Below are 129,177 nucleotides of genomic sequence, written 5' to 3'. Positions count from 1 at the left end.
GTAAGCGGTACCCTGACAGTTTCAATGACAATCAATCACGAGGAAAACGAGTTAGCACTATCAAAAATAATCACACTGAAGACATAACCAGCCTACTCGGCGTCGGCTACGTTTGCAAACAACATTTTCACCGGAGAAAGGTAAAAGCTTAGAATAAACACTAGGGGTTCACAGGTGGGACTGTCAAGCTATTATGCCTTCTATTTCTGGATCTTCTGACTAAGTTTAGGGTACTTATCTGAGCCAATGACATAATCACTGTCACTAGATATAAAGAAAACGTTGACTTTCATTCGATGCTATTCACTGAAAAAATAAGTTATTGTATGCACTGCTGTTCATAGACTACTAGCTCCAGCGCTCCTTGCTACGTTTCTAAATGGTAGCAACTCACCAGGACACTTCACCAACTCTCCACTCATTCTCCTCTGACCATGCATTTATTTGTCTTTGACGGCCATCGGCTCTCGGTATTTCCTCATTTCCCCTCATACGCCTAACCGGTTCGAAATTATATGGCTGTGGGCCATCATAAATGTTGAGAGTGGGTCTTGCTACCTCTTCCTCGTCCGCCATAATGCTAGTTCTAGTATGCGTCTACCCTACGTGACGTCATCGCCAAATTGCGTAAAAAATAACCGTTACTAACCAAAAACTACAAAAACTGGACTTTAACACCATTTTGGAGACATTTCTAACTTTATATACATATTTTGAGTGCTTTATGTACCCATTAATCAAAACTTCCGGTTAACCTGCACCATGGGCTTTAAGTTTCTAGGAATGTGGTTGGACGAAAGAATGACAGGGAAAAAGCATATTGAGATGGTAGCTTTGAAGTGTGGGAAAATAAATAATGTCCTTAGGTGTGTGGCTGGTTCAGACTGGGGGGCTGATAGAGAATCAATGATGAGGATTTACAGAGCAATGATAAGATCAGCAATTGATTATGGATGCATGGTTTATGGATCAGCAGCTCTTTCAGTGTTAAACAAATTAGACATAGTCCAAGCTAAAGCCTTAAGAGTGTCCTGTGGAGCATTCTGTACAACTCCAATAGCAGCATTACTAATACAAATGGATGAGATGCCGCTAGTATTAAGAAGATATAAACTTGGCTTGAAATACCTAATGAAGCTCAAAGGACAAAGGGAAGTGTTACCAACAAGAGACCTACTGAGTGATCATTGGGAGTTTATGGGAATAAGAAAAACTAAAACTAACTTTGCAGAAAATCTTAAATCTGTGGCGCAGGACATTGGTATCAGGGATGTTAGTGTTTGTCCTCCAGTGTGTCGCTCAGTTGCTCCGTCATGGCTGATCCCAGATCCCAGTGTTGACCTAAAGTTGATGAGTATAAGCAAATCAAGGATGTCAGAGGGTGTAGTAAAAGAGATAGAAGTCTGGCAGCAACAAGTATGGGGAGACCATCTACTCATTTACACTGATGGGTCAAAGGAGTGTGAGAGTGGTAAAGTAGCAGTGGGTATTAGCATTCCTGAAATCGGGTACAGAATAGGGTATAGAGTCTCAAATCATATGTCAGTATTCACAGCAGAGATGGTGGCAGTCTTATGGGCCTTACGATGGGTGGAGGATAGTAAACAGGGGTATTCAACAATATGTAGCGATTCAGCTGCAGCTTTAATTTCAATAAAAGAAGGAAAATCCAAGTCCAGACCGGGTTAGGGTTAGGGTTAAGGCGGGGAGGGAGGTGGGGTTTCTCTGGCTGCCGGCTCATGTGGGTGTGAAAGGGAACGAGGAGGCGGATGAGGAGGCAAAGAAGGCGGTGAAGGAGGAAACAGTGCAAATTCATCTGCAATATGGGGCACCCGAGTACATGGAAAAAATGAACAGGGCTCTAAAGGAAAGGTGGCAAAATTCTTGGGAGAAGGAAAGGAAGGGAAGGGCGTACTTTACAATACAGGAAAATGTAAATAAAGATAGGTGCACTTTTAGGTGCATAAGAAAAGATGATGTAGCAATCACAAGACTGAGGCTTGGACACTGTGGGCTGAGGAGTGGGCTGGCTCTGATTGGCAAACACCAAGTAGGCAGGTGTGAGTGTGGAGAAGGAGAGACTGTACAACATGTACTTCTCCAGTGGGGGCGCTATTCCAGGCAAAAGAGGACTCTGTACCGGAGGCTTGGATCAGCTGGATAATCAGTTTTTAGTGTGCGCACCCTTTTAAATCTGGATTCAGTGGATAAAACAAAGGAATTGATGGACTACCTTCACATCATTGATAGATAGATAGATAAATACTTTAATAATCCCAGAGGGAAATTATTTTTGTCACGAACTCCAGATATACATACACAAATAAATAAATAAATAAATATTAAGAATAAAATATAATATAAAATATAACATATATGTTTCCATATCCATATATATATATACACACACGCATATACGTATATATATATATATATATATATATATATATATATATATATATATATATATATATATATATATATATATATATATATACATATAAATACAACATAAATACACATACATACACAAAAGATAAAAGATACAACCTAAGAAAAACAAATCACAAATTTAAGGACAATATAAATATATATACAACACCATGTATACATAGATATATATATACATATACATACATACATACATATATACATACACATATATATATATATATATATATATATATATATATATATACATACACATACACATACATCCATAAAAGACAGCACTGTACAAAAATAATTGTACAGTATTGTGCAAAAGGTGCAAGAATTATAGTCCTTGTTTGAGGTCAGAGATTACAGAGAGGGACGGTGTCTGACATTCTAAGGGAGTATTTACCTTTATTGGCTTTATTTAGTATTTACGTAGTCATTGGAGTATATAAAAGGATTTAAAGTTTAGGGGGAAATAACAAACAGTGGGGGGCAGTAATACGCCATAGCTGCGTCCAGACTACCTAAATAAAAGAAGAAGAAGAAGAAGAAGAAGAAGAAGAAGAAGAAGAAGAAGAAGAAGAAGAAGAAGAAGAAGAAGAAGAAGAAGAAGAAGAAGAAGAAGTTACGCCTCCTACTACAATTTACGCCTCCGTCTTGCAGGACGCAGACAGACCCTACTCTACGATCGTGTACTACACGTAGTTCTTTCCTTGAGAGACACCATGGCTCGCAAACGAGCGAAGCATAGCAGTTGCTTAGTGTTTGGATGTACAAATGAACACAAAAGTCTATATTTTGTTCCTTCCTCCGAGCCGCTGAAGAACCAGTGGGTTAATTTTATTGTCTCTGGAAATGTGCCAGTCTGCGCCAAACATTTCACTGACGACTGCTTCCTCAACTTGGGCCAATACAGAGCTGGACTTGATCAACGTCTGAGAATCAAGTCTGGATCAGTACCAACTCTCCATGGCTCAGCTACAAACCTCGAAAAAGTAAGTTAACTAACGCCATATCATTGTGTTGCTTTACTGTGTATTGTTCCGTTGTTACCATTATAATGTTGCTTTAGCATTAGCGCTACAGCTAACAGCCAAGTTACTGTCGCTAATGCTACGGTAGATAGCATCAGTTATGTGTGTAAATACCATGGACCTATAAGAAAGGACAGCGGATGGCCGCTGTAGCACCCGATTTGGTTCTCTCTCTCCCCCCCCCCCCCCCCCCAGTTCCTGTCCCCCCTTACGCTGATTTACTGATGAGCCGTGCGTTGTTGCTATGTTACCGTACGTAATTGAGGAAGAAACGTAAATCGATAACAGCTGGATGTACGGCAAACCTCACACCAGGCTGTGCGGCAGTAGTCGTCTACTAGTCTGCTACGTTGATTTTAGCGTCACAACACAACTATAACACACACACGTTATTCATGAAGGTATTTGTTAGACCATTCATAGTCAATCTTTGCAAAGGAATACGGTTAAAAGAGAAAAATAGGGGAAACCATCTCCATCAATAATGTATTTATTACGGCTGGACAAAGATTAAAAGTTTTAATCGCATCAACTCGCGATTAATCACACTTTTATCCACTCCAATTTAAGTTGAATGAGATATCAAATTGAATGACACATTATCATTTATACCAAATGTACTTATCAATAACTTGGCCAAGTTTTCTTGAGGGAGTTTTATTGAGTCACCCAGTGTGGTTTGAATACGACAATTACGGAACACTATTATAGGCATGTTTTCTCCTTCACACCTGATTCAAATCAAAGGGTTATTAGCAGATTTCTGCAGAGCTTGGTGTCATGGTATTGAGTTGATGTGAGATGAACTATAAAATATGTAAATAAATCAAGGATGTAATATCATTTCATTAGGCTAATGTAATTCACTAAACATGCTTATCTTATATCTTCTTACAACTTGCACCTGGAATATATACAATGTAATAAATTGAGTACTGATTTTACTTTGTTGTCTCTACGCAGGCCAGCTCATCAAGTGCTTACATTCAGCAGCTTCTCTCAAGGGATGTTGCCTGCCAGACAGACCACCTGGAAACACGTACTGTAGGCACACAGCTATCCTTAAAGACTTTGCAGCCCCATTTTAAAAGTGAAGGTGTGTACTTTCTACATTGAGTATTTTTTCCCTTGATGTAGTAGATTCTAGGCAGCATAGATTCTAGGCTGATGCTAGATTCTACCTGCGCTAAAAAGCCTGATCCTCTTTGGAAAAGCATCATGCCCAGCGCCCTGCTAAAAGTTAAACTTGGAGTTGCAATTCAAAGATGGAATCAGTCAAGAGCCCAGAAGGGTTCAAAATGTATAAATGTTAGCTGAGCCGCTTACAGGGAACGACACGTTGTTGCTTTTTAGTGTCAAAATTAGGGATGGGCATTTGAAGAAATTTCCTTGATCGAGCATCGCTAGAGTTATCGATCAATTATCGATTAATCATTAACTTTTTTCTAGGCTATATTGAAATTCCCGTTGGTAGAAAATGCAGCATGTTTTTATCAATGAAATCTTTATTCCAACAATAATGTATGGGCCAACATTAATACAATACAGTTAACTTGAAGACCTACAACTGTTTAACAGTTTTAAAATAATAAATACAGGCATTATAGTTTATAGGCCTATGCGGCGCTCGTAAAGTCCGAACAATGCGCCTACAGGCGCTATTACAGGTTTGGAAACTATTCAACAAGACTAAATCTGTAGCCTATTCCAATTACAATAAGTAGCCAACTTATCGGACAACAATAATCAAACAAAGGCAGTTGGCTAAAAGTGGGCATTAAACGGTATAACTGTTTTGAAAAAACGGGGGAAAAAAGGCCGACATATAATGCCTATAGGCTGCAGCCGGCGCGCGGAAAAGGCTCGCAACAAAAAGAAGAGCCACCCATTTACAAACAATTGCATGAACTAGTCTATCTAAAAGCAATACCTTATTGAACATATATAAGGCTGAACTTGTTGCTAAAATATCACAGTTTTGGCAAAATGTAACGACTCCAAGAGGCACCAAGCCGAAAGAAAAGCGGAGCGAGAGACAACACATTAAGAAAAAAAAAGAGCGACTCACATACGGTGGTGACTGTCCCTACTGTCCATAGCATAACTCCAGCCTACATATTTTTATTTAGGAATATAAGCATGTTAACATGCTCGCGGGTCAGACGCGAACGCAGCCTTGTAACTGTCAGTCCAGCAGCAGAAAACACCCGCTCTGACGGGACCGAAGTTGCGGGGATGCAGAGGTATTGTCGCGCTAACTTTGACAGGAACCTTCTTCCATTCACTTTCCACCAGTCGGCAGGGTGGTATTTCTCCCACATAGTGATATTCAATTAAATGCTTCAAGACTCACAGTATGCAACACAACGTCCTTTTGATCGATAACAATATAAATTGATCGACGCATTTCTTAACGATCGATTATCGAGCATCGATTAATTATGCCCATCCCTAGTCAAAATATAATTATTGTGCTTGCCTCGCATGTCATGTGGTGCTCAGATCATTTTGCGCTGGTGTTCGTTGAGTGTCCTTAACCTGGCCAACCACTTGAGCTTTGAGTCTAGGGAGGATGGTGCTGGAGGAGACGTCCCTCTCCAAAACTGTGAATCTTTGTCAGCAGTACACATTTTAAACCCTCTGTGTCAATGTTGCATACATTTAAAGAGTTTCTTTCACGTGTACAAATACAAAATGCCTCCCTTTATGCAATATCTAAATGTAAATATACTTTTTCCTTTTTTTCTGCCTCTGCAGAAGACTGCGATGCCTTTGGAGACCGTAGCACTCAACGTGGCGCCACCTCAGAGATTCTGGGTGTGGACGCCCCTGGCTCCTCCCACATGTCCAGCCACAGCGAGGAGCTGAAGATTCTGAGCGTCTACGGAAAAGGGGAGGGCCCACTGGCGGTGGACGGCCATGACACCCTCTTCACCGCGTCAGAAGTGGAGGCCCTGAACTCGCTGCCTGCGGACCACAGCGCGGCCAAGAGCCTGGAGCGCGGCGAGCGGCTGATCTGCCACGAGGAGCTGCGTGTGCAGGTTGGAAATCATCTTCTCATTCACCATCCAAAAGAGAGGCTCCCTCTGTCACAACTCTAAAACAAACCCATAGAAAGCTCTCACCTTTATTATTCAGTAAACGTTTTTACACCGCCAAATATGCCCGTCTTATGCCCAACTTTTCCCCTGTGTGATCCGCGCGTTTACACTGACCGAGGTCATTTTCGCACCCCTATTAACCCACTCTGACCGTACACATATTGGCGGTTTCATTTTGATCTAAATGCGATAAGACAGCCTTGCGGTTCTAGGGGCGAGGCTTGGGTAGAGGTGTTGCTGCATTGTCTCTACAACAGAGACGATGCAGCGATATCAACATGAATAGTTGTAACTGGAGAGACGGTGAAATCCGCAAGCTGCTGACCATCATGGGAAAGAAGGTGATGCAGTCGCATTTAAAGAAGACGAAAGATGGTCGATCTAAGAGAAAGTACCAGACAAACTTTCCTTACAATGCTTAGTCAGCAAAGTGGTTAGCAAAATAAAGAATATTTCAGTATTTTTGCACTTGTAAACAGTTAATCTCGTTTTAGCCTACACTCAGATTTCAACTCATTCTTGCATGCGAGGGTCTTGAATCAAAAAATATGTAAATATATTTTGCATTCATTGTAAAGAGTCCAACTCTCCGTGTGTAGGCCCGCCTTCTCCGGTGTACCAAGAAAGCCAGCTCCAAGACGAAGGGGGATTTTACCCCTCAGTTTTACATAGGACATTGAAATTGCAGGGCGTTCCAAGCCGTGACCGAATCAGCTTGGCAGTGTGAAAAGGCATAATGTGTCGTTAGTGGGGATTGACAACTATTCTGTGAAAATGAAAGAATATGTCTTGTGTGTGTTTCCTTCTTTATGTGGAAAGCAGCAGACTCCAGACACCATTTCAATCAAGGTTGAAGAGGATATTGGTGGAGGCTTGCCCGCCGTGGGTTAGTAATACACATTGCATCTATCAAGAAAACCACCATGATCAACTGAGAATGTACTTGATTCTACCTGCGCTAAAAAGCCTGGTCCTCTTTTGAAAAGCATCATGACCAGCGCCCTGCTAAAACACGAGTCAAACTTCGGAGTTGCATTTCAAAGATGGAATCTGTCAAGAGCCAAGAAGGGTTTCAAGAGCTGGTTTATCATTCTCAAACATCACTGAATTCATAATGCATAAATGTTGGCTGATCAGCTTAGAGGGAAGTACACGTTGTTGCTTTTTAGTGTCAAAATATAATTATTGTGCTTGCCTCGCTAGTCATGTTGTGATCAGATCACTTTGCGCTGGTGTTCGTTAAGTTTCCTTAACCTGGCCAACCACTTGAGCTTTGAGTTTAGGGAGGAGGATGCTGGAGGAGACGTCCCTCTCCAAAACTGTGAATCTATGTCAGCAGTACACATTTTAAACCCTCTGTCAATGTGACATACATTTAAAGTTTCTTTCACGTGTACAGATACACAATGCCTCCCTGTGTCAAAACAATTAATTTTTCCTTTTTTCTCCGTCTGCAGAAGACTGCGATGCCTTCGGAGACCGTAGCACTCAGTGTGGCGCCACCTCAGAGATTCTGGGTGTGGACGCCCCTGGCTCCTCCTCCCACATGTCCAGTCACAGCGAGGAACTGGTGGTTAGCAGAATAAAGAAATATTTTGGCATTTTTGCACTTGTAAATAGTTAATCGCTTTTTAGCCCACATTCAGATGTGAACTCATTCTTGCATGCGAGGGTCTTGAATCCAAAAAAAAAAATAGGCAGGCAAGACATTGAAATTGTAGGGCGTGCCAAGCCGCGACCGAACCAGCTTGGCAGTGTAAAAACGCCTAATCTGTCGGTAGTGGGGATTGAAAACTATTCTGTGAAAATGACAGAATATGTATTGTGTTTGTTTCCTTCTTTATGTGGAAAGCAGCAAACCCCAGACACCATTTCAATGAAGCTTGAAGAGGATATTGGTGGAGGCTTGCCCGCTGGAGGTTAGTAATACACATTGCATCTATGCAAGAAAACAACCTTGATCAACTGAGAATGTACTAGATTCTACCTGCGCTAAAAAGCCTGATCCTCTTTGGAAAAGCATCAGGACCAGAGCCCTGCTAAAACACGAGTCAAACTTGGGAGTTACATTTCAAAGATGGAATCAGGGTTTCAAGACAGATGCCACATGAGCTGGTTTATCATTCTCAAACATCAATAAATTCATAATGCATGCAATGTTAGCTGATCAGCTTAGAGGGAAGGACACGTTGTTGCCTTTTAGTGTCCAAATAGAAATTGTGCTTGCCTCGCTTGTCATGTTGTGCTCAGATCACTTTGCGCTGGTGTTCGTTGAGTTTCCTTAACCTGGCAAACCACTTGAGCTTTGAGTCTAGGGAGGAGGGTGCTGGAGGAGACGTCCCTCCCCAAAACTGTGAATCTTTGTCAGCAGCTCACATTTTAAACCCTCTGTGTCAATGTTGCATACATTTAAAAAGTTTCTTTCACGTGTAAAAATACACAATGCCTCCCTTTATGCAAATAATGTATCAAAAAAATTACTTTTTTACCTTTTTTTTCTCCCTCTGCAGAAGACTGCGATGCCTTTAGAGACCGTAGCAATCAGCGCAACGCCACCTCAGAGATTCTGGGTGAGGACGCCCCTGGCTCCTCCCACATGTCCAGTCACAGCGAGGAACTGAAGATTCTGAGTGTCTACGGAAAAGGGGAGGGCCCACTGGCGGTGGATGGTTGGTGGAAGGTTTCTCCCAACAATGCCAATATGATCGTACACATGAGGACCCGACCAGACGAGAAGCCGTACGGGTGTGACCAATGCACGAAGAGCTTCAGTCAGAAAGGCAACCTGAAAATCCACATGAGTACGCACTGCGGGGAGAAGCCCTACAGGTGTGACCAATGCGCAAAGCACTACAGTCAAAGCTACACCCTCAAGATGCACATGAGGACCCACACCGGCGAGAAACCCCACAGGTGTGACCAATGCAGGAAGCGCTTCAGTCAAAGTGAACACCTGAAGAGCCACATGAAGACTCACACCGGGGAGAAACCCTACAGCTGTGACCATTGCAAAAAGTGCTTCGCTCGGCATGGCGACCTGAACGTCCACATGAGGACTCACTCCGGCGAGAAGCCCTACAAGTGTGACCAATGCACGAAGCGCTTCAGTCGGACAAGCCACCTGAAGAGCCACATGATGACTCACTCTGGCGAGATGCCCTACAAGTGTGACCAATGCACGAAGCGCTTCAGTTGGACAAGCAGCCTGAAGAACCACATGAGGACTCACTCCGGCGAGAAGCCCTACAGGTGTGACCAATGCACGAAGCGCTTCAGTCATGGCTCCTCCCTGAAGATCCACATGTCGACTCACACCGGGGAGAAGCCCTAAAAGTGCGACCAATGCACGAAGCGCTTCAGTCTGACAAGCAGCCTGAAAATCCACATGAGGACTCACTCTGGGGAGAAGCCCTGCGTGTGTCTGCAGTGCAACGTTGGCTACAGCGACCCAAGCAATTTGCGTGTGCACATGCTCAAGCACACTTTGACGCGGGGTAACGGGACGCTTTGATTGAGACCTCTGTCCTGTATTGGTTGAAATTACTGCTTTTAGTTTTTCTTTTCATCACGATTAAACGCTTCGTACCTTCGATTCACTTTCTGTTTTTATTAATTGATGTCCGTGTTGAATAACTTATTTCTAGGACACTTCTGACAGCAAAATATTTGATTTAATGTAGAGCTTGATCAGGGGAAGATACAGGAAGCGAAGTTACCAAGCATACAGTCAATGAGACGATGGGTGTACATGATTCTTATAGGAAACGTTCACATCGTGGGTAAATACAAAAGAAACAAAGGTCAGGGGGAGGGGCCTTCGTGGAGTTTAGGATTGGTCAGAGGAGAGACCAAGTTAAATTGCAATTCACAATATGGGTGAAGTGGACATGGCTGCAAGACAGTTAAAGGAATCTATACAACAAAGAAGTCTGTGGATTGGCTTGATTATCAAACTTGGTGCCCACAGTTGCAAATGCAAACTATCTTGACACCTTTCAATTAGAGAGGACGGGAGGTATCTCTAGGTCCATGGAGAATGCATAGAAATTCATTGAAATTGACAAATTATTCAAACTGGGTTCATATAATTTGTATATTAAAGTTATGCTTGACATTGCCACAACATTGTCATTACCGTTATCTTTGTTATTACAAAAAGCCTGCAAAGTTCACTTGTGAAATTGACTGCTATTGAACCGCACATTATACATGATTGTGTTCATTCCACTTACCTTTCCATTCCGTTTGCTTAATGCTAACTACCTTGGATGGATTGTATCATAATAGGCGATAATGGTTGAAGATGATCCATTTTAAAAGGTCCCTGGTTAAATGTCTAGATCTCAGTGATGCTCAGTTTAGGACGTCCTCCCTCTAAAATGCTGCATTATTCTAACGGGACAAAGTCAGAAGATTCCTAGCATTGGTCCCCCTTCACTCCCTGTTTGCAGCGGCGGCTGGTGATCCAATTCGTGGGTGGGGTGCAGTAATGGACGGGGGTCCTCCAAGAAAATATAGAATTGGTTTCTGGGATGCCCACTAGCTAAAAATGTATTCTGATTCATAGCCTACATCCTGACGTTCAGGGCCTGGACAAGCTTACACTGCTTTCACTTTCATTCCACTAGCCATTGCTATTTGACCCATGGTTGTTATTCTGATATTGAGGCATATCATGAATGATCAATGTCCTATAGAGTTTTACCCGAGTCTCAAGGTCTATTTCAAATGCACTTTGGGACCGTTGTATCATTTTTTTTTTAAATACTACATACCGAATGACTTAATTAATATGTAATTTACTTGTGCCTTTTAAGTATAACATTGCATGAGGAGTCCAATTCCTCCACTGAAATGGGTAGAAAGTGCTTTTACGACTCTCCGCTAATTAACTATCTGTCACTTCTCTCTGCATGTAGTTATGTTGCGCAATGCACGAATACTGCTGAGGGACGTAGCCTATTTGATTCATTGGCTGAATTGTCCAATCAGCTCCAAATTACTTGAGTTGAAACACAAGACACAGTGTAGTGTCAAGTGTTTCTTTAATACTCTTGGTAGGATAACAAACCTACGATGATTGATCCGTTCCTTATGTCGTATGGTCATGTACAGGGGTTGGGTTTGTGTCGGGTGGGTCTCTTCTTTTTCTGTTTACTAATTATTTTGGTGTGTGTGTGTGTGTGTGTGTGTGTGTGTGTGTGTGTGTGTGTGTGTGTGTGTGTGTGTGTGTGTGTGTGTGTGTGTGTGTGTGTAGGCCTATATATATATATATATTATAATTGAATTAGTTTTACCCTGTTTATTTTAATTTGTTGTCTACCCATGGCACAATTCTTTCATTTGTGAACAAAAATTATAATGTAACTCCTGCTTTGTCTACATCAGAGTTCAACATTATAAACTAAGAAGGAGGTAACTGATATGCAGCTAACTTATAGTGCAATTTAGACTTATAATACATAATTAAATTGATTTATGACCCTTATTCGTTTTAATCTAAGGCAACAGTAGCTTAGTAGCTCCACTCGTGAAATGTTGGTCGTCCAATAATATTATTTCTCGAATATACACTGTTGGAGCTACAATACCACTACAACAGCGTGAATTTGAACCATTTATTTCAAGAAATATAAACAAAAATATATGTAAACAATGAAACTTATAGTTCTTCCGGAGCGTCGTCAGCTTCTTGGTGCCCGCACTACTGGCCGTCTGGAGCTGGATATTTTAGTCGGATGGTCTGCACGACGCAAGTAGGTAAAACGACACGACAGCCTCGGCCCAATCTCTCGCCTTGCAGCACCCATTCCAGAAAGTCTCGATAGGCTGTTAGGCGATATTGTCTAGACAAAACATGGAGCACACAGATAGCGAAATATGTTCTTTACCATTCAAAAATATGAGTTGGTTTCTAACGATACAAAGATAAATGAAAATGGGTGAAATTTCAATTTAAACATGTTCATTAAAAAAGAAGGATAATAGAACGGGGAAAGGTTACCTCCCCTTTCTCTGCTTTGCCCGCCCAGAGAATTGGTCCCGACCACCCATGAGAAAAGGAGCTAAAACCGCGTGAGCTCAGCACACACATAGTTCTTTCCTGGAGAAACATCATAGTTTGCAAGCATGGCAGTTGCTCAGTGTTGAGTGTTGCTGGGATGTACAAATGATCACAAAAGTCTATGTTTAGTTCCTTCATCCGAGCTTATTTTCTCTGGAAACGCGCCAAACATTTCGCCGACTTTGTCTGGAAATGGAGTGCGGATAACAACACTCCTCGGCTCAGCTACAAACCTCGGACAAGTAAGTCAACTACCGCTATATCCTTGTGTTGCTTTACTGTATTACCTTGTTACCCTAGCATTAGCTATACAGCTGCCAGCCCAGTTACTGTCTCTAATGTAAAGGTAGATTAAATCAGGTATGTGTGTGAATACACACACTGTAATGCGAGTGTTGGACACTTCTTTGTTATTTGGATAAACCTTCTGACTGAGCGTGCACCTCTGCAAACCAGGGGGATCACACATGAATGGGCAAAGTTCAGCAAAGGGGGTACAGACACTGATCTCTACTGCTTGGATACCAAGGGAATGTCCCGACTCCCGAATCTTTAACAATGTCTGCTCACCATCCTAAAAACGGATACAACTGTCTTTTACCAGCTACGTGACCGCAGTAGTTCCAGCGTTTTCACAACTCTACCATAACCTTATTTTCACTTTGAGCACTCCCCTCCCTCTACCCCTCAAAGAGCTTCTAGCTCTTTTCAGGCTGCACTTGAAAATAAGAATTTTGTTTTTAATTTGTTCTCCTGGGTAAATAAAGGTTAATAATGACCTCCGTTACAGCTCGTAAATTACGGTCTACAATGTGTCCCCGGAACGCAGCATGATGTTATACATCGATCTGGGCCCCGTTTCCCGATAACGATGGATCCACGCTCGTACGATCATTCTCACGATGGATCTTGCGATCCATCGTCAATTTCTTTGGAGCGTTTCCCGAAACTCCTCTTAACGTGAACGCGCATTCGCTGCACTCACAACGTCGTAGGATTGTAAAGGCGGCTGCATGCTTCAGCGTTGGTGTACTTACTCAAAGCAATTCATGCTCCCTTTTAGGTTGCGCGTGTTGCCAAGCAATTTACCGCCAGAACAGTAGGTGGAGTAATATGTGGAGTAAAGTTTTTCGTTGAAGACGACCTCGAGAATGACGTCTTTGTCTGTGGGAGTCGTTGGTTTGTTTATGTGCCAAAGTTTGATGATCTCCTTTCGCGAGTCATCCGATATCTTCCCGACTCTCACCAAAACCGGCCCTTGTCAGGGAGCAGCTGGCAGATTATGTTTTGTCAGATGCTGGCGATGCTGGCGTCTATGTGAAACACTTATGTTTCACATAGAACGTGAACACAAAACATTACGTAATTAATTCAAATAGGCTAACACTAAAACAAATAAGGCCTAATAGAACGAATATCGGGTGACAAGATCATTAAAATGGCTCACAATCCCGCATCAGCTGTTTGATGTCGCGCATCAAAATAGCACTTTGCCCCTGTGGAAGGGTTTGCATAAAGGGTTCGCATAATTATGTGCCAGATCGTGTGGTAGGTGGCGGCATAGTTGCAGTGGTGTAGTCTATTTTATTGTAGTGGGTATACTGTGATGATTCCCTCCCAGCCTCGTACAAACCCGTCCGACCGGTACATGTACGTGTGTGGCGCTTATGGGGTGTCGCACCACACTCACCAACGCAGGGGTCTACAACCCGCTGATTTAAGAGTATAACGATTATCAACAATCATGGAAAGCTGAGTAGGTTTATCAGTTTTAATAACAGTATGAACAAATAGAACACAAAAATGACAAGTTGTCCTTTGTATATCTATAGTAGCAATAGCACATGCTAAACAAGGACAAAATCTACTCAAAATAATTTAATGAACTGTTTACATCCATGGCTAACCAGTGCATGAGAAGGAGATGACAGGAGACTAATGTTTCACTCTTTCAATTGCTCTAATTTGAGCTCTTACTGTTGTTATCTAACATACCATACAGTAATTGAATTGTGTAAAAGTGTGAAATTACTGCACCTTAAAAATGACCATGAATTAGCTATACTCTCATTTGCATAGTGATTAACAATATGAATTTCAATTGTGTATACCAACTGTATGTTGGCTGACATTTACCCATAACTTTTTTTCCCTCCACTCTAACCAAGGATGCCTTTTTTAAATTCCCTAGCCTGACACCCAGTCTGAAAGGCTGGCCAGGGGTTCTCATCTAAAAGTAACAAGGCGATATAAAGTGGGATTAAAACATTGTCTTCTGTTGACTACTTATTATGTGGTTTACACATTAATATGGGAGGACTGGACACACACACACACACACACACACACACACACACACACACACACACACACACACACACACACACACACACACACACACACACACACACACACACACACACACACACACACACACACGAGAAGGAGGGGCTCGGCCCGCCAACTAACGTGCAGAGACGCATGGGCAGCTTCGCGCTTCGTAACAGAGACAGGGCAGAGCGCGCAGCGGGAATTTTATGAATGGTGAATGTAGGAGATAACTTCCCCTGCTTAAACTACTTTATTGCAGTTATACCCAACCGATATTTCCGAAAAATAAACACAGAAGTGAAAGATCTGTCACAAGACGATTGATACGTATCCGTCCACATTTTTAAGTGGGTATACGCAAATCCTGGTGCGTTCCTAGTGGTTATACGGCGTATACCTGCGTATCACGCAGACTACACCACTGCATAGTTGGCGGTATGAAAACAGGAAATGTGATGAAAGGGGTGCGCAAGGGCGCGCAAGGGCCTCTTGCGCTTGCGCTTACGCTTACGTAACTGAGCATAAATCAGCCTTAACTGTCTACTGACACGGTGCTGAAATGGGCTCCGTAGGAGGGGGAGACGCAGGAATGTCGCAGGAAAATTGTGTTAAAAAGGGTTAAAATATATCCCCATCAAGGACAACAGCAGAGTAGCCTACAAAAAAAATAGACTACAATTATATGAATGCTAAAGACATTAAAACACAATTGATTAGGCTTAAACCGACACATGTGAATAACCCGGGAGACGTCCATGATGAGGAATACAACGAAGCCCACCGTCTGGCCCGGTGCATCGTTGAGCGCACGATCGGGAGGTGGAAGTTGCGCTTTAGATGCCTTCACAAGTCAGGCGGAGGGCTCCAGTTTTCGCCGGCCAAGTCATGCGCCTTGATATGTGTGACGGCTATGTTGCACAACATTGCAGCTAAGGATGGGGTGGCATTGCTTGAACCGGAGGACGTTGAGGACGATGACGATGAGGAAGATCGGTGTGAGGACGGCCTCCCTCATAACTACGCGGCTGGTTTTCATGCGCGTCGAATAGTGATTGAGACTTTTTTTTAACCCCCTCCACCCTCCCTCATGTCACTAAACATTCCCGTCAACGTGACCAATCCCCACCATATCCCTGCCTTTTGCCTGCTCCTTTGCTTGTTTTTTATAATTTTTTTATTTCTTTATGTTTTATTTTTTTTAATTTCTTTAATTTCGTTATTTTTTTTTTTTTTTAAATTTGTTTAATTTAATTTATTTTTTACATTATTTTATGCTACGTTTTATGAGTAGCCTATGTCAGTCTGCACAAATCCCCCCACTTTCTCTCACACATTTTGAGTGCACTGCCTGCGCAAACATTTTCTGGACTGTCCCGTTTTATTTTGGCCATTTTAACATCTTTATTAATAAATTAATTAATAATCTTCATTAATTACCAAACTAAGAACATAAAGGCGCAATGCGTTTTAATAAAACGCATCCAATAGACGGAATGTCCGATGGTGTCGCCACTGAGGCTATAGCTGACGATGCTCTTAGCGTCCTACGAGTACCTACGAGCACCCCTGGAGTACTCGTTAGCTACGAGCGTTTTCAAGACGTTCGTTCCCCACGATGCTCTCGGGAAACGCGGTGAAAACTCTACGATGCCCTTTCGACGCACTTCACGATCCACTTAGGCTAACGACGCTTTCGGGAAACGGGGCCCAGTTCCTTGACTTTGTTGTTGTTTTTCAAGTTGGACACACACACACACACACACACACACACACACACACATTCTTGTTGTCTGACCCATTGTTTAATAAAAAAAATACTTTCATTTGTTGTTCTTTAATATATGTGATACTTTTGATTCTGATTTCAGAACAGATGTAGTAAGGTTAAGGCATTAAAGTCAGTAGCCTAGTGCTACCCATGCTAACACGAACGTGAAGCTTTCCCTCAAACTTAACGTATCTAAGTAGCTTGCAGTTGTCACCCTACCAATCCAAATGTAAAACTGACGTTTACAAATATGCAACAATGGTCAGAAAAGTACTTGTGTTTTTTAATTTATATTTACCATTCAATATTGCAATCGCTGCTGGCAGTCCCATTGAAGAACACGGCAGCACGGCCTGTTTTTGAACTATACAGGCTTACATGAACCACGTGACGACCCTGCCGGCGAGATCAGAGAGTGTCGCAACCATAGACATATATATTAACTAGATGCCTCGTTCTAGATGCCGCCGTAGGGCATCAGTAGTTGATCATACGTACTGTTTGGTGCCATTTCTATCTGAACTCACTTCCGGTTGGGGAGGGGGTGGGGGTGAAGGGGGGATCCCTATTCACAGGTACCACTTCCTGTTTATGTTTTATGATGGGTCATAAAGCATAAACCCCTTCGTGTAGGGCTGATCCGTGTAATGCCAGTGGTGAACCTGCAGGGGTCGCTGGGGTGCGGGATCTGTATAGACAGAGGTGTGTGTGTGTGTGTGTGTGTGTGTGTGTGGGGGGGTGTGTGTGAGGGGGGGTGTGTGTGAGGGGGTGTGTGCTAGGGATATGCGAAGTCGAATCGGCTGAACTGTAGGGGTGTTAACAGGAAGATCACCGTGTTGTAGGCAGGACAGCCGGTCGTCAAAGCGGCCAGGATGTTAGCAGAATGATCACTGTGTTGTTGGAAGGATAGCCAGTGATCTATGCGGATTGCAGGGCAAGACCATTGATGGTGGAAGTGGGCATACAGTCAAGGCCCTAGAGAGTGTGAGATGGGGGACTATAGACAGGAAGATCGTCACGTGCTGTTTGATGTCTCGTGTGTGTGTGTGTGTGTGTGTGTGTGTGTGTGTGTGTGTGTGTGTGTGTGTGTGTGTGTGTGTGTGTGTGTGTGTGTGTGTGTGTGTGTGTGTGTGTGTGTGTGTGTGTGTGTGTGTGTGTGTGTGTGTGTGTGTGTGTGTCAACAGATGTTTCATGGGCTATGATTCTATTAACAATATGTGGACAGCAGCATCATTATATGGTACAATTCTTATAACAACTGTGTTTGTAAGTAGTGTAGGATAAAAGTGCAATTCAATGCCAATGGATACGGTGGGGTGTATAATTCGATGCCTTAATGTCTGTGGAGAAGCAACACCTCTATTGTTACACATATGTCTGACGGGCATCCCCCCCCCCCCGGCTCCATGTTGATTATGGGGGAGCTGTCTATGGAAGACACGTGCTGTTTGATGGCTCCCTGGTACTATGCAGAGTGATTTGGAGGGTGTGTGTGTGTGTGTGTGTGTGTGTGTGTGTGTGTGTGTGTGTGTGTGTGTGGGGGTGGGGGTGTGTGGGTGGGCGGCGTATTAAGGCGTTTTTTAATCTACCCTACTATTTTATGAAACCGGCAGATATATTTATATATAGTACTGGGGGTACCGATAACATATCCGTATATGGGATATGATATATATATATATATATAGATAGATAGTAGGGGTGTAAATCTCTCATGAAAAAAACGATCCGATTCGTATCTCGATACATGGTCACGATACGATATAAGAAAAGATGCATGTTGTTAAAAAACGATTCAGTGCGATTCGATGCGATGCGATGCGATTCGATGCAGTTCAATAATTGAAAATATTCTGAAAGAGTTCTTTTCATTTGTTCAATGAATATGAACAAACATTTTATTGTGAAATTAGTCTGTATGTAGTTTGTCTCACATATACAAAAAAAAAATACATTTCAGTAATGGCACACATTGCAGCCAAATAAATACACCATAAGGAAATACAAAAAAATTATATTTAAATATTAAATAAAATAGTAAAATAAAATATATTTTCTATACCCAAAGAAGTCCCTTGTTGATGGATGACAATACAAAAATAAAATAAAACAGAGCTAGACCTTGGCCTTTTCTCATATTTAGAATAAATGCTTCTGCAAATTAAGTGCCTCTGCAAATCATACAGACTCAAGATAAGGTATCATTATACCAATTAATACATGTGCAACCTTTCACTGAGAACACAAATAGAGCTGCGAACTGTAAGAAAATAGGAAATATCACTGCAAACACGAAGTAAAGCTGTGAACTGTAAGAAGCAGCAATAGGAAATATCTAATTTTGTTTAAACCAAAACCGCCATCCTGGCCTAGATTATTACTTTAATGTAATGGCACAAATTGCTGCCAAACACAGCATAAGGAGAAAAAAAATATATATAAGTAGAACTAATACAATTCTTGTAGGACATTTAGTGTATGCTGATATCCTTTAGCTACCTCCTAATAATTCATTTGTGCTCGAGTTTTTTAAGATTCTTCTTGAGAAAAATCAATTGATCGGCATGGTCACCCCTAAGTACACTGCGTTGAGAGGAAACAATATCTCCTGCGGTACTGAAAACTCTTTCTGATGCTACACTTGTAGCTGGTATGCAGAGGTATCTTTTTGCAATATCTGACAACAATGGTAAGTCGACCTGTGCTCTCCACCACTCCAGTGGATTGCCATTCAGGGGCAAAAGGTTTCTCTCTCTGTACCTCAGGATTTCCTCGCTGACCTTCTCCCTGGAGCTTCTTGATGGTCTTACCACATATGTTTCTCCAAACAGCTGGTCCAGTGCTGTACTTTTCCTCTTTTTACAAGGAGGACAATCACCTGACATGCAACACAATTACAGTATATTAAGCCACTCATTTGGGATTGCCATGATGACAGTTGATAACATTTACCATACCATTAAACATTACTTTAAATGTAGCAGCAGCAGTGTTAAATGTAAATGCAGAATGCAAAAACGCACCTCTTGGTTCTTCATGGACCTGGACTGGGCTGGACTGGACGGATGTTGGGTCTCTCTGATCTGGCTCTTGAATATCACTCGGACTGGGATGGCTCTCCTCTACTTTCTAGTAGTAATAGTACAAAATAACAGGGATGATTATTGATGAGTAACCACTGACACTAGGTAGATGTTTATCATCACAGAAAACAAACATTTTGGATTAACTAGTTGTCTAGTTCAATGCAGTAGCCCATCATTGACTGACACTCAACAATATGACGAGAGGAAAGAATAGACAATACTATAACAATAATGCAAAAAATATTGTGTATTTAGACAGTTAATTTGTAAAGGGGAGGGGTAGCTTTAGCTTACCTTATCATGCAGGTTTGTAGCTTCATCTGTAATGGACAAGAAGATCCTCTCGGTCTCACGGTCACTGAGGAAAGGCAGGGTTTTGAAGCGTGGATCCAAAGCTGATGCAGTACACAACAGGTCTTCAATGTTTGTGTACCGCTTAACAAAATCTTCGAGGAACACCTTCTTCATATCCTTAATGAGCCCTGTGTCCTCAGTAGTGGCCTCAAAGTGATTCTTTAGTTTTGCTTTGAAGGGGGCAATCAACGAAATTGTGGGCTGCTCATCTTCGCACATAACTGTGGTGATAACTTTGACAGGTGCCATCACTTTCACCATGTCCTCAGCATTGCTGAGGTCTCCTTCAGTAAGAGCGCTTACATCTTCTCCTTTTCTGAGCTCCCTTGACATGAGTGTGGCAAAAACTGCCGATTGTTGCTCCAAAAAACGTTCGAGCATGTCGTGGGAACTGTTCCACCGGGTAGTAACGTCATTGATGAGCTTGTGGGAGGGCAATGCCATTTGCTGTTGTTTTTGTCGCAGTAGTTCAGCACCCGCTATGTTACGGTGGAAAAATCCAACCACCCTCCTCACTTTCCCAAGCACCTTCGTAGCAGTGGTCACATGCAAGGCCTTCTGGGCAGCCAGATTTAATGTGTGCGCGAAGCAAAAAAGGTGAGGGGACATCTCGGCCTCTACTCCCGCCACAACCATGTTTCTCGCGTTGTCGGTCACCAGTGCTGGGTCTTTATCCTCTATGTTCCACTCAAGACATGCCTCTTTCAATAAAGCCCCGATGTTTTTCCCCGTGTGTGACTCATTGAAGACTCTCGTCTGTAAAACATAGCTTGCCAACTCCCAATCCAGATTAACATAATGCACGGTTATCGTAATGTATGAATCCGTTGCACGTGATGTCCAGGCATCGGTAGTTATTGCCACTCGTTCTGCACTTGAGAGCTTAGCCTTAAGGTCAGTTTTAGTTTTTTTGTACAGCTCGGGTATGCACGTTTCGCTGAAATGCTGTCTGCTTGGTATCTTGTACCTCGGCTCTAATTCTCTAAGCAGTTCGCGAAATCCGTCATTTTCAACGACGCTGTATGGCCTTAGGTCCATGGCGATGAAACGAGCCACACGCATCGTTATTGACTTAGCCCTCGCTGAATTGTAACTCAGTTGTGATTGAGTGAGAAACTGAGTTATAGTGCTGCTGGTGCTGCTGCTGGTCGATGCAGTGCTGGCATCAAGTTCAACATCACTGGCATGGCGTCTCGAGATGTGTGTGCTGAGATTTGTAGTACTGCCAGTGTACTTAATTGCTGCCCTACATATTTTACATACGGCTTCACTTTTATCAAGTTTACCTTCTTTTTTGAAGAAGCCAAATGTCTTCCAAACTTTTGATCGGAGGGTCGATGGCGCATTGAAAATGGGTTCGCTGTGGTCAGACATCATTTCACTACAGACTTAATGTCAACATACGTTGCGTTATTCAAAGGGATAGCGGCACGCCTGATAGGCTTATAGTATGCGGGCTTTGGCCAATGACAGGCTGTCATTGTTGTGACTGAGCTCAAATGCACCAAGTCAGTGAGTGAGGGTTTCGGATAGCAACTTAACGTAGAGAAAAACACTTGTGAATCGGTTCATAGCTTTTAAATCGGGGCACCAACCGATTCGTGTCATTTTAAAACCGATGCGGGACTTCACGCATCGATGTAGTCGTATCTTACAAGCTAAAAACGGATATCGATACGTATCGGTTTTTTTTTACACCCCTAATATATATATATATATATATATATATATATATATATATATATATATATATATATATATATATATATATATATATATATATATATATATATATATATATATATATATATATAAGGATTAAAAGGAGGGTTCACCAACGGGGCATAGTACTAACATAGTGAAGATACGGCCTGTGGTCCACCTTGACAATATATTAGGCGATATCATGATACTATTAAGATATTTTAGTAATTTTCATCTAATATAGTGTATTTGGTTTAACTTTATTTTACCATTAGGAGATTGTCTGTCTATGATGCGATGAGTGGGCGTAGGCCTGCGGTACCCAAGTATGTGTGTGATCAGTACCTATTGGTTAGGAGTCTATGACGTCGGGGGGCCTAGGTGCGAATGTCTACAGAGGGGGTGCTATCATGCATAAATATACGGGCCCCATTGATACGGAAGAGTACGGCCTCTGACCCCGGACGTTAGACACACTATTCTAAGATAGTAAACGCGTCGTAGCAGCTGGAAGAAAAAAAAAACATCGATCCGTCCTGCACTACTATGCCGACTGACTTTAAGTATTCATATGAGTGTATTATGATTATATTATGACTATGTCTATGTGAATCAGCTGTTTATATCTGACCGAAGCAGCGATTACTTCACAGCGATTCGCGGTCCCGGCGGCGAGAGCGTGAAACAGCCGCAGGGTCCACGTGGAAGTATGTTTGTTTGTTTTTATAGTAGTGTGTTATATATAGATCCATAACACTCTCTCTATTATTATTATTATTATTAGTTGCTATGGTATATTCATGTAGAACAACTATTAAATTTGTGTTTTCCCAATGTGTAACAGGTTTGCATGATATTCGGCTCAACATTCAAAGACCAATTCTAGCCGATCAGACTAATGCGTTGACAAGCGATAGTTTTGGTAAGTTGTTAATACGTACGCCAATAGTATATCTATAGGTGTATTACCAAAATAAAATATCTATTAATTTAACATCTGAAACAACCAAAACTAACCCCTGAATACTTTTGTATTTTGTTTTTGATCCACGTTTAGTACCTATTGCGGCCAAAGTCAATCAGCGAACCCCCGGACCAACTCCAAGTCGACTATCCAAGAAGAATTTGAAAAGGTCGGCGGGAATAGGCGGGGCTATACCCTGCTCACCGCAGGCCATAGAACAGCTACAAATTCCTTATAAAAAGGCCCGCAAGGACGCCACCCATGGTGGTCTAGCTCCGGAGAAGTATAATCAGGTTATTCAGGCCGTTATAAACCCGCAAATCGTGCAACATGGAGCTGTATGGTCTGATTCCAAACACCAAGTGATCGGGGAAGTGGATGTGCATGTGTCGGCGTCGCCTGCAGAGACCGTCACAGTGCAACCGGATGGAACTATACAACACGGTAGGAAATTAAATGAAAAAAAAAGTATGTGTATATTCTATAGAGTGTAATGATCATGATGGGATTGATACTGATTTCTTTTCTTTTTTCTATTACAAATAGTCCATGGAGATCCCCAGTGTGCGCCACTAGCAGGGCTGACCGCCAATGATTTGGCTGGTCTTGGCGACGTCCTGGACTCGTCCTGGAATTCATCGCTGTTGGATCATATCGACTTCACTCCAGCTCTGTGGATCGACTCTCCAGCTACATCCGTAGAGGCTACCACCAGTGCAGAGCCTGTACAACACCACCAGCCTGCAGGTCCTGCATCTGGATCCCTACACACCATTCAAGACCCTATCCGCGACCCTCTGTGTATCGTGAGTCCCATCGCTCATGAGGTAGCGGTGCCGCGGCTACCAGCCGGTCCCGCAATTGCTGTTGGTGAATACCATGCAGGGGTGCGAGATGCTAACTGGCGTAAAGAATTTGCTGATAAATTAGCCGTGTTAACTGCAACGGTGGATGTAAACTCCTTAGCCATTGCTCGTCAGAGTAAACTGGGAGTGGCGGCTGGTAAACGTGGTGACAGTAGATATCAGGCTCTCGAAGAGCAGACGAAGCAGTCCTTCATCGCTATCAGGGCCGAAAATGCGCGTGATCGTATGACTGCTGAATCCCCAAACACTGAGACCAGTAATGGACGTGCTATCGTGGCCCTTCAGCGTAAGCATTTGGATGCCGAGGCAGCTGTGCGTGTCAACACGCAGGGCATAGAGAGAATTAATGCGCAAGAGGGGTTAAGAGCTTCTAAAACCGCTCGAAAATTCTGGTTAATGGAATCTGCTAGCGAAGCTAACGTCAATGCCTATCGGGCAATGTGTACCGAGATGTCTGTGATGAATGACACACTAGCAAAGCTTACGATGAAGGCTATTATTTGATTTGTGTTTTTGTTTTTAATGTTTTTTGTTTTTTCTTTTATCTTGTGGAGAGGGTATTTTTTTTTGTTTTAAACTGCATGTAATAAAACTTTTTTTCTTTTAATACCTGACTAATTAACGTTTTTTTTTTTAAATATAATTTTTATATGTATATATATATATATATATATATATATATATATATATATATATATATATAATATATATATAATATTTTTTTTTTTTTTTTTTTTTTTTTTTTTCTATCTATCGGCATTAAAAAAAAAAAAAACTATAGCATACACCAGGGGTGCCCAACCTTTTTTGACCCAAGATCTACTTTTCAAGTAGCCAACCTCCCGAGATCTACCAGCAAACCTACCTTCAAGCCGGGGGGGGGGGGGGGTAGAGAACAATTGTTGACGGGGGGGGGGGTTGTTGTATCGTGAACCTACGGACTTCAGTGGGGGTTTCATTCCGTCTGCGCACGGCACCTTCTCAACGATAATCAATAATCTTCCTCCCACTCAGGGTGAAAATGGTAGGTCTTAGCTTGTTTCCCCTCAGCCATGCCAACGTTTAGGAGTGTGTAACTACTGTTGACGGCTTTCAACTGCTGTTAACAGCACATGCGCTACCGCGCGTATATGTCCCGCGCAAATTTAATTTCATTAAAAAAAAAAATAAAAAAAAAAAAAACTTTTTTTTATTTTTTTCTTCACCCCTCGCGATCGACTTGGGATCTGTCGGCGATCTACTGGTAGACCGCGATCGACTGGTTGGGCACCCCTGCCGTACACTATGCATAACGCCATTAACCCTAGAAAAAGGAAATTCAAATCTATAGACGGTAATCCCAAGAGACGGCGTAGATCTGATAGTGGGGGTAGCATTATGGATTTAGAACTTGAAGAGATGGCAATGAGGTATGACGCAACCGGCGATACGTCTCATTTGTCGGCCGTAGGCCATGTGGTGGGTGGGGGCATGTATGCAGAAGGTTGTTTAGACAGGCGGGAAATATGTGTTGGCATAGATAGAACTAGACGGGTGTTAATTGCAGCTGATGCATGGGGCCGTAGCATGGCTAATGCTCTATATCAGGCAGCACAGATAAATGTTTCGAACAAACCATGTCTAGATGACGTGGTGGGGCTAGAGGCACCAGGAGATTTAGACACAAGGGGTGTGTTGTATGCGGGGGCAAACACGCGAGATGTACTTAACGCTGTCGGGGGGTGGTTGGATAGTGCACAAGAGTCTATACATATCCACACAGATCGATGTATTGCATGGGTCGCAACGTGATGAAGGGATTGGCGAGGGTTTTCAGGACCCCCCGGCTGCGGCAGGGGTCCCTATAGAGTCGAGGGGTGTGTTGTATGCGGGGGGCAAACACACGAGATGTACTTAACGCTGTCGGGGGGTGGTTGGATAGTGCACAAGAGAGTCTATACATATCAGCGCAGATCGATGTATTGCAAGGGTCGCCACGTGATGAAGGGATTGGTGAGGGTTTTCAGGACCCCCCGGCTGTGGCAGGGGTCCCTATAGAGTCGAATATACAGGTCGGTGGTGGTGGTGGTGGTGGTGGCGTGGGGGGTGGTGGTGGTGGCGGTGATGGCGATGCTGTTGTTGACGATGATGGCAGTGGTGACGGTAGCGGGGTGGGGGATGGAGGTGCTGGTGATGGTGCTGCTTATGATGGTACACAGGTGCCTGCTGTAACGGGGGAAGATAATGACGAGTTGCATACCAGATTATTTCCCCGGTTTAACGGCTTTGAGGTTAGACAGTCCATTGATCTGAGAAGTATATCCCTTGCAAATTTACAGGAGGTCCCTGATTTGATCAGGGAGAGGCTGTCGGGTGTCATAACAAGCTGCTCGCAAAGTGCAGCCGATGGTAGTGTCTTAAACGTGGTGCTGAGAGGCCCTTCATTGGCCTCTGATGTACAGGCTGTGCTCGTAACGGGTGACGATTACAATGCGGATTTGTTTATGGAGCATATTAGCCAAGTCATACAGAGCAACGACACAGGTCTGACGGATGATGTGCTAGAGTTGGTGGTCACAGGGGTCCACAACAAACGGGGTGGGGCACGTTTGAAGTTAAAAAACATTCCCTATGATGAAATCATACACAAGAAGAAGCTAAGTCTCTACACACCGAGTAATACTCACGACAATTTGTGTTTCTCACTATGCATGACACATTTTCTGCATGAGGGGGTAACCGGGGGTGACACAGCGGCCGAAGAGACTAATTTGGAGGCGGCTCGCAAATTACACAGTGATCTGGGGTTTGCCCCAGATCACTCTGTGGGTTTCTCGGATGTTTCCAAATTTGAGAGACATCTAGATGTTAAAATCCTGATATTTCATCATAATGATGCATTCAGGAAGCTGGAGATGTTCCAGACACATACGGGCCAACATCCAAAAACAGTATGGCTATACCTCCATGATAACCATTATCATTGCATAGAGAACAGAACGGCATTCTTTGGTACGGGATATGTGTGTGAATATTGTTACAAGGCCCATGAGGGAATTCTATTCCACAAATGCCCGATCCATTGCAATGTGTGTCTGACAGTGTGCGATAGACTATCAGGTCGCACGATAAAGTGCAAGGACTGTAGTCGTATATGTCGCTCGCAGGTCTGCTACAACACACACAAGAAGCATTCTGCCAAACATGACATGATACCTTGTGAAAAGCTCAAATACTGCGATCGTTGTTGTAGACAGTATATCATACCGAAGAAGAAGAAGAAGGGGGAGGGGGAGGAGGATGAGGAGGAGGAGGAGGAGGAAGGTGGCGATAATGGTCACGTATGCAGCGAGGCAAAGTGTCGTAACTGTGGGGAGCCGAGGCCCGATGATGGAATACATGATTGCTATATCCAGCCATAGAAAAAGAAAAAGAAAAAGAAACGCAGGGGTGGTCGCTGGGGTCCATCGGATGACTCTGATGACGATGCTCCGCCTAATAAATACATATACTATGATTTCGAAACGCGCATGCATGATGGTCGTCACGAAGCAAACTGTGTGGCTGCTACAACGTCTGAAGGCATAGAATGGTATGCTACAGGTCTAGGTTGTGTAAGCGAGTTTGTGAAACGCTACAGAAGAGGGGAGTATTCGTTGTATACATTTGTTGCACACAACGCGTCGGGCTTTGATAACTATATCGTCCTGGATTACATGACCAAGCAGGGTATTAAACCCACTTTAGTCATGAAGGGTAGCAGAGTCATTTTGATGCGTGATGACGCCTACCATCAGAGATGGGTCGACTCATTTAGCTTCTTGCCCATGCGATTGGCTAATGCACCGGCGGCGTTGGATTTTGACGATATGGCAAAAGGTAATTTTCCGCATAAATTCAACACACGGGCCAACGAGTCTTATGTCGGTGCCTACCCTGAGATCTCATATTATGGATATGATTCCATGACTAGCGATCAAAAGACAGATTTCGCTATTTGGTACAGATCTGTACGACACAAAAAATTTGACTTTCAGAAACAGCTGCGTCTCTACTGTGTCAACGACGTGAGGATCCTATACACGGCGTGTGGGATCTACAGGGAAAATGTCAGTGTGCCACTATAGACCCCTTGTCCTATGCCACTCTGGCTTCGGCGTGCATGGCCACCTTCAAAAAGTCGTTCTTGAAGAAAAACGTCCTGGCACTGACCTACGAGGGGGTCTATCAGAAAATGCAAAAGTCATTCTCATGCGCATCCATCCAGTGGCTTGAATATCTATCCCACTCCAATAACATGGAGATTCGGCATGCTCTCAACCATGGAGAGGCTAAATATGGACCATTCTTCCTAGACGGACATGCACCATCTATAAACACAGCCTATGAATTTGCAGGATGCTTTTATCATGGGTGTGAACAGTGCTACAACGCTGGCCACCCGAACCCTGTCCTCAAGAAGACCTATGGCGAATTGTGGGTGCAGTTTCACCTCAAAGTCAAGGCTCTCGAAAGAGATCATGGTTTAAGAGTTGTGGTCATGTGGGAGTGTGAGTGGCACCGTCTGAAAAAGACCAATGCTGCAGTGCAGGCATTCTTGGCTACTCTGAAGATACAACCTAGGATTGATCCTCGCGACTCTCTCTATGGGGGTCGCACCAATGCCATCAAAATGTATCACAAGGCCGAGCCCGGTGAGAAAATACGCTACTATGACTTTACCTCTCTCTACCCCACAGTACAGGCTCGCTGTCCTTATCCTGTAGGGCACCCCCAGATCATTTTCAGGAATTTTGGTCCTTTGGATGGGTATTTCGGCATCATCAAATGCACCGTGTTGCCCCCCAGAGGTCTTTACCATCCTGTGCTCCCCTACAGGTGTCATGGGAAGCTGATGTTCCCCCTCTGTGGTACATGTGCCACTGAGCTCAATCAGACAGACGCGTGTCATCACTGCAACGATGAACGGGCTCTGACAGGCACCTGGGTGACTTTTGAGCTACAAAAAGCAGTTGAAATGGGTTACGAGTTAATCCAAATGCATGAGGTGTGGGACTACCCCAAACGGTCAGAGACTCTGTTTAAAGGGTATGTCAAAACGTTTCTCAAGCGTAAACAGGAGGCTTCAGGATACCCCAGCACAGTGGACACTGCGGAGAAACAGCGAGCGTATGTGCAAAACTATCTGGCAAAGGAGGGTATACAGCTGGATCACGACAACATGTGTGTGAACAAGGCCATGCGTAATTGCAACAAGTTGATTCTAAACAGTCTGTGGGGTCGCTTTTCACTACGCCCAGACCTACCCACTTGTGAGCTAATTTCTGACCCTGAAAGGTTCACTCAGCTCATGTTTAGCGATAGCTATCACATTAGTCACTTTTGCTTTATCTCTGATGAAGTAGCCCTTGTACAATGGAAACATGTAGATGCACGTCTCGCGAGGGCGCGGGATGTCAACGTGATTGTGGGGGCTGTGACTACCGCCCATGCCAGGCTCATGCTCTACGATCTTCTAGACAAACTACAGGAACGTGTCCTCTACTGCGACACAGACAGCATCATTTTTGTTTCTAAGGAGGGTGATTGGGTACCCCCTTTAGGCCCTTATCTGGGCGACTTGACCGACGAGATAAATGATGGTGATCTGTATGGTACCGAACAGGAGGATTACATTAGCGAATATGTCTCAACAGGTCCTAAGAGCTATGCATACCACACCCGTGACCACAAGTCTGTCGTCAAAAGCAAAGGGGTGACTTTAAATGCAGCAAATGCTAAAGTGGTCACCCAGCAGACCCTGAAATGTCTATTGGATGATTTTGTCAACCATCGACCTCAAACCCTCGACATCACCACCACTGTAGATACCATCCAGCGAGATAAGACTAGGTTTCTGCTTAAAAACGCTACTGTAGTTAAACGGCTTAGGGTGGTTTACAACAAACGCAGGGTCTTCCCCGACTACACCACGCTTCCTTACGGTTATTAACCATTTTGTTTATTGTTTTTCACTTTTTCACATGATCCATGTTTTTTCTTCTTCTTCTTTTTACATATCGTTTTCAAATGATCCATGTTTTTATTCATTTTATATTTTTGAGGGGGGGTATGCATATTGTGTTAAGAAAATCAAATCATACTATGTTATAATCATGCTATTAGCTATTTTGTTTTTTATTGTTTTCAAATGATCCATGTTCTCTTCTTTCATCTTTGGGGGGGGGGGGGGGGTATTCATATTGTATCTGTATATACTTTTTTATGCATCATGTATTAATGATGAATGACTGTGCTAATAATCATGTTGGTGTTAATAAAGTATGTTAACTGTCAAATGTTTCACGGTTCTATGGTCACAATACATCCGTCCATCAGAGGGGATGCACACAGACCGCAGAGATGGCTGCTGTACACACAACGTTCGACCCTAGACTTCAACACCCGTTCAGCATGGTAGTATCGGGACCTTCAAACAGCGGCAAAACCTACTTTGTCAAAACAGTCATTGAAAATATGGATCGGTTATTCTCAGAAAAGATTGAGAATATAGTATATGTTTATTCATGCTGGCAGCCCATATATGATGATTTACTTAAAATAAGGAACATTCACTTTGTAGAAGGGATCCCCAAATCTCTATGTGATGATGCAATCTTACCAGTCCATACTAGAAATCTGCTCATTATTGACGACTTGATGAACGATGCATGCAATAATATAGAGGTTCAGTACGTTTTTACCAAATATGTACACCATCGTAATCTCAGTTGTATGTATCTGGTCCAGAATTTATTTATGCAGGGTAAAACCAGCCGTACAATTAGTCTAAATACCAATTACATGGTTTTGTTTAAGAACCCTCGTGACAAATATCAGATTATGTTGATAGCCAAACAGATGTTTCCATGCAAGACAAAATATTTTCTAGAAGCCTTTAACGATGCTACCGACATGCCTTACGGCTATCTACTTGTAGACTTTAAAGCCATGACCCCAGACAACATGAGACTTAGAACAGATATATTGTCAGACCGGCATGTTGTATACACTCAGAGAGCCAAAGTGATTAGCCCAAAAGACCATGTCCTCACGTATAAGTAGAAATCGTGAGCGTCTTAAGCAACTATATAGCGCACCTCCGGCCCAACGTAAAGTTATCCTCAGGACAGCCAACACCGACTTTATCAACTCGCTGTGTGAAATAGCCTTGAACATTTTACAAGGCAAAATACCTCTGACTCCACGCCAGCATACGAAATTGCGTAGACGAAAGAAGGACCTCAGAATACTCGCCAATAAAAATGTACTAATATCTAGAAAGAAAAGACTAATCAATCAGACTGGTGGATTTCTACTACCCCTGCTGTCTGTGGCCATACCGTTGTTTACAAGCCTGTTCTCAAGAGGAGGGTGATTATAATGGATCATACGCACAAGATGTATCTAGTTCCTCAACATCAACTCGATGCCTTAAAACATACCCCGCCCAGGGATTCTGTTAGACAGACTACTGAAAATGAGCTGGATAAAGCCATTGCGATGGTGTTGAACACTCCCGATACAGACCTATATGAAAAAGCGGCCAGGTACGGCGCTGTCCTGCAGCGTTATCTATCCATGGTAAAGCAAGGGCAGCGCGAGCATGGAGAATTAACTCTGTCGCTTGCTGAGGGGGACCCTGTTCATACGCCTATGGCGGCACAACATAGTGCTGATGACGATGACGGCACCGGCGATCATATCTATAAGGATATAATGAAACATATACCCGTCAGAAGCAAGAGCAATACCCGACATATCCTGGACTCTTTAAAGAAATCTAAAAATGTTTCATGGTCGGACAAGGGGGAGATCATATTACATGGCGAAACTATTAAGGGGTCCCATATGTTTGATTTGTTAAAGAATGTTACCGCCCCTTACCATGTTGTCGAATCTGTCAGACCACAGGGCTGGAATGTATTTCTGAAATCTTTAGCCCGTAATAATATACCCCTATCGGCTATCCCTAATAAACAACTCAGGCACACTGTAGACATGTATAAGCATAGCCCCGGCACTACGGACGCCAATGCGATGGCCTCCGCCCCTGGCTCATCCGATAAAAGGAGGAAACGCAAGCAGCCCTTGTCATCTATTACTTCCCCTGGAATGCATGTGGCCGAGTGGTTGCCATTTTAAATTATGTATCTAAATGTATGTTTTATCCGTAAAAATAAAAGAAAACAGTACTACTAAAATGTAATCAAATTATTGTACTTTTATTATCAATACAGAAAACAATCATAACAACAACAACACATGCTACATGTTACATCCGCATACACATGACTGCACACACATCATATCATGCTCATTACAGACATTAGGTTGTACACGGTTAACAAAGTCATAAACCTTTTCATCATTACGGGGTAAATTATCCCCAAACATTTTCAAAAACTTTTGATAGGATACCCCTTTTTGCATATTAAACAAGAAAAAAACACAATGATGCCCACATGCTGTACTTGACGGATCCTGGACCTGTTGTGTAGAATGATCAACATCTATACAGTGCTGATCGAGAAAACGCTGTATGGTCTCAGGAAACTCAGAGTATGAGGGTGGGTTGCCGTAGGAGTCGAAAAAGTAACCCTGTCTCTCATCAGTAATATAGATGGCTAGCCAATGCGCACCGGCCATATGTGAAGGTTCGGTGTTGACCACCATCATAGCAGGCCTCTGATGAATTTCCCGGGGTAGGTGATTACACGGTAACGCGCCGAGAAAATATGCCTTGTGTGCCATTTTCTGACACACGGCTGTTAGCTCTATAGTATTCATATCGCACCGCCTTTTTCAGTAATAGTCCAACAGCACCTGTCGTCTATTTGATATTTCTATAACAGAATCATAAACTGCATAACATATCAAATTGACCGTTGTAGCCAATGCTGCTCTGAACCGTGCCTCTAGCCTCACATTCCCTGTTCTGACTAGCGATATCAGCTCCACTATACGACTTCGCCCTGTATATTCACTCCTAGTCGTTAAGCCTAGATTGAGACCTCCAGGAAGAATCTCGTCCATATGTCCATGTGTGTCTTTCTGGAATAGACCACAGCCAAATTGGGTGTCTAATGTTCCGTTTCCATAGTTTAGCAGGCATTCTGTTATGCCTCTGTATGGATAGGTGTTTGACGACTGGGTGATAAGCCTATCACCCAGAGTAATATCTACTTGGGAGAATAACGTGCATCCTGGATAGTTAATCAGTCCCACGGGTGCCGCCGGAGCCAAGTCTGTTCCATCAGGATTAGTAATCTTGATCCTCAGATGTAAATACGTGTTGTTTAGATCTATATAGTCTTCGCTACTGGCCGATACAAAGAACTCTATGGGTCCACCATCTGTTAGCGCCGATAGCGGGGGTATTTCAATATATGTACTTTTTTCTATCGATGTCTGCGTCATCGGCAGGGAGAAGAGATCCAGCTCGCTCTTAATGCATTCGTCTGACATGTTATGTAGCAACGCCATTGTTATTCAACCCTCCTGCTATACTAGATGAATATATCGTTAGCTGCCCCTCTAAAACGACGGGATGCCACCTTCCTGCTCCTTTTAGGTTTGGATCTCTTTTTGATAGATGCCAATCTTTTATTCTGTTTACGACGTCGTGCCGGTGCACGGGTACGCCCACATCCTATAGGAGGATACTTTGTTGCTCTTCGGGCATATACCCTCATGCCTGCCCCCTGCTGTTTGGGCGTAGATGCAGCATGGGCTATGTTGGTCATAACGTCGCCTATAATATGTTTAGCAGCAGTCTTCAGATGAGGCTTTGCTATGCTAACCCCTCGCCTAAATAACGGAATAGCCATTCTAAAGAGGCTACGGAACATCCCTCCGATGCCAGCTCCATATTGTGTGCTGCTACCCTCATAGCCAGGTAGCCCACTCCCTGCTTGGTTTAAATAATACTGAACATATTTGTTCTCGTCGTAAGGCGGTCTATACCCCCTCATCCCTATAGACGGTACTACGGATTCTACTGTTTTACAGGTCTAAAATGCAGCTTGAGTATCACTTTGCCGTTTGTGAATTTTATATTTGTATTCTGGTCAGACTTTAGATCGATTTCAATATCTCCAAGAGGGTCTCGGGCTACGTGTACGTAATGCGGCTTGTCGAACATGTGAATGCAGTGTCTCCTGCTGGTGTCGGTTATATTAATACTCCTTAGCAGGGGGACATAACTATCTCCGACCAGCTGATGGTCAACGATGTCGCTATATATGAACATGTTGTAACACCCGCCGTGAATATCGGTGGGATGGGGGGCGTATGCTGCATACGATTTATGGGCTGATAGCTTGACCCCTGCATCGAAACCCAGCATAGCGGCCAGTTTTCCTCTAAAGACGATAGATAGGTGAGCGTCTCCTTCTACATAAACGCGGTTTCTAATACCTTCATGATGTAGTATAACTCTACCGCTAGGATCATATTTGGCCCAAGTCTTGTTGATTTGTAGTAATAACGATCCGATACTCTCATAAAGCCCACCAACTAATAGACATGATGTCCTATGACCCGTTTTACCATCGTGAATGGTCATCGTAGCGTCCTCGGTAGGAAAACTATGCCAGCTGCATGGGTACTGAGCTTCAATTAGGCCTACTTCATAGGGCTGCTTGGTGTGTATAGATTTTGCTAATTTAGTTCTAAAATTCCATATCTTATTTTGTGGGTAGATCCCTGCCGATGCATTACTCGCTAGAGTCACATAGAACCCTCCAGACACCTCCTTATCCATCGTACACTCTGGTTATAATGGAATGTATGTCTCTTGTATGTCTCTTTATGCATTGACTAGTGTCTTTTCAGCTATCCATGAATTGAATGCCTCCGGCCAGCCCAGCCATTTGACATATAGCAGATTCTTAGACCCCTCCCTTTTTCTATCTATAATCTTTTCTATTTTATACACCTTGTTTTTAGACACTATAACTTTTTGTAGCTCTTTCTCATAAAATATTCCATGGACAGGGGCACCTGCATAGTCTTGCAGCTTATAGACTGGAGGACACCTTGCTATGCGCTGCGATATTACAAAATATTCATCCGTAAATGTCTGCTCATACCCCTTTCGAAATGTAGCTCTGACTTTTGAAATTCTAACCGTGTCACCAACATCGTATCTAAACACCACCATCGGCTCTTGAGTGGTTTTGTATAGCGTATTAAACACTGTTTTCTCATTATCTTTATCAACGCTGACCGGGGTCATTTTTATCGATCTATGATATGAATGGTTATAAGCATGGACCATATCCTGTAGCTTATCCACATATCGTTTGGAGTTGGCAGCTGTTAAATATCTCCACACGCGGGTTTTCAGAGTCCTGTTGAAGCGTTCCACTATACTGGCCTTGGTCTCGTTAGATGTAGAGAAATGTTTGACGTTGTACCGCTCCATCAAACGCTGAAAGATCTTGTTATAAAATTCTTTGCCGGCGTCAGTCTGCAGTTTATCGGGGGTGCGCCCTTCACCGAGAATATCATCAAAAGCTTTAGCGACGTCGATAGCCCTCTTGGATGGTAACGGACGAACCCATGCATGTTTTGAGAATACATCGATGCACGTCAACAGAAAATGCACACCATCATTTTCGGATGCATACTCTGCCATATCCACTAAATCAGCCTGGAACTGTCTATCTATTCCACTAACCAATACTCTATTTCTGCGGAAATGTATCGCTGCCGGTACATGCAGGGTGTAGGGATCCTGCTTCAGCAGCCATTTCTTGATATATTTTAGTGGAGGTACTGCACCCTCACTATGCTCGAGGGCCGTTCTTAGTTTATTGATGCCGCCGTAACCCCCTGGTCCGGAGGTATCATAATAAGTCTTATGCAGCCGTTTATCCATGTCGTATGTCTGCGACAAAAACGAATACTGAAACACTGCTCAGAGTTATCCATCCTTTTATTTAAAATGTCTGTCCGCTCAAAACAATTCTCAGATAAAGTTTACATGCAGTTTTATTTTTCTGCACCATTTTACAAGCCATCATTCTAGCAGTTCTAATACCCTCGGCGTTTGAGGCATTATTCAACTTCAAGACATCCGATACAAAAGCACATATACACATGACATGTCCGACGGTAAAACAGTCACCATCGGGGAAATGGGTAAATACTTCAGCTAACATTTGATCAGTAGGTTTATCATACAAGAATTTCATGACCAGATCATTCCAACCCTTATACGTACATTTGATATAAGCATTATGTTGGACATACGTATCATTTTCTATGGCAGCATACATCAAAACGGATAGTCTATCTGATACAATCTTGCTATCCGCATCATAGGCATAAGAAAACAACACCCCCATTATAAACGCCACCCACCACCACCAGGCTTTGGTTTGCCAAATGACAATGTAGGACGCCACATTTGTATGGCTTCATGTATCAGAAGCTGATGAAGAGAAAGTTCTCTCACGGACACGTCGGACAGCGAAATATTTGATTTAATCTTAAAGCATGATCATGGGAAAGGTACCGGCAGCAAAGTTTACCACGAACACATTCGACGAGACAATAGATTCACAAGATTCTTATAGAGAACATTAACATTGTGGGAAGGAAGTGGGAGTGACCTTAGGACAAGTCAATTTGTAATACAATGGGTGGGTATTGGACATGTCTACAGAATTGGCTCTAAACGAGTTTACACAACAAAGAAGTCAGTCGATTGGCCTGGTCACAAAACCAGACTTCCTGGCTCCAGTGGGAGCTTGAATACGAATTAACTTAAGTTACAGGGAGAATGTATACAGTTCCTTAGAATGTAATAATTATATAAACAAGGTTAATATAATTTGTATGTGATTGTATATTTATAGTTATGATTGATATTTCCACGACAGTTCCTCCCTTTTTGATCATAAGATCAACACTTATTACAGGTGATATATTATGTCACAGGATTACAAGTGATGGTAAAACAAGTTAAAACACAGAATAATAGGAATAAAATTCAAAGAAATTAGTAAAAATCAATCATTAATAAAGTAATCAATATGTACATTAGTAAAATTGCAAATTCAAAGAAATTAGTAAAAGTAAAAGTAATCATTAATAAAGTAATACAATGAAAGTCAAAGAAATTAGTAAAAATAAATCATTAATAAAGTAATCAATATGAAAGTCAAAGAAATTAGTAAAAATAAATCATTAAGAAAGTAATCAATATGTACATTAGTAAAATTGCAAATTCAAAGAAATTAGTAAAAGTAAAAGTAATCATTAATAAAGTAATACAATGAAAGTCAAAGAAATTAGTAAAAATAAATCATTAATAAAGTAATCAATATGTACATTTGTAAAATTTGTAAATTCAAAGAAATTAGTAAAAGTAAATGATCAATATGTACATTAGTAAAATTTATGTCGAGCATGTTAGGTCACTCATTTTTCATTTGGTAACTCTTCATTGGAGTAAGTGGCCCATTCTTGGTGGTGTTGAAGTGGGTTTGAGCTGCAGCAAGTGGGCTTGCAAACTGGTTGTGTGATGATGTGGTTAGCTGGGGTTCCGCTATGGTTGGGAGTCGGTCGTTGTTGCTGGTGGTTGCGTTGCATTGGTCTGCTGGGCTCATCAGGAGTATTATGCAGATCGCGGTAGAGGTGGTCCATTCGAGGTGTTGGTGTTTTCCTCTTCTGGAAGTGCTGGGCGGCATCGGCTTGCATGGATCCATTCTGGTTTTCCTTGGAGTTTGACTGCAGCCCTCGTGGTCAGTTACACCTGGATTTGTCCTTGCCATCTGGGGAGGAGAACATTTGGGTTAAGTGACTTTAACATGATCATATCACTAGGATAAAAACCATGGGTAGGGCTGTCAGATGGTATTGGAATGGAGAAAAACGCTTAGCACAGATCAATTACTGTGTAATGTGTGGAATCTGAAGGGATTGATGACAGTATTGTATGTGTGTCTGGTGCTATGGGTGTGATAGGAACAACGCAATTGTGGACTGCTCTCAAATCTTGTACAAATCTCTATTCATCTGGTCTCCCTGGCTTCGGGAGGGGCAATATGGGTGTGTTACAAGGACTAGTAGTTGTTTCCTTTAGAATACCTTGAGATAAAAGAGAAGTTATTACCGGCTGAATTCTATCTAATGCTTCGGGGGACAAACGATATTGTCGAGTACAAGTCAAAGTAGCATCTGACTTTAATGTAACTTTAAGAGATGGTGAAGAGGTTACAAATCCTGCATGATTTTTATGCATGGCCCATAGTTTAGATGGTACCTGCGATAAACTCTGGGGTGAACTGTAACAGGAGACGGTGCTGGAGAGTGTTTTTCGAATGTACAACTCGAATTCGCAAACAATAGGGTTTTCAAATCTAGTCTCCAACCGTCAGACTGTAGTGTGTGCAGTATACCTGTAGAGGTCGCTGATGAACTAATGGGTTCTGTGTTGTGTAGGGTTTTAATCATGTTTTCTAATTCTTGGGGTGTATGTGTTGGTGAAATAGCTAGTATGATGTGTGGTACTGTATCGTCGTGAAGGAGAGAAAATTGTTCTTTTGTGAGAGACACAACTGCAGCACAACCGGCCGGACCAATGTATAGTTGCGTGATAGGATTAAATGCATCAGCGTGATTTAGAAAAGAGCACGTCTTCTGTTGATATTCTATTGGTACGACGTCGTTAAACAATGTAGCATTACAATGAAAGGTTTCAAAAGGCAGCATCTGTGTTAGACCAACGGCGAGATTTGGGGACGTTTTAGACAAACTTTGAATGTTTTCGATACTGCAGATTTCAACACTAGGTTTTCCTAACAATCTCCACAAGTAAGCAGTAGTTACTTCGGTGTGCGTTAACAATTGGGAAGCCTGAATCAACTTATCATCGGGTATTCGCATAAACAAACCATCCGGGGTGCAAAAGATTACTGCATTTAGTTTACACAACATATCTCGTCCCATTAAATTAACAGGAGAGGAGGGAGAGATTAAAAACTTCTGTTCCAACGGGACATGTGATACAATAGTAGGAACCGGTTTTGATATTGTTTCACTCATCGCAATGCCAGCAATACCAACCGTTTTCAATGTTTTGGTTACTTTCTTGTAAAATACCAGTTTTGTTAATAGCTGATACTGTAGCACCAGAATCGACAAGAAATTCAAAATGGTTTTGTCCTACCTGCACGGAGTATTTTGGATTTTCGGTGGGGCTGGAAGACAGTTGAAGAAGCGTTGCCTGGATCGTAGTTTCCTTCTCCAAGGGGTCCTAGTAATGATTATACTCACCTGGGCGTTGTAGCGGGTTCTTCATGGTGTGGGGGCGCGGACTGGTTCCGTGGGCGGGGCCGACGGTTTGGTCTCGTCGCTGTGTTTCTTTCTGCAATATTTCTCCTGATGACCTATCTTTTTTCAGTAAAAACATCTGGGGGGTTCGTCACGTGTGTCATTTCCATACCAGTCGCTGTGGTTATGGTTTTCTGTTTTATTAAAATCTTTAACGTGACTTTCTTTCGAATTAAAGTTGTGTTGGTCTCGGTCCTTCTCATTAGTACGCTCTCCGTACTCCTGGGTCTGTTTTTGGAACTGTCTTTTGTTCCGTTCTTTGTAGTTGTGCTGTACAAACATTCCTGATTGATGGTTACTTTGGTTAGTTTTCTTTTTATCTTTAAACATGCCTAAGCGTTCCATATTAGCCAATTGGGTGGTTAGTTGAGTTAGTGTTTTTTCCTGCCATTGCAAATCAGTTAGAATGAGAAGAGAGCGAGTTTGTGGGTTAAGGCAGTTTATAAACGTTTGTACAGTAAACATCATATTTGAGTCCATTGTTATTCCAGCGCTTTCCTCCCATATGTGTCTAAAACGTTGAGAAAAATCTACGGGGGCTTCATCTGGTTTCTGTATGGTCTGAGTAACAATGGAAAAGTCAGCTTGACTTGATGCTTCGGCTTTTACCACTCTTTCACAGACTGTGTCCAACCAAATGTCTAGGGAGATGTTGTTTCCCCTTTCTTCTGATCCCCATTCGGCTCTTTGAGGGACATGAAACAATTCTCGAACTAACTGCCATTTTGAACCATATGCCAATTTTAGAATGATTAACAGGTCTCCTGGTAATGGACTGTAAATTGTACACATTTGATTCAACCAATGTAAAAAAGGTGTTGGCGCGCGAAGGGGATCTGGAGCATCTTTGGCCATTGATTGCGCTTCACTTGGTGACCAAGGTTTCAATATCGCGGTGTCGCCTATTGTTATTTTCGGAAATTGCTCAATTTGACACGGCTGTGAAGAGGTTGTAATGGGTATTGTTGGTGCAGCGTTTGACACTGTACCTGAAGCACCGAGTTGATTCGATTCTATGGATTTTCGGGTGGCGATTGCTATTGCGGCGAGTTCGGTGTCGTCTAGTCCGTTATCTGTGGGCAGTTTGGGAAACAATCCTGTACAGTCTTGGTTAACGGAAAGTCCTACTTTACGCGCTAGTTTCTGCAATCTGTTTAGGTCTATAACGAGTTGACGTTGGCTCCATACACAAAGTGTAGCGAGGACGGTTTTGTCTTTTCTGTTGTTTTGCGCTGTTTTAATAGCGTCTACTTCGGCGGCTGTTAACTCTATTTCAGTCATTAATTTATCAACATGTTCTGCATTACTAGTTGCTGTTATGTTCAACAGAGCTGTTCTATACACTTCTGGCCAATCTGGGTTGATTTGCATAGTTTTTTTTTGAAAATGTTAGACGCGATTTCTGGAGTTACTTCTTGTTTAACTGGTTTCGGTATTGGGTGTCGTTTTGCAGTGCGAATCCATGCATCTAAACAATTCTGTGTGTAATTAAAATCCCATTTCGGATCTGGTCCAGACGTTATTGTTTCTTTTAATTCTTGTAGTTTGCAAGAATCAAAAGAACCACCTATTGGCCAACAGCCATCTGTCCATTCGTACACATCATAAGTAAATGGAAAGACCGAGTATATGCCTTCTTCCCTCAAGACTATATCTGCGGGGGATCTTGGTGGCACTATAGGATCGTTTTTTTTTTTACCATAGCGAGTTCTTACCACCTCCGCTCGTTTTTTAATTTGCTTAGATACCGTTATTGTCACCTTAGCGTCCCGTTTTGATGAATTGGCGCCCATTTTACTCTTTATGACTGTGGGAGTCAGACGTTCTTTTGGAAAGAAAACACAAACAAATTAATACGAATAAAGGAATACACACACAGCTGATACAACAGATAGGGATATACGAAACAAAACACAATCACTTGGGTTATAGTTTTACGTCATGAATTCTTTAATGCTAAAAGTAGGCTATGTTAATGTTATTTAATAATTTTAAAACATGTGGGACTCAACGTAAATGGAGACCACAGATCTGTTTGATAAAGAAACAAAGAATTGTTACCTAACTGAATGATATTAATATATTTTGTACAAATTTGTAAATCAGAGTAAAGTCAATGTCTCAAAGGAGCCCGATTTATTTATTTCTATGTTAGTTTCAGGGTACTCACTCGTGGTTTGTCAATCAAACCTGTTTGAAGAATAAACTTCTGTGGAGTTGAATTGTCCTCTGGTTCTGGATCAGTGTCCTGAACTGCTACGTTTTTCGGGTATTCGTTCCTTGGGCATTGCTATTTATCTGAAAAAAAATCTATACGATCTCTCAGATCATATTAATACAACTCAGCAGTAAATCTATTACAATCGCATTCAAATACATTTCGAATTTCGGGACGGCGTAAAACTGCTTCTCCAGCGCTGTGGAAAGAAGAATGGTCTACAAGAGGTTGTAGACAACATGAAAGCAAAGCATGGAAAGAAAGGATAGAAATACGGCGCGAAAAATACATAACATAACAATTGGGATGAGACACAACGATGTTCTTTATATATTTTTTCTTTTCACAACCGAGGGGGGCCTATTCCCTCAGTTGTTTCAGTGCCATACTTACCTGCTGGCACTGTTTGCGTCCGTAAAGGCCGGACGTTATTTTTCTATTATATTTAGTTTTACCACTCGTCCACTTTTCTGAAAAAAAATAAGTTTAGTAACATGACAAGAAAAGTTGAACAGTGGTTAAATCAAATTTTTCGCCGTCGTTGGTGTCTTTAGGTTGGGAGGCTCCTCTATTTTATGTACATTTCATTCAGGTTCAAACAACATGAGGCCACTCAATTCATCCTACTTGGTTTTCCTGCGGGTGCAATCATCAGCCCTATTTGAAATAGATCTCTGTCTATTCATCATACCTTTGAACCGTTTCTGTCAGTGCAGAAACGGTGCAAAGGTCCGGGTCAAAATTAAATAACTTCTTCCCGTGGGTGCAATTATCAGCCCTATTTGAAATAGATCTCTATCTATTCATCATACCAGTGAAAGGTCTGTCAGTACAGAAACGTTCAAAGGTCCGAGGTCAGAATTGCATAACTTCCGAGGGACGTACATTACCCATTCATGTGAGGTCCAAGCAAATGCATTCACTGGTTGGCCGTATGTGGGGTCCCAAACTGTTTTATTACTGGGCTTACTGAATGGGTTCTACTTGGGATGCACATTCATTTGTAACACACCAACGTAACTCTTGTAATGTACGTAGTTCTTTGGAGGGTTGCTACCCTTACTGAGAGTAATCAAAACGTTCTCCGCCAACATTCCTGCATTCGTCACATAACAAGAGTTAATCTGCAGAGCGAAATCTTGCTAACGATTCGCACGGCACAAGTTTTCCATTCGTAGTAACAGTCTACTACTGGCCGATCATTGATGCCTATGTAGTACGGATTATCAATTCGTAGGGATTCCTAATTCTTGGATATTTTAGCAAAAAATATCAGACAGAGCCTCCGCCTAAATAAGAATTTAAATGAAACCTCATGCTTTTAGATCGATTTTCCCGTGGGTGCAATCATCAGCCCTATTTGAAATAGATCTCTGTCTATTCATCATACCTTTGCACCGTTTCTGTCAGTGCAGAAACGGTGCAAAGGTCCGGGTCAAAATTAAATAACTTCTTCCCGTGGGTGCAATTATCAGCCCTATTTGAAATAGATCTCTATCTATTCATCATACCAAAGGCAGGCAACTATGTCCACTTATCCACTCTTTAGCTGAATAGTTGTTTTAGTGCTAATCGCCTCCAAAGGTCCAGGTCAGATCCTAATCACATGTGTTTATCTATTTTCCAAATTCCGGATCCCGTCAGAGGGTCAGAATGGCAAGATAGTCATTTAAAAGAAACATAACTTACCAGTCTGATGATCTCATATTGGGATCCTGCCGACAACGCCATTTGATGAAGAGAAAGTTCTCTCACGGACACGTCGGACAGCGAAATATTTGATTTAATCTTAAAGCATGATCATGGGAAAGGTACCGGCAGCAAAGTTTACCACGAACACATTCGACGAGACAATAGATTCACAAGATTCTTATAGGGAACATTAACATTGTGGGAAGGAAGTGGGAGTGACCTTAGGACAAGTCAATTTGTAATACAATGGGTGGGTATTGGACATGTCTACAGAATTGGCTCTAAACGAGTTTACACAACAAAGAAGTCAGTCGATTGGCCTGGTCACAAAACCAGACTTCCTGGCTCCAGTGGGAGCTTGAATACGAATTAACTTAAGTTACAGGGAGAATGTATACAGTTCCTTAGAATGTAATAATTATATAAACAAGGTTAATATAATTTGTATGTGATTGTATATTTATAGTTATGATTGATATTTCCACGACAGAAGCAGATGTTCATCGGACACTCCTTCGGTGGTCATTGAATCCAGTTTTTCGGTATCATAGGTATTGCCTATTAAATCACATAGATAAGATTCGACCACACCATAGATTTTTCCGGGGGACACAGTCAACCCTGTAGTCTTCTTTAAAACAGTTTCTAAAAGTAACAGGAAGGGGTGTCTGTCCAGGATAACACAAATGTCCTGGTAGTGGGATTCGTAGTGATGATGTGACACTCCCTGCAGGCATGAATGGCGTCGTTGACTTGGACAATCACACTGGCATCCCCAGCAGACCGCTTGCTTCTGATGGCTGGTGATGGCTACCACACAGAGCCCCGTGGTAAATCGCAGAACAGCTAACGATGCAGGGTTTAAACGGATCTGTATTGATACAGGCCGTCCGTCATCTCTCATAGCAGGGTCCACCTCCAGCTCACTATCCTCTCCGATGTGTAGGAAGGTCAGATTCAATCCGGTCAGATAGACGGCATACTCTTGAAGCCAGTGGGGTCCGGGTTGTACATCCTTTAAATCAGCAGTCTCCATAGCCACACCCCCACTTTGCACATGTTCACCATTGACCTGTGCTGCATAGCGTATCAAAAATATACCATTAGAATATGAAAATAAAAAAATATACACACACACACACACACCTATTAATATAAGGTATAGCCTATCAAAAACACATTTAAAAAAAGGAAAATAAAACACCCTTAATACTACTAGCATGTACCCTCCACCTTCTTATACATTGCTGACATTTTCTAATGCTAGCATAACCCTAAACATACTCAAACACACCATGTACCCCCTCATCAAACCCAGACGACTCAAACAGGCACATTCGGCATTCATCATCAGTTGTGCTCCATGGTTCTTCATTCGTCTTAGCCATAGAATCAATCTCTGCAAAAATTCCACGTAGTGCAGACAGATCAGCCCACTGCATGAAAAAGACATTATCAAAATAATCAGCAGCTTCTAAAACACTGGTGCGTAGAGGAGAGCTACCGATGCAATGCATATCATAGCACTGTGGTAGCTCGTCTGTATCAACACAGCGTCTGAAAAAAATGAAATCCTGTGGTCTCTTCGTATGATAGTTTGCATCCATGCGATGAATCCTCGATTCATACTGAAAGGTCCAATGGAATACATGGCTTCCCGCATGCCATGTACCCTGGACACCGTCTAGCATGGGGCATAAATTCTCCAAGAAAAAATTCCACTCGTGAACGTTCAACCGCCACTCTGTAGCACAATCTTTAACATTCAAAATAACACAGCCATCGACCCATGATATTACATACTCCAAGCCGTATTCGCCCACGTGGGTGAATGAATCCCCGGCACTCCGGTCTCTCAAGCCTAAAACAGGCCTCGTTCTTTTGAGTGGAGCATTGAGCAGTACCGCATCTCCACAACTATTGACATAGTTAGACACAGGCGTACTATCGTTGGACATACCATCAGGCATCTGGTTTTCAATGTCCTCATTGCTCGACACAGAGTCGTCCATGGCGGGAGAAGACAATGGCGACGGGGTACGAGGGCCCCTATAGAACCAAAAAGCACTATCTGATCTACGGGTTTCTTCTGATGAGCAGTCCATGTCGAATGAAAAGAACACTGCAGACAACTTGATGAATGCGGGGACCCTACAGCAGCCGTCGCCCCCTTTTTAAACTATGTTTATGACCCATCATAAAACATAAACAGGAAGTGGTACCTGTGAATAGGGATCCCCCTTCACCCCCACCCCCTCCCCAACCGGAAGTGAGTTCAGATAGGAATGGCACCAAACAGTACGTATGATCAACTACTGGCATCTAGTTAATATATATATCTATGGTTGCAATTCTTCTCTCTCTATGGCTCTGGCAGCATCTTTAGACAGATGAGGAAGCCGGGGCCAATACGTCATAGGCCACGCCTACTGGATACAAACACAGCGCGGGAGTCAGATGAGGTCAGGAACATATGGCCGTCCCGTTGCTAGAACACGGCAGGTGGATGCCAACCGCCGAAAAACCCCAAGAAGAAGAAGAAGAAGAACACGGCAGCGCCAAACATTTCACTGACTGCTGCTTCCTCAACTTGGGCCAATACAGAGCTGGACTTGCTCAACGTCTGAAAATCAAGTCTGGATCAGTCCCAACTCTCCTCGGCTCAGCGACAAACCTCGAAAAAGTAAGTTAACTAACGCCATATCATTGTGTTGCTGTACTGTATATGGTTACCTTGTTAGCATTATAATGTTGCTTTAGCATTAGCGCTACAGCTAACAGCCAAGTTAATGTCGCTAATATTAAGGTAGATAGCATCAGTTATGTGTGTAAATACCATGGACCTATTAAAGAAAGGACAGTGGACTAATACATGGCCGCCCATTCATTCCTATAAATACACTCACTGTAAGTCGAGTGTGCATCTCAGCAAGCAAGGGGCATCACACGAGAATGGGCACAATTCAACAAAGGGGCTACAGGCACTGATCTCTACTGCTTGGATACCAAGGGAATGCAATGTTTAACAATGTCTGCTCATCATACAACAAACGAATACAACTGTATTCTACCGGCCACTGGACCGCAGTAGTTCTAGCGTTTTACTGATGAGGAGATTGACCTGTTAAACTCATCCTAAATACATATGGTGCGTTCCTGGGAACCCGTGTTTTCGCCCCCTTCTACCCTCTTGTACTCCCAGTTATAGCTGGTTATTTACGGGCAAAAGGGTGTACCTGGAACGCACTATTATAGGCATGTTTTCCCCTTCACACCTGATTCAAATCAAAGGGTTACTAGCTGATTTCTGCAGAGCTTGATGTCATGGTATTGGGTTGTTGAGATGAACTATAAAATATGTAAACAAATCAAGGATGTAATATCATTTCAGATAACTCATTTTAAGTATTAAGGTGCGGCCACACCAGACGCGTATCTCGCGTACTTCGCGTATGAAATCGCCATTTTTTCCATAGGGAACCATTGGTTTACGCGCGTATTACGCGTATAAGCAACATTTTACGCGCGTATTGCGCGTATGAGGCGCGTATATTTACGCGCTATACGCGCGTAAAGCGCGTATATCGCGTACATCTCAAGAGTTCAAAAAATTTAACTTTTTCCGCTCATACGCATGACGATTAGCCGATTAGCCCAATCAGCGTTGAGCTTGACCCGACGTCACTGGCAGAGACTAGTGAGCTTGGACAGAAGCATACGGCAGACATCTTTCTTTATTCTGTGTGGAAATAGTAACATAGTTACGCCATTAAATGCTTTTATGGAAACATTTCTAGCGAGAAATGTGCCATCGTACGACACCACGATGGTGTCGTACAGGGACAGGAACAAAACAGGGAGGGCGTGGGTCGACGTGGCAGAGGATATTGGCGTTCCTGGTAAGATCAGTGAATAATGTGTGTGTGTATTTTGCTTGGCTTGGCGTATAGCGCGTATAGCGCGTATTGCGCGTATGCGACCATTTTTGACACAAAATGGTCAAGCAACATTTTACCTGCGTATCTCGCGTAAAAAGTACGCGAGATACGCGTCCGGTGTGGCCGCACCTTTAGGCTAATGTAATTCACTAAACATGCTTCTTATATCTTCTTAAAACTTGCACCTGGAATACATACAAGGTAAAAAATGAACCTGCTTGAACCGACGTCACTAGAGTAGTGCCGCTTGCACAGAAGCATACGGCCGACATCTTTCTTTATTCTGGGTGGAAATAGTAACATAGTTACGCAATTAAATGCGTTTATGTAAACATTTTTAGCGAGAAATGTGCATTTTAATTTCATAATGTTCGCTCGTTGAATGTGAAGGATGATTGGTTTGATAGTTCTGACGAAGAGGGAACGCTCCATTCACTTGCATGGACAGCGTCTCTGGTTGCTAAGCAACCTCAACGTCTTGGCGGACTATCTGCTGATCAACACTACGAATGCTGGAAACACACCAGACACACCATGTGAAGTTATTTAACCCGATTATTGTTATTTATAACAAGATCGTGGATGCCTGGGCTGATATAACAGTCTCAACTGTGGTCTAAGCTTTCACGAAGGCAGGAATAATCACTGAACTGCCAGGCAACAGCAGCGACACTGACTCGGATAATGACGAGAGGGATCCGGGCATGTTGGATGCCGTACTCGCCCAACTGTTCAATTCGGACACACAAGAATTCGAGGGATTCGTAGACGGGGAATGAACTGAAAAAGTGAGCTTATTGTTAAGAGATATTGATATTGATGAGATATTGTTAATATGCACATTAACGTTTGAACATCGTTACCATGGGATTGACCGGAGTTGTCAGAACGCTTAATAAAGTTTGACTTTATCCGACTGTTTTGTTGACATTCCCTTTAGCACAGCTCGGTCTAGTCGATGCATAACGCAACCTCAGTCAAACGTTTGACTGCAGTATCTTCTATTCTATGCGCCTTATAATCCGGTGTGCCCTATACATGAAAACAGTTCTAAAATAGGCCATTCATTGAAGGTGCGCTTGATAATCCGGTGTGCCGTATAGTGCGGAAAATACGGTAGCTCTCGTTTGTATTTCTTTCGAAATGGTGAACTTTTGCATGGAGCCATCTTCTATGTCAGATCCAGTACCCTCCGCCAATGTACTTCAGTTTTATCAACAGCCTCTGTTATCTTAGCTTCAGACGCTGTGGATGTTAGTTTCTGCTGGTGAAGTCCCACCCACTGGCACTGCTCTAATAGGTCTGTAGCGTCAGTGGGTCCCACCCCCTAGAGGGGGGTGGGACTAGTGGTTGTAGTCGTACGAGAATCATCCCCTCTTACGCCTCGTGCCCACTGCACCGTCAGTCAACGGACGTGGGAAGGCGTGGCTGACGGATGGGGGAGTAGTCTTTGCAGAGGCATCCGTCAGCCAATCAAATCGCTTCGCCGGGTTCTTCCCGCTTCTTCCTGCTTGTTGCGAGGCAAGATGACCCGCTTTCCCGCTTTCCAGTATCGTCAGAGCCCGAGTCGCGTCACAGTGCTTAAATTTGCATACGCGATCTGATTGGATGACGGAACCGTCGCTGCCGAAAAAGTTGAACATTTTTCAACTTTCTGAGGAGGAGCTGGTTTATCATTGAGAATGATAAACCAGCTCCTCTGTCTTGAAACCCTTCTGGGCTCTTGACTGATTCCATCTTTGAAATGCAACTCCCAAGAAAATAGGAAGTGTAACGCCCCGTGCCCACTACCTCCGTCAGTTGACCGTTGCCCATTGACTTTGAATGGGGACGGACGCGCAATGCATTGTGGATCCGTCCGTTCAGTTGGAGCGTTCGCCACCGTCAGAAAGTTGAAAAATGTTCAACTTTTTCGGCAGCGACGGTTCCGTCATCCAATCAGATCGCGTATGCAAATTTAAGCACTGTGACGCGACTCGGGCTCTGACGATACTGGAAAGCGGGAAAGCGGGTCATCTTGCCTCGCAACAAGCAGGAAGAAGCGGGAAGAACCCGGCGAAGCGATTTGATTGGCTGACGGATGCCTCTGCAAAGACTACTCCCCCATCCGTCAGCCACTCCTTCCCACGTCCGTTGACTGACGGTGCAGTGGGCACGAGGCGTAAGAGGGGATGATTCTCGTACGACTACAACCACTAGTCCCACCCCCCTCTAGGGGGTGGGTCCCACTGACACTACAGACCTATTAGAGCAGTGCCAGTGGGTGGGACTTCACCAGCAGAAACTAACATCCACAGCGTCTGAAGCTAAGATAACAGAGGCTGTTGATAAAACTGAAGTACATTGGCGGAGGGTACTGGATCTGACATAGAAGATGGCTCCATGCAAAAGTTCACCATTTCGAAAGAAATACAAACGAGAGCTACCGTATTTTCCGCACTATACGGCACACCGGATTATCAAGCGCACCTTCAATGAATGGCCTATTTTAGAACTGTTTTCATGTATAGGGCGCACCGGATTATAAGGCGCATAGAATAGAAGATACTGCAGTCAAACGTTTGACTGAGGTTGCGTTATGCATCGACTAGACCGAGCTGTGCTAAAGGGAATGTCAACAAAACAGTCAGATAAAGTCAAACTTTCTGACGGTGGCGAACGCTCCAACTGAACGGACGGATCCACAATGCATTGCGCGTCCGTCCCCATTCAAAGTCAATGGGCAACGGTCAACTGACGGAGGTAGTGGGCACGGGGCGTTACACTTCCTATTTTCTTGTACGCAAAAATCGTCAAATTGCGTCATAAAAAACAGGAAGTGTTGGAGATCGATACGGATCTCTCCAGTCTCTCCAGAAAATAAGGAAATGATGCTAGACCACTCAAAAATATGCGGGGGGTTCTAAAAATACAAAGCTTATGTGAAATGGGTGAAATTGCCCTTTAACCTGGCCAACGACTTGAGCTTTGAGTCTAGGGAGGAGGGGGCTGGAGGTGACGTCCCTCTCCAAAACTGTGAATCTTTGTCAGCAGTACACATTTTAAACCCTCTGTGTCAATGTTGCATACATTTAAAGAGTTTTTTTCACGTGTACAAATAAACAATGCCTCCCTTTATGCAAATATACTTTTTCCTTTCTTTCTCCCTCTGCAGAAGTCTGCGATGCCTTTGTAGACCGTAGCACTCAGCGCGGCGCCGCCTCAGAGAGTCTGGGTGTGGACACCCCTGGCTCCTCCCACATGTCACAGCGAGGAGCTGAAGATTCTGAGCGTCTACGGAAAAGGGGAGGGCCCACTGGCGGAGGACGGCCATGTCACCCTCTTCACCGCGTCAGAAGTGGAGGCCCTGAACTCGCTGTTTGCGGCCCACAGCGCGGCCAAGAGCCTGGAGCGCGGCGAGCGGCTGGTCTGCTGCGAGGAGCTGAGTGTGCAGGTTGGAAATCATCTTATCATTCACCATCCAAAAGAGGGGCTTCCTCTGTTACAACTCTAAAACAAACCAATAGAAAGCCCACACCTTTATGATTAAGTAAACGTTCTTACACCGCCAAATTTGCCCGTCTTATGCCCAACTAATCTGTCGTTAGTGGGGATTGTCATCTATTCTGTGAAAATGAAAGAATATGTCTTGTGTGTGTTTCCTTCTTATGTGGAAAGCAGCAGACCCCAGACACCATTTCAATCAAGGTTGAAGAGGATATTGGTGGAGGCATGCCCGCTGTAGGTTAATAATACACATTGCATCTATGCAAGAAAACAACCTTGATCAACTGAGAATGTACTCGAATCTGCCTTCTCAGTAGGAGCCTTTAACCCTTGACCATTCAAAGGGCGACCAGGAAAATGCATAATCAACAAATAGAAGTTAGACAGAATGTCAAAATATAATTCTTCCAATACACAAGTGTGTACAAAGTACATACTGTATACCTTTGTGAAAATGATTAATTAAAACATTACTTTCTCTCTTTCTCTGTTTTCCTCTCTGAAGAAGACAATGACATCAGAGACTGCAGAACGCAGCGTGGCGCCACCTCGGAGAGTCTGCGTGTGGACGCCCCTGGCTCCTCCCACATGTCAAGTCACAGCTGCGCATCCTGAGTGTTTACGGACAAGGGGAGGGCCCACTGGCGGTGGACGGCCATGACACCCTCTTTGCCGCGTCAGAACTGGAGGCCTTGAGCTCGCTGTCCGCTGACCACAGCGTGGCCAAGAGCCTGAACTGCAGCGTACGGCTCGTCCGCCTTGAGGAGCTGACTGGGCATCAGGGCGGCCGCAAGGGCCGGTCCGGTGTCTTGTGTGGAAAGGTTATTCCCAACAATGCCAATATGATCGTCCACATGAGGACTCACTCCGGCGAGAAGCCCTACAGGTGTGACCAAGGCATGAAGTGCTTCAGTCAGAAAGGCAACCTGAAGAACCACCTGAGGACTCACACCGGCGAGAAGCCCTACAGGTGTGACCGATGCCCGAAGCGGTTCAGTCTGAAAGGCACCCTGAAGACCCACCTGAGGAGTCACTCCGGAGAGAAGCCCTACAGCTGTGACCTATGCACGAAGTGCTTCAGTCTGAAAGACCATCTGAAGACCCACATGAGAACTCACTCCGGCGAGAAGCCCTACAAGTGTGACCAATGCACAAAGCGCTTCAGTCTTGGCTGCTACCTGAAGAACCACCTGAGGACTCACACCGGCGAGAAGCCCTACAGGTGTGACCAATGCCCGAAGTGCTTCAGTCTGAAAGACCATCTGAAGACCCACATGAGAACTCACTCCGCCGAGAAGCCCTACAAGTGTGACCAATGCACAAAGCGCTTCAGTCAGACAAGCCACCTGAAGAACCACCTGAGGACTCACACTGGCGAGAAGCCCTACAGGTGTGACCGATGCCCGAAGTGCTTCAGTCTGAAAGACCCCCTGAAGCGCCACCTGAGGACTCACTCTGGGGAGAAGCCCTACGTGTGTCTGCAGTGCAATGCCAGCTACAGCGACCCACGCACTTTGCGAGTGCACATGCTCAAGCACACTTTGACACGGGGTAACGTGACGCTTTGATTGAGACCTCTGTCTGGTATTGATTTAAATTACTGCTTTTAGTTTTTCTTTTCATCACGATTAAACGCTTTCAACTTTCGATTCACTTTCTGTTTTTATTAATTGATGTCCGTGTTGAATAACTTGTTTCTAGGACACTTCTGACAGCAGAATATTTGATTGAATGTAGAGCTTGATCAGGGGAAGATACAGGCAGCAAAGTTACCAAGCATACAGGCAATGAGACAATGGGTGTACATGATTCTTATGGGAAACGTTGACATCGTGGGTAAATACAAAGGAAACAAAGGTCAGGGGGAGGGGCCTTCGCGGAGTTTAGGATTGGCCAGAGGAGAGACCAAGATAAATTGCAATTCACAATATGGGTGAAGTGGACATGGCTGCAAGACAGTTAAAGCAATATACACAACAAAGAAGTCTGTGGATTGGCCTGAGTATCAAACTTGGTGCCCACAGTTTCAAATGCAAACTATCTAAACACCTTTCTATTAGAGAGGGCAGGAGGTATCTCAAGGTCCATGGAGAATGCATAGAAATTCATTGAAATTGACTCATTATTCAGACAGGGTTCATATAATTTGTATATTAAAGTTGAGCTTGATATTGTCACAACATTGTCATTATCGCTATCTTTGTTATTACAAAAAGCCTGCAAAGTTCACTTGTGAAGTAGACTGCGATTGAACCGCACATTATACATGATTGTGTTCATTCCACTGACCTTTCCATTCCGTGCGCTTAATGCTAACTACCTTGGATGGATTGTATCATAATAGGTGATAATGGTTGAAGATGATCCATTTTAAAAGGTCCCTGGTTAAATGTCTAGATCTCAGTGATGCTCAGTTTAGGCCGGTCGTCCCTCTAGAATGCAGCATTATTCTAACGGGACAAAGTCAGAAGATTCCTAGCATTGGTCCCCCTTCACTCCCTGTTTGCAGCGGCGGCTGGTGATCCAATTCGTGGGTGGGGTGCAGTAATGGACGGGGGTCCTCCCCAAGAAAATATAGAATAGGTTTCTGGGATGCCCACTAGCTAAAAATGTATTCTGATTCATAGCCTACATCCTGACTTGCAGGGCCTGGACAAGCTTACACTGCTTTCACTTTCATTCCAATAGCCATTGCTATTTGACCCATGGTTGTTATTCTGATATTGAGGCATATCTTGATCAATGTCCTATAGTGGTTTACCCGAGTCTCAAGGTCTGTGACAAATGCAGTTTGGGACCGTTGTATATATATTTTACATGCTACATGCCAAAAGACTTCATTAATATGTAACCTACTTGTTCCTTTTAAGTATAACATTGCATAAGGAGTCCAATTCCTCCACTGAAATGGGTAGAAAGTGCTTTTACGGCTCTCTGCTAATTAAAGGTTGGGTACGGAATTCGCTTTTTTGGCCATTTTTGCAAAATTACTTTAAATCCTTATCATAACCCGCTTACAGCCACTGAGTTAGAAGTACTGACATGAAAATTAAACAAGTCAATCATCTGTGGAACGGGCAGGGCTCGAAAAACTCCAGCCAATCATTTCCATTGCCACCGAGTTGCATTGGACAGTAAGTACGTCAATCAAACGGTCGTACTGCACTCCCCCTCCCCCGCGCCCCGCGTGCGACCCCTTCGTGCAGTACTCGTGACCCAGAGCTCGTGACCCAGAGCAAGCTCCTGTTTGTTGTTGTCCTGCGGTAGCTACTGGAACTAGTTAATCCCCATTTGGACCTAGCAGTAGAAGACAATTTCCATGGCAGACAAGACGCCACCATCCCCACCACCACCACCACCGCCAGCAAAGAGAAGGAAAACTCTTTTTCAGAGAGTAATTGATAATAAAAACGCTGAAAGAGAAAAACTGAAATCAAGAATAATCCTAGGCGCTGCTTTCAAACGTCTGCGGCAACTGAAGGACGAGAAGGGTCTAAAAACCGATGCTTATGTGGCGGTTGACCTAGTTTCAGAGTTTAAACCGTTTATACTCGGTAATACCGGTGTTGAGACGAGTGTATTACTCGGTGTGAACATTTCCACACCGCGGCAACCCTAGTGAAAACCAGGACTTCCAATACAATTATATGAAACAAACATACATTTTCTAAAAATAGTAATTATTTATGTGACCGTTTAATGTTTATAACATCTGGTGCAACCATAGCCGCGAGAACGTATTGTAACGACCTCGCCGGTGACATAATCATGTCGAGTCATTAGTTGAAGGTAGTTTTAATGAACCAAAAACCAGGTCACTGAAACCCGTAACATTGTAACAACCTTGTAACTGTCATGTTACAAGGTCACTGTCATGTTACAAGAACCAACAGCTGAAAACCGGACCCAAACAAACCCCAGTTACCCCGGCAACACGGTCTCACTCGCGTGCAGGCCCCCACCCTCCTGTTCTTCCAAGGCCCTCCCCCAGCTGACCTAATGATTCGCCCCCCACGCTGATTGACAAGAAGAACATTACAATACATGCACATAGAACAACTGGCATAACGGACAACGAAATATAATGTAACACATAACACACAAACTATTTAACTGTCCCAGGGTCGCTACATTGCCTCCCCCCTTCAAAGTTCCTCGTCCTCGAGGGAACAAACAAAGTCTCGGAAGCGACCCGGCGCTCTCCTCTCCCTACGAGGCCGCGTTGGGGCCACGGGGGGCTGGGGAGAAGCGCCTGGGGGCGAGAGGGGCCCACGAGTGTCAGGCCCGGGGGTGGGCAGGGGGAAAGGGAGGGGCGGGGCTGGGGGCCAAGTTGCTGACTGTGGTGATCGACAGGGAGGGGAGACAAGGATAGGGTTAGGTGGGGACCCAGGGCCAGAACACTGAGGTGTGCGTGTCCGGGGCCCATTCGCACCGGTGCGGGGAGCTGCAGGGCTCGCTGGAGTAGGTTGAGGGGTGGCGGTGCCTCGATAAGGGGCTAACCGGTCTCTGTGGAGAGCCACCCTCCTTCCCCGAGGTGGTAGCTGGACCCTGTACACCACCTCCCCCATCCTCTCAAGGACCCTGCATGGCCCGATCCACTCGCTATCGAGCTTTGGGCATCTTCCCTTCTTTCTTTGCGGGTTGTAGGTCCAGAACAGCTCCCCAGCCTCAAAGTGCCTGCCACGGGAACGCACATCATAGTTCCTTTTCTGCCTCACCCCTGCGCTCAGCAGCTGTCCCCTGGCGAAGGAGTGAGCCGTCTCCAGGCGGTCCTGGAGTCTCCTGGCATACTCTGGGCCGGGAGGAACAGGGGGAGAATCGGGCGGCCGGCCAAACGCCAGGTCAGCTGGGGTGCGAAGCTCCCTGCCCAACATCAGCAGAGCAGGCGTGCAGGACGTCAACTCCTGGACAGCTGACCTGTATGCCATTAACACCAGAGGCAGATGATTGTCCCAGTCCCGCTGATGCTCAGCCGAGACAATGGCCAGCTGCTGCTCCATACAGCGATGAAATCGCTCCACCAAGCCGTCACTCTGTGGGTGCAGGGGGGTAGTACGGCTCTTCTGCATGTCCAGCCTGCTACATAAAGCCGCAAAGACACGGGATTCAAAATTTCTCCCCTGGTCACTGTGGATGGACTCCGCTGCCCCAAAACGGCTAATCATCCCCCCGACCAAAGCGTCCGCTATGGTCTCCGCCCCCTGGTCAGGCAGAGCGTACGCCTCCGGCCACTTGGTAAAATAGTCCATGGCCGTGAGGACATACTTGTTCCCCCTCTCTGTGCAGGGTAGCGGGCCCACCACATCCACCCCAACCCTCTCCATAGGGGACCCCACAGGGAACTGCTGTAGCTGGGCATGGGACCTTTCAGTGGGGCCTTTGCGGGCTGTGCAGCCATCACAGCGGCGACAGAAGTCCTCGACGTCCCTCTTGTGCTGCCCCCAGTAGAAGCCAAGGCGGAGGCGACGCAGGGTCTTTGTCACCCCAAAGTGCCCTGAGCCCACGGCACCATGGACCGCTTGAAGTACTTCCCCACGCAGAGAGTGAGGCACCACCACCTGCCACCTCACCTCTCCGGTGGCGGGTTCCTTCCAGGCCCGCTGAAGCACGCCATCCCACAGTCGCAGGGCCTCGAACTTAGCCCACAGTCCCTTGGTGACCAGGGAGAGAACGGCCACTTCTTCCCATGGGGGCCGCCGCTGTTGGTCCAACCACTGGAGCACTGGTCGAAGGTCTGCGTCCTCCTCCTGCTGCCGTCTCCATCCTGCGGTGTCGACCTCCCGGAGCTCACAGCAGACTGGGGACGCCACCTCCACCGCAGAACATCCCTCCTCCTGGCTGCACAGCTCCTTCTCACGGCTCTCCATCCTTTCACAGTAGCGGCAGTCATCCTGACTGCAGGGGCGTCGGGAGAGGGCGTCTGCATTAGTATGGCGTACCCCTGCCCTGTGCACCACACTGAAGCTGTAGGACTGCAGCTCCTCGATCCACCGTGCGACCTGCCCTTCTGGCTCCTTGAAAGACATGAGCCACTGGAGCGCGGAGTGGTCAGTCCTTACAGTGAAGCGCAGGCCACAGAGGTAATACTTGAAGTGGCGTACAGCTCTAACGATAGCCAGCAGCTCACGACGAGTGACGCAGTAGCGGCGTTCAGCTTTGTTAAATGTCCTGGTGTATTACCCCACCACCCGCTCCCCTTCCGCCCCCTCCTGTGCCAGCACGGCGCCATTGCCAACGTTACTAGCGTCCGTGTCCAGGATGAAGGGCAGGGCAGGGTCAGGAGGGGAGAGCACCGGGGCTTTGGTGAGAGCTCCCTTGAGTGTCTCGAAAGCAGACTGGCAATCCTCTGCCCACACAAACTCCCTGTCCTTCTGTAGCAGGCGGAACAGGGGAGCGGCCACACAGGAGAAGCCCCTCACAAAGCGTCTGTAGTAAGACGCCAGTCCGAGGAAGCTTTTCAGCTGTCTGTCAGTGGGGGTGGGCCAGTCCTGGACAGCTTGCACTTTGTCCTCCATGGTGCTAATGCCTTCTCCCCCCACCCTGTGCCCAAGGAAAGTTACCTCTCTCCTCAGGAAATGGCACTTATCAGGATGGAGCTTCAAGCCCGCCGCAGCTACTCTCTCCAGAACCTGACGCAGCGAGGCAAGTGCTGTCTCGAAGGAGCCCCCGTGTGCCAGTATATCGTCCAGGTAGACGATACACTGCTGCCGGGGGATGCCGGCGAGCACTCTGTCCATCAGCCTCTCGAAGGTCGCAGGTGCATTGCAGAGGCCGAAAGGGAGGACCCGAAACTGCCACAATCCTCTGCTAGTGCAGAATGCAGTCTTGGGTCTGGCGTCCGGGGCGAGAGGGCACTGGAAGTTGCCAGAGCGGAGATCGAGTGAGGAGAACCAGGACGACCCAGCTACGACATTTAAGGCCTCATCAATGCGCGGGATGGGGTAGGAGTCCTTCCTCGTCACTGCGTTAAGTGGCCTGTAGTCAACACAGAATCTCCACTTACCCCCCTTCTCAGGCACCATCACCACGGCTGCTGCCCAGGGACTATCTGAGGGCTCTATGAGGCCTGCCTGCTGCATCTCCCACAGCGCCTGGTCCGCAGCCTCCTGGCGGGCCAAGGGCAGGCGACGCGGGCGCATTCTGATGGGCCTGGCATCCCCAGTGTCGATCTCATGCTGCACCAGGTGCGTCTGACCCACATCGCTCTCATTCAAGGCAAAGCTGTCCTTAAACTCTGCCAGTAGTAGCCACAGCTGCTCCTGCTGTTGAGGGTCTAGTCCATCACAGTGCCCCTGCCAAATTGCCCGCACAGTCGACAGCACAGTCTTCTCACCTGTCTGAGGAAGCTGGGCAGGGCAGGGGAAGGGGCCCAGGCTCATGAGGTGGGGTGCTGGAGTGGCAAGGGAGTAGTCTGTACGGGCCGAAACATTGACACAAGGGGGTGGGAGGGAGGGAGAAGGGTTGCGGGAGGAGGACTGAGACAATGGACAGGGATCAGGAAGACAGGGTGGTTGGAAGGTCTTTGCAAGGGGGTGAAGGGGGCCGGTGACTGGTCCATCTGAGCTGTTGTCGGTTGGGGCCGGATGTAGGAGGTGTTTGGCGGGGCCATATAGACTGTGGGCCCTCCTTGGAAGCCAATCGCCCCCCTCTCCAGGTCCAGCTGGCAGCCTGTACACCGCAGGAAGTCCAACCCTAGGATACAGGGGTCCTGCACAGCGGCTACCCACACTGGGTGGAGGACAGTCTTTCCCCCTACGCAGATGGACAACAACCCCTTCCCTTTCATGGGGGCCCTCTCCCCCGTGACTGTGCGGAGCTGCACAGTTGTAGGTTGGAGTACCGTCCAGGTCGGCAAAATGTCTGGCCTCACCAGGGTCACAGTAGACCCCGTATCGACTAAAGCCAAACAGGCCACCCCCTCAACAGTGACAGGAACATGACAAAAGTCCCCCGCCCAGGTCCGCCCCACCACGACAACAGGCTCCAGGACGTTGTCGTCTGCTTCTGGGGGGGGTGGAGCCCCGCCCCCCCGGCTGTGATGATGGGCTCCTCCAGACGACGACGGCGGGGGTAAGGGGGCAGGGCCTCGCGTCTCCCCAATTACGCGGACCCTGACCCGTTTCCCTGGGCTCTCACCGTTGTAGGGCACTCTCTGACAAGGTGGCCAGGCTGCCCGCAGCCCCAGCAGACCCTCTGCTCTCGACGAGACGGGGGGCGGCGGTCCGCCTGCATAGAGACAGCGCGGACGAGTTCAGTGAGCTCGTCCACCCAGGCTGGCTTCTGTGAGTCCTCACTCCTCTCCCTTGCCGATCTCACCATCGGCTGAGGAGCAGGATGATCGTCGATTGCTCCAGCCCACACCAGCTCCCTCTCTATGGCCATCTCCAAGGCCTCTTGCAAAGTCTGCGGGTGGGCTAGCTGGGTCTGGATGCGCAGTTCTGTAGGGGAAAGGGCCTGGAGAAACTGATCCCGAGCGAGTTCGCTCTGCACGGCTGGCGGCATGTGGGCGTATGCTCGCCGAGACAGGCTCTCGATATCGTTGGCCAGGGCCCGCAGCGTCTCCCCCGGCTTCCTGCGCCTATTGCAGAGTTCCGAGCGCATTAGCCCCGGCTTAACACATAGTCCAAAACGCCTCCTTAGTGCCCCCACTAGGGCAACATAGTCCCCCCTGTCCTCTGGGCTAAGCAGCAACAAACAAGACAATGCGTCGTCCGCCAGACACATCGCAAGCTGCAGCGCTTTGACCTTCACTGACCATCCGGCAGCATCGGCTAAAAGTTCAAATTGCGCGTGGAAAGCTTCCCAGTCAGCCTTACCGGTGTATCTAGGCGTCTTGATGGACACCGGGCTTGATGTGAGGAAGGCGCCGCCATGTCTGTCGCCGTGAAAATCATCTTTTCCAACGGCGGCTGGTTCCCGTTGGGCTCTACCCCTCACCAGAGACTCCGAAGCTACTCCACACGCCCCCTCGCCGTAGTCGTCCATCTCTATCTTCACCCGACAGTCCGCAGGGAGCATTATTGTTGTAGAGAAAAAAAAGTGACAACAAAAACAGGGCTAACGGCGATAGCAACTTCGGCTGACTCGCCGAGCACAGCAGGACCGAGAAAAAAATAAAATAAAATAAATAATGATAATAGTTTCACTTCTGACACCAATGTAACGACCTCGCCGGTGACATAATCATGTCGAGTCATTAGTTGAAGGTAGTTTTAATGAACCAAAAACCAGGTCACTGAAACCCGTAACATTGTAACAACCTTGTAACAACATAGAACCAACAGCTGAAAACCGGACCCAAACAAACCCCAGTTACCCCGGCAACACGGTCTCACTCGCGTGCAGGCCCCCACCCTCCTGTTCTTCCAAGGCCCTCCCCCAGCTGACCTAATGATTCGCCCCCCACGCTGATTGACAAGAAGAACATTACAATACATGCACATAGAACAACTGGCATAACGGACAACGAAATATAATGTAACACATAACACACAAACTATTTAACTGTCCCAGGGTTGCTACAGTATTCTCAGCTGGGGGTGCTGGAAAAAAAAAACTCAGCCTGCACTAGACTCGCAACTCTTTACATTGATAAAAAAAGATATATAGCAGCGCAGCTCAATTACACCAGTGAATGCGCGCACAGTTGAAAATCGATCGTTGTGTTCACTTCCTTCACACCATGGTTCACATCCAGCTGCTCACAGAACAAGTTTAGCGCACTACCGCTACCCTCACACTTTTTCATACCCTTTTTTCAGCACTAGGTCAGACTCGCTTTGCCACGGGCCGAAACAGTTCGGAGCGACCACAGCCAGAGCGAACACAGCGGGGCAGAGGAGTGTCAGGAATAGTCTTTGGTGTACACATCAGTACGGCCTATTTGCACTACTGTTTAGTGGCAATGCAATGTTTTATTCTATGCCTTTTTATTTTCGTATATTATTTCAATGAATACAATTTATTTATTCATAAAAACAAGATCTGGTCTTCAAATCTTTTTTTCCAAATATAGGTCGTCTTACAATGGGGTTTGTGTTTATATTCGGACCAATACGGTACAGCGGGCGCTCACATGACGTTAAGCATTTCCTGGTGCATAATGTGACGCTTCAGAACCTAAAATCCCGTTTCTCCCCGTTGACACGACAACACGTAACCGGCGTTTTCAGAAATCTCCACTTTGGCCGGAGTTTTTAGAAATGATCGTTTTCTGTGATAAGACCTAAGGGCCTCGGACAGGGGGTGTTGCAGCACCCCCAGCACCCCTACTACCCGCGGTACTGGGTGCAACTTACAGCTGAATGTAGTGCCATGTTGTTAAACGAAAACCTACGCTAGCCTGGCTCGCTCTCGCGCATCTCTGTTCGCGCTCGTGCATGATTGCGCGTCCAGATACTTGGAATGGGTGGAGTCAGATTCAGCGTTGAAGGAGAGGGGGTAGGACCATTTGAGTTGTGTATTTTCAAAATCTGCTGGCGTTTCGCAAATCGCATACCCAACCTTTAACAAACTATCACTTCTCTCTGCATGTAGTTATGTTGCGCAATGCACGAATGCTGCTGAGGGAGGTAGCCTTTTAGATTCATTGGCTGAATTGTCCAATCAGCTCCAAATTCCTACAATGTGTTGAAACACAAGACAGTGTAGTGACAAGTGTTTCTTCAATACTCTGAGTAATTCAGTTACTGTTGGGAAAGGAGAATAAGCCTATCTTGATGAATCCTTCATCATGTTGTGTGTTCATTAACGGGGGTAGGGTTTGTGTTCGGTCTTTCTTCTTCTTTCTTCTTTTTACTTGCTTATTGTGGTGTGTGTGTGTGTGTGTGTGTGTGTGTGTGTGTGTGTGTGTGTGTGTGTGTGTGTGTGTGTGTGTGTGTGTGTGTGTGTGTGTGTGTGTGTGTGTGTGTGTGTGTGTGTGTGTCGCTGCAGTTCAGAAGGTGAACTGCACCGTGGAGGATTCACCGCCCCCTAGTGGTTCCACATGCATTTACTTTGATACGTCTTTGATGTGTCGTTGAGAAAAAACTAAGTGTATGGTGTTTGGAAATAAGAAAAAGCTGCCATCACAGACAATTTTACAACATCAATCTTGAGAGAGTCAAGTACTTTAAGTTTCTAGGAATGTGGTTTGACGAAAGAATGACAGGGAAAAAGCATATTGAGATGGTAGCTTTGAAGTGTGGGAAAATAAATAATGTCCTTAGGTGTGTGGCTGGATCAGACTGGGGGTCTGATAGAGAATCAATGATGAGGATTTACAGAGCAATGATAAGATCAGCAATTGATTATGGATGCATGGTTTATGGATCAGCAGCTCTTTCAGTGTTAAACAAATTAGACATAGTCTAATTTGTGGCAGTCTTATGGGCCTTACGATGGGTGGAGGATAATAAACAGGGGTATTCAATAGTATGTAGTGATTCAGCTGCAGCTTTCATTTCAATAAAAGAAGGAAAATCCAAGTCCAGACCGGATTTAATTGTGGAAATACTACAGTCTGTGTTCAGAATTTACAAGGCGGGGAGGGAGGTGGGGTTTCTCTGGGCGCCGGCTCATGTGGGTGTGAAAGGGAACGAGGAGGCGGCTGAGGAGGCAAAGAAGGCGGTGAAGGAGGAAACAGTGCAAATTCATTTGCAATATGGGGCACCCGAGTACATGGAAAAAATAAACAGGGCTCTAAAAGAAAGGTGGCAAAATTCTTGGGAGAAGGAAAGGAAGCGAAGGGCGTACTTTTCAATACAGGAAAATGTAAAGAAAGATAGGTGCACTTTTAGGTGCATAAGAAAAGATGATGTAGCAATCACAAGACTGAGGCTTGGACACTGTGGGCTGAGGAGTGGGCTGGCTCTGATTGGCAAACAAACAGATGGCAGGTGTGAGTGTGGAGAAAGAGAGACTGTAAAACATGTACTTCTCCAGTGTGGGCGCTATTCCAGGCAACGGAGGACTCTGTACCGGAGGCTTGGATCAGCTGGAGAATCAGTTATTAGTATGCGCACCCTTTTAAATCTGGATTCAGTGGATAAAACAAAGGAATTGATGGACTACCTTCACATCATTGGAGTATATAAAAGGATTTAAAGTTTAGGGGGGAATAACAAACAGTGCCTGCCTAAATAAAAGAAGAAGAAGAAGAAGAAGAAGTTACGCCTCCTACTACAAGTTACGCCCACAACAAGTTACGCCTCCGTCTTGCAGGACGCAGACGGACCCTACTCTACGATCGTGTACACGTAGTTCTTTCCTTGAGAGACACCATGGCTCGCAAACGAGCGAAGCATAGCAGTTGCTTCGTGTTTGGATGTACAAATGAACACAAAAGTCTATATTTTGTTCCTTCCTCCGAGCCGCTGAAGAACCAGTGGGTTAATTTTATTGTCTCTGGAAATGCGCCAGTCTGCGCCAAACATTTCACTGACGACTGCTTCCTCAACTTGGGCCAATACAGAGCTGGACTTGCTCAACGTCTGAGAATCAAGTCTGGATCAGTACCAACTCTCCATGGCTCAGCTACAAACCTCGGACAAGTAAGTTAACTAACGCCATATCATTGTGTTGCTTTACTGTATATTGTTCCGTTGTTACTATTATAATGTTACTTAGCATTAGCGCTACAGCTAACAGCCAAGTTACTGTCGCTAATGCTACGGTAGATAGCATCAGTTATGTGTGTAAATACCATGGACCTATAAGAAAGGACAGCGGACTAAATCATGGCCGCTGTAGCACCCGATTTGGTTCCCCCCCAGTTCCTGTTCCCCCTTACGCTGATTTACTGATGAGCCGTGCGTAGTTGCTATGTTACCGTACGTACTTGAGGAAGAAACGCAAATTGATAACAGCTGGATGTACGGAAAGCGAAATGGGACAAACCTCACACCAGGCTGTGCGGCAGTAGTCGTCTACTAGTCTGCTACGTTTATTTTAGCGTCACTACACAACTATAACACACACACGTTATTGTCAATCTTTGCAAAGGAATACGGTTAAAAGAGAAAAATAGGGGAAACCATCTCCATCAATAATGTATTTATTATGGCTGGACAAAGATTAAAAGTTTTAATCGCATCAACTCGCGATTAATCACACTTTTATCCACTCCAATTTAAGTTGAATGAGATATCAAATTGAATGACACATTATCATTTATACCAAATGTACTTATCAATAACTTGGCCAAGTTTTCTTGAGGGAGTTTTATTGAGTCACCCAGTGTGGTTTGAATATGATAATTACGGAACACTATTATAGGCATGTTTTCTCCTTCACACCTGATTCAAATCAAAGGGTTATTAGCAGATTTCTGCAGAGCTTGATGTCATGGTATTGAGTTGATGAGATGGACTATAAAATATGTAAACAAATCAAGGATGTAATATCATTTCATTAGGCTAATGTAATTCACTAAACATGCTTATCTTATATCTTCTTACAACTTGCACCTGGAATATATACAATGTAATAAATTGAGTACTGATTTTACTTTGTTGTCTCTACGCAGGCCAGCTCATCAAGTGCTTACATTCAGCAGCTTCTCTCAAGGGATGCTGCCTGCCAGACAGACCACCTGGAAACACGTACTGTAGGCACACAGCTATCCTTAAAGACTTTGCAGCCCCATTTTAAAAGTGAAGGTGTGTACTTTCTACATTGAGTAATTTTTCCCTTGATGTAGTATATTCTAGGCAGCATAGATTCTAGCTGATGCTAGATTCTACCTGCGCTAAAAAGCCTGATCCTCTTTGAAAAAGCATCATGCCCAACGCCCTGCTAAAAGTTAAACTTGGAGTTGCAATTCAAAGATGGAATCAGTCAAGAGCCCAGAAGGGTTCAAAATGTATAAATGTTAGCTGAGCAGCTTACAGGGAAAGAGACGTTGTTGCTTTATAGTGTCAAAATAGAATTATTGCGCTTGCCTCGCATGTCATGTGGTGCTCAGATCATTTTGCGCTGGTGTTCGTTGAGTGTCCTTAACCTGGCCAACCACTTGAGCTTTGAGTCTAGGGAGGAGGGTGCTGGAGGAGACGTCCCTCTCCAAAACTGTGAATCTTTGTCAGCAGTACACATTTTAAACCCTCTGTGTCAATGTTGCATACATTTAAAGAGTTTCTCTCACGTGTACAAATACACAATGCCTCCCTTTATGCAAATAATGTATCAAAACAATTCATTTTTCCTTTTTTTCTCCCTCTGCAGAAGACTGCGATGCCTTCGGAGACCGTAGCACTCAGTGTGGCGCTACCTCAGAGATTCTGGGTGTGGACGCCCCTGGCTCCTCCCACATGTCCAGTCACAGCGAGGAACTGCTGGTTAGCTGAATAAAGAATATATTGGCATTTTTGCACTTGTAAATTGTTAATAGTGTTTTAGCCTATACTCAGATGTGAAATCATTCTTGCATGCGGGGGTCTTGAATCAAAAAAAATAAATACACAGGGAAGACATTGAAATTGCAGGTCGTTCCAAGTGCAGTGTAAAAATGCCTAATCTGTCGGTAGTGGGGATTGACTGCTATTCTGTGAAAATGAAAGAATATGTCTTGTGTGCGTTTCCTTCTTTATGTGGAAAGCAGCAGACCCCAGACACCATTTCAATCAAGGTCGAAGAGGATATTGGTGGAGGCTTGCCCGCCGTAGGTTAGTAATACACATTGCATCTATGCAAGAAATCAACCGTGATAAACTGAGAATGTACTCGATTTTGCCTTCTCAGCAGGAGCCTTTAACCCTTGACCATCCAAAGGGGCGACAAGGAAAATGCAGAATCAACAAATAGAAGTTAGAAATAATGTCAAAATATAATTCTTACAATACACAAGTGTGTACAAAGTACATCCTGTGTACCTTTGTGAAAATGATTAATTAAAAACATTACTTTCTCTTTTTCTCTGTTTTCCTCTCTGAAGAAGACAATGACATCAAAGACTGCAGCACGCAGCGCGGCGCCGTCTCAGAGAGTCTGCATGTGGATGCCCCTGGCTCCTCCCACATGTCAAGTCACAGCAGGGAGCTGCGCATCCTGAGCGTTTACGGACAAGAGGAGGGCCCACTGGCGGTGGACGGCCATGACACCCTCTTTGCCGCGTCAGAACTGGAGGCCTTGAGCTCGCTGTCCGCTGACCACAGCGTGGCCAAGAGCCTGAACTGCAGCGTGAGGCTTGTCCGCCTTGAGGAGCTGACTGGGCATCAGGGCGGCCGCAAGGGCCGGCCCGGTGTCTTGTGTGGAAAGGTTATTCCCAACAATGCCAATATGATCGTCCACATGAGGACTCACTCTGGGGAGAAGCCCTACAAGTGTGACCATTGCATGAAGCGCTTCAGTCACAAAGGCAACCTGAATAGCCACCTGAGGACTCACTCTGGGGAGAAGTCCTACAAGTGTGACCAATGCATGAAGTGCTTCCGTCATGGCTCCTCCCTGAAGTTCCACAAGTCGACTCACTCTGGGGAGAAGCCCTACAGGTGTGACCAATGCACGAAGCGCTACCATCGGAAATGCGACCTGGAGATCCACCTGAGGACTCACTCCGGTGAGAAGCCCTACAAGTGTGACCAATGTACGAAGCGCTTCAATCAGACAAGGAACCTGAAGATCCACATGAGAACTCACTCCGGCGAGAAGCCCTACAGGTGCGACCAATGCATGAAGGGCTTCAGTCAGACAAACCACCTGAAGATCCACATGAGGACTCACTCCGGCGAGAAGCCCTACAGGTGCGACCAATGCTCGAAGGGCTTCAGTCAGACAAGCCACCTGAAGATCCACATGAGAACTCACTCCGGCGAGAAGCCCTACAGGTGCGACCAATGCACGAAGGGCTTCTGTCGGACAAGCCACCTGAAGCGCCACATGAGGACTCACTCCGGGGAGAAGCTCTACCAGTGTGACCAATGCAGTAAGCGCTTCAGTCGGAGAGATGCCCTAAAGAGCCACCTGAGGTCTCACTCTGGGGAGAAGCCCTGCGTGTGTCTGCAGTGCAACGCCAGCTACAGCGACCCACGCACTTTGCGTGTGCACATGCTCAAGCACCGTTTGGCACGGGTTAACAGGACGCTTTGATTGAGACCTCTGTCCTGTATTGGTTGAAATTACTACTTTTTGTTTTTCTTTTCATCACGATTAAACGCTTTCAACTTTTGATTCGCTTTCTGTTTTTATTAATAATCGATGTCTGTGTTGAATAACTTATTTCTAGGACACTTCTGACAGCAAAATAATTGATTTAATGTAGAGCTTGATCAGGGGAAGATACAGGCAGCAAAGTTACCAAGCATACAGTCAATGGGACGATGGGTGTACATGATTCATATAGGAAATGTTCACATCGTGGGTAAATACAAAGGAAACAAAGGTCAGGGGGAGGGGCCTTCGTGGAGTTTAGGTTTGGCCAGAGGAGACACCAAGATAAATTGCAAAGAAGTCGGTGGATTGGCCTCAGTATCAAACTTGGTGCCCACAGTTGCAAATGCAAACTATCTAAACACCTTTCAATTAGAGAGGGCGGAAGGTATCTATAGGACCATGGAGAATGGATAGAACTTCATTGAAATTGAGTTGAGGGTTCATATAATTTGTATATTAAAGTTATGCTTGATATTGCCACAACATTGTCATTACCATTATCTTTGTTATTAGAAAAAGCCTGCAAAGTTCACTTATGAAATAGACTGCGATTGAACCCCACATTATACATGACTGTTCATTCCACTTACCTTTCCATTCTGTGCGCTTAATGCTAACTACCTTGGATGGATTGTATCATAATAGGCGATAATGGTTGAAGATGATCCATTTTAAAAGGTCCCTGGTTAAATTTCTAGTTCTCAGTGATGCTCAGTTTAAGCCGGTCCTTCCTCTAGAATGCAGCATTATTCTAACGGGTCAAAGTCAGAAGATTCCTAGCATTGGTCCCCCTTCACTCCCTGTTTGCAGCGGCGGCTGGTGATCCAATTCGTGGCTGGGGTGCAGTAATGGACGGGGGTCCTCCCTAAGAAAATATAGAATTTGTTTCTGGGATGCCAACTAGCTAAAAATGTATTCTGATTCATAGCCTACATCCTGACTTGCAGGGCCTGGACAAGCTTACACTGCTTTCACTTTCATTCCACTAGCCATTGCTATTTGACCCATGGTTGTTATTCTGATATTGAGGCATATCCTGATCAATGTCCTATAGTGTTTTACCGGAGTCTCAAGGTCAATTTCAAATGCAGTTTGGGACCGTTATATATATTTTGTATTTGCTACATGCCAAAAAACTTCATTAATGTGTAACTTACTTGTTCCTTTTAAGTATAACATTGCGTGATTGAGGAGTCCAATTCCTCCACTGGATGGGTAGAAAGTGCTTTTACGGCTCTCTGCTAATTAACAAACTATCACTTCTCTCTGCATGTAGTTATGTTGCTCAATGCACGAATGCTGCTGAGGGAGGTAGCCTTTTAGATTCATTGGCTGAATTGTCCAATCAGCTCCATATTACTACAATGTGTTGAAACACAAGACAGTGTAGTGACAAGTGTTTCTTCAATACTCTGAGTAATTCAGTTACTGTTGGGAAAGGAGAACCAGCCTATCTTGATGAATCCTTCATCATGTTGTGTGTTCAGTAACGGGGGTAGGGTTTGTGTTCGGTCTTTCTTCTTCTTTCTTCTTTTTACTTGCTTATTGTGTGTGTGTGTGTGTGTGTGTGTGTGTGTGTGTGTGTGTGTGTGTGTGTGTGTGTGTGTGTGTGTGTGTGTGTGTGTGTGTGTGTGTGTGTGTGTGTGTGTGTGTGTGTGTCGCTGCAGTTCAGAAGGTGAACTGCACCGAGGAGGATTCACCGCCCCCTAGTGGTTCCACATGCATTAACTTTGATACGTCTTTGATGTGTCGTTCAGAAAAAGCTAAGTGCATGTTGTTTGGAAATAAGAAAAAGATGCCATCACAGACAATTAAATTGTACAACAACAATCTTGAGAAAGTCAAGTACTTTAAGTTTCTAGGAATGTGGTTGGACGAAAGAATGACAGGGAAAAAGCATATTGAGATGGTAGCTTTGAAGTGTGGGAAAATAAATAATGTCCTTAGGTGTGTGGCTGGTTCAGACTGAGGGGCTGATAGAGAATCAATGATGAGGATTTACAGAGCAATGATAAGATCAGCAATTGATTATGGATGCATGGTTTATGGATCAGCAGCTCTTTCAGTGTTAAACAAATTAGACATGGTCCAAGCAAAAGCCTTAAGAGTGTGCTGTGGAGCATTCTGTACAACTCCAATAGCAGCATTACTAATAGAAATGGGTGAGATGCCGCTAGTATTAAGAAGATATAAACTTGGCTTGAAATACCTAATGAAGCTCAAAGGACAAAGGGAAGTGTTACCAACAAAAGACCTACTGGGTGATCATTAGGAGTTTATGGGAATAAGAAAAACTAAAACTAACTTTGCAGAAAATCTTAAATCTGTGGCGCAGGACATTGGTATTAGGGATTAAGCAAATCAAGGATGTCAGAGGGTGTAGTAAAAGAGAGAGAAGTCTGGCAGCAACAAGTATGGGGAGACCCTCTACTCATTTACAATGATGGGTCAAAGGAGCGTGAGAGTGGTAAAGTAGCAGTGGGTATTAGCATTCCTGAAATCGGGTACAGAATAGGGTATAGAATCTCAGATCATATGTCAGTATTCACAGCAGAGATGGTGGCAGTCTTATGGGCCTCGCGATGGGTGGAGGATAATCAACAGGGGTATTCAATAATATGTAGTGATTCAGTGGCAGCTTTCATTTCAATAAAAGAAGGAAAATCCAAGTCCAGACCGGATTTAATTGTGGATATACTAGAGTCTCTGTTCTGAATTTACAAGGCGGGGAGGAGGTGGGGTTTCTCTGGGTGCCGGCTCATGTGGGTGTGAAAGGGAACGAGGAGGCGGATGAGGAGGCAAAGAAGGCGGTGAAGGAGGAAACAGTGCAAATTCATTTGCAATATGGGGCACCCGAGTACATGGAAAAAATAAACAGGGCTCTAAAAGAAAGGTGGCAAAATTCTTGGGAGAAGGAAAGGAAGGGAAGAGCGTACTGTTCAATACAGGAAAATGTAAATAAAGATAGGTGCACTTTTGGGTGCATAAGAAAAGATGATGTAGCAATCACAAGACTGAGGCTTAGACACTGTGGGCTGAGAAGTGGGCTGGCTCTGATTGGCAAACACCCAGATGGCAGGTGTGAGTGTGGGGAAAGAGAGACTGTACAACATGTACTTCTCCAGTGGGGGCGCTATTCCAGGAAAAGGAGAACTCTGTACCGGAGGCTTGGAACAGCTGGAGAATTAGTTTTTAGTATGCGCACCCTTTTAAATCTGGCTTCAGTGGATAAAACAAAGGAATTGATGGACTACCTTCACATCATTGGAGTATATAAAAGGATTTAAAGTTTAGGGGGAAATAACAAACAGTGGGGGGCAGTAATACGCCATAGCTGTGTCAAGGCTGCCTAAATAAAAGAAGAAGAAGAAGAAGAAGTTACGCCTCCAGAGGATATAGGAAGTTCTCTGTTTGCAGACGATGGGGCTTTGTGGAAAAGGGGAAGAAATGTGATGCATATTATTAGTAAAGTCCAGTCTGCAATTGATGGGGTGACAGAGTGGGGATTTGACTGGGGGTGCAGTTTTACAGTCGAGAAAACTCAAACTGTATTTTTCACTATAGGAAAAGAATTGAGGATGGGATGAAATTGAGGATGTATGGGAAAGAGTTGGAGAGAGTTGGCTAATTTAAATATTTGCGAGTTATTTTTGATTCTAGGGTAACATGGACAGACCATATTAGGAAGATTGAGGATAAATGCAAAAAGGTAATAAATGTGATGAGATGTTTGACTGGTAGGGATTGGGGAGCGAGCTGTTCAGCTTTAAAGACTATATATGTAGCTATGATTAGATCTGTATTTAATTATGGGTGTATAGTGTTTGGGTCAGCCGCAGTGTCTCTCTTGAGAAAGCTGGACGTGATTCAGGCAAAGGCATTAAGGGTATGCAGTGGGGCTTTTAAATCATCACCAGTGCCTGCTCTGCAGGTAGAAATGGGGGAAATTCCGCTGGAGTTGAGGAGGAAACAATTGATGGGGAACTATTGGGCTAATCTGCGAGGGCAGAGTGAGTCTCACCCCACAAAAGGAGTGTTGAAAGAGTGCTGGGTTTATGGGAAGTGTGAGAGGAATCATTTTGGTCGGAATGATATAGCGAAAGAGTTTGGTGTGGGTGAATTGAAGCTTAGTCCAACAGTGGTATATCCATTAATGCCGCCATGGAGGATGGTGTGGCCAGAGGTGGACTGGTTTGTGTTGGATATAAAGAAGAGAGAGAGAGAACAGATAGACCTGGCTAGTGTTTTTAATATTCATCTTCTTATAGAGCACAGTGAGTATGTTCATGTTTTTACAGATGGTGCCAAACAACCTGAGACAGGAGTGACAGGGTTTGGAGTAGTTGTTCCATCAAAAATAATTGAATTTAATGGAAGAAAATCAGATAATTTGAGCGTTTATACAGTGGAGATGTTGGGGGTGCTGGTCGCATTAAAATGGGTGGAATCAAATACAGTGGAAAAAATTGTGATCTTCACAGATTCAGCATCTGTTTTGGCAAGTATGAGGTTGTTTTATTCAAGTAGTCGCCAAGGTTTGTTATATGAAGTTCTACAGTCAATTACGAGAATCGTTCAGCAGGGGAGGCAAATACATTTTTTATGGGTTCCAGCTCATGTAGGGGTGAAGGGAAATGAGAAAGCCGATAAGATGGCGAAGAAGGCATAGGAGAAGGAAAAAGTAGAAATTAATATCAGTTTAAGTAAGGCAGAAGTTAAAAGCCTAATATGGGAAAAAGTTAACAAAATGTGGCAAGACAAATGGGACAGTGAGGAGAAAGGGAGATATTTATATAATATTCAATAAAGTGTTAATGTTAAAATAAGGTATAGTGGTCAGAGGAAGGATGAACACATTTTGATAAGGTTAAGGTTGGGGCACAGTGCACTAAATAAAACAATGAATTTGATAGGTAAACACCACACTGGATTATGTGAGGGGTGCCAGGTAGAGGAGACAGTGGAACATGTTTTAATGAACTGTAGTGGTTATGGGATGGAGAGGGAAAGTATGAAAAATCAATTGAGAGAATTGGGTATGCAGGAGTTTACTTTGGAAAATATTTTAAGATTAATGAAGAGGAATTGTATAAAAGTATTGTTTGGCTTTTTGAGAGAAACAGGGTTATATGATAGGATATAGAGTAGAAAGAAGGTGTGAATGAGTGAGTGTTTGGATATTTTTTTTTTGTTTTGATTCATTAACTAGATCAGAAGAGGGCGGTAATGCACCAAGTTGTGAATGCCAACCGCCGTAAAACCCCAAGAAGAAGAAGCGAAGGATGGGTGGTATCAGGAGGGAATATGCCCTACCAGCAATTAGGTATAATGGTGAAATCATGGTGACAAACAAAGACAAGGCAGAAGCTTTGGCTAAATCATTCGCTAAAATACATAGCTCTGCTAATCTGACCCAGGAGGCAAGAGCAGGTAGGGATGAAGTGATTAGGGTACATCCCAACACAGTAAGGAAAAAGAATGACACGCAGAGGCATCAAATGTTTGTTTTTCCTTGTTTGAGTTGAAACGAGCTTTAGCAGGTGTTAGAAATACATCCCCTGGTAAGGATGAGATATGTTATAAAATGGTGGTCAATTTAACTCCTCAAGCACAGATGGTGATCCTGCAGCTTTTCAATAGGGTTTGGGAATCAGGGACACTACCATTGGCATGGAAACACTCTGTGGTTATCCCAATTGGGAAACCAGGAAAAGATAAGAGTGAAGTGACTAGCTATAGGCCAATAGCCCTGGCCTCTAACATGTGTAAGGTAATGGAGCATATGGTTACGGATAGATTAACCTACATAGTAGAAAGCAGGAGCATGATTAGTCCAAGTCAGAGTGGTTTCCGTAGAGGGAGGACGACCATGGACCCTGTGCTGTGTTTGGAGAATATAGTTAGAAAGGCCCAGGCAAATAAGGAGATGGTAGACGCCATCCTTTTTGATGTTGAAAAGGCGTATGACATGTTGTGGCGGGATGGTCTCCTTATTAAGCTTGAAAGCATGGGAATAGGTGGGAGGATGTTTAATTGGGTATTGGATTTCCTTAAAGATAGAACTATGGAAGTGAGGGTGGGGGCAACCCATTCTAGGGTCTATCCTACAGAGAATGGAGTTCCACAAGGGAGTGTGTGCAGTCCATTACTCTTTAGTGTTATGATTAATGACATTTTCTCAGAGGTTGATGCTAGTCTTGGAAGGTCTCTGTATGCAGATGATGGGGCGTTGTGGGTTAAAGGCCGTAATGGTACGTTTGCTGAAAAGAAGCTACAGGCAGCTGTAAGCACAGTAGAGAAATGGGGTAATAAGTGGGGCTTCCGTTTCTCAGTTGAGAAGACTCAAGTGATATGCTTTTCCAGGAAGAGGGAAAATCCAATCTTACGAATCGTACTCTATGGACAAATGGTAAAGCAAGTACAAGTTATTCGGTTTCTGGGAGTCTGGATGGATAGTAAGCTGACCTTTGGAGAGCATATCCAGAGAGGAGTGATGCAACCTAATGAGGTGCTTAGCTGGAAGTAGCTGGGGCGCCAGTATGAAATCTCTTAAGCAAATGTACATTGCCATAATTAGATCTGCATTAGACTATGCGTTGTGGTATCCGGGAATGAAGAATGCGCCGGGATTCAGTGATACACGTGGCAACGGATGGTTTAAGCCGACTTCGGCGTTTATTTCAATTATCAAGGACAGGATAAGGGTGCGCTTGGGTCTCCGTGAGCCTCAAGCCTCTGCAGTCCATGCGTGTCTCTGCCTCTCCCGTCCATGCGTGTCTCTGCCTCTCTTGTAGTGGCTCCGGGCCTTCCTCCTCCCAGCCGCCAGGTGTCCCCCATCCCGCTGATTGGGGGGGAAGGACCCGGTGCTCTCCGTCGCCGGCTGGTGGGTGGGGGTGGTACACCCCGTCCTTCACGGTCCCACGGGACCGTTCAGGCCGAGGCTTCAGGGGCGGGATGCCACACTCCCCCCCCGTTTGCTCAAGCCCCTGGTCTCCGGGGAACCCACCCAGACAGGCATCCCGACGTGACAGGGCGTCGGCGTTGGCATGCTCCCGGCCCGGTCGGTGGTCCACCCGGAACCGGAAATCCTGGAGAGCCAGGAACCACCGTGTCACCCGGGCGTTTGTGTTCTTGGCCCCCGCCATCCACTTCAGGGGGGCGTGGTCGGTGACCAAGGTGAACTCCCTCCCCAGGAGGTAGTAGCGCAACTTCTCCAGGCACCATTTAATGGCCAGGGCCTCCTTCTCTACGGTGGAGTAGTTGCGCTCATTGGGGAGGAGCTTCCGGCTGACGTAGGTTATCGGGTGCTCCTCTCCGGCCCGGACCTGGGACAAGACCCCCCCCAAGTCCCACCTCCGAGGCGTCTGTGTGAACAATCACAGGGAGGTTAAAGTCAGGTGTGATTAGGACCGGTTCTGAGCACAGGGCCTCCCGGAGCGTCTTGAACGCCCGGTCCGCCGCCTCTGACCAGGTGACCCGGTCTGGCAAGGCCTTACGGGTTAGGTCGTTCATGGGGCTGGCCAGCGTGGCGTACCCGGGAATGAAGCGCTGATAGTAGCCCACCAGCCCCAAGAACGCCTTTACCTGCTTCTTAGTCCTGGGTTGCGGCCAGGCCCGTATGGCGGCTACCTTGCCTTCCTGCGGCCGCACTGTCCCTCTCCCGACCCGGTACCCCAGGTACGTCGTCTCCTCTCTCCCGAGGCGACATTTGGCCGGGTTAGCGGTGAGGCCCGCCCTCCGCAGCTCTCCCAGCACGGCCCTTAGCTGGCGGACGTGGATATCCCAGCTGGGGCTGTAAATGATGATGTCATCGATGTATGCCGCCGCGTAATCCTGGTGGGGCCTCAGGAGCTGGTCCATCATCCGCTGGAATGTGGCTGGGGCGCCGTGTACCCCGAAAGGGAGGACGGTGTACTGGTACAGTCCCCCCGGGGTGGAGAACGCCGTCTTTTCCCGGGCCGCCCGGGTCAACGGCACCTGCCAGTACCCCTTGGTCAGGTCCAGGGTCGACAGGTACCGTGCCGGGCCCAGGCGCTCGATAAGTTCGTCGACCCGGGGCATGGGGTAGGCGTCGAACTCCGATGCCTCGTTCAGCCGCCTGAAGTCATTGCAGAACCTAAAGGTTCCATCCGGCTTGGGCACCAGGACCACCGGGCTGCACCAGGCGCTGCGTGACTCCTCTATCACGCCGAGCTGCAGCATTCGGCGCACCTCGGCCCGTATGGCCTCCCTCCGGGCCTCTGGGATCCTGTAGGGTGGAACCCTTACCCTTATGCCTGGTGCCGTCCGGATGTCGTGGTGGGTGGCGGCAGTCCTCCCCGGCAGGTCGGAGAACACGTCCCGATGCTGGAGGACGATCTCGTCCAGGTCGTGCCTCTGGGCAGGGCTGAGGTCCTCCCCCACCGGGACCTCCGGGATCTCCTGCCGGGCCGCCAGGGACAAGGGAGCGGGGTCGGCGGGTGTCGGCTCCCCCGCCCTCCACTGCTTCAGGAGATTGATGTGATATAGCTGCGTCGGCTTCCGCCTCCCTGGCTGGCGGACCCGGTAGTTCACCTCGCCCACACGTTCCACCACCTCGTAGGGTCCCTGCCACTTTGCCAGGAACCGGCACTCCGCCGTGGGGACCAGGACCAGGACCAGTTCCCCTGGCTGAAAGGTCCTCAGCTGGGCTCCTCGATTATAGACCCTCGCCTGGGCCTGCTGCGCTTGCTGGAGGTGCCTCCGGACGATGGGCCACACCCGGGCCATGCGGTCACGCACCTGCTCCACGTGGTCCACGGTGGTGCGGTGGGGGGACGGCTGGCTCTCCCAGGCCTCCTTTGCGATGTCCAGGATCCCGCGGGGCCTCCGCCCGTACAGCAGCTCGAAGGGGGAGAACCCGGTGGACGCCTGGGGGACCTCCCGTACTGCGAACAGTACGTGGGGTAGTAGTTGGTCCCAGTTCTTTCCGTCGGCTTGCATGGCCTTCTTAAGCATCTGCTTTAGGGTCTTGTTGAAACGCTCGACCAGGCCGTCCGTCTGGGGGTGGTACACCGAGGTCCGGAGCTGCTTCACCTGCAGGAGCCTAAGGACCTCCTTCATCACCCGTGACATGAAGCACGACCCCTGATCGGTGAGCACCTCCTTCGCTATCCCCACCCGGCTGAAGAGGAGCATAAGTTCACGGGCGACCGCCTTGGTGGTGGCGGCGCGCAGGGGAAGGGCCTCGGGGTACCGGGTGGCGTAGTCAACTAGCACCAGGATATAGCGGTGGCCCCGGCTGGTCTTGGGAAGGGGGCCCACGATGTCTAAGGCCAAACGCTCGAAGGGGGTCTCGATGATGGGCATGGGAATGAGGGGGTGTCTAGCGATGGCCCGGGGGGCTACCCGCTGGCACTCGGGGCATCCCTGGCAGTGGCGCTCAACGTCCCGCTTAACCCCCGGCCAATAGAACCTGGCTAGGGCCCGCTCCCGGGTCTTGTCCATGCCCAGGTGGGCCCCCAGGAGGTGGGTGTGGGCCATAAAAAGCACTTTACTGACGTAGGAACGGGGCACCACTAGCTGTTCCCTCACTCCCCCCTCCCCGGAGGCTACTCGATACAACAGACCCCCCCTGGTGCTGAAGTGCGGGTGTGGTGTGTGACTCACCGAGTCTCGGGCCTGCCCGTCATGAACCAGGACGTGGCTCCAGGCGTGCTTGAGGGCCTCATCCTGGAGCTGTGCGGTGGCGAACTGGCCGGGTCGGGACGAGCCTTCCCCCCCCTCTGGTAAGAAGTCCGAGAACTCAGTAAGGGGGGAGCTCTCCGGGTCTTCCGGTGGGTCTGGTTGCTCGGAGGCTGTGAGGGTCTCCGGGGTGTCGGGGGTAGGTTCCGGTGTCTCGCTCCGGACGGGTCCTCTCGCCGTGCGCGTCGGGGTCCCCGGTGGGGAAGGTCCGTTCCCCTCAGATCCCTCGTCCTCCGCCGTCAGCTCCCCCGGGGACGATGGGCGCCGGGTGGCCCCGTAGGCCTGCCGAACCCCCCGCGCCCCTCTGCGGGGAGGGCCTCTCCAGCTCCGTAGCTCCCGCATCGGGTCCCACCACTGGTGGAAAATCGGGCAGTCCCTTCCGATTAACACGGGGACCGGTAGGTGGGGGACAATCCCCGCCCGGATCGTGAATACCCCATGGGTGGTGCGGACTACCACGTGGCATGTGGGGTATGTCCGGGTGTCCCCGTGGACGCAGGCCACCTCCATCGGATCCCCGGCCTTCCCGCCTGCCAGGTCGGGGCGAAGGAGGGTAACCGCACTGCCGGTGTCCAAGAGGGCCTGCGTGTCCTGGTTCATTACCCGCGCCGGGATGGTCGGACTCCCAGATGTTCCCTGCGTCCAGCAGGTCGCCAACATGCATGTGTGGTCCGCCCCCGGGTCCGCGTACGCTGACGGCATCGACACATCACGTCCCCTCGGGCAATAGCGAGCGATGTGGCCGTACTGGCCGCACCCGAAGCAGCGCCGCACCTCCCGGTTCTCCGGTACTCCGCTCAGTGGGGTGACGCCGGGAGCCGGGTTGCCGATGGGGGGTTCCCTCGGGGCTTGGCGGGTCTCGGCGCGCCGTGGGGCTGGGGCGGTCCCGGCGTTCAGGAGCTGGGCCACCTGCCAGTTCTCCAGCTGAAGGACCAGGTCGTCCACGGTGGCAGGGTGATGGTGGGCCAGCACGCGGCGGGCGTCCGGCGGGAGTCGCCGCAGGGTGTGGTCAATAATCACCCGGTCGATCGGGCTGGGGCCCTCTCCCGCTGTCAGCCACCGCTTCACCAGCCGGCTGTGCTGGGCGATCTGGGTGCGCACAGCTCCCTGCGCGTCAAACCGTCAATCCTGCGCGCGCTGCGCGCGCGCTGTGCGCGCGCCGCGAGGTTGTGGCCGTAGTAGGCCAGTATGGCCTGTTTGAGCGCCGGGTACTGGCGGGCGACGTCCGCCGGCAGGTCCTGGCTCGCCTGCTGGGCGGGTCCGGTGAGGAACGGCGCCACTATGTGCGCCCACTGCTCCTCTGGCCAGCCTTCCCTCTGTGCGGTCCGCTCGAAGACCTCGAGGTAAGCCTCCACGTCGTCTTCCGGTCCCAGCTTCGTGAGGCGGCTGGTAGGGGCGGCGGTCGGCGCAGCACGGACGGCGTGCTGAGTCAGCCGCAGAACAGCTTCGCGGAGCAGGGCGAGGCTCTCGGTGGTCTCCCGCTGGTGTTGCTGGGCAGCCAACGCCGCGGCTCCGTCCGGGTTCTGCATGGTGGGGTAGTAGTAGTGGGAACGCTCAAGTTGCCTGCATTCTCCACCATATGTGGTATCCGGGAATGAAGAATGCGCCGGGATTCAGTGATACACGTGGCAACGGATGGTTTAAGCCGACTTCGGCGTTTATTTCAATTATCAAGGACAGGATAAGGGTGCGCTTGGGTCTCCGTGAGCCTCAAGCCTCTGCAGTCCATGCGTGTCTCTGCCTCTCCCGTCCATGCGTGTCTCTGCCTCTCTTGTAGTGGCTCCGGGCCTTCCTCCTCCCAGCCGCCAGGTGTCCCCCATCCCGCTGATTGGGGGGAAGGACCCGGTGCTCTCCGTCGCCGACTGGTGGGTGGGGGTGGTACACCCCGTCCTTCACGGTCCCACGGGACCGTTCAGGCCGAGGCTTCAGGGGCGGGATGCCACAGCGTGTATTGCATATGGTTCAGCTGCAAAGTCACATCTTACCAAATGTGATGCAATACAGGCACAGGCCATCCGGCTGTGTTGTGGGGCATTCAAGACTTCATCAGTTGCAGCTCTACAGGTGGAGGTTGGAGAGTTACCATTATATTTGAGGCGTAGGCAGTTGTCCATGGTATACTGGACTAATTTGCAAGGGCACAAACAAGATCATCCAACCAAATCAGTTCTAGAGCCATGCTGGGAGCATGGGCGCACAAAGCTAAATAGTTTTGGATGGGTAGGAGATAGCTCTGCCAGAGAGATAGGGATATCCAATTTAACACATAGCTGTACAGTACCACTACCAGCAACTCCCCCGTGGCTTTTCCCCATGCCTACAGTAGATCTTGAAATTATTAAGAAATCAAAACAATGTAATGAATTTGGAGGGATGAACCCTTTTACAGACGGGTCAAAAGATCCAGACACAGGTAGGACAGGGGCTGCAGTACACATACCACAGTTTAATGTATCAATTATCAAAAGAACGTCAGATAATTTAGCAGTATTCACATTGGAGCTGTTAGCCATTTTATTGGCTCTCTGGTGGATAGAAGAGGGAAGGTCAAGTAGATGCATCATTTGCTCAGACTCAATGGCAGCTCTAGTCAGCATTTCAAATGGCAAATCTACCTGTAGGCCTGATCTAGTTTATGAGGTTCTTCAGAGTTTGTTTAAAATAGAAAGGATGCAAATAACGGTGGGCTTTTTATGGGTCCCATCCCATGCTGAAGTAGAAGGCAATGAGGTTGTCGACATGTTGGCAAAAAAGGCACTGAAACAGGATATACAGCTGGGTGTTCCATTAAGTAAATCTGAAGTTAAAACAATAATTAAATCTGAATTCAACAAGGTGTGGCAAGAACAATGGGATAGGGAAAATAAGGGTCGGTTCCTGCATAGAATCCAGAGGCAGGTGGTAACAAGGAGACAGGGCTGCTGGAACCGAAGATGTGAGGTTATCATCACAAGACTACGCATAGGGCACACATGTCTTAACCACAGTCTGAACATCATAGGCAAACATGAAACAGGGGTCTGCCCAAAATGTAATGGAAGAGAAACAGTGGAGCATGTTTTACTACAATGTGAAGCGTACAATTTGGAGAGAAGGGAGCTGTTGAAAAATGTTAAAGCTTTGGGTCAAACAAGCTTGACCTTAGAGGGTTTACTCTCCTTTTCCTCACTGAGACCACCAGCATGGAAACATGTATTGAGTTATCTAAAAGCAACAGGTTTATTTGACAGATTATAATTTAATCTGTGGTTTTTTATCTATATGATTTTGTTTATTTACTTTTGTTTGTTGTTGTTTTTGCATAGTTTATAACGTATAACCTCCATCGAAGCTCTAAAACAAACAGTAGGTGGCGGTAATGCCCCATATTGGTTTGCCAACCGCCAAATAAACTCAAAAGAAGAAGAAGAAGAAGAAGAAGAAGAAGAAAAAGAGCGAATCATCGCAGTTGCTCAGTGTTTGGATGTACAAAACCTCGAAAAAGTAAGTTAACTAATGCCATATCATTGTGTTGCTGTACTGTATATGGTTACCTTGTTAGCATTATAAAGTCGCTTTAGCATTAGCGCCACAGCTAACAGCCAAGCTACTGTCGCTAATGTAACGGTAGATAGCATCAGTTATGTGTGTAAATACCATGGACCTATTAAAGAAAGGACAGCGGACTAATACATTGCCGCCCATTCATAACTATAAATACACGCACTGTAACTCGAGTGTGCACCTCAGCAAGCAAGGGGCATCATACGAGAATGGGCACAATTCAACAAAGGGGGTACAGGCACTGATCTCTACTGCTTGGATACCAAGGGAATAAAATGTTTAACAAAGTCTGCTCACCATACAACAAAAGAATACAACTGTATTTTACCGGCCACTGGACCGCAGTAGTTCTAGCGTTTTACTGATGAGGATTGACCTGTTAAACTCATCCTAAATACATATGGGGCGTTCCTGGGAACCCGTGTTTTCGCCCGCTTCTACCCTCTTGTACTCCCAGTTATAGCTGGTTATTTACGGGCAAAAAAGTGTACCTGGAACACACTATTATAGGCATGTTTTCCCCTTCACAAATCAAAGGGTTATTAGCAGATTTCTGCAGAGCTTGATGTCACGGTATTGAGTTGATGAACTTTAAAATATCAAATCAATGATGTAATATAATTTCATATAACTAATTTTAGTATAAGGCTAATGTAATTCACTAAACATGCTTATCTTGTATCTTCTTACAACTTGCTGCTGGACTATATACAATATAAAAAATCTAGTACTGATTTTACTTTGTTCTCTCTAAGCAGGCCAGCTCATCAAGTGCTTACATTCAGCAGCTTCTCTCAGGGATGTTGCCTGCCAGACGGAGCACCTGGAAACGCATACTGTAGGCACACAGCTATCCTTAAAGGTCCCATGACATGCTATTTTATGTATTCTTTAATATAGGTATTAGTGGGCAACTAACACAGTATTCAAAGACGTTCCCTAAATTCAGCCGTGGTGCAGAGTTACAGCCACTCCGAGCCAGTCGTACATTGAGCTTCCCCCAAATGCGCTGTTTCGGGGGGCGTGTCAAGGAGGAGGGTGGGGGTGTGGCCCTGAGCAGCTTGCAGCCACCATGCGCTCTGTTTACAGTGGATGTATCGCAATGGCGAGGCGCACACAGCCTTTAGCCGTGTTCTGTAAATATTCTAGAACACACGGGAGTCCTGGAGCTCTATATCTAAATATTATCATATAGCCTACACAGATATCTATATCATATATTTATCACGGCCAAAAGCTGTGTGAGCCGATATTATGAATTCCAAACGACCGCGTTGGGTTCTCCGACGTTCCTGGTTCTTCAACGTCCACATCAATGTGAATACACACACTGTAACTAGGGGTGCAACGGATCATCATTGATCCGTGATCCGTTCGGATCATCTATTTCGGTTCGGCACACGCATGATCCGCGGATTGATTTATGAAAAAAAAAAAAATTGCGCATGTTCAGTCCACACACAGCCGTAACTAGGGATGTGTCGGTCGCGACTGATTTGTTACAACGAACGAATCCCGAACATGAACGACAAGAACTGGTTCCCCAAAACAAGAAGAACTGGTTCTTTGATTCTTTTTTTTTAACATCAACCAAACATATGGTCACGTAAATAAAATATACAAACGAACAGAGCTCCGTCTCCCCGCGGCTTATATTGATTGAGTCTACAACTTCCTCAAAGATTCAGCCAATGAGAGGTAGCAATGGTGTTGGAATGGCACCTGGGTAAACCAATGACAAGGCGGTACCGTCGAATATGCGCGCTTTCTCTCTCTGACGTATCTTGGGTCATAGCATTCGACTCATATATCCCCCTACATTTTTTCGAAAATAGACTTGACCTCCATCTGTTTATTGGATAAACGCATTTCCCAATCCCAGGAGTCTTTGCTCCATTCTACGTCAATTTAAGAACAAACAAAGAAATTAAACTGCGGTTCGTATTTTTTATTTATGACCATGCAAGTTCTTTAATGCCTGAACAATGAAGAATTAAATGTAAAGTAAAATAAAATTATAAATGTAACACCATGAATGAAATATAGAGAGTAAGCAAGTGGTATAAATATTGGTGGGACATTCGACATTCTATATAGCAGGCATCTCCAAACGGCGGACTGCGGTCTTGACGGTCCTATCCGGACCCACGACCAATTAAAAAAAAAAAATGTTATAAAAATATATATATATATATATTTTTTTTTTTAAGATGTAATCTGACGTAACGAACGAATCAAAACGAACGAATCAAATAAACGAATCGTTATTGTGAACTGAACTGAAAGAACTAGTTCCCGGAAAATAATCATTTTGCTCATCCCTAGCCGTAACCATTCCTGCTAGTTCCAGGGACAGAGCTACTTAACACGCTCTGGGTAAAAGTCTGCAACAGTTCCCTTTTCAATAAGCAAACAGTCCTATGGCTCGTTGTGATTTATTGTCCTCAGCGTACAACATGAAGAACAGTGGGCATGGAAAATAAAAGTAGGCTAGACTTCGGTGACTACTGTAACGATAACTGCTGCCTCCAGTGCTACGTCTGTTTCCATATACTCGCGCTGCCACACAAACCTGTCGCCTAGGTTACCACACATACGTAACACGTAGCTGACATAGCGATTGCTAACATAAAGAAAAACACATCGAGCATGGCCACGCATTTACAGCGACATCACCCCGGTGTTTCACTGACAGGAGTGAAACCGAAAGCGGCTCAACAACCGCTCATCACCGCGGCATTTAAGCCGCCCCTTCCTCCACAATCAGACCGGGCTAAAGCAATCACAAACGCTATTTTTTTATTTTTTTTGCTGATCCGAAAAATGATCCGATCCGTGACGACTGATCCGAGGAACGATCCGAACCGTGAGTTTTTTGATCCGTTGCACCCCTAACTGTAACGCAAGTGTTTCTTGTCGGTTCTTTGACGTGTCTTGTATTTCCACAACGAGACTGTCATGGGGGTTATCTGAGCCATGGTTGAGAAGGAATTGGGGGAAAGGAACTTTGGTTTGACTCGCTGAAGTACATGAACTGCGACATGCCGCCGGTTGCCGCGAGGCACCATCGCCCGGCAGCGGGCAGCCGGCAGCAGGCAGCGCGCGGTTCAGTCGACTTCAGGTTGATGTGAAAGTGGAAGAACCAGAGACGTCGCAGAACCCGACAAAGTCGTTTGTGATTCATAATATCGTCTGGAGGCGCACACAATATGTTATATGATATAGATATCTATGTATTATATGATATTATTTAGATATAGAGCTCCAGGACTGTAACGCAAGTGTTGTACACTTCCTTGTTATTTGGATAACCGTTCTGCTGTTGGTGTGATGGCGCATAACACGTCGGACTCTCGTATCTGGTATTTCTACAACGAGACTCGTATTGGGGGTTATCTCAGCCAAGGTTGAGAATGAATTGGGGGGAAGGAACTTTGGCTTTGACTCCCTCAAGAACATGAACCACGACATGGAGGAGAAAGGGAAGTTGGCGGCGAATGTCTCCCGCTTGAGCCCCGCTGAGGGACCACCGCCGGAGGCGGAGGTGCATAAGCGCTGCCCGGCAAAGATCCCTTTACCCCCAATACGAGTCTCGTTGTAGAAATACCAGAGACTAGAGTCCGACGTGTTATGCGCCATCACACCAACAGCAGAACGGTTATCCAAATAACAAGGAAGTGTACAACACTTGCGTTACAGTCCTGGAGCTCTATATCTAAATAATATCATATAATATCTATATCATATAACATATTGTGTGCGCCTCCAGACGATATTATGAATCACAAACGACTTTGTCGGGTTCTGCGACATCTCTGGTTCTTCCACTTTCACATCAACCTGAAGTCGACTGAACCGCGCGCTGCCTGCTGCCGGCTGCCCGCTGCCGGGCGATGGTGCCTCGCGGCAACCGGCGGCATGTCGCAGTTCATGTACTTCAGCGAGTCAAACCAAAGTTCCTTTCCCCCAATTCCTTCTCAACCATGGCTTAGATAACCCCCACGACAGTCTCGTTGTGGAAATACAAGACACGTCACAGAACCGACAAGAAACACTTGCGTTACAGTGTGTGTATTCACACACACACATGTGGCGCTCGCACGGTCGAGTCTCATTGGCGGGCCAACGTCTCTGGGCGGGCCAGGCAGAGTAAGGGGAGGAGCTGAGATTCCTGATGACGTCATGAGCACAGACATTCCAAATCAGCGCGCTTGAGCCTCCGTTTTTTCAAAGGCGAGCAGAACAGCTAGTGCTAGTTTTACACCAAACGCAAGTTTTAGCCACTGGGGGACCATAGGCAGGCTAGGGGAACTCATATTTATGTTAGAAAACCTCCCAAAGTGAGATTTTCATGTCATGGGACCTTTAAAGTCTTTGCAGCCCCATTTTAAAAATGAAGGTGTTTACTTGAATCCACAAAAAAAAATACACAGGCAAGACATTGAAATTGCAGGGCGTGCCAAGCCGCGACCGAACCAGCTTGGCAGTGTAAAAACGCCTAATCTGTCAGTAGTGGGGATTGACAACTATTCTGTGAAAATGAAAGAATGTCTTGTGTTTGTTTCCTTCTTTATGTGTAAAGCAGCAGACCCCAGACACCATTTCAATCAAGGTTGAAGAGGATATTGGTGGAGGCATGCCCGCCACAGGTTAGTAATACACATTGCATCTATGCAAGAAAACAACCATGATCAACTGAGAATGTATTTGATTCTACCTGCGCTAAAAAGCCTGGTCCTCTTTGGAAAAGCATCATGACCAGCACCCTGCTAAAACAAAAGTTATACTTGGGAGTTGCATTTCAAAGATGGAATCAGTCAAGAGCCCAGAAGGGTTTCAAGACAGATGCCACATGAGCTGGTTTATCATTCTCAAACATCAATGAATTCATAATGCATGAATGTTAGCTGATCAGCTTAGAGGGAAGGAGACGTTGTTGCTTTTTAGTGTCGATATAGAGTTATTGCGCTTCGCATGTCATGTTGTGATCAGATCACTTTGCGCTGGTGTTCGTTGAGTGTCCTTAACCTGGCCAACCACTTGAGCTTTGAGTCTAGGGAGGAGGGTGCTGGAGGAGACGGCCCTCTCCAAAACTGTGAATCTTTGTCAGCAGTACACATTTTAAACCCTCTGTGTCAATGTTACATACATTTAAAGAGTTTCTCTCATGTGTACAAATACACAATGCCTCCCTTTATGCAAATAATGTACCAAAACAATTAATTTTTCCTTTTTTTCTCCGTCTGCAGAAGACTGCGATGCCTTTGGAGACCGTAGCACTCAGTGTGGCGCCACCTCAGAGATTCTGGGTGTGGACGCCCCTGGCTCCTCCCACTGGTCCAGTCGCTGCGAGGAATTGGTGGTTAGCAAAATAAAGAATATGTTTCCAATTTTGCACTTGTAAATAGTTAATCGCGTTTTAGCCTACACTCAGATGTGAACTCATTCTTGCATGCGAGGGTCTTGAATCCAAAAAAAAAATACGCAGGCAAGACATTGAAATTGCAGGGCGTGCCAAGCCACGACAGAACCAGCTTGGCAGTATGAAAGCGCCTAATCTGTCGGTAGTGGGGATTGACAACTATTCTGTGAAAATGAAAGAATATATCTTGTGTGTGTTTCTTTCTTTATGTGGAAAGCAGCAGACCCCAGACACCATTTCAATCAAGCTTGAAGAGGATATTGGTGGAGGCCTTCCCGGCACAGGTTAGTAATACACATTGCATCAATGCAAGAAAACAACCTTGATAAACTGAGAATGTACTTGATTCTACCTGCGCTAAAAAGCCTGGTCCTCTTTGGAAAAGCATCAGGACCAGAGCCCTGCTAAAACAAGTTAAACTTGGGAGTTGCATTTCGAAGATGGAATCAGCCAAGAGCCCAGAAGGGTTTGACAGATGCCACATGAGCTGGTTTATCATTCTCAAACATCAATGAATTCATAATACATGAATGTTAGCTGATCAGCTTAGAGCAGGGGTCTCAAACTCAATTTACCTGGGGGCCGCTGGAGGTAGAGTTTGGGTGAGGCTGGGCCGCATCAAGTATTCCACAATAAAGTACAAATATGCAGTAGTTCGCAATTGGTCCACTGAGCTCCGTTGGTACTTTTATGCACACCGAACTTGACCTCTGTCAAGGAAAGTGGATTTATTGCCTGATTCACGTCTTTGTTCGTAAGTAGTCCGGTAAGCGGGTCCGGTTGCTAAGCGACGGGACATGGGTGTTTATTAATTACGTGTTCGCGTATCGTAGTGTCCGCGTGCGTCCGAGATAACTAGATGAGTTGGCTACTACTAGTACTTTTGCAGGCTGAACATTAAAATACTTCTTAAGGGAGACCACTCTCTCGCACCAGTCTTGGCTGCGGACTCGCATTTAAATTCCTCTTGTTTGCGGTGGTGGTGGGGGTAAATATACAGGTCGGACGTAGCTGTGCTGTCCTCCTTCTTAATTGAAGGAGCAGGCAGAGAAAAGCCTTTCCTGCTGTGGTTTCATTAAAATCAAATTCACAATGCCAAATTGTGATAAGACGCCCATTATGTCGCCGCTGGTCCAGAGATGTTTAAGGACACATCACGGACGGACATAACGGACACTTTTCTTACTGCCGGGTATGTTCAGCGAGGTTCGTGGTACCCCCTAGGGCTGGGCGATATATCGATATTTAAATTATATCGATATTTTTTCAAACGCGATATGAAACGACACCATATCGTCAATATCGATATAATTTAATTTGCGTTGAAATTACAGCACATTTGTTCCAAATAACACCAGTTTCGAACGGCGCCTGCCGCATGCTATTTCGTAACTCATGTCTCTCCCGCTCTGCCTCCGGCTCACACACAGGCCGTTTCTCAATTCGTAGCACGCGTACTACGGACTCGATGACTTGCTAGCACGTACTTGGCAAGTCTGTACTTCAAGCACATACTTGCGAGTACGTACCTGCAATTGGAACAGCAGCGGACTCGATGACGTCACCACCTCTGCTCGTCCGTTAACTGTGCTACGGCCTCATTTAGGCATGTACTACTGAACAATATAAACAAATGATATAAAACAAAATCCCAGCCTCTTTCATTTTCAAATAGTATGTAAATATTCTGAATGAATAACAATTGAAAAGATATGAGTGTCCTGTCATGTGTATAAGCTATACACACACACGACCTTACATATATATATTTATATATTATTATTATTATATTAGGCCCATATATTATATATTATATAAATATAAATATAAGTTAAGAGTAACTTAAGCAACAGTTGTAACTTGTGCGTCTTCTCCATATTGTCCGCCCTCGTACTGCTGCGAGTGCGAAATGCATCCTGGGATTTATAGCGGGAGCAAGCACACACGAGCCACCTCCGATGCATGCTCGGTGAAACGGCGATATCGAGCACGCATCCAGAACACTTCCGGGTTTTACGACAGTACTCGCTTGATGCGTGCTTCGAATTGGAACAGTGCTCGGGCAACGACTGATTACGTTTCACGAGTCCACGAGCACACGAGCACGCACAAGTACGCGAATTGAGAAACGGCTAATGTCTCTGCCTGCTCCCCCCCCCCCCCCCCCCCTCCACTGACTCACGTCACTTTTTGAAACATGAGCCGTGTTCGAAATCGTTCACTATTCATTGGGTATTTTAAGTGCACTATATTGTGCATGAAATTAACCACTGAGAATTCGAACACCACTACAAAATCGCGAGCACCCTATATAGTGCGCTATATCTGTCATAGGGAACGATTTCGAACACAGCTATGGTGTCCGCCTGCGCATGGAGCTCCGATGAGCTTGTTTGCAAGCGAAAGACCAACGGCTCCATAGTATGGAAATGGTTTGGATATAAGTTGTCTGACGAATTACAAAATCACGTAATTTGTGGAGTGTGCTTAAAAACGGTCCCAACCAAAGGGTTGCAATTCTGTCCATAATATTCCGGAGGTGCACACAGCTTTTGGCCGTGACATTATATATTATAATGTACGGAGGCTCAATCGAGCTGATTTGGAATGTCTTGGTCTGTCACAAAGCATCTAAACTCCTCCCCTTACTCTGCCTGGCCCGCCCAGAGACGTTGGCCCGCCAATGAGACACGACCGTGCGAGCGCCACATGTGTGTGTGAACACACCCACTGTAACGCAAGTGTTTCTTGTCGGTTCTTTGACGTCTCTTGTATTTCCTCAACGAGACTGTATTGGGGGTTATCTGAGCCATGTTTGAGAAGGAATTGGGGGAAAGGAACTTTGGCTTTGACTCGCTGAAGTACATGAACTGCGACATGCCTCCCGTGGGTTCTAGAATATTTACACGGCTAAAGGCTATGTGGTACCGTGGCTGCACGGCAGAATTTCGGGAACGTCTTTGAATACTGTGTTAGTTGCCCACTAATACCTATATTAAAGAATACATAAAATAGCATGTCATGTCCGCCCCCCCCCACGCAGTCGTTACGGTTCGTAATATTTTGGAAGCGCACAAAGCTTTTGGCCGTGATGTTATATATTATAATGTTCTCTAATACGAGGCGGAGGCAGTGTCTAGTCCACGGTTTATTTAACCATCAAACTATTCAATTCCGAACGGTAGAAATAGTAATATCAAATCTGCGCACGGAGCGCGCCCCCCCCCCCTTCGACAAATATCGATATTTATCTTATATCGATATTCTGCTTGAAGATATCGAGATATGACTTTTGGTCCATATCGCCCAGCCCTAGTACCCCCCAGGTCTTACTGAAGGCATTTATTTAATGGTCAAAATATTATTAATCAGTGGCGTAAATATCGACGGTGCAACCGGTGCAGCTGCCCGGGGGCCCAGACGCTGTCACCCCCCCCCCCCCCCCCCCCCCCTCAACAGCTCAGCGCAAGGCATGCACGGTCCAACGCCCCCCCCCCCCCCCTCTCAACAACTAACAACTTGGGTGCACCATAAATACGAGCTGGTGCCCCCAAATTTAAAATTTAGGCGCACCAGTTCACCCAAGGAAAAAGTTTGTCTGGAGCACATCCTAGACGCGCAGATGATTGCGGCAGAGAAACTGATTCGTTTAAACTTCCAGGGTCGAATATTTTTGAGAGATGCATGTAATAATTTCCTAAATGTATCACATGATTTTATCTCATGATGTATAAATTTCAATTATTATGTGTCTGCCTCAACTTGATACAAAACACTCTTTCACACCGTCGATATTTCCTCTCCCACTGGACACACAGGAAGACAAGCACACACACACACACACACACACACACACACACACACACACACACACACACACACACACACACACACACACACACACACACACACACACACACACACACACACACACACACACACACACACACACACACACACCTACCGACGTATTCAGGCCAATGCAGTTATAAAATGCAATCAAACATGTCAAAACATAGACATTTTCTATAAATAGCCTACCAACGTTTGCAGTGAGAAAAGCTGACGCACATTTAATGCTCAGGGATATGAAGCTCCACAACTTGAGGAACTCGGTTGCTAAGCGGTTCATTTCAGATGCTTCAGTAAGCTCGAAATACATCAGAGGAGTCACACAGGAGAGAAGGGCGTATCTCCAGCGCACACTAATGGTGGATTCAATGATTCGTTTCCGTGACCCAGTTCGTATTATTCAGTTCGCCACGAGGAGTCGTTCGCGAATCGTTCGTTCAGTCGAGTTTCCGGTAGCACTAACTCCACTGAGTCTGACTGACTCAGCTGAGAACCGTGCAATGGGGTCCATTCCATGATACGATTTACCGCTACCGGAAACCGGGCTGAACGAACATACGATTCGTGAACGACTCCTCCCAGTTCAGTCGAGTTTCTGAACGAACGAGAGAGACGAACCGGTTCAGTTCGTTCGTCCTAAAGGCTCGGTCATTCGAACCGGTTCGAGAACGAACGAGCCAACACTAGCGCACACACACTTGGGAGAAGCCATACCATTGGCTTACGTACATTTCACCTCCGTCTTATGCCAGGTTTTTGTGCGCAGCAAGCTTTATAAATGAGGCCCCTGGGCAAGCGCAGCGACTCAGCAAAAAAAAGAAAAAGTGACTAAACTTTGATGTCATGTAGGGGGCCACAAAATATCGTCCGGCGGGCCGCGGGTTTGAAAGCACTGGCTTAGAGGGAAGGACACGTTGTTGCTTTTTACTGTCGAAATAGAATTATTGCTCTTGCCTCGCATTTCATATTGTGATCAGGTCATTTTGCGCTGGTGTTTGTGTTGTCCTTGACCTGGCCAACCACTTCGTGGTTGTCCTTAACCTGGCCAACCACTTGAGCTTTGAGTCTAGGGAGGAGGGTGCTGGAGGTGACGTCCCTCTCCAAAACTGTGAATCTTTGTCAGCAAGCATTACACATTTTAAACCCTCTGTGTTAATGTTGCAGACATTTAAAGAGTTTCTTTAACTTGTACAAATACACAATGCCTCCCTTTATGCAAATAATGTATCAAAACAATTACTTTTTCCTTTTTTTCTCCCTCTGCAGAAGACTGCGATGCCTTTGGACACCGTAGCACTCAGCGTGGCGCCGCCTCAAAGATTCTGGCGGTGGTCGCCCCTGGCTCCTCCCACATGTCCAGTCACAGCGAGGAACTGGTTGTTAGCAGAATAAAGAATATTTTGGCATTTTTGCACTTGTAAATAGTTAATCGCGTTTTAAACTACACTCGGATGTGAACTCATTCTCGCATGCGAGGGTCTCGAATCCACAAAAAACAAATACACAGGCAAGACATTGAAATTGCAGGGCGTGCCAAGCCGCGACCGAACCAGCTTGGCAGTGTAAAAACGCCTAATCTGTCAGTAGTGGGGATTGACAACTATTCTGTGAAAATGAAAGAATATGTCTTGTGTTTGTTTCCTTCTTTATGTGGAAAGCAGCAGACCCCAGACACCATTTCAATCAAGGTTGAAGTGGATATTGGTGGAGGCATGCCCGCCGTAGGTTAGTAATACACATAGCATTTATGCAAGAAAACAACCATGATCAACAAGCCTGGTCCTCTTTGGAAAATAATCATGACCAGCGCCCTGCTAAAAAAAAAGTTGTGTCAGAATAAAACTTGCGCTCGTCTCGCAAGTCATGTTGTGATCAGGTCACTTTGCGCTGGTCCTCGTTGAGTGTCCTTAACCTGGCCAACCACTTGAGCTTTGAGTCTAGGGAGGAGGGTGCTGGAGGTGACGTCCCTCTCCAAAATTGTGAATCTTTGTCAGCAGTACACATTTTAAACCCTCTGTGTCAATGTTGCATGCATATAAAGAGTTTCTCTCACGTGTACAAATACACAATGCCTCCCTTTATGCAAATAATGTATCAAAACAATTGATTTTTTCCTTTTTTTCTCCCTCTGCCGAAGACTGCGATGCCTTTGGACACCGTAGCACTCAGCGCGGCGCCACCTCAGAGAGTCTGGGTGTGGACGGCCCTTGCTCCTCCCACCTGTCCATCTACAGCGAGGAACTGAAGATTCTGAGCGTCTACGGAAAAGGGGAGGGCCCACTGGCGGTGGACGGCCATGACACCCTCTTCACAGTGTCAGAAGTGGAGGCCCTGAACTCGCTGTATGCGTACCACAGCGCGGCCAAGAGCCTGGAGCGCGGCGAGCGGCTGGTAGGCCGCGAGGAGCTGAGTGTGCAGGTTGGAAATCATCTTCTCATTCACCATCAAAAGAGAGACTTCCTCTGTTACAACTCTAAAACAGACCCATAGAAAGCCCACACCTTTATGATTCAGTAAACGTTTTTACACTCCCAAATATGTCCGCCTTATGCCCAACTTTTCCCCTGTGTGATCCGCGCGTTTACACTGACCGAGGTAATCGACCGGCTTTATTTCGCACCCCTATTAGGCAAGGCAAGGCAACTTTATTTATATAGCACTTTTCATACACAGGGCAGACTCAAAGTGCTTCACATATAAACATTGTCATACAATAAAATGTAATTATGGATAAGTAAAAGAAAACATATGCAAAGAAATGAGTAAAATAGAAAGTGCAATGTATTTAAGATCAGGGGCCGTATCCACAAAGGATTTTAGGGTATAAGTAGGTCCTAACTGGCGAATTTAGGAGTTACTCCTAAAAATAATGGGCGTGTCACTCTTAAATTTAGGACTCCTAACTTTTTTCACTAAGAGCAATTCACAAAGTATTTTAGGCCTAAAAGTAGCACCTAAGTCTAGACCTATTCTTTGTGAATAGGTCTTACTGAGTTAGGAGTCCTCAAGAGGACTCCTAACTCAGTAAGACCTATTCACAAAGAATCGTAAATGCCTGCGAGACGAAATGTTAGGGTATTAAACTTGTTGTGGAGTTAATCGCAATGCAATAAAATCCCCGACTAACAGGAATAATCAGATTAGTCCTGAAATAAAATGTTTGGCCACACTACGTTATTTAGCAACAGGGGAAATGCAACTTTGCAATGCCGACGATTTAAAAATATCGCAACCATCAGTCAGCCGTGCCATAAACTTTCCTTTGGACATTCAACAATTACACAGGATCCAAGCCAACTTCATGGCAATTGCAGGTATGCCCGGTGTGGTCGGTGCTATTGACGGGACGCACATAAAAATAATTGCGCCATCAAAAGACGAGGACTTGTTCGTCAATAGGAAGAAAGTGCATTCCATCAACACGCAGGTTGTTTTTGATTCAAATTTTAACATAGCCTACTGGATGTTGTTGCAAAGTGGCCTGGATCTTCAGCTACCAATGATTCGCGCATTTTAATGGAGAGCGGTCTGAGGCAGCTTTTTGAGATGTAGGCTACCAGTTTGGTGTCACTTGCTGGGAGACAGTGACTATCCATGCAAGACGTGGCTCTAGACACCCTACCTCAATCCACAACCGGGAGCACAGTTAAAGTATAACATGTAAGTGATTACGCATATTACGCTTAGTCCTATGTGTAAAACGCATCGTATTGGCTCTTTGACGCCTTTTATTTGGTGAATCCATATTTATTATTGTTTACTGATTTCTTCCATATATGCTAGAGCACACAAACATACACGAAATGTTGTGGAGAGAGGAATTGGGCAGATGAAACGTCGGTTCATGTCCTCCACGGCGAAATACGCCTCACCCCAGAGAGGGCAAGCACAGTCATTACTGTATGTGCCATTCGACACAACCTCTGCAAGCGGAGGAACATTCCACAGCATTGATGATGATGATGATGATGGCGATCAACATGACAATGAATTTGGCCGTGTGGAACCGAGTGGACCGTCATTTAGGGATCACTTTGAAAACACATTTTAGGTAAACACCTTGGCACAAATCAGTCAACACTTGTGTAGTTCATAACATTTATTTTCTTTTAAATTTTACGTATTTTTATTGTTTACTTTCTCTCTCTTGAACGTACAGGCTACAACGTCATTATCCTGGTCTGCACAAAATTGTCATCATGCGTGTATTCTGCTAACTGCACTATAACTACTTGATAGGAATTCATTTCTGGTTGTTCAGACGAGCCCACTGAATCACCGAAAAACAAGGAAATAGCCTAGGCTAGAAATGAATTCCTATTAAGTAGTTATGGTGCAGTTAACAGAATACACGCATGATGACAATTTTGTGCAGACCACGATAATGACGTTGTAGCCTGCACGTTCAAGAGAGAGAGAAAGCAAACAATAAAAATACGTAAAATCTAAAAGAAAATAAATGTTATGAACTACCCAAGTGTTGACTGATTTGTGCCAAGGTGTTTACCTAAAATGTGTTTTCAAAGTGATCCCTAAATGCCTGTCCACTCATCATCATCATCATCATCATCGTCTGGCTGTGGAATGTTCCTCCACTTGCAGAGGTTGTGTAGAATGGCACATACAGTGATTACTGTGCTTGCCCTCTCTGGGGTGAGGCGTATTTCGCCGTGGAGGACATGAAACCGACGTTTCATCTGCCCAATTCCTCTCTCCACAACATTTCGTGTATGTTTGTGTGCTCTAGCATATATGGAAGAAATCAGTAAACAATAATAAATATGGATTCAACAAATAAAAGGCGTCAAAGAGCCAATACGATGTGTTTTACGCATAGGACTAAGCATAATCTGCGTAATCACTTACATGTTATACTTTAACTGTGCTCCCGGTTGTGGATTGAGGTAGGGTGTCTAGAGCCACGTCTTGCATGGATAGTCACTGTCACCCAGCAAGTGACACCCAACTGGTACATCTCAAAAAGCTGCCTCAGACCGCTCACCATTAAAATGCGCAAATCATGGGTAGCTGAAGATCCAGGCCACTTTGCAACAACATCCAGTAGGCTATGTTAAAATTTGCATCAAAAACAACCTGCGTGTTGATGGAATGCACTTTCTTCCTATTGACGAACACGTCCTCGTCTTTTGATGGCGCAATTATTTTTATGTGCGTCCAGTCAATAGCACCGACCACACCGGGCATACCTGCAATTGCCATGAAGTTCACTTTGATCCTGTGTAATTGTTGAATGTCCAAAGGAAAGTTTATGGCACGGCTGACTGATGGTTGCGATAATTTTAAATCGTTGGCATTGATGCATTTCCCCTGTTGCTAAATAACGTAGTGTGGCCAAACATTTTATTTCGGAATTTATCGGATTATTCCTGTTAGTCTGGGATGTTATTGCATCGCGCATTAACTCCACAACAAGTTGAATAATCTAACATTTCGTCTCGCAGGCATTTTACGATTCTTTGTGAATAGGTCTTACTGAGTTAGGAGTCCTCATGAGGACTTTTAAGCTCTCCTAGACTTAGGTGCTACTTTTAGGCCTAAAATACTTTGTGAATTGCTCTTAGTGAAAAAAGTTAGGAGTCCTAAATTTAAGAGTGACACGCCCATTATTTTTAGGAGTTACTCCTAAATTCGCCAGTTAGGACCTACTTTTAGCCCTAAGATCCTTTGTGAATACGGCCCCAGATCAACAGTCTCTCTGGATGACATGCAATTCCTATTCAAGGACTCTAACCCAGATTCTAGGACTCTAACCCAGACCAAAGGCCTTATTCTGGAATTCCACCCACACACAAACTCAGGAATCTAACCCTTATACAAATACAAACTCAGGACTCTAACCCTTATACAAATGCAAACTCAGGACTCTAACCCTTATACAAATGCAAACTCAGGACTCTAACCCTTATACAAATACAAACTCAGGACTCTAACCCTTATACAAATGCAAACTCAGGACTCTAACCCTTATACACCTCTTCTCAAAAGAGTTAAAAAATAGAAAATAAAGGGAAAGTTAAAAAGGCATTTTAGTAAAATGAAGGAAAATTATTTAAGATTTAGCAGAAAGCTAAAGCAAAAATAAAAGTCTTCAATCTTGTTTTAAAGGTGCTCAGAGTTGGGGCAAGTCTTAAATCCTCAGAGTTTATTCCAGCTATTTGTTGCATAGTAGCAAAATCCTGCTTTCCCATGTTTCGTGTTTACTCTGGGGATAATTAACAGATTGGTCTCAGAAGATCTTAGTGTTCTAGAAGGCTTATGTAGTGGAAGCATATCAGTTAAATATTTTGGGCCTAAACCATGTAGGGATTTATAGGTAAGCAACATGATTTTAAAATCAATTCTCTGACCTACAGGAAGCCAATGTAACGATTTAAGAATTGGTGTAATATGTTCAAATTCTTTGGTCTTTGTTAAAACTCTAGCAGCAGCATTCTGAACAAGCTGAAGCTTCCTTAGAGTTTGTTTTGGGAGACCTGTAAGGAGACCATTGCAGTAATCAAGCTTACTAGTGATAAAGGCATGTACAAGTTTTTGTAAGTCTTGCTACATTTTTAAGGTGAAAATATGCAGATTTTGTAACTGATTTGATGTGACTTTCGAAATGTAAATCAGAATCCATGATAACCCGTACATTTCTGGCTTTGATTGAGGTTTTCAGGGACAGCGAGTGAAGGTTTTGGGTTACTTTAAGCCTTTCCGTTTTAGCACCAAATACAATTATCTCTGTTTTATCCTCATTTAGCTGAAGGAAATTTCGGCACATCCAGTCTTTCATTTGCTCAATGCACTGGCACAGCAGATCTATGGGCCGATAGTCATTTGGTGATAGCGATACATAGATTTGCGTGTCATCAGCATAGCAATGATGGTCAATATTGTTATTTTGCATGATTTGCCCTACTGGGAGCATGTAGATGTTAAATAAAGAGGGTCCTAAGATCGAACCTTGTGGGACTCCACACATCACGATGGTTGATTCTGATACAAAGTCGCCAATGGAAACAAAGTAGTTCCTATTTTGTAGGTAGGTCTGAACCAATTTAAGACTGCCTGAAAGCACCACCCAGTTTTCTAACCTGTCCAAAAGTATACAGTGTCGAATGCAGCACTGAGGTCTAGTAGCATTAGTATTGAGGTTTTGCCAGAATCTTTGTTAAGACGGTGTTTGTTTTCAACTTTAATGAGGGCGGTCTCAGTGCTGTGCAGGGGTCGAAATCCTGATTGGAATTGCATTGCTGCATTGTCTCTACAACAGAGACGATGCAGCGATATCAACATGAATAGTTGTAACTGGATAGACGGTGAATGCCGCAAGTTGCTGACCATCATGGGAAAGAAGGTGATGCAGTCGCATTTAAAGCAGACGAAAGATGGTCGATCTAAGAGAAGGTACCAGAAAAACTTTCCTTACAATGCTTCGTCAGCAAAGTGGTTAGCAAAAAATAAAGAATACTTCAGCATTTTTGCACTTTTTGTAAAGAGTTAATCTCGTTTTAGCCTACACCCAGATTTGAACTCATTCTTGCATGCGAGGGTCTTGAGTCAAAAAATATGTAAATATTTTTTTGCATCCATTGTAAGGAGACGTACTCTCCGTGTGTAGGCCCGCCTTCTCCGGCGTACCGAGAAAGCCAGCTCCAAGACGAAGGGGGATTTTACCCCTCAGTTTTACTTAGGACATTGAAATTGCAGGACGTTCCATGCCGTGACCGAACCAGCTTGGTAGTCTGAAAAGACATAATGTGTTGTTAGTGGGGATTGACAACTATTCTGTGAAAGTGAAAGAATATGTCTTGTCTGTGTTTCCTTCTTTATGTGGAAAGCAGCAGACCCCAGACACCATTTCAATCAAGCTTGAAGAGGATATTGGTGGAGGCTTGCCCGCTGTAGGTTAGTAATACACATTGCATCTGTGCAAGAAAACGACCTTGATCAACTGAGAATGTACTTGATTCTACCTGCGCTAAAAAGCCTGGTCCTCTTTGGAAAAGCATCATGACCAGCACCCTGCTAAAACCAAAGTTAAACTTGGGAGTTGCATTTCAAAGATGGAATGAGTCAAGAACCCAGAAGGGTTTCAAGACAGATGCTACATGAGCTGGTTTATCATTCTCAAACATCAATGAATTCATAATGCATGAATGTTAGCAGATCAGCTTCGAGGGAAGGAGACGTTGTTGCTTTTTAGTGTCGAAATAGAATTATTGCGTTTCGCATGTCATGTTGTGATCAGATCACTTTGCGCTGGTGTTCGTTGAGTGTCCTTAACCTGGCCAACCACTTGAGCTTTGAGTCTAGGGAGGAGGGTGCTGGAGGTGACGTCCCTCTCCAAAATTGTGAATCTTTGTCAGCAGTACACATTTTAAACCCTCTGTGTCAATGTTGCGTACATTTAAAGAGTTTCTTTAACTTGTACAGATACAAAATGCCTCGCTTTATGCAAATAATGTATCAAAACAATTAATTTTTCCTTTTTTTCTCCCTCTGCAGAAGACTGCGATGCCTTCGGAGACCGTAGCACTCAGCGCGGCGCCACCTCAGAGATTCTGGGTGTGGTCGCCCCTGGCTCCTCCCACATTTCCAGTCACAGCGAGGAACTGCTGGTTAGCAGAATAAAGAATATGTTGGCATTTTTGCACTTGTAAATTGTTAATAGTGTTTTAGCCTACACTCGGATGTGAACTCATTCTTGCATGCGGGGGTCTTGAATCACAGGGAAGACATTGAAATTGCAGGTCGTTCCAAGTGAAGTGTAAAAATGCCTGATCTGTCGGTAGTGGGGATTGACAGCTATTCTGTGAAAATGAAAGAATATGTCTTGTGTGCGTTTCCTTCTTTATGTGGAAAGCAGCAGACCCCAGACACCATTTCAATCAAGGTTGAAGAGGATATTGGTGGAGGCTTGCCCGCCGTAGGTTAGTAATACACATTGCATCTATGCAAGAAATCGACCTTGATAAACTGAGAATGTACTCGATTTTGCCTTCTCAGCAGGAGCCTTTAACCCTTGACCATCCAAAGGGGCGACAAGGAAAATGCATAATCAACAAATAGAAGTTAGAAATAATGTCAAAATATAATTCTTACAATACACAAGTGTGTACAAAGTACATCCTGTATACCTTTGTGAAAAGGATTTATTAAAAACATTACTTTCTCTCTTTCTCTGTTTTCCTCTCTGATGAAGACAATGACATCAGAGAATGCAGCACGCAGCGCGGCACCACCTCGGAGAGTCTGCGTGTGGACGCCCCTGGCTCCTCCCACATGTCAAGTCACAGCGGGGAGCTGCGCATCCTGAGCGTTTATGGACAAGGGGAGAGCCCACTGGCGGTGGACGTCCATAACACCCTTTTTGCCGCGTCAGAACTGGAGGCCTTGAGCTCGCTGTCCGCTGACCACAGCGTGGCCAAGAGCCTGAACTGCAGTGTGCGGCTCGTCCGCCTTGAGGAGCTGACTGGGCATCGGGGCGGCCGCAAGGGACGGCCCGGTGTCTTGTGTGGAAAGGTTATTCCCAACAATGCCAATATGATCGTCCACAAGAGGACTCACTCCGGGGAGAAGCCCTACAAGTGTGACCAATGCATGAAGTGCTTCCGTCAGAAAGGCCCCCTGAAGCGCCACATGAGGACTCACTCCGGGGAGAAGCCCTACAGGTGTGACCAATGCACGAAGTGCTTCAGTCTGAAAGGCACCCTGAAGCGCCACATGGTGACTCACTCTGGGGAGAAACCCTACAAGTGTGACCAATGCACGAAGCGCTTCAGTCGGACAAGCCACCTGAAGATCCACATGAGGACTCACTCCGGTGAAAAGCCCTACAAGTGTGACCAATGCACGAAGGGCTTCCTTCTGAAAGGCTCCCTGAAGAGCCATATGAGAACTCACTCCGGTGAGAAGCCCTACAAGTGTGACCAATGCACGAAGCGTTTCAGTCAGAAAAGCCACCTGAATGGCCACATGCTGACTCACTCTGGCGAGAAGCCCTACAAGTGTGACCAATGCACGAAGCGCTTCATTCGGTCATACCGCCTGAGGATCCACATGAGGACTCACTCTGGGGAGAAGCCCTGCGTGTGTCTGCAGTGCAACGCCAGCTACTGCGGCCCAAGCAGTTTGCGTGTGCACATGCTCAAGCACACTTTGAGCCACATAAGGACTCACTCCGGTGAGAAGCCCTACAAGTGTGACCAATGCACGAGGCACTTCAGTCGGAAAGGCCACCTGAAGATCCACATGAGGACTCACTCTGGGGAGAAGCCCTGCGTGTGTCTGCAGTGCAACGCCAGCTACAGCGACCCAAGCAGTTTGCGTGTGCACATGCTCAAGCACACTTTGACACGGGGTAACGGGACGCTTTGATTGAGACCTCTGTCCTGTATTGGTTGAAATTACTGCTTTTAGTTTTTCTCTTCATCACGATTAAACGCTTCGTACTTTCGATTCACTTTCTGTTTTTATTGTTTGATGTCCGTGGGGTCGGCTTAGCTCCGGAGGTAGAGCAGTTGACTTGTAACCGAAAGGTTGCTAGTTCGATCCCTAGCTCCTCCTAGCTGAGTGTTGATGTGTCCCCGAGCAAGACACTTAACCCTAATTGCTCCTGACGAGCTGGCTGTCGCCTTGCATGGTTGACTCTGCCGTCGGTGTGTCAATGTGTGTATTAACCGATGTAAGTCGCTTTGGTCTTCTAAATGTAAATGTAAATCTGTTGAATAATTTATTTCTAGGACACTTCTGAAAGCAAAATATTTGATTTAATGTAGAGCTTGATAATAATTCATTATATTTATATAGCGCTTTTCAATGACCCAAAGACGCTTACAGAAGGGGGGGACCTAACTCACCACCACCAGTGTGTAGCACCTACTTGGGTGATGCACGGCAGCCAATCTGCGCCAGAACGCTCACCAGCTTGAGGTGGAGAGTGAGGGAATTGATGAGTCAGCCAATTGTACAGGAGGATTATTAGGGGGCCAGATTGAATGAGCCTGGTTGGGCCAGGACACCGGGGAAACCCCTACTCTTTGCGATAAGTGTCCTGGGATCTTTTATGACCACAGTGAGTCAGGACCTCGGTTTTACGTCTCCTCCGAAGGACGGCACCTTCCACAGGACAGTGTCCCCATCACTGCACTGGGGCATCGGGATTGATGAGTGAAGGGGGCAGAGGGAAGAGTGCCACCTATTGGCCACCACCCGACACCACTTACAGCACCTGGTATTCCCAGGCGGTCTCCCATCCAAGTACTAACCAGGCCCGAGCCTGCTTAGCTTCCGAGATCAGACGAGATCGGGCGTGTTCAGGGTGGTATGGCCGTTTTACAATGATCAGGGGAAGATACAGGCAGCAAAGTTACCAAGCATACAGTCAAAGATGATGGGTGTACATGATTCTTGTAGGAAACTTTGACATCGTGGGTAAATACAAAGGAAACAAAGGTCAGGGGGAGGGGCCTTCGTGGAGTTTAGGATTGGCCAGAGGAGAGACCAAGTTAAATTGCAATTCACAATATGGGTGAAGTGGACATGTCTGCAAGACAGTTAAAGGAATCTACACAACAAAGAAGTCTGTGGATTGGCCTGAGTATCAAACTTGGTGCCCACAGTTGCAAATGCAAACTATCTTAACACCTTTCAATTAGAGAGGGCGGAAGGTATCTCTAGGTCCATGGAGAATGGATAGAAATTCATTTAAATTTACAATTTATTCAAACAGGGTTCATATAATTTGTATATTAAAGTTACGCTTGATATTGCCACAACGTTGTCATTACCGTTATCTTTGTTATTACAAAAAGCCTGCAAAGTTCACTTGTGTAATAGACTGCGATTGAACCCCACATTATGCATGATTGTGTTCTTTCCACTGACCTTTCCATTCTGTGCGCTTAATGCTAACTACCTTGGATGGATTGTATCATAATAGGCGATAATGGTTGAAGTTGATCCATTTTAAAAGGTCCCTGGTTAAATGTCTAGATCTCAGTGATGCTCAGTTTAGGCCGGTCCTCCCTCTAGAAGGCAGCATTATTCTAACGGGACAAAGTCAGAAGATTCCTAGCATTGGTCCCCCTTCACTCCCTGTTTGCAGCGGCGGCTGGTGATCCAATTCGTGGGTAGGGTGCAGTAATGGACGGGGGTCCTCCCCAAGAAAATATAGAATTGGTTTCTGGGATGCCCACTAGCTAAAAATGTATTCTTATTCATAGCCTACATCCTGACTTGCAGGGCCTGGACAAGCCTGCACTGCTTTCACTTTCATTCCACTAGCCATTGCTATTTGACCCATGGTTGTTATTCTGATATTGAGGCATATCATGATCAATGTCCTATATTGTTTTACCGGAGTCTCAAGGTCTATTTTAAATGCAGTTTAGGACCGTTGTATATATATTTTTTATATGCTCCATGCCAAAAGACTTAATTAATATGTAACTTACTTGTTCCTTTTAAGTATAACATTGCGTGATTGAGGAGTCCAATTCCTCCACTGAAATGGGTAGAAAGTGCTTTTACGGCTCTCTGCTAATTAACAAACTATCACTTCTCTCTGCATGTAGTTATGTTGCGCAATGCACGAATGCTGCTGAGGGAGGTAGCCTTTTAGATTCATTGGCTGAATTGTCCAATCAGCTCCAAATTACTACAATGTGTTGAAACACAAGACAGTGTAGTGACAAGTGTTTCTTCAATACTCAGTTACTGTTGGGAAAGGAGAACAAGCCTATCTTGATGAATCCTTCATCATGTTGTGTGTTCAGTAACAGGAGTAGGGTTTGTGTTCGGTCTTTCTTCTTCTTTCTTCTTTTTACGTGTGTGTGTGTGTGTGTGTGTGTGTGTGTGTGTGTGTGTGTGTGTGTGTGTGTGTGTGTGTGTGTGTGTGTGTGTGTGTGTGTGTGTGTGTGTGTGTGTGTCGCTGCAGTTCAGAAGGTGAACTGCACCGAGGAGGATTCACCGCCCCCAAATGGTTCCACATGCATTAACTTTGATAAGTATTTGATGTGTCGTTCAGAAAAAACTAAGTGTATGGTGTTTGGAAATAAGAAAAAGATGCCATCAGAGACAATTAAATTGTACAACAACAATCTTGAGAAAGTCAGGTATTTTAAGTTTCTAATAATAATAATATCTTCATTTTATAATGCGCTTTTCAGGTACCCAAAGTCGCAGATTACAAAGTCATAGAGGGGGGGGGGGGGTATTACAGACAGGGGGACAGTACAAGCAGGACAGATTTACATTTACAGGCAAAGAAGGGGGGGGGTATTACAGACAAGGGGGACAACACAAGCATACACAGCACACGCAGAAAAAACAGAGTTATTGAGATGTAACAGGGGGTAGAAGTGTAGGCAGTTGGGTAATGGTGGCTAGGGATAGGGAAGATCATAGGCTTGGGTGAAGAGGTAAGTTTTGAGGCGGGACTTGAATGTTGTGAGTGAGGGAGAGTGGCGAACAGATTGGGGGAGGGAATTCCAGAGTCGGAATGTGGTTGGACGAAAGAATGACAGGGAAAAAGCATATTGAGATGGTAGCTTTGAAGTGTGGGAAAATAAATATTGTCCTTAGGTGTGTGGCTGGTTCAGACTGGGGGGCTGATAGAGAATCAATGATGAGGATTTACAGAGCAATGATAAGATCAGCAATTGATTATGGATGCATGGTTTATGGATCAGCAGCTCTTTCAGTGTTAAACAAATTAGACATAGTCCAAGCAAAAGCCTTAAGAGTGTGCTGTGGAGCATTCTGAACAACTCCAATATCAGCATTACTAATAGAAATGGGTGAGATGCCGCTAGTATTTAGAAGATATAAACTTGGCTTGAAATACCTAATGAAGCTCAAAGGACAAAGGGAAGTCCTTTGATCACTCACCTACTGAGTGATCATTGGGAGTTTATGGGAATAAGAAAAACTAAAACTAACTTTGCAGAAAATCTTAAATCTGTGGCGCAGGAAATTGGTATTAGGGATGTGAGCGAGACACTGTTCTCCAGTGTCTCGCTCAGTTGCTCTGTCATGGCTGATCCCAGATCCCAGTGTTAACCTAAAGTTTATGAGTTTAAAGGTCCCATGACATGCTATTTTATGTATTCTTTAATATAGGTATTAGTGGGCAACTAACACAGTATTCAAAGACGTTCCCTAAATTCAGCCGTGGTGCAGAGTTACAGCCACTCCGAGCCAGTCGCACATTGAGCTTCCCCCAAATGCGCTGTTTCGGTGGGCGTGTCAAGGAGGAGGGTGGGGGTGTGGCCCTGAGCAGCTTGCAGCCACCATGCGCTCTGTTTACAGTGGATGTATCGCAATGGCGAGGCGCACACCCTTTAGCCGTGTTCTGTAAATATTCTAGAACACACGGGAGTCCTGGAGCTCTATATCTAAATATTATCATATAGCCTACACAGATATCTATATCATATAATATATATTATCACGGCCAAAAGCTGTGTGAGCCGATATTATGAATCTCAAACGACCGCGTTGGGTTCTCCGACGTTCCTGGTTCTTCAACGTCCACATCAATGTGAATACACACACTGTAACGCAAGTGTTTCTTGTCGGTTCTTTGACGTGTCTTGTATTTCCACAACGAGACTGTCGTGGGGGTTATCTGAGCCATGGTTGAGAAGGAATTGGGGGAAAGGAACTTTGGTTTGACTCGCTGAAGTACATGAACTGCGACATGCCGCCGGTTGCCGCGAGGCACCATCGCCCGGCAGCGGGCAGCCGGCAGCACGCGGTTCAGTCGACTTCAGGTTGATGTGAAAGTGGAAGAACCAGAGACGTCTCAGAACCCGACAAAGTCGTTTGTGATTCATAATATCGCCTGGAGGCGCACACAATATGTTATATGATATAGATATCTATGTATTATAGGATATTATTTAGATATAGAGCTCCAGGACTGTAACGCAAGTGTTGTACACTTCCTTGTTATTTGGATAACCGTTCTGCTGTTGGTGTGATGGCGCATAACACGAATGAATGAATTGGGGGGAAGGAACTTTGGCTTTGACTCCCTCAAGAACATGAACCACGACATGGAGGAGAAAGGGATTGTTGGCGGCGAATGTCTCCCGCTTGAGCCCCGCTGAGGGACCACCGCCGGAGGCGGAGGTGCATAAGCGCTGCCCGGCAAAGATCCCTTTCTCCTCCTTGTCGTGGTTCATGGTCTTGAGGGAGTCAAAGCCAAAGTTCCTTCCCCCCAATTCATTCTCAACCTTGGCTGAGATAACCCCCAATACGAGTCTCGTTGTAGAAATACCAGAGACGAGAGTCCGACGTGTTATGCGCCATCACACCAACAGCAGAACGGTTATCCAAATAACAAGGAAGTGTACAACACTTGCGTTACAGTCCTGGAGCTCTATATCTAAATAATATCATATAATACATAGATATCTATATCATATAACATATTGTGTGCGCCTCCAGACGATATTATGAATCACAAACGACTTTGTCGGGTTCTGCGACGTCTCTGGTTCTTCCACTTTCACATCAACCTGAAGTCGACTGAACCGCGCGCTGCCTGCTGCCGGCTGCCCGCTGCCGGGCGATGGTGCCTCTCGGCAACCGGCGGCATGTCGCAGTTCATGTACTTCAGCGAGTCAAACCATAGTTCCTTTCCCCCAATTCCTTCTCAACCATGGCTCAGATAACCCCCACGACAGTCTCGTTGTGGAAATACAAGACACGTCAAAGAACCGACAAGAAACACTTGCGTTACAGTGTGTGTATTCACACACACACATGTGGCGCTCGCACGGTCGAGTCTCATTGGCGGGCCAACGTCTCTGGGCGGGCCAGGCAGAGTAAGGGGAGGAGCTGAGATTCCTGATGACGTCATGAGCACAGACATGCCAAATCAGCGCGCTTGAGCCTCCATTTTTTCGAAGGCGAGCAGAACAGCTAGTGCTAGTTTTACACCAAACGCAAGTTTTAGCCACTGGGGGACCATAGGCAGGCTAGGGGAACTCATATTTATGTTAGAAAACCTCCAAAAGTGAGATTTTCATGTCATGGGACCTTTAAGCAAATCAAGGATGTCAGAGGGCGTAGTAAAAGAGATAGAAGTCTGGCAGCAACAAGTATGGGGAGACCATCTACTCATTTACACTGATGGGTCAAAGGAGCATGAGAGTGGTAAAGTAGCAGTGGGTATTAGCATTCCTGAAATCGGGTACAGAATAGGGTATAGAATCTCAGATCATATGTCAGTATTCACAGCAGAGATTGTGGCAGTCTTATGGGCCTTACGATGGGTGCAGGATAATAAACAGGGGTATTCAATAATATGTAGTGATTCAGCTGCAGCTTTAATTTCAATAAAAAAAGGAAAATCCAAGTCCAGACCGGATTTAATTGTGGATATTCTACAGTCTCTGTTCAGAATTTACAAGGCGGGGAGGAGGTGGGGTTTCTCTGGGTGCCGGCTCATGTGGGTGTGAAAGGGAACGAGGAGGCGGATGAGGAGGCAAAGAAGGCGGTGAAGGAGGAAACAGTGAAAAATTCATTTGCAATATGGGGCACCCGAGTACATGGAAAAAATAAACAGGGCTCTAAAAGAAAGGTGGCAAAATTCTTGGGAGAAGGAAGGGAAGGGCGTACTTTTCAATACAGGAAAATGTAAATAAAGATAGGTGCACTTTTGGGTGCATAAGAAAAGATGATGTAGCAATCACAAGACTGAGGCTTAGAAACTGTGGGCTGAGGAGTGGGCTGGCTCTGATTGGCAAACACCCAGATGGCAGGTGTGAGTGTGGAGAAAGAGAGACTGTAAAACATGTACTTCTCCAGTGTGGGCGCTATTCCAGGCAACGGAGGACTCTGTACCGGAGGCTTGGATCAGATGGAGAATCAGTTTTTAGTATGCGCACCCATTTAAATCTGGATTCAGTGGATAAAACAAAGGAATTGATGGACTACCTTAACATCATTGGAGAGGATTTAAAGTTTAGGGGGAAATAACAAACAGTGGGGGGCAGTAATACGCCATAGCTGCGTCAAGATTGCCTAAATAAAAGAAGAAGAAGAAGAAGTTAAGGCGGCTGCATGCTTCAGCGTTGGTGTTACGTTGTTGCGCAAAATTTACTCAAAGCAATTCATGCTCCCTTTTAGGTTGCGCGTGTTGCGCGTGTTGCCAAGCAATTTACCGCCAGAACAGTAGGTGGAGTAATATGTGGAGGAAAGTTTTTCGTTGAAGACGACCTCGAGAATGACGTCTTTGTCTGTGGGAGTCGTTGGTTTGTTTATGTGCCAGATCGTGTTCTCCCCATACACAGTGAATGATGGCAACAGACAGAGGAACAGGGGTGATGAAGTTGTTGATCATTGGGGTTGTATAAATGTGCATATCTCTCTACATTTTAAAACGACATAATGTGTTGGCAGCAAAGTTAACTTCACTTCAGGTTAATGCTTTTGTATATGAGCCTGCCGGGTGATACTCCAGACAGGAAGTAGTAACCAGACCAGCAAACCAATCACAGCCTTGCAGGCTGGGCGGCTCGCGTAAAAGCTTACGTAAAAAATGACGCAAGTCTAGAAAAATCGCCCGACGCACGCAAGACGTGAGAAGTCGCGCAAGGGGGGCGCAAGGGCGCGCAAGGGCCTCTTGCGCTTGCGCTTACGCTTACGTAACCGAGCATAAACCAGCCTTAACGCCTCCTACTACAAGTTACGCCCACAACAAGTTACGCCTCCGTCTTGCAGGACGCAGACAGACCCTACTCTACGATCGTGTACACGTAGTTCTTTCCTTGAGAGACACCATGGCTCGCAAACGAGCGAAGCATAGCAGTTGCTTAGTGTTTGGATGTACAAATGAACACGAAAGTCTATATTTTGTTCCTTCCTCCGAGCCTCTGAAGAACCAGTGGGTTAATTTCATTGTCTCTGGAAATGCGCCAGTCTGCGCCAAACATTTCACTGACGACTGCTTCCTTAACTTGGGCCAATACAGAGCTGGACTTGCTCAACGTCTGAGAATCAAGTCTGGATCAGTACCAACTCTCCATGGCTCAGCTACAAACCTCGGACAAGTAAGTTCACTAACGCCATATCATTGTGTTGCTTTACTGTATATTGTTCCGTTGTTACCATTCTAATGTTACTTTAGCATTAGCGCTACAGCTAACAGCCAAGTTACTGTTGCTAATGCTACGGTAGATAGCATCAGTTATGTGTGTAAATACCATGGACCTATAAGAAAGGACAGCGGACTAAATCATGGCCGCTGTAGCACCCGATTTGGTTCCCCCCCAGTTCCTGTTCCCCCTACACACGTTATTCATGAAGGTATTTGTTAGACCATTCATTGTCAATCTTTGCAAAGGAATACGATTAAAAGACAAAAATAGGGGAAACCATCTCCATCAATAATGTATTTATTACGGCTGGACAAAGATTACAAGTTTTAATCGCATCGTTTGGTGAGACAACTCGCGATTAATCACACTTTTATCCACTCCAATTTAAGTTGAATGAGATATCAAATTGAATGACACATTATCATTTATACCAAATGTAGGCCTACTGATCATTTATACCAAATGTAGGCCTACTTATCAATAACTTCGCCAAGTTTTCTTGAGGGAGTTTTATTGAGTCACCCAGTGTGGTTTGAATATGACAATTACGGAACACTATTATAGGCATGTTTTCTCCTTCACACCTGATTCAAATCAAAGGGTTATTAGCAGATTTCTGCAGAGCTTGATGTCATGGTATTGAGTTGATGAGATGAACTATAAAATATGTAAACAAATCAAGGATGTAATATCATTTCATAGAACTAATTTTAAGTATTAGGCTAATGTAATTCACTAAACATGCTTATCTTATATCTTCTTACAACTTGCACCTGGAATATATTCAATGTAATAAATTGAGTACTGATTTTACTTTGTTGTCTCTACGCAGGCCAGCTCATCAAATGCTTACATTCAGCAGCTTCTCTCAAGGGATGTTGCCTGCCAGACAGACCACCTGGAAACACGTACTGTAGGCACACAGCTATCCTTAAAGACTTCGCAGCCCCATTTTAAAAGTGAAGGTGTGTACTTCCTACATTGAGTATTTTTTCCCTTGATGTAGTAGATTCTAGGCAGCATAGATTCTAGGCTGATGCTAGATTCTACCTGCGCTAAAAAGCCTGGTCCTCTTTGAAAAAGCATCATGCCCAGCGCCCTGCTAAAAGATTAACTTGGAGTTGCAATTCAAAGATGGAATCAGTCAAGAGCCCAGAAGGGTTCAAAATGTATAAATGTTAGCTGAGCAGCTTACAGGGAAGGACACGTTGCTGCTTTATAGTGTCAAAATAGAATTATTGCGCTTGCCTCGCATGTCATGTGGTGCTCGGATCACTTTGCGCTGGTGTTCGTTGAGTGTCCTTAACCTGGCCAACCACTTGAGCTTTGAGTCTAGGGAGGAGGGTGCTGGAGGAGATGTCCCTCTCCAAAACTGTGAATCTTTGTCAGCAGTACACATTTTAAACCCTCTGTCAATGTTACATACATTTAAAGAGTTTCTTTCACGTGTACAAATACACAATGCCTCCCTTTATGTAAAATATGTATCAAATGTATCAAAATATGTATCAAATGTATCAAAACAATTGATTATTCCTTTTTTTTTTTTCCTCTGCAGAAGACTGCGATGCCTTTGGAGACCGTAGCACTCAGCGCGGCGCCACCTCAGAGATTCTGGGTGTGGACGCCCCTGGCTCCTCCCACATGTCCAGTCGTAGCGAGGAACTGCTGGTGAGCAAAATAAAGAATTTGTTGGCATTTTTGCACTTGTAAATAGTTAATCGCGTTTTTGTCTATATTCAGATGTGAACTCATTCTTGCATGCGAGGGTCTTGAAACAAAAAAAAAAATAGGCAGGCAAGACATTGAAATTGCAGGGCGCGCCAAGCCGCAACCGAACCAGCTTGGCAGTGTAAAAACGCCTAATCTGTCGGTAATGGGGATTGACAACTATTCTGTGAAAATGAAAGAATATGTTTTGTGTGTGTTTCCTTCTTTATGTGGAAAGCAGCAGACCCCAGACACCATTTTAATCAAGGTTGAAGAGGATATTGGGGGAGGCATGCCCGCCGTAGGTTAGTAATACACATTGCATCCATGCAAGAAAACAACCTTGATCAACTGAGAATGTACTCGAATCTGCCTTCTCAGCAGGAGCCTTAAACCCTTGACCATCCAAAGGGTGACAACAAGGAAAAGGCATAATCAATAATTAAATAATAAACATTGCATTCAAGTGTACAAATACACAATGCCTCCCTTTATGCAAATAATGTATCAAAACAATAGATTTTTCCTTTTTTTCTCCCTCTGCAAAAGACTGCGATGCTTTTGGAGACAGTAGCACTCAGCGCAACGCCACCTCAGAGAGTCTGGGTGTGGACGCCCCTGGCTCCTCCCACATGTCCAGTCACTGCAAGGAGCTGAAGATTCTGAGCATCTACGGAAAAGGGGAGGGCCCACTGGCGGTGGGCGACCATGACACCCTCTTCACCACTTCAGAAGTGGAGGCCCTGAACTCGCTGTCTGCGGACCACAGCGCGGCCAAGAGCCTGGAGCGCGGCGAGCGGCTGGTCTGCCGTGAGGAGCTGAGTGTGCAGGTTGGAAATCATCTTCTCATTCACCATCCAAAAGAGAGGCTTCCTCTGTTAAAACTCTAAAACAAACCCATAGAAAGCCCACACCTTTATGATCCAGTAAACGTTTTTGCACTGCCAATTATGCCCGTCTTATGCCCAACTAATCTGTCGGTAGTGGGGATTGACATCTATTCTGTGAAAATGAAAGAATATGTCTTGTGTGTGTTTCCTTCTTATGTGGAAAGCAGCATACCCCAGACACCATTTCAATCAAGGTTGAAGAGGATATTGGTGGAGGCATGCCTGCCGTAGGTTAGTAATACATATTGCATCTATGCAAGAAAACAATCTTGATAAACTGAGAATGTACTCTAATCTGCCTTTTCAGCAGGAGCCTTTAACCCTTGAACATCCAAAGGGCGACAAGGAAAATGCATAATCAACAAATAGAAGTTATAAAGAATGTCAAAATATAATTCTTCCAACACACAAGTGTGTACAAAGTAAATACTAAATACCTTTATGAAAATGATTAATTAAAACCATTACTTTCTCTCTTTCTCTGTTTTCCTCTCTGAAGAAGACAATGACATCACAGACTGCAGCACGCAGCGCGGCGCCACCTCGGAGAGTCTGCATATGGACGCCCCTGGCTCCTCCCACAGGTCAAGTCACAGCAGGGAGCTGCGCATCCTGAGCGTCTACGGACAAGGGGAGGGCCCACTGGCGGTGGACGGCCATGACACCCTCTTTGCCGCGTCAGACCTGGAGGCCTTGAGCTCGATGTCTGCTGACCACAGCGTGGCCAAGAGCCTGAACTGCAGTGTGCGGCTCGTCCGCCTTGAGGAGCTGACTGGGCATCAGGGCGGGCGCAAGGGCCGGCCCGGTGTCTTGTGTGGAAAGGTTATTCCCAACAATGCCAATATGATCGTCCACATGATGACTCACTCTGGGGAGAAGCCCTACCAGTGTGACCAATGCAGTAAGCGCTTCAGTCGGAGAGATGCCCTAAAGATCCACATGTCGACTCATACCGGCGAGAAGCCCTACAGGTGTGACCAATGCACAAAGCGCTTCAGTTATAGCTATGCCCTGAAGATCCACATGAGGACTCACTCCGGCGAGATGCCCTACAAGTGTGACCAATGCACAAAGCGCTTCAGTCAGAAAGGCCACTTGAAGATCCACATGAGGACTCACTCCGGGGAGAAGCCCTACAAGTGTGACCAATGCATGAAGTCTTTCTGTCAGAAAGACTACCTGAATAGACACATGAGAACTCACTCCGGCGAGAAGCCCTACAAGTGTGACCAATGCATGAAGTGCTTCAGTCTTGGCCGCAGCCTGAAGTTCCACATTTCGACTCACTCGGGGGAGAAGCCCTACAGGTGTGACCAATGCCCGAAGTGCTTCAGTCATGCTTCCGGCCTGAAGTTCCACATGTTGACTCACACCGGCGAGAAGCCCTACAGGTGTGACCAATGCACGAAGTGTTTCATTCAAAGCTCCGCCCTGAAGCGCCACATGAGAACTCACTCCGGCGAGAAGCCCTACAGGTGTGACCAATGCACGTTGCGCTTCAGTCGTGTTTGCAACCTGAAGATCCATATGATGACTCACTCCGGCGAGAAGCCATACAAGTGTGACCAATGCATGAAGGGCTTCAGTCGTGGCGGCGACCTGAAAATCCACATGAGGACTCACACCGGGGAGAAGCCCTGCGTGTGTCTGCAGTGCAACGCCAGCTACAGCGACCCAAGCAATTTGCGTGTGCACATGCTCAAGCACACTTCGGCACGGGGTAACGGGATGCTTTGATTGAGACCTCTGTCCTGTATTGGTTGAAATTAGGGCTGCAACAACGAATCGATAAAATCGATAAAAAATCGATTACTAAATGCATTGGCAACGAATTTGGTCGTCGATTCGATGAGTCGCGCGATTAATAAGTTACTCGTAGGCGCGGCACCGTGAACCAACCTGTCGGCCAGCCGCCGACAGGTTGGTTCACGGTTCATGCACGCCCACAGCGAGCTTTAGTGTGAGCGACCACAGCTTGTATTTTGGTCATATCTTAACACTTGACTGTAGGCCTACATAGAAGTGTTGTACCTACACTGTCTTTGGGTTAAAAAAACTCCTTCAACTCAGTATCCGTCTAGTCCTACCGAAAACTGTCAGCTGCTGCTGCTGCAGATGTTGTGCAGACGGGCTCGGAGTCGGCACCGAGTGCATCAACAGTCATTCAAAGCAGCGTTAGTAATCACACAACCGGACGGTGTAGAAAGTCCCGTCAGTTAAAAATAGTAATGCAGTTTTTAAATCCATTTTTAAATCGGCAGGATATAGAGCTAGTTAGCTTAAAAAAAAAAAAAATGACCAATGGTCACAAACAGTGTAAAATGTGATGTGTTCAGGTCGGCCCAGTAATATGATTGATGCGTTCAAATGCAACAGAAAAAAAAAAAAAGATTTTGGTGAAAACTTGTTTTCCCAGTAATATAAAATGGATAGAATTATGACCTGTTTAATGTCCTATCTTGAACTATCATCATCTTATGAGCAATTAAAGCAATATTACAAGTTCTATTTCAAGGAGTCTCGAAATTGGTATCAATAGGTTTGACCGGTTAACCATGGACATCCCTTATATACATATAAAAGTATATCATACATTGTATGTTTTATTTGTGTTATCCCAGTTATGTTTTTTTAATTGTTTTATAATTTAATATTACTTTTAATAGTTCTGGGACGTTGGAGCAATAACCTTGTGTTTTTACACTTCAGTCTGCACTGTGAATTTGAAGTGATGTTCGGTTTTTGAATAAAGATGCAGCAATTAAAAATGTTTTTTTTTTTTATCCGATTCATCGATTAATCGAAAAGATAATCGACAGATTAATCGGTTATTCAAATAGTCGTTAGTTGCAGCCCTAGTTGAAATTAGTGCTTTTTGTTTTTCTTTTCATTACGATTAAACACTTTCAAATTTTGATTCGCTTTCTGTTTTTATTAATAATTGATGTCTGTGTTGAATAACTTATTACTAGGACAAAGATGATTGAAGATGATCCATTTTAAAAGGTCCCTGGTTAAATGTCTAGATCTCAGTAATGCTCAGTTTAGTTCGGTCGTCCCTCTAGAATGCAGCATTATTCTAACGGGACAAAGTCAGAAGATTCCTAGCATTGGTCCCCCTTCGCTCCCTGTTTGCAGCGGCGGCTGGTAATCCAATTCGTGGGTGGGGTGCAGTAATGGACGGGGGTCCTCCCCAAGAAAATATAGAACTGGTTTCTGGGATGCCAACTAGCCAAAAATGTATTCTGATTCATAGCCTACATCCTGACTTGTAGGGCCTGGACAAGCTTACTATGCTTTCACTTTCATTCCACTAGCCAGTGCTATTTGACTCAAGGTTGTAATTCTGATATTGAGGCATATCATGATCAATGTCCTATAGGGTTTTACCCAAGTCTCAAGGTCTATTTCAAATACGACGCGGAAGTTGGCATCCGATTCGCAGCATCCGATTCGGCAGCTGGTCCACTTTAAATCGGTCCTGATTGAAAACCACTACACCTAGGGCACTATTTTAACGGTCTGAAACGCAAGTGGGAAGCGCAAAGCGCAAGTAGCTTTGTGGGCGGTTCTACGGCGCTATCGCTATTTTACAGGCGGATAAATGACGCTTGCGCCGCGGCGCAAGTGTCAAAAGGGTTGGTCTGAAGCAGCCTAATTACCCGTAGGTGTGGTTTGGGCGTAACGTGCAACAAACCAATGAGAGTGCCAGCTCCCATCCCCTTTAAGAGCCATGAGCGCATTTGAATCGGACGAGTTGATATTTTGACAGCGCGTCTGCAGTCTCCGATGAGACAGATGCACATGAATTTCAAACTGCAAATGGCTTAGTTTATTGCCAAATAATATGGCCTAATTCACACATGGAATAAGGGGTTTTCTTCCACAACTTCAGAAATACTGAGTCCTCAAATAAATTTCGGCAAAGAACACGTATGATAGGCTATAACATATGATATGCGGTAACTGTGGTTCTATTTAATGATGTACGCAATACATTATAAACATTGTTTCTTATGAGTAGGCCTATTGTATGCTATCCTAATATGCATGTGTCCCCGCGGTAATAGACATTGCCATTGATTGTATTATGCGTTACGTGTTTAATTTGCCCAAGTGAAGGAGTTCAAGTACCTCGGGGTCTTGTTCGCGAGTGAGGGAACTATGGAGCGTGAGATTGGCCGGAGAATCGGAGCAGCGGGGGCGGTATTGCGTTCGCTTTACCGCACCGTTGTTACGAAAAGAGAGCTGAGCCGCAAGGCAAAGCTCTCGATCTACCGGTCGATCTTCGTTCCTATCCTCACATATGGTCATGAGGGTTGGGTGATGACCGAAAGGACGAAATCGCGGGTACAAGCGGCCGAGATGAGTTTTCTCAGAAGGGTGGCCCTTAGGGATAGGGTGAGAAGCTCAGCCATCCGTGAGGAACTCGGATTAAAGCCGCTGCTCCTTTACTTAGAAAGGAGTCAGCTGAGGTGGTTCGGGCATCTGATAACGATGCCCACTGGGCGCCTTCCTTGGGAGGTGTTTCAGGCACGTCCAGTGGGGAGGAGACCTCGGGGAAGACCCAGGACTAGGTGGAGAGAGAGATTATATCTCAACACTGGCCTGGGAACGCCTCGGGATCCCCCCGTCAGAGCTGGTCAATGTGGCCCGGGAAAGGGAAGTCTGGGGCCCCCTGCTTGAGCTGCTCCCCCCGCGACCCGAACCCGGATAAGCGGACGAAGATGAGATGATGATGAGTGTTTAGTTTGCGTGTGTTTAAACAGAGCACACACGCGCGCCTGCATTCATTCATTCTTTTTAACACTCACTCGCGGTAAAACAATGTTTTTCACGATCAAATAGGCCTACTCATCAATCCTAAAAGTTATGGGCATGTAGGCCTACACGATGTCTGTGTCAAGAAAATATGTGTTTGCTGTACGGTGTTTGCAGATGCATTGATTTAAAAGTACAACTTATTACCGCTGCATCAGCTGTTCTTTCCCAAATAATTTACCAAGAATGTGCGGCTAGGTAGATGAGAGAAGCAAAGTGTATGCGCGAGGTGCACAAGCAATCCGTATGCATCGCATGCGCATGTATGCATGCGCCCTTAAAATAGCATCTGAACAACGCGCCACTGACTTTAAACCAGGTATTTCCTGGTCAGTAGCGCAATGGTATTCAGAGACGGCAAAATACCGTTTGAGCCAGAACACGCCTCCTCCTTCCGCCGAACCGCCCCTTGGGGCGCATGATCAATCCCTAATTTACCGGCGAGTGGCGCTGGTGGGAAAAGAACGCTCTGCGCCAGTTGTAAACTAGCAACGACACATGCGCCAGTGACTAAGTCACTTGCACCGGATGCAAGATAGGGCCCCTAGACTCTTCAAATCTGGACTAAATTTTCACAGTGAGGCTATACATTATATAAAACATAGTTACAGATTTGTGAAACCTTTACCCTATTTGTGAAAATGCAATAAAGGCACATTTTAATGCTTTTTAGGGGTCCAGACCGCATTAGAACGGGTCCTGATTGAAAACCACTACAGCTAGACTCTTCAAATCTGGACTAAATCATCACAGTGAGGCTATACATTATGTAAAACATATTTTCAGATTTGTGAAACCTTTACCCTATTTGTGAAAATGCAATAAAGGCACATGTTAATGCTTTTTAGGGGTCCAGACCGCATTAGAACGGGTCCTGATTGAAAACCACTACAGCTAGACTCATCAAATCTGGACTAAATTATCACAGTGAGGCAGTGGCGGACTCAGACTGTTTGAAGGGCAGGGGCGAAAAAATAAAAAGGGCACATTCTGGACAACATGGGGCCCCACCAGCGGACACAGTGGCTTTTCTAACTTGATGGTGTTTTGTTCCCCCAACGGCGCCTTAAAGGCTGCGCTACCTGGAAGGTCCTATCCCCTAACCTTAGCAAGCGCTGCCTTGAAGGTCCCATTCGGGGCACTTGTTACATCTCCATGTAGCACTTAAAAGAATAGTTGGGCTCATAATTGAAACGGGGGGTCTGGGGTTCCTCCCCCAGAAAAAATGTTGCTTCAAAAACACTGTTTCCCCTTATTCTAGCGACTTAATAAACGCCTCATTAATTTTTGCTCACGTGTAAATGGCACCCAATAAGGCACTTTCTCTCATTTTCACCACCATAGAGGGCACTTTAGCACACTTTTTAAACCATGGGGGCACCAGACAGACAGAAGGGCACTAGAAGGGCACCAGATGGGCAGAAGAGCACTAGAAGGGCACTATAAGGACCAGACAAGCAGAAGGGCACTATCAGGGCACTAGAAGGGCACTGGAAGGGCACTGGAAGGGCACTAGAAGGACCAGACGGGCAGAAGGGCACTATCAGGGCTCTAGAAGGACCAGACGGGCAGAAGGGGACTATCAGGGCACTAGAAGGGCACCAGACGGGCAGAAGGACACTATCAGGGTACTAAAGGGGGCACTAAAAGGGCACCAGACGGGCAGAAGGGGACTATAAGGGCACTCATTAAGGCACGTCATTGAATTTTCTTGTTCTAGAGGGCACATCATCATCATTTATTGTATGAAGGAGCACCCTAGAGGGCACCTAATCATGTTTTGCATGTGAAAAGGGCAGCCAATAAGGAATTTCCTCTCGTTTTTGACACTCTTGAAGGGCACTTTAGCGCGATTTTTCAACCATTGAGCCACGTGGGGGGGCGGTTGCCCCCCCTGCCCCCCCCCTGAGTCCGCCACTGAAGTGAGGCTAAACATTATGTAAAACATATTTTCAGATTTGTGAAACCTTTACCCTATTTGTGAAAATGCAATACAGGCTTATTTAGGGGTCCAGACCGCATTGCATTTTCACAAATAGGGTAAAGGTTTCAAAAATCGGAAACTATGTTTTACATAATGTATAGCCTCACTGTGATAATGTAGTCCAGATTTGAAGAGTATAGGTGTAGTGGTTTTCAATCAGGACCGATTTGAAGATTCTAAGTGGTTTTCAAGCCGAATCGGATGCTGCGAATCGGATGCCAACTTCAGCGTCGTATTTCAAATGCAGTTTGGGACCGTTCCTTATGTTGTATGGTCATGTACAGGGGTTGGGTTTGTGTCGGGTGGGTCTCTTCTTTTTCTGTTTACTAATTATTTTGGTGTGTTTGTGTGTCCGGTGTGTGTGTCCGGTGTGTGTGTGTGTGTGTGTGTGTGTGTGTGTGTGTGTGTGTGTGTGTGTGTGTGTGTGTGTGTGTGTGTGTGTGTGTGTGTGTGTGTGTGTGTGTGTGTGTGTCCGCGTGTGTGTGTGTGTGTGTGTGTGTGTGTGTGTGTGTGTGTGTGTGTGTGTGTGTGTGTGTGTGTGTGTGTGTGTGTGTGTGTGTGTCCGCGTGTGTGTCCGGTGTGTGTGTGTGTCTGGTGTGTTTGTGTGTGTGTAGAAAGTTCCTAAACCAGAGGGAAACTTGCAATAGGCTTAAAATGTACCACTATATCAAACCTAAAAATAATCCTAAAAATAATGAATCTTTATGAGCTCCAGCAGTGAATTTCTGTTTTTCTTTTCTTGTTTGATGGTTTCGGTTAATCTGATCAAATATTGTGTTATTGTTTGGTCCAAAAGCTTTGATTTCTTTTAACAAACGAGCTGAACATCATCATAATAATAAAAAACTGTATAATTTGAACTTCATTATTTATTGCTTAGGATTTTTTCTTGAATTTATTCTGTTTGTATTATTTTTAACCATGTTTAATAAAAAAAAAAAGGAAATTACGGCGAAAGGTTACCTCCCCTTTCTCTTATTTTGCCCGCCCACATTATTTGACCCGACCGCCCATGAGAAAATGAGTTACGAACGTGTACACACAGTTCTTTGCTTGAGAGACACCGTGGCTTGCAAACGAGCGAATCATCGCAGTTGCTCAGTGTTTGGATGTACAAAACCTCGAAAAAGTAAGTTAACTAACGCCATATCATTGTGTTGCTGTACTGTATATGGTTACCTTGTTAGCATTATAATGTTGCTATAGCATTAGCGCTACAGCTAACAGCCAAGCTACTGTCGCTAATATTAAGGTAGATAGCATCAGTTATGTGTGTAAATACCATGGACCTATTAAAGAAAGGACAGCGGACTAATACATTGCCGTCCATTCATAACTCTAAATACACGAACTGTAACTCGAGTGTGCACCTCAGCAAGCAAGGGGCATCATACGAGAATGGGCACAATTCAACAAAGGGGGTACAGGCACTGATCTCTACTGCTTGGATACCAAGGGAATGCAATGTTTAACAATGTCTGCTCACCATACAACAAACGAATACAACTGTATTCTACCGGCCACTGGACCGCAGTAGTTCTAGCGTTTTACTGATGAGGAGATTGACCTGTTAAACTCATCCTAAATACATATGGTGCGTTCCTAAGAACCCGTGTTTTCGCACCCTTCTACCCTCTTGTACTCCCAGTTATAGCTGGTTATTTACGGGCAAAAAATGTGTACCTGGAACGCACTATTATAAGCATGTTTTCCCCTTCACATCTGTTTTAAATCAAAGGGTTATTAGCAGATTTATCTAGAGCTTGATGTCATGGTATTGGGTTGTTGAGATGAACTATAAAATATGAAAAAAAATCAATGATGTAATATCATTTCATGTAACTAATTTTAAGTATTAGGCTAATGTAATTCACTAAACATGCTTATCTTATATCTTCTTACAACTTGCTGCTGGACTATATACAATATAAAAAACTGAGTACTGATTTTACTTTGTTCTCTAAGCAGGCCAGCCCATCAAGTGCTTGCATTCAGCAGCTTCTCTCAAGGGATGTTGCCTGCCAGACAGAGCACCTGGAAACGCGTATTTGTAGGCACACAGCTATCCTTAAAGACTTTGCAGCCCCATTTTAAAAGTGAAGGTGTGTACTTTCCTCATTGAGTATTTTTGTTCTTTGATATAGTAGATTCTTGGCAGCATAGATTCTAGGCTGATGCTAGATTCTATCTGCGCTAAAAAGCCTGATCCTCTTTGGAAAAGCATCATGACCAGCGCCCTGCTAAAACATGAGTCAAACTTGGGAGTTGCATTTCATAGATGGAATCAGTCAAGAGCCCAGATGGGTTTCAAGCCCGATGCCACATGAGTTGGTTTATCATTCTCAAACATCAATGGATTCATAATGTATGAATGTTAGCTGATCAGGTTAGAGGGAAGGACACGTTGTTGCCTTTTAGTGTCCAAATAGAATTATTGCGCTTGCCTCGCTTGTCATGTTGTGATCAGATCACTTTGCGCTGGTGTTCGTTGAGTGTCCTTAACCTGGCCAACCACTTGAGCTTTGAGTCTAGGGAGGAGGGTGCTGGAGGAGACGTCCCTCTCCAAAACTGTGAATCTGTGTCTGCAGTACACATTTTAAACCCTCTGTGTCAATGTTGCGTACATTTAAAGAGTTTCTTTCACGTGTACAAATACACAATGCCTCCCTATATGCAAATAATGTATCAAAACAATTACTTTTTCCTTTTTTTCTCCCTCTGCAGAAGACTGCGATGCCTTTGGAGACCGTAGCACTCAGCGTGGCGGCCACCTCAGAGATTCTGGGTGTGGATGCCCCTGGCTCCTCCCACTGGTCCAGTCGCTGCGAGGAATTGGTGGTTCGCAGAATAAAGAATATGTTTCAATTTTTGCACTTGTAAATAGTTAATTGCGTTTTAGCCTACACTCAGATGTGAACTCATTCTTGCATGCGAGGGTCTTGAATCCAAAAAAATAATATGCGGGCAAGACATTGAAATTGCAGGGCGTGCCAAGCCACGACCGAACCAGCTTGGCAGTGTGAAAACGCCTAATCTGTCGGTAGTGGGGATTGACAACTATTCTGTGAAAATGAAAGAATCTGTCTTGTGTGTGTTTCCTTCTTTATGTGGAAAGCAGCAGACCCCAGACACCATTTCAATCAAGCTTGAAGAGGATATTGGTGGAGGCCTGCCCGCCACAGGTTAGTAATACACATTGCATCTATGCAAGAAAACAACCTTGATAAACTGAGAATGTACTTGATTCTACCTGCGCTAAAAAGCTTGGTCCTCTTTGGAAAAGCATCATGACCAGCGCCCTGCTAAAACACAAGTTAAACTTGGGCGTTGCATTTCGAAGATGGAATCAGTCAAGAGCCCAGAAGGGTTTGACAGATGCCCCATGAGCTGGTTTATCATTCTCAAACATCAATGAATTCATAATGCATGAATGTTGGCTGATCAGCTTAGAGCAGGGGTCTCAAACTCAATTTACCTGGGGGCCGCTGGAGGTAGAGTCTGGGTGAGGCTGGGCCGCATCAAGTATTCCACAATAAAGTACAAATATGCAGTCTTCTCAAGCTTTGCTATTAACAGTTCTGCAACATGAATGCATTTTTTAACATGAACGGCTCTTTGAACATGAACCTCCTTCAGAACATGAACTGTCTTTCTGAACATATGGCTTTTCTTGCCTACTCCTCCTGATCACTGCTGCTCTTCATCTGTTCATCATTTAAACACGAAAAGAGAAGGAAAAAAAAAAAAAAAAGCCCTAGGCGCGTAGATTATTGCGTCAGAGAAACTGATTCGTTTAAACCTCCAGGGTCGAATATTTTTGAGAAGAGATGCATGTAATAATTTCCTTAATGTATTACATGATTTTATCTCATGATGTATAGATTTCAATCAATATGTGTCGGCCTCAACTTGATACAAAACACTCTTTCACACCGTCGATATTTCCTTTCCCACTGGACACACAGGAAGACAAGCACGCGCACACGCACACACACACCTACCGACGTATCCAGGCCAATGCAGTTATAAAATGCAATCAAACATGTCAAAACAGACATTTTCTATAAATAGCCTAAAGGTGCGGCCACACCAGACGCGTATACGCGAGATACGCGCGTAAAATGTTGCTTGACCATTTTGTGTCAAAAATGGTCACATACGCGCAATACGCGCCATACGCGCATACGTCACTCGCCTAGATGAGTCCAATGTCCATGCAAGTGAACGGAGCGTTCCCTCTTCGTCATAACTATCAAACCAAACATCCTTCACATTCACCGAGCGAACATTATGAAAGTAAAATGCACATTTCTCGCTAGAAATGTTTCCATAAAAGCATTTAATGGCGTAACTATGTTACTATTTCCACACAGAATAAAGAAAGATGTCGGCCGTATGCTTCTGTCCAAGCTCACTACTCTCTGCCAGTGACGTCGGGTCAAGCTCAACGCTGATTGGGCAACGCGGCTAATCGTCAGACGCGTATCTCGCGTACTTCGCGTAAAAAGTTCAATTTTTTGAACTCTTGAAATGTACGCGATATACGCGCGTATAGCGCGTATTGCGCGTAAATATACGCGCCACATACGCGCCACATACGCGCGTACAATGTTGCTTATACGCGTATTAAGCGTGAAACGCGTAATACGCTTATTAAACCAATGGTTCCCTATGGAAAAAATGGCGATTTTAGACGCGAAGTACGCGAGATACGCGTCTGGTGTGGCCGCACCTTAACAACGTTTGCATTGAGAAAAACTGACGCACATTTCATGCTCAGGGATATGAAGCTCCACAACTTGAGGAACTCGGTTGCTAAGCGGTTAGTTTCAGATGCTTCAGTAAGCTCGAAATACATCAGGAGCATAGACGGATTATGACATATCGGGGCCCCTGGGCACGTGGACTCCGCAGGCCCCCCGCCCTTCCAACATAAACACACTCACCCAGAATACACACACACTTATTTGCGATAATAAGTCATTGGCCTATACCTGCAGGATTTGTAGCACAGGAAAGGCAACCTCACAATAATTATTACAAATAAATGCATCGTTATTTAACCGAAACAGGATAAAAAAATACATAATTGATGCAATTTTTGGCGACTTGAACGAATTTCGAATGCACCGCTTTCAACCACAAATAAAAACGACTTAAAGCAACTCAATACGAACAGTTCCTTACATTAATTGACAGTAATACATTTCACCTATGAAATGTATTTTTTTTCCGGGCTCTGTTCCGTACAAAATCCTCCACGATATCATCAAACTCCAGTGCATTGATAAGGTCGCTCTCAATTGCCATGAGAGAAAGTGCCTTGAGGCGTTTTTGTGACATTTTCGTCCTCAGTTAATTTTTTATCCCGGACAGGGGAGAGAATGACCGCTCCCCTTCGCATTTACTGACGGGCAGAGTCAGAAAAAGCCGTAGGGCTACATACACATTTGGAAACATAGATTGCAGTCCACAATCGAGTATAATTCGTAGCAGTCCTTTTGGGGTTGCATCATCTCCAGGCTTGTTAAATGATCTGAACTGAATAAATTCATTGCTTCAACGCTCCACTTAGAGTTCGCCGTTGCTCCATGTTTAAATGACAGTGACTTGTTCGTGAATGGTCTCAAATTCACAAACTGAAATAGTGCCCCCTAGTGATCTTTTTATTAATTTATTTCCTCAGTAGTAATAGGCCTACTATTGCTGTTTTCGCTTGAATTTTTGTATTTCTCTACTGATTGCTTCGACAATGCAACATTAAAAGTTACTAACGCTGGGGCCCAGGGCCCCACTGTTAGTAAGTTGTGGGGCCCTGGGTCCCTCTGTTAGTAAGTTGTGGGGCCCTGGGCCCCACTGTAAGTAACTTGTGGGGCCCTGGACCCCACTGTAAGTAACTTGTGGGGCGGCTCAGTTTACATCAGTTACTAACAGTGGGGCCCTGGGCCCCACTGTTAGTAACTTGTGGGGCCCTGGACCCCACTGTTAGTAACTTGTGGGGCGGCTCAGTCTACTTCAGTTACTAACAGTGGGGCCCTGGGCCCCACTGTTAGTCACTTGTGGGGCGGCTCAGGGGGGCCCAAGGGCCCCCCTTAGCACTTGGGCCCCTGGGCATTTGCCCGGTGTGCCCGTGCAGTAATCCACCCATGATCAGGAGTCACACAGGAGAGAACTGCGCATCTCCAGCGCACACACACTTGGGAGAAGCCATACCATTGGCCTACGTACATTTCACCTCCGTCTTATGCAAGGTTTTTGTGCGCAGCAAGCTTTAAAAAAGAGGCCCCTGGGCAAGCGCAGCGACTCAGCCAAAAAAAAAGAAAAAAGTGACTAAACTTTGTCATGTAGGGGGCCACAAAATATCATCCGGCGGGCCGCAATTGGCCCGCGAGCCGCGAGTTTGAAAGCAATTGCTTAGAGGGAAGGACACATTGTTGCTTTTTAGTGTCAAAATAGAATTATTGTGCTTGCCTGGCATGTCATGTTGTGATCAGGTCATTTTGCGCTGGTGTTCGTTGAGTGTCCTTGACTTGGCCAACCACTTGAGCTTTGAGTCTAGGGAGGGGGGACGTCCCTCTCCAAAACTGTGAATCTTTGTCAGCAGTACACATTTTAAACCCTCTGTCAATGTTGCATACATTTAAAGAGTTTCTTTCACGTGTACAAATACACAATGCCTCCCTTTATGCAAATAATGTATCAAAACAATTAATTTTTCCTTTTTTTCTCTGTCTGCAGAAGACTGCGATGCCTTTGTAGACCGTGGCACTCAGTGTGGCGCCACCTCAGGGATTCTGGGTGTGGTTGCCCCTGGCTCCTCCCACTGGTCCAGTCGCTGCGAGGAATTGGTGGTTAGCAAAATAAAGATTATGTTGCCATTTTTGCACTTGTAAATAGTTAATCGCGTTTTAGCCTACACTCAGATGTGAACTCATTCTTGCATTCTTGAATCAAAAAAATCTATACGCAGGCAAGACATTGAAATTGCAGGGCTTGCCAAGCCGAGACCGAACCAGCCTGGCAGTGTGAAAACGCCTATTCTGTCGGTAGTGGGGATTGACAACTATTCTGTGAAAATGAAAGAATATGTCTTGTGTTTGTTTCCTTCTTTATGTGGAAAGCAGCAGACCCCAGACACCATTTCAATCAAGGTTGAAGAGGATATTGGTGGAGGCTTGCCCGCCGTAGGTTAGTAATACACATTGCATCTATGCAAGAAAACAACCTTGATCAACTGAGAATGTACTCTATTATGCCTGCGCTAAAAAGCCTGGTCCTCTTTTGAAAAGCATCATGACAGACGCCCTGCTAAAACACGAGTCAAACTTCGGAGTTGCATTTCAAAGATGGAATCAGTCAAGAGTCCAGAAGGGTTTCAAGACGGATGCCACATGAGCTGGTTTATCATTCTCAAACATCACTAAATTCATGATGTATGAATGTTAGCTGATAAGCTTAAAGGGAAGGACACGTTGCTTTTTAGTGTCAAAATATAATTATTGTGCTTGTCATGTTGTGCTCAGATCACTTTGCGCTGGTGTTCGTTGAGTGTCCTTAACCTGGCCAACCACTTGCGCTTTGAGTCTAGGGAGGAGGGTGCTGGAGGAGACGTCCCTCTCCAAAACTTTGAATCTTTGTCAGCAGTACACATTTTAAACCCCCTGTGTCAATGTTGCATACATTTAAAAAGTTTCTTTCACGTGTAAAAATACACAATGCCTCCCTTTTATGCAAATATTGTATCAAAAAAATTACTTTTTTTTCTCCCTCTGCAGAAGATTGCGATGCCTTTGGAGACCGTAGCAATCAGCGCAACGCCACCTCAGAGATTCTGGGTGTGGACGCCCCTGGCTCCTCCCACATGTCCAGTCACAGCGAGGATCTGAAGATTCTGAGCGTCTACGGAAAAGGGGAGGGCCCACTGGCGGTGGACGGCCATGACACCCTCTTCACCGCGTCAGAAGTGGAGGCCCTGAACTCGCTGTCTGTGGACCACAGCGCGGCCAAGAGCCTGGAGCGCGGCGCGCGGCTGGTCTGCCTCGAGGAGCTGAGTGTGCAGGTTGGAAATCATCTTATCATTCACCATCCAAAAGAGAAGCTTCCTCTGTTACAACTCTAAAACAAACCCATTGAAAGCCCACACCTTTATGATTCAGTAAATGTTTTTACACCGCCAATTATGCCCGTCTTATGCACAATTTTTCCCCTGTGTGATCCGCACGTTTACACTGACCGAGGTAACTAACCCTCTCTGACCCTACCCATATTGGCGGTTTCATGTTGATGTAAATGCGATAAGACAGCTTTGTGGTTCTAGGGGTAGAGGTGTTGCTGCATTGTCTCTACAACAGAGACGATGCAGCGATATCAACATGAATAGTTGTAACTGGAGAGAAGGGGAAATCCGCAAGCTGCTGACAATCATGGGAGAGAAGGTGAGGCAGTCGCATTTAAAGAAGACGAAAAATAGTTGATCTAAGAGAAAGTACCAGAAAAACTTTCCTTACAATGCTTCGTCAGCAAAGTGGTTGGCAAAATAAAGAATATGTTGGGATTATTGCACTTGTAAATAGTTAATCGCGTTTTAGCCTACACTCAGATGTGAACTCATTCTTGCATGCGAGGGTCTTGAATCAAAAAAATTATGTATATATTTTTTTGCAATTCATTGTAAAAAGACCTCCAGTGTGTAGCCCCGCCTTCTCCTGTTAACCAAGAAAGCCAGCTCCGAGACGAAGGGGGATTTTATCAGCTGGCAGGGTAAAAATGCCTAATCTGTCGTTAGTGGGGATTAACAACTATTCTGTGAAAATGAAAGAATATGTCTTGTGTGTGTTTCCTTCTTTATGTGGAAAGCAGCAGACACCAGAAACCATTTCAATCAAGGTTGAAGAGGATATTGGTGGAGGCATGCCCGCCTTAGGTTAGTAATACACATTGCATCTATGCAAGAAAACAACCGTGATAAACTGAGAATGTACTCGATTCTGCCTTCTCAGTATGAGCCTTTAACCCTTGACCATCCAAAGGGGCGACAAGGAAAATGCATAATCAACAAATAGAAGTTGGATAGAATGTCAAAATATAATTCTTCCAATACACAAGTGTGTGCAAAGTACATACTGTATACCTTTATGAAAATGATTTATTCAAAACATTACTTTCTCTCTTTCTCTGTTTTCCTCTCTGAAGAAGACAATGACATCAGAGACTGCAGCACGCAGCGCGGCGCCACCTCGAAGAGTCTGCGTGTGGACACCCCTGGCTCCTCCCACATGTCAAGTCACAGCGGGGAGCTGCGCAACCTGAGCGTCTACGGACATGGGGAGGGCCCACTGGCGGTGGACGGCCATGTCACCCTCTTTGCCGCGTCAGAACTGGAGGTCTTGAGCTCGCTGTCCGCTGACCACAGCGTGGCCAAGAGCCTGAACTGCAGCGTGCGGCTCGTCCGCCTTGAGGAGCTGACTGGGCATCAGGGCGGCCGCAAGGGCCGGCCCGGTGTCTTGTGTGGAAAGGTTATTCCCAACAATGCCAATATGATCGTCCACATGAGGACTCACTCCGGGGAGAAGCCCTACCAGTGTGACCAATGCACGAAGTGCTTCACTGAGAAAGGCAAGCTGAAGAACCACATGAGGACTCACACCGGCGAGAAGCCCTACAGGTGTGACCAATGCACAAAGCGCTTCTGTAACAGCTCCACCCTGAAGATCCACTTGAGGACTCACACCGGCGAGAAGCCCTACGGGTGCGACCAATGCATCAAGCGCTACAGTCACAAAGGCAACCTGGACATCCACATGAGGATTCACTCCGGGGAGAAGCCCTACAGGTGTGACCAATGCGCAAAGCGCTACAGTCACAGCACCAACCTCAAGATCCACATGAGGACCCACACCGGCGAGAAGCCCTACCGGTGTGACCAATGCAAGAAGCGCTTCAGTGTAAGTGGACACCTGAAGAGCCACATGAGGACCCACACCGGCGAGAAGCCCTACAGGTGTGACCAATGCACGAAGCGTTTCGGCCAGAGCTCGTCCCTGAGGGGCCACATGAAGACTCACACGGGGGAAAAGCCCTACAGTTGCGACCATTGCACAAAGCGCTTCGCTCGGCATGGCAACCTGAACGTCCACATGAAGACTCACACCGGCGAGAAGCTTAATTTCTAACGTTTGTTTTATTTCTAACATTATGAGAATCAGGCCCTTTGTCCAAAATTCCGAACTACCCCTTTAAAGGGATGCTTTGACACCTGTATCCAGGTGCGGCTTTTTTTTTTCATCACGATTAAACGCAGTCCAATTTTTGATTCGCCATGTTTTTATTTTTGAGATATGATGTCTGTGATGAAGAATAACTTAGTTCTGGGACACTTCTGACTGCAAAACATTTGATTTATTTTTAGAGCTTAATCATGGGAAGAAACAGGCAACAAAGTTACCAAGCATTTGTTCAATAAGTTAAATTGCAAATGCAAACTATCTTAACACCTTTCAATTAGAGGGGACGGAAGGTATCTCTAGGTCCAAGGAGAATGTATATAAATTACTTTAAATTGACTAATTATGTAAACAGGGTTCATATCATTTGTATACAATTGTATATTGAAGCTACGCTTGATATTTCCACAACTATGTCATTACCTCTAACTTTGTTATTAGAAAAAGCCTACAAAGTTCACTTGTGAAATAGACTCAGATTGAACCCCACGTTATACATGATTGTGTTCATTCCACTTACCTTTCCATTCCGTGCGCTTAATGCTAACTAACTTGGATGGATTGCATCATAATAGGCGATAATGGTTGAAGATGATCCATTTTAAAAGGTCCCTGTTTAAATGTCGATCTCAGTGATGCTCAGTTTAGGCCGGTCCTCCCTCCTGAAGGCAGCATTATTCTAATGGGACAAAGTCAGAAGATTCCTAGCATTGGTCCCCCTTCACTCCCTGTTTGCAGCGGCGGCTGGTGATCCAATTCGTGGGTGGGGTGCAGTAATGGACAGGGGTCCTCCCCAAGAAAATATAGAATAGGTTTCTGGGATGCCAAGCGGACTGGACAAGCTTACACTGCTTTCACTTTCATTTCCATTGCTATTTGACTCATGGTTGTTATTCTGATATTGAGGCATATCCTGATCAATGTCCTATAGTGTTTTACCCGAGCCTCAAGGTCTATTTCAAATGCAGTTTGGGACCGTTGTATCATTTTTTTTTTAATCCATGCCGAAAGACTTAATTAATATGTAATTTACTTGTTCCTTTTAAGTATAACATTGCATGAGGAGTCCAATTACTCCACTGAAATGGGTAGAAAGTGCTTTTACGACTCTCTGCTAACTGTCTATCACTTCTCTCAGCATGTGGTCATGTTGGGCAATGCACGACTGCTGCTGAGGGAGGTAGCCTATTCGATTCATTGGCTGAATTGTCCAATCAGCTCCAAATTACCAAGATGAGTTGAAACACAAGACACAGTGTAGTGTCAAGTGTTTCTTTAATACACTTGGTAGGATAACAAACCTACCATGATTAATCGTTCCTTATGTCGTATGGTCATGCACAGGGGTTGGGTTTGTGTCGGGTGGGTCTCTTCTTTTTCTGTTTACTAATGTGTGTGTCCGGTGTGTGTCTGTGTGTGTGTGTGTGTGTCCGGTGTGTGTGTGTCTGGTGTGTGTCCGGTGTGTCTGTGTGTCCGATGTGTGTGTGTGTGTGTGTAGAAAGTTCCTAAAACAGAGGGAAACTTTGAACCAATGCAATAGGCTTAAAATGTACCACTATATCAAAACTAAAAAGAATCTTCAGAAAAAAATAATGAGTTGTTATGAGCTGGAGCAGTGAATTTCTGTTTTTCTTTTCTTGTTTGATGGTTTCGGTTAATCTGTTCAAATAGTGTTATTGTTTGGTCCAAAAGCTTTGATTTCTTTTAACAAACGAGCTGAACATCATCATAATTATAAAAAACGGTATCATTTGAACTTCATTATTTATTCCTTAGGATTTTTTCTTGCATTTATTCTGTTTGTATTATTTTTAACCATGTTTAATAAAAAAAAAAAAGGACATTACGGGGAATGGTTACCTCCCCTTTCTATTATTTTGCCCGCCCAGATTATTTGTCCCGACCGCCCATGAGAAAATGAGTTACGAACGTGTACACAGTTCTCTCCTTGAGAGTCACCGTGGCTTGCAAACGAGCGAAGCATCGCAGTTGCTCAGTGTTTGGATGTACAAAAGTAAGTTGACTAACGCCATATCATTGTGTTGCTGTACTGTATATGGTTACCTTGTTAGCATTATAATGTTGCTTTAGCATTAGCGCTACAGCTAACAGCCAAGTTACTGTCGCTAATGTAACGGTAGATAGCATCAGTTATGTGTGTAAATACCATAGAGTCTAGACCTATTAAAGGGACTCTGACCTTTGTTGCATTTGAGAATTACAGCACATTCAAATCATCCCGCCTTCCTCCAATGCCCCACCCCCTAAGCGTACAAAACTAAGCGTTATTTTTTAGAGTACTGTAACGACCTCGCCGGTGACATAATGATGTCGAGTCATTAGTAGTTGAAGGTAGTTTTAATGAACCAAAACCAGGTCAC

The 129,177-nt window shown here is 45.3% G+C and overlaps 6 protein-coding genes, 1 long non-coding RNA gene and 1 other non-coding gene across 15 annotated transcripts; 6 read left to right on the top strand and 2 right to left on the bottom strand.

The window, feature by feature from the left end:
* The first annotated feature begins 5,142 nt into the window (after window positions 1–5,142).
* Window positions 5,143–10,375, top strand: LOC130381403 (zinc finger protein 391-like). The gene is made up of 5 exons (XM_056589016.1): window positions 5,143–6,514; window positions 7,394–7,460; window positions 8,032–8,147; window positions 8,427–8,493; window positions 9,085–10,375. The coding sequence occupies exons 1-5, from the start codon at window positions 6,122–6,124 to the stop codon at window positions 9,903–9,905; spliced, it is 1,464 nt and encodes a 487-aa protein (XP_056444991.1). The 5' UTR covers window positions 5,143–6,121; the 3' UTR covers window positions 9,906–10,375.
* Window positions 10,376–18,445: 8,070 nt separating this feature from the next.
* On the bottom strand, window positions 18,446–21,860 carry LOC130381379 (E3 SUMO-protein ligase ZBED1-like). 2 transcript variants are annotated; one of them, XM_056588974.1, is made up of 3 exons: window positions 20,118–21,860; window positions 19,761–19,866; window positions 18,446–19,615 (listed from the first exon to the last, which is right to left on the bottom strand). In XM_056588974.1, exons 1-3 carry the CDS (start codon window positions 21,552–21,554, stop codon window positions 19,248–19,250), a joined length of 1,911 nt encoding a protein of 636 aa, XP_056444949.1. In that variant the 5' UTR covers window positions 21,555–21,860; the 3' UTR covers window positions 18,446–19,247. The 2 variants fall into 2 exon arrangements, with proteins under 2 accessions (XP_056444949.1, XP_056444950.1); XM_056588975.1 differs by having other exon boundaries at window positions 18,446–19,866.
* A 29,342-nt stretch (window positions 21,861–51,202) lies between these two features.
* LOC130381437 (zinc finger protein 431-like) lies at window positions 51,203–52,038 on the top strand. The gene has a single exon (XM_056589067.1). The coding sequence runs from the start codon at window positions 51,251–51,253 to the stop codon at window positions 51,974–51,976; it is 726 nt and encodes a 241-aa protein (XP_056445042.1). The 5' UTR covers window positions 51,203–51,250; the 3' UTR covers window positions 51,977–52,038.
* A 10,285-nt stretch (window positions 52,039–62,323) lies between these two features.
* On the top strand, window positions 62,324–66,921 carry LOC130381388 (zinc finger protein 239-like). Of its 2 annotated transcripts, XM_056588989.1 has the most exons (5): window positions 62,324–62,938; window positions 63,913–64,045; window positions 64,608–64,720; window positions 64,981–65,047; window positions 65,317–66,909. In XM_056588989.1, the coding sequence occupies exons 1-5, from the start codon at window positions 62,669–62,671 to the stop codon at window positions 66,468–66,470; spliced, it is 1,737 nt and encodes a 578-aa protein (XP_056444964.1). In that variant the 5' UTR covers window positions 62,324–62,668; the 3' UTR covers window positions 66,471–66,909. The 2 variants fall into 2 exon arrangements, with proteins under 2 accessions (XP_056444964.1, XP_056444965.1); XM_056588990.1 differs by lacking the exons at window positions 62,324–62,938; window positions 63,913–64,045; window positions 64,608–64,720; window positions 64,981–65,047 and adding an exon at window positions 65,151–65,188 and having other exon boundaries at window positions 65,317–66,921.
* Window positions 66,922–79,662: 12,741 nt separating this feature from the next.
* Window positions 79,663–112,941, top strand: LOC130381042 (zinc finger protein 845-like). Its single transcript, XM_056588462.1, has 16 exons — window positions 79,663–80,616; window positions 84,361–84,427; window positions 85,028–85,140; window positions 85,418–85,484; window positions 90,319–90,431; window positions 90,714–90,777; window positions 91,190–91,470; window positions 96,897–96,963; window positions 97,564–97,676; window positions 97,925–97,988; window positions 98,261–99,428; window positions 108,821–108,839; window positions 108,886–109,183; window positions 109,428–109,708; window positions 109,936–109,999; window positions 110,268–112,941. Exons 2-16 carry the CDS (start codon window positions 84,415–84,417, stop codon window positions 111,503–111,505), a joined length of 3,963 nt encoding a protein of 1,320 aa, XP_056444437.1. The 5' UTR covers window positions 79,663–80,616; window positions 84,361–84,414; the 3' UTR covers window positions 111,506–112,941.
* On the bottom strand, window positions 100,277–100,395 carry LOC130381890 (5S ribosomal RNA). The gene has a single exon (XR_008895516.1). It is a non-coding gene; the product is annotated as a 5S ribosomal RNA (ribosomal RNA).
* LOC130381458 (uncharacterized) lies at window positions 104,790–108,793 on the top strand. Its single transcript, XR_008895414.1, has 3 exons — window positions 104,790–107,120; window positions 108,001–108,133; window positions 108,727–108,793. It is a non-coding gene; the product is annotated as an uncharacterized LOC130381458 (long non-coding RNA).
* Window positions 112,942–117,600: 4,659 nt separating the features above from the next.
* Window positions 117,601–128,717, top strand: LOC130381391 (zinc finger protein 300-like). 6 transcript variants are annotated; one of them, XM_056588995.1, is made up of 9 exons: window positions 117,614–117,702; window positions 118,539–118,675; window positions 119,298–119,411; window positions 119,689–119,755; window positions 123,312–123,424; window positions 123,698–123,761; window positions 124,349–124,632; window positions 125,430–125,496; window positions 125,766–128,717. In XM_056588995.1, the coding sequence occupies exons 3-9, from the start codon at window positions 119,307–119,309 to the stop codon at window positions 126,743–126,745; spliced, it is 1,680 nt and encodes a 559-aa protein (XP_056444970.1). In that variant the 5' UTR covers window positions 117,614–117,702; window positions 118,539–118,675; window positions 119,298–119,306; the 3' UTR covers window positions 126,746–128,717. The 6 variants fall into 6 exon arrangements, with proteins under 6 accessions (XP_056444976.1, XP_056444975.1, XP_056444970.1 ...); XM_056588999.1 differs by having other exon boundaries at window positions 119,692–119,755; window positions 125,766–128,716; XM_056588997.1 differs by having other exon boundaries at window positions 125,433–125,496; window positions 125,766–128,716.
* The last annotated feature ends 460 nt before the right edge of the window (window positions 128,718–129,177 follow it).

The sequence above is a fragment of the Gadus chalcogrammus genome, chromosome 4 (assembly GCF_026213295.1).
Source record: "Gadus chalcogrammus isolate NIFS_2021 chromosome 4, NIFS_Gcha_1.0, whole genome shotgun sequence".
NCBI classification, from domain to species: Eukaryota; Metazoa; Chordata; class Actinopteri; order Gadiformes; family Gadidae; genus Gadus; species Gadus chalcogrammus.
This window is presented reverse-complemented; position numbering and strand designations above follow the sequence as displayed.

Excerpts from the sequence above, each read along its gene's own strand:
- LOC130381403 (XM_056589016.1), top strand. The coding sequence starts at position 6,122 with ATGTTGCATACATTTAAAGAGTTTCTTTCACGTGTACAAATACAAAAT. Across the intron at positions 6,515-7,393 it reads ACGAGGAGCTGCGTGTGCAG|CAGCAGACTCCAGACACCAT; the intron begins GTTGGAAATCAT and ends TTATGTGGAAAG. Across the intron at positions 8,148-8,426 it reads GTCACAGCGAGGAACTGGTG|CAGCAAACCCCAGACACCAT; the intron begins GTTAGCAGAATA and ends TTATGTGGAAAG.
- LOC130381379 (XM_056588974.1), bottom strand. The coding sequence starts at position 21,554 with ATGATGTCTGACCACAGCGAACCCATTTTCAATGCGCCATCGACCCTC. Across the intron at positions 19,867-20,117 it reads CTACAAACCTGCATGATAAG|AAAGTAGAGGAGAGCCATCC; the intron begins GTAAGCTAAAGC and ends TATTACTACTAG. Across the intron at positions 19,616-19,760 it reads GGTCCATGAAGAACCAAGAG|GTGATTGTCCTCCTTGTAAA; the intron begins GTGCGTTTTTGC and ends GTTGCATGTCAG.
- LOC130381437 (XM_056589067.1), top strand. The coding sequence starts at position 51,251 with ATGATCGTCCACATGAGGACTCACTCCGGCGAGAAGCCCTACAGGTGT.
- LOC130381388 (XM_056588989.1), top strand. The coding sequence starts at position 62,669 with ATGGCTCGCAAACGAGCGAAGCATAGCAGTTGCTTCGTGTTTGGATGT. Across the intron at positions 64,046-64,607 it reads GCCCCATTTTAAAAGTGAAG|AAGACTGCGATGCCTTCGGA; the intron begins GTGTGTACTTTC and ends CTCCCTCTGCAG. Across the intron at positions 65,048-65,316 it reads TGGAGGCTTGCCCGCCGTAG|AAGACAATGACATCAAAGAC; the intron begins GTTAGTAATACA and ends TCCTCTCTGAAG.
- LOC130381042 (XM_056588462.1), top strand. Across the intron at positions 96,964-97,563 it reads TGGAGGCTTGCCCGCTGTAG|AAGACTGCGATGCCTTCGGA; the intron begins GTTAGTAATACA and ends CTCCCTCTGCAG. Across the intron at positions 110,000-110,267 it reads TGGAGGCATGCCTGCCGTAG|AAGACAATGACATCACAGAC; the intron begins GTTAGTAATACA and ends TCCTCTCTGAAG.
- LOC130381391 (XM_056588996.1), top strand. The coding sequence starts at position 119,307 with ATGCCTTTGGAGACCGTAGCACTCAGCGTGGCGGCCACCTCAGAGATT. Across the intron at positions 119,412-119,688 it reads GTCGCTGCGAGGAATTGGTG|CAGCAGACCCCAGACACCAT; the intron begins GTTCGCAGAATA and ends TTATGTGGAAAG. Across the intron at positions 123,425-123,697 it reads GTCGCTGCGAGGAATTGGTG|CAGACCCCAGACACCATTTC; the intron begins GTTAGCAAAATA and ends TGTGGAAAGCAG.